The 144,179-nt window shown below is 33.6% G+C and overlaps 1 pseudogene; it reads left to right on the forward strand.

The window, feature by feature from the left end:
- The first annotated feature begins 143,850 nt into the window (after positions 1–143,850).
- The window catches only part of LOC109679567 (small ribosomal subunit protein eS1-like), a 587-nt pseudogene continuing 258 nt past the window's right edge, over positions 143,851–144,179 (forward strand).

A 144,179-nucleotide genomic window follows, 5' to 3' on the forward strand; every position in this document is an offset into this window, starting at 1 on the left:
TGCCCTGGAAGGATATAAAATCCTGGGCTTTTAGGTGGAGAATGCAAATCACTTTAATGCACAGCTTTCCTTAAACAATTATGTGTAGAAAATAATCAGGTGAAGGTATAATATTTATTTGTATAGAAAATAATACATATACTGATTTTCTACCAACTCAGTTTGTAATTTGACTACATTCCAGGCTAACTGGATCAAATAATCAAGCTTACGTGGGCATACACAGCCATGCCCTCTGTCATCTGTAAAGGAAAGTGACTCCATGTAAAGTCCACACACTCTGCCCCTCAATGCAATGTAACAGGCACACTGACAAAGAAACTATGGGCCAGGTCACCTGCCAGGGATTCTGTACACGTTGTCTTGTTAAATGCTTATTCATTATAAGCCTGTGAAGTAATGTTAAAAGAAAGAAAAATGAATGGCACTTGTGGTACAAAACACTTTTATGGAATAGGTACAGGGATCAGTGTAATGGGGCCTGGAGGGAGGGGAGAGAGATTGTGCTCAATTTCAACTCCAACAAAGGAAGTAAGAACTTCTGACTGAAAAATAGGGTGTGACACAGAGGTCAGATAATGGAAAATTGCTAGAGAAAAAATCTGGGATGATGAGGAGCCTTGCTAGACCAGCCCAATGGAATTCTGGCTGAAGAAAGGCCACAGTGAGAAGTTATAATATTGGCGGTAAGACATTTCATCAGGTACAGAGGATGGTCATATACAAAGGGTGGGAGATACACACTCAACTGTTCAAACTGGATTCTACAAAGACAATGAGAATAGGACAAAGTCAGGCTTAGACCAGCAGAGGACTCAGAGACACCATTTAAATTAGATGGTATTTGTCAGGTAGATATTTTTAATTCAATCACTGGACGATAGGTAACTTGAAGCCCCTCGGAGTAACTTGTTTTTGATTATTAATTAATTGAACTCAAACTCAATTTCCAATGCCCCCTCCTTTTTTCTCACCAGCATTTGGTGGCCCAAGAATAGGATGAAAATCTTCATACTACTTAAAGAAGAATTCTAAATTTATAAACAAAGATGAGGGGTAAAATATGAAAATCACTAAGCAAACAACTCTTTTTGAATAAATAATTGTAAAATTGAGTAAATGGCAATCCCTAGGTTGTAGAAGTAACAGAATAGTTTATTTATCAGGCAAGAGAAAAGTAAGCAAACCAGAAAGTGGCTGCTTATTATCATGCCAACTCTACTAAAAGTTCGAGCAGACACTGATTTACTAACATTTACAGAGCTCTGAACAAAGGACAAATCAGATTAATAATCAATTCACAATTGACAAAAATCATTAGGCTGCAGAGCTGTTTCTGTGAATTGCAGATCCCATCTGACATTCACCATATTACTGCTCATAGCAATGTAGATACAGGCAAATTAGCTGTGAGCTGCTGAAAACAGGAAAGCTGAAACACAGATCAATGCTGTTATTATGAAGACAAAACCAGCACACCAAAATGCTTTCCTCCCACTGTCTAACATCATCCATATTGATGTTTTATGTCAATATATAATAATACACTGTCACACTTGATGGGACAGGAGGAATAGATTACATCGAAATTGCACTGGAATATGTTTTTATACATTGTTTCTCTGGAATGGTATAATCAAAATGGTTATTGATTCAGGAACTTTGACTGCTTGTCCTAACATGATGAATGAGGCATGGCAGTAGAAGTTACATATTTTTATTTTTATTCATTTTACAGTTGTGTTTAAACATGTTGGTTAAAAAGGAAAAACAATATGTAATTTTACTTTTCTTGTACTCTTCCTTTGCTTCCACTTCTGCAGGGCAAAACCCATGAAGTGTATCTTGATTTTTCACTTTCTGCAAATACAAAAGTTTTTATTTTTAAGATGTAAGCGCAACTATACATGATTTCTTCACTTGTCATCACCCTCTTCTGAGCCATCATCATTTTCACCTTCTATGTTTCTGTTTTGTTCTCCTAAGTGATTTCTATGTGACTCTGTTAAAACTAGAGTCAGCAGATGCCACTGTTTTGCTTAAAGGTTGACAGTGTTTCTTAAATCACTCAGGGTAAACCATGTGTGCATAAGACTCCACACCAGCAACTAAAACTCCGTGTTTCCTTATGGTCCTGATTTCCCCCACCCCAACCCTATATTTCATGAGTCTTCCAGCCTCATTTCTTGCTACAGTTCCCCCACTGCATATACTGCTCAACATCACATAGGACAATTGGCCATTCCTAGATCCTGTTTGGGACCCATCTGCCTTAAGGCCTTTTTAGTTGTACTTTCTACTTCTGAAGGGTAAATCACTGATGCTTTTTTAAATTCCATTCTGCTTTTAATTTCAATTTCATCACTATTTCCTCTAACATGCGCTTTATTTTTTTCTTCATAATTATCATTAAAATGGTACTACATATTTTACACATAGATTTTATTCTTCATAAATTATTTACACCTAACATTAAAACTGACTTTTTGCCAGGCACGGTGGCTTACACCTATAATCCTATCTACTCAGGAGGCAGAGATCAGGAGGATCGCAGTTCAAAGCCAGCTTGGGCAAGTAGTTCACAAGACCCTATCTTGAAAAACCCTACCACAAAAATTGGGTAAGTGGAGTGGCTCAAGGTGAAGGTCCTGAGTTCAAGCCCCAGTACCACAAAAAAACAATACAAAAGAAAAAAATGACTGTTTTGGAGATTGTAGTGTTGGTAGTGGTATCTTTTTCATCACGTGTGTCCTCATGATAATGAATAGTTTTTGATTCATGATATCTTTTCAGCAGATAGTTTTCTTAATGAGTAAATGAATGCTCAATTAAGAAAGACATAACCTCAGAATCTGTGTTAATCAGTTTTCATCACTGTGACAAAATACCAGAGAAAAACTTAAAAGGAATTTAAATAAAAAGATTTATTTCAGTTCATAGTTTCAAAGCATGTCTCCATTGTTTCTAAGCCTGTTTATGGTAAGAAAAACACAAAAAACCATGGCACATTGTGGGGAGTATGTAGTGCAGCAAAGTGGCTAATCTCATGGTAGAAGGAAAGAAAGAGAGGGTCCAGGGGCAAAACAACACACCACTTAAAGACATACCTCCAGTGATCTACTTCCTCCCATTAGGCTACACTACCAGCTTTTGATAAGTTTAGTGCGCTCCTGATCCAATCACCTCTCAATTGTGCCATCAGTTTGGGATCAAGCACTCAATACATGAGACTTTTGTGATGAATACTTAAAACCAAACCATAACAGAGCCCTCATAATGTGAAATACTAAATAGCTTATTAAAACATGGGTTATAGGAACAAAAACAATAAACATTTCTAAATAAGGTCTTGTGTAAGAGAGTAAACACCATTTTATATTAACTATTCCATAAATTATTGACAGGGTGAATATTTTGCTGAATTTTCCTACTAATCAAAGCAAGCCACTATTACAGACATCACTGAAATAGTGAAGGGCTTCCATATTCTTAGTAGTTTATTAATAGGTTTGTTCACTGTTTAATACAGCTGAATAGAAATGTAAAGGGTTAAAAACTTGAGACTGGAAGCCATGTCCAATTGAAAGTCAATGAAACAGATCAAGAAAACAGTTTTGATACTTCATGGGGAATCATTTGGAACAATTCAATGTACACACAGATCTTTAAGAGCAAGTGTATCAGTACACGGTAGTACAATCTGAATCTAAACCCATTTGGTTCATTTATATAAATAAGAGAGCATCATCTCACTTTATACTGCCTTTTTCCACTTCAAAGATCCAGACATGGCACAACTCTTTGTTATCTTTAAAATTATTATTTCATTAGGGATTAAAAGTTTATAGAGTTTATTCAGCCAAAGTTCATCGAAACACAAATAAAGGAAAACAAACCAAAACCTTAAGTGATTAATGGTTGACTTTGACCAAATTCTACTTATTTGTATTTTTCAGTCATTATTATATTTACATGTTTGTAATAATTATATTAGTTGATTCAACAAGACAAAACATAAGAAAATGGTATATAAAATGGGACTTTTTTCTCTCAAAAATAAATACGTTAGATTACACAACAAACAATTGTCCATTGTTAACATTTTGAAAAGTACCCAAAATAAATAAATGAATAAATATTTCCTGCAGCCCTACCACCCAGGTAAAATACTCTACTCAGTTTTTTTTGTTTTTTCTTTTATGGTGCTGGGGTTTGAACTCAGGACCTACACCTTGAGCCATTCCACCAGCCCTTTTTTGTGATAGGTGTTTTAGAAATAGGGTCTTGGGAACTATTTGCTTGGATGGCTTTGAACTGCTATGCCTCCTGAGTAGCTAAGATTACAGGTGTGTGCCACCAGCACCTGGCTTCTCAGTTTTTCTATTTAAAATTCATTATTTTATGAATTGAGTGATATAACTGTCCACTTTTTTAATAATATGTTTGGATTCTTTCATTTATTTTAATTATATTTGCATAATCTTATGTTATAAGTGCCTTGGGTTGAACTCCTTTGATATTTTCAGCAATATCCTAGTTTTGAAGGGATTTCTAAATCTAAAGTATAACAATTGCAAAGATTATTAAGTTGAAAGCATTGCTACATTTTCCCATATTTCATAGCTAGGCATATATTACGTACCTCTAAAAATATTCATCAAATGAGTAAGTGATTTTTTTCACTGAATGAAAAATCATTACAAAAACATTATTGCAAATTTTAATTAGCTAATAGAATTAATGCTCTTAATTCCTAAATTAGAAGCATAATTGAAGTTAATTTTCAACTGGATTTTCTTCAATTTTTATACTAATTTATACATAATGATGGAGATCATAATATTTGGGCACATTTTCCTTTATTAATCCTTCAATTTTGACTCTGTCATATCCTAGGGTTGATTTCTTGAAATTTACTTTTTTAATGACTTCTAGCTAATTCCTTAACAATACTTATATTAAGTGATTGAAATATGCAATGAGTGTGTTTAAGCATAGCTTCTTATTTCTCTGTAGATGTTTTAGTAGTTCTAGTAATAGATAATTTCTGTAATTAATGGATTTTTTTGATGCAGCAAAAATTTTTGGAGATTTTCATGTTTTTTTTTCTTTTATTAATATGTGCATACAATGTTTGGGTCATTTCATGTATTATTTTATGTATAGTTTTTGTTCTACAGAGGACTGGAATTTATTTGTATTAGATGTTTTGTCAAATGGGCTCTCGTAATATTAACCAAAATAAAACAAGTGTCCAGATGGTTGGGTCGAAAAAAGTCTCCATGAACGCCCCATTCATGTTCTTAACTGGAAGATTTAACAGAATATTTGACAACCAAGCTTTCTGATTGGTGATATTAGTATATCTTCTTTCTTGAAAATCAGTTCACCAGAACCACTGCCAAGATGTTCTTACTTTAGGATACAAAATTATATATAATTTTCTAAAATCTGCCTTTTAGAACTAATAAAAGAAGGCACACTAAAATATTAACAATGATTTTAATCATTGTTTTAATCATTTTTACATGATGAAATTACATTTTTCTACTTTTAGGTATTTATAATTTCTTTATTAAACAAGTATGTGACTTTTAAATGGATTTTATAAATATTTTAAATTTTTACCTTGAGGCCCCATGCAAAATGACAGCTTTATTTTTGATCCCATTATATTTACTCATCATAATCTACATGTGTTGTGGATATTATTGTGAGCTGACAAGCAGGAAGTATGGATTTTCTCTTCATATTCAAAGTTGACATAGTCTTTTTCCTTGTCATTCTATCATGATTCTTCTACAATAGTCATGGACAGTCTATTTTGAAGAATTCCTAAACAGAATGACTCCTATGGGTGTTGTGACAGTGAAGGATCTGATATGTTTTCTTCCTTATAAGCTAATAAATTAGCTTGCCACATTTTCATACACACTAGTAGAAGAAAAAGATTTCTAAGTCAAAGACAGGGCTTGTATTACGCACAAAAGACAGTGTAGACATTAGAATATTTATTCCTTTTCCTCCATCTCATCTGAATGACATAGATGGTTCCAAGGATGCCTGTGTAACCTATCAGAAGAACTCTGAACTCATGCGGGAACTTTATCATGGTCAGCAAGTATGCTTTCCTTTTGCTTCACAGGGGAACATTAATGCTATCTTCTACTGTGGTTCACTTTACCAACAGCTTTTAAAAGACAGTCCAGAGCAAAAATAGCTGGTACCTGACTGTAAGATGCACAGGAAACAGAGAACTGTGGTGAATTATCTCGTAATAATATCCACCACTAACTTCTAAGTCTAAGCTTGGCTTCTGATAAGGTTTTTCATAATTATACCATTCTGCTGGCCACACTGCTTAATTTGACCAACAGAGGTTGGGACCATATCTGTTTGATTTCTTTCATAGAACAATTAGTTGTATTTAAAAATCAGTAGATCTTTAATCAGCAGAATGAAATAAATCTGTATAATAATACCTGTATAAGCCTCCTATACAAATCCCCAAAACCATAATGGGATACATTTATATGCTAGGTGTCTTTCTTTTTAAAATTCAATAGTGATATTACCACTTTGCCCAAGAAATTAATCCGGGTACAAAAGGATTTACTAATGAATGGGTAGTCTGTTTTGACCTGCAAGGAGGAAATCTAGGAAAATTCTATCACCTATTTCAGCCCCATTCAGTCATTGTTAGTTAGACTTGAATGATTCACAGAGCTCAACTGGTGACGTTGTTCACTTTAGCTAAAGTTAGGAACACATCTTCATATCTCCTTTTTACTTATTTGTAGAAATTCATGACCATAAAGTCTTTGAAAATAGAAAGTCTTTTGTGCCTCTAGGAGATGTCTGCAGTTATCCAAGGATTGTATGATCTACTGTTATTGCTTCTTTATTCACCTGAAATTCTCTTATGACCACCTCAACTGTGAAAGATGCTTTGATTTGGGGAAGATGGTAAGTTAATGCCTAGCTTTCACACATGGTGTCTCTGGCAAGAATGTGCAGATCATAGTTGTTTGGATCCTCTTGTGTGTCCTACTTCAGTCTGTTGTCAAGAGTTGACATTACTCAATGTATATTCTTAGTTGGCTTGTAATCCTTGGGGCTCACATTAGTTCAAATAATTGAATTAAGTTCTTGTTTAGAGGGCCTGCCGAAGGACAACATAATTAACTTCTTTGTCAATATTAAAAGCCAAGTGATTCTTCTGATTCATGAAATGATTCGTGGTAATTATAGGAGTGAGAGTTAAAAACCCCTGGAAATGTTAACAGATGTTTTATATAGTAGCACAAGGACTGAGGCATTCCCTAATCCTCCCAATTGAGTTGTCATTAATTAAGGGGACCTTATGACATGTATGTGTTGCTCCCCAGGGAAGTTCACATAAACCTTGGTATCCAGAGTCTTTATTGGGGGTTCAGTCATTTAGGCATGCAGTGCCTGTTTGACTTGCCTGAGCCATCATCAAAACAATTCTTCACTGAAAATGACATTATTGACATTAACTATAAGATCACATGCACAAAAACACATAAGGCAGAAAATTTCAAGAGTTTAGAATTTATCTCCCTGTAATCTGCCAAGAATAGTCACAATGCCAAGGATTTTTTTTTTAGAACTCATAAAATTTGAACCACTTAGTATATCTGTATTAATCCTTTCCTAATCACTGATCTAGTGAAATTTAAGGTACATGCATTATTTTTGGAAAGCTACACAGTATTTTATTTTGTGATGAAGATTCCTAGAAAAATTTGAATGTTAAATATCATAAATGTCTCTTTTCCTCACCAGAGTATCTTCCAATATCTGGGATGCCTTTTCTTAAGATTGCTGGATTGAATTTTCCCTCCACCATAAAAATATAGGTATGCTATTTGTAATAGCAGTGCCCTTATTATTTTTTCCAGGCATCTCTTACTCATACTCAGAACCTACATTGAGAAGGATCATGTACAAGAGGATCTTTGGTTCATGAGGGCCATTCAGGGAGCAATGTGCTCAACCAATTGATTAGTGACCTTATGATGATGGAGCATGTCAGTTCAACCAAAGATTTAGATGGCTTAGTCAGAAGTTAGTATAATTCCTCTGGGCCACTTTTTAGATGAGTTGCCATACTAGTACTATATCAGAAAGACAAGCCTGGTTTGACAGTTAGGGAAAAGGTAAAGCATTATGCCAAGAAGCAGTCAGAAAAGAATCTTGATTATTAGAATAGATCAATGGAACATTACATTTTTCTTGATTACAACCTTTGGAACAGCTAAGAATAAATGATTTCTTTCTGGGTTCTGCATCACTGAGTGACCAAATTGACTTACTATGGCACTGGAGAAGGAAGGAAGGTTGAGTTAGCCAACTTTTGGTGGGACTCCCAAGTCTGAGTCGCAATGATAGCTTCTGCATCAGATACAAAATTCTTTATCTGTGCCCCATTTTTAATGGTGGATATACTTCCATGTTCTGTATAATGGTGGATTCAGGCAACTCTAAATGATCCAATCTCTATCAACAGCTTGATTCCACCATCATCTCACAATGAACCCTTAATAAGAGCAACTGTATGAGTGATCCAGACAGATCAATCTGTCCTTAATCTGTCAGGCTGAGTTTTCCAAGTTTAACACAAAAACAAGATGCAAAGACCCACAAGTCAATAACACAAATGTCAACAAAAGAAATAATCATTAGAGATATAAAAATGTACTTCAATTCTACCCACTGAGTAAAGTTACCATATGTGGAGTGGATTATGAGCAGCCTATGAGAACTTGTACTCAATGATCTACCATTTGAGTTTGGCATGGCCCTAGCTGCAGAAAAGAGTGAGAGGCAAAATGCAGCACAGCTATTTTTCTGTTGTTTATGTTCAGAGAAGTAGGAATGCAGGTTTCTCTTGTTACAATGTCATGCCCCTCACTGAGAACTGTTGCTCCACCTCCTTGTTTACCACTGAAGGTGGATGAGGTTTTTGTTGGGGGATGGATTGATTGGTTGACAGCCTGAGAGGGGACTGCTGCAGAATGATGCTGCTGATGTTGAGTTATGCTAGAGATTAGAGGAAACATGGGACAATGCAAGTCTGAGGACCAAGACTTTAAGAAAGCTAAAGGGAAACCATAGGACAGTGCGAGTCTAAGGAAAGAGACTAAAGAATAGAAGAGAAGCAAGGTTTTAAAGAGTTATAAAGCAGTAAGGCTTAAAGAATAGAGAAGAAAAGAAGCAATGAGGCTGTTATGCATCTCCATCTGCGCACCCAGCACATCGGGCCCCAACTTTATGCATGTGTGCCTTCTATCATTTGTCCTTTCTGCATCTCCAGTCGTCCCCAGTTAGGTGAGGGAGAACAAGAGCTCATAAGAAACCTTACGAGATTACCATAGGCCTTTTTGATTCTGAAGAGCTGGTGTTGAATTTGAGTAATGATAATAGACACCATGAGTTTTTAGCTTAGCAAAACCATCAGTGAATCAACTCAGAACATTTAAGGAGACCTCTGTGAATCAAAGAATTTACTCAGTTGGCAGTTTTGCTTCAGGTAACAGAAGAGCTAAGAAGTTTCCTAAAAATGCTTAGTACTTTCTCATGAAAAGCTGAGATACTACTGGTTTCCAGTTGTATTCTTCATTTTGAATTTGACACGAGAGGTTTTTGGCCATACTCATCTCACAAGTTATTAAATCTGAGTTGGCCCACTCCAAGTTGGGAACACTTGGTCAAAGTATCACAAGACCTCTAAATATATGCTAAATTTTATGTTTTCATCAAAAATCAGAAAAAACTAACAGATAGTTTTCAAGCTCTGATAGGTATTTCAAGGTATTAATGGGTACCTCTGGGTTTGCCTCCCTTTGTCATATACTCCGATCAAGGAAATCATCAATTATAAAGACTAATATTACTCAGAGGTTGATCAGGGTTGTGATGCTTTAATGTTGTTGATACAATTCTATATGTAGCCCCTTCAGATAAGAATGATTCCCAATGGCATCTTATGAGCATTCATAATATAATCATGTAAACCTAAACCAAATACACATACGCTATAGTGGAATCCACAATAGCACATTAAATTAACCCAAAGGGTCATGTCTCTATAGACATAGAAATAAAAATCATATTTTCGTTCCTCACTACAAAATTTGTTCATATTCCAAAAGCTGAATTCAGACACCAGCAACCTACAGGATGGGGACTTGTGTGCTTACATCAGAACCTTACATGTTTCAATCTCTAAATTACCTTAAAGTCTCCAGCATACTCGAATGGCTATGTATGGCTGTAGGACACTCTTGAGGAAATGGGAATTTTATCTCAAGCTTTAATTATCTTTCTTCTTAGAAAAACTAAGATTAGACTACAGGAAAAAGAAGAATTAGGTGACACAAAGGAAGAAGCTACTCCGTACTGGGAAGTAATGGTTTGCATTAACTTTCAGTTTTGAGTGATTGCTTGCTTGTTTGAGTTTCAACTAGAAGATCTTTTAATATTTTCAGTGCACCCATTGCTTCATGTTGTATAAGTTTGCATTGCTGATACTATTTATTTCAACTTTGGAGTCCCCTTAACTCACCAGCCACAGGCACATAGCTCTCTCACTAGGCTAAGGTGTTGGTACATCATGATCAGGAAACCCACTATCACGAATAAAGTTGAAAAAACAGTCAACATTCGGATACCTTGTTTCAATTCCACTTCTTTTTCTTTTTTTTGACATGTTTTCACATTTTCTATCCTTTGACTTTGCTAAATTTTTATACTAAGTCTAAGAAGTTGTTACTTTGTTTTGTTACTTGGTATTTTCCTCAAAAACACATATGATATCTATGGAGAGCAACTGATTTGCTTCCCAAAATTGACAGCTTCTTTTTGTATTGTGAGGGGATGAGAGGACAGGGCGATATCATTTCATTGCCTAGAAATTGTTTTGCCAGTTTAGTAAAGGTGGTGATGTTGGTTACCATTGCCTTGTTCCTGATCACTTAGCATGATGTTAATTGTGAGTTTTTCACACACATTTTCATCAGATTGATAAAGTTTCTTTCCATTCTTAAATTCTTCAGAGTTTTTGTAATGCTAAGATTTTTTTTATTTTTTATTGTTTTATTATTGATATGTGCATATAATGCTTGGGTCATTTCTTCCCCCTGCCCCCACCCCCTCCCTTACCACCCACTCCACCCCCTCCCTCTCCCCCCCACCCCCTCAATACCCAGCAGAAACTATTTTGCCCTTATTTCTAATTTTATTGAAGAGAGAGTATAAGCCATAATAGGAAGGAACAAGGGTTTTTGCTGGTTGAGATAAGGATAGCTATACAGGGCATTGACTCACATTGATTTCCTGTGCGTGGGTGTTACCTTCTAGGTTAATTCTTTTTGATCTAACCTTTTCTCTAGTTCCTGGTCCCCTTTTCCTATTGGCCTCAGTTGCTTTTAAGGTATCTGCTTTAGTTTATCTGTGTTAAAGGCAACAAATGCTAGCTAATTTTTTAGGTGTCTTACCTATCCTCACCCCTCCCTTGTGTGCTCTCGCTTTTATCATGTGCTCAAAGTCCAATCCCCTTGTTGTGTTTGCCCTTGATCTAATGTCCACATATGAGGGACAACATACGATTTTTGGTTTTTTGGGCCAGGCTAACCTCACTCAGAATGATGTTCTCCAATTCCATCCATTTAGCAGCAAATGATAACATTTCGTTCTTCTATTGTGTATTCTGTTGTGTATAGATACCACATTTTCTGATCCATTTGTCAGTAGTGGGGCATCTTGACTGTTTCCATAACTTGGCTATTGTGAATAGTGCTGCAATAAACATGGGTGTGCAGGTGCCTCTGGAGTAACCTGTGTCACAGTCTTTTGGGTATATCCCCAAGAGTGGTATTGCTGGATCAAATGGTAGATCAATGTTTAGCTTTTTAAGTAGCCTCCAAATTTTTTTCCAGAGTGGTTGTACTAGTCTACATTCCCACCAACAGTGTAAGAGGGCTCCTTTTTCCCTGCATCCTCGCCAACACCTGTTGTTGGTAGTGTTGCTGATGATGGCTATTCTAACAGGGGTGAGGTGGAATCTTAGTGTGGTTTTAATTTGCATTTCCTTTATTGCTAGAGATAGTGAGCATTTTTTCATGTGTTTTCTGGCCATTTGAATTTCTTCTTTTGAGAAAGTTCTATTTAGTTCACTTGCCCATTTCTTTATTGGTTCATTAGTTTTCGGAGAATTTAGTTTTTTAAGTTCCCTGTATATTCTGGTTATCAGTCCTTTGTCTGATGTGTAGCTGGCAAATATTTTCTCCCACTCTGTGGGTGTTCTCTTCAGTTTAGAGACCATTTCTTTTGATGAACAGAAGCTTTTTAGTTTTATGAGGTTCCATTTATCTATGCTATCTCTTAGTTGCTGTGCTGCTGGGGTTCCATTGAGAAAGTTCTATACCTACTAACTCCAGAGTATTTTCTACTCTTTCCTGTATCACTTTAGACTTTGTGGTCTGATATTAAGTTTTTTGCAGACTGCTAACCAGTTTTCCCAGCAGTTTTTGTTGAAGAGGCTGCTATTTCTCCATCGTATGTTTTTAGTGCCTTTGTCAAAGACAAGTTGGTTATAGTTGTGTGGCTTCATATCTGGGTCCTCTATTCTGTTCCTCTGGTCTTCATGTCAAAATGTTTTATTTTGACAATCACAATGTTTTCAATATTGAGATGGTAATATACCTTTCTTTCCTTCTTTACCTAAGAATTGTTAAATACAACTCATATGTCAGGTTCCTCCTTCCACCTATAGATAAATATTTTGATAAATAAACATTTAATGGAAATAGACATGTCCATTTATTTACTGTGGATACTTAAATAATTTCTAACAGCTATCACATGGACTGAAAAGTCTGAAATACTTGTTATTTGGTTTATTATAGGAAAAATAAACCTCAACCCTGACTTATTCAATTAATCTGGTATACTCCTTAATTGATTAGAAGATATTAAGTCAAACTTAAATCTCTAAGACAAATTGTAGCAAATCTTAATGTACTTTATTTATTTTTAAATAAAGTAATAATATTCTATTAAGGATTTTTGCATACATTCTCATATTGAATATTTGTCTGTATTTTTATTTGTTTTTGATGTCTTTGTGGGCTTTTGGTCTTGATGAAACTGGAGTTTTGAGTGGAAAGCCCAACTCTGGAGATTTCACATGTTATATCAGGCCACTTACCCCAATAGGCCAAATAAAGAGATGAGTAATGGTGAAGGTCATAGAAAGCAGATTAAATTGACATGGCACAGGAACACCTAGGTAAAAGGGAAGGTATACATTCCAGTTCAAGCCCCACCATGTAGACATTTGCTTTATGTTTAAATAAAAGAAGAATTAGGGACAGAGGGAAAGAGATATGCATAATTATTAAGCAGTCCTACACCCAGGCATGCCCCAATGGTGCACAGATGGTGGTCACAGGAGGTCCAGTTGCTCATTGTCTCAAGACTGATCAAGCAGGAGCCTTGTTACAATAAGAGAGTCATTGCTACCTGGCAAGTGGTCTGTCTTACCCAGGCTTACTCTTCTTTTCTTTCTGGGAAGTTTCCAAGTAAGGAGTTAGTGCTTTTCAGCAAAACCTTTTTTGAGTACCTGTTACCTGATATAATATTGGCCACATAGTATAGTTTGAAAAGTGTTGTATCCCCACCTAAGATTTTTTTTTTCATGTGCTGTAGTTATACACTTGGAAAACACAAAAATACACAAGTGAATCATAGGAACAATAAAGACATTAAAAAAAGTGGACAGTTATATAAGAAATACAAGTCAATATCACTTTCATAAATTAACAATAATTACTTTTACAATCTAGTAGGGAAAAATGTCAATGTACATTAGCAAAAACCAAACCAAACCAAAACAAGAAAAAGAGGAGGCTGAAGAAGGGGAAGAGAGGGAAGAAGCCATTGAATCCTAGAACTTAGAGTAAGTTTAATGGAACATATACAAACACACACAACCATTGAGAGGCAGTAAAAAAGTCATGAAGAGACATAACTTGTTCTTTGGCAACAAGATTTATTCTGATAGAGATGTCTGTGCTCCCCAATAAGTCTGTAAGATCAAAGTAATCCCAAAATAATTTGACAAACATTGGAAATGATTACTTCTAGGGGGACTATTTACAAATAAGTAAAAACAGAGGAAAAAAGTAACATAGAGTGATTTATCTTTTAATATGTGTTATATAGCAGATGTTATAAAAGTATAGCAACTTAAAAAGTTTGACCTTAGGAAAACAGATAAATGATACAGATGATATAGAACACAAATATGCTTCAGTATGTACAAAAATTTAATATATGCGTTTTTAAAACACTAGATAATTTTTAGAAACAAAAATCAGAATATATACAACTAAAGTAGAGGTAAGTAAAGACAAAAGAATCAAAGTCAAAGGTTGGGAAAATAATAACAAAATAAAACCAAATCAAAGTAGAATGCAGGAAATAAATAATTAAACATAATGCTTTAGAAAAGAGAAAAACAGTAAATCAAAGAGCTGGGCTTTCAAGACATCAACAAAAAAGACACACCACTAGCTCACCTAATCAAGAAGAGAAGAGGAAAAGCAAATGCATAAAAGAAGAAATGGCAAAGGGAAAACCACCAGTGAAACTGGAAACTAAAGACAGCACTAGAAAATATTTTATGTAACTTGGTGCAATAAATTTGCAAACCTAAATGAGATAATTTTTTTTTTCATTTTTCTTTTATTAGTCATATGTGCATACAAGGCTTGGTTCATTTCTCCCCCCTGCCCCCACCCCCTCCCTTACCACCCACTCCACCCCCTCCCGCTCCCCCCTCAATACCCAGCAGAAACTATTTTGCCCTTATCTCTAATTTTGTTGTAGAGAGAGTATAAGCACTAATAGGAAGGAACAAGGGGTTTTGCTGGTTGAGATAAGGATAGCTATACAGGGCATTGACTCACATTGATTTCCTGTGCGTGGGTGTTACCTTCTAGGTTAATTCTTTTTGATCTAACCTTTTCTCTAGTTCCTGGTCCCCTTCTCCTATTGGCCTCAGTTGCTTTAAGGTACCTGCTTTAGTTTCTCTGCATTAAGGGCAACGAATGCTAGCTAGTTTTTTAGGTGTCTTACCTATCCTCACCCCTCCCTTGTGTGCTCTCGCTTTTATCATGTGCTCATAGTCCAATCCCCTTGTTGTGTTTGCCCTTGATCTAATGTCCACATATGAGGGAGAACATATGATTTTTGGTCTTTTGAGCCAGGCTAACCTAAATGAGATAATTTTAAGAAAATGAAACTGACTAAACTGATCCCAGGTTCAGAACATTTGGACAGACCAATTTCCAAAAAGAAATAGATAAAGATATCAAAAATTTACCTCAATACAAAAAATAATGATAAAAAACCCAAGGCCTAAATTATTTCATACAGAAACTGTACTAATGCTTTGAAAAAGAAATAATTCCAAAGCTACTTGAGCTGTTCCAGAGAATAAAAGGAGAATTTCCCAATTCCTTTTGATACAAGTACACATCAATCACTTGAATCTGGTGGCTATGGCTTCAAAAAATTGCAACCCAATCTGACTTCTAAATATTGATATAATAATAAACATTAGCAAAGAGAACCAGTCAATGAAGATGTGCTCCACACATGCAAGGAGAGCTCCACACTGGGAAATTCACTAATATATTTCACCTTGCAAGACAGAACATGAACCACATACTCTGAGAAGACATTGAACAAAATTCAAATTTTCATGAAATCTGAAACAATCATTTTTTTTATTGTGTGCATACATTGTTTGGGTCATTTCTCCACCCTACCACCCTCCCCCACCCTTCCATCCCTCCCGTCCTCAGTTTCAGGTAGGTCCTGTTCTGCCCATGTGACTGATTTTGTTGAGGAAAAGACATAAGCATAATAAGAAAGACAAAGCGTTTTTGGTAGTTGAGTTAAGGATAGCTATACAGGAAGATTCCTACTATTGCTCTCATGTACCCATGTGTTATGACCCAGGTTGATTCAACTCTAACTGATCTTTACATAGGTTCCTGATCCCCTGCTAGTGATAACTTGTCATTTTAAGGTTTCTATATTAGTTCCTCTGGAGTGGGGATACCAAACACTTTCAAGTTTTAGGTTTTCTACCTATTTCTATATCTCCCATATGTACTCTCCCCTTTTCTTGTGATCCAAGTCCAACAACATTGCTGCATTTTCCCTAGATCTAAAGTCCGCATATGAGGAAGAACATACGATTTTTGGTCTTCTGAGCCTGGCTGACCTCGCTCAGAATGATGTTCTCCAGTTCCATCTATTTATCTGCAAATAATAAGATTTCATTTTTCTTCATGGCTGAGTAAAATTCCATTGTGTACAAGTACCATATTTTCTTGATCCATTCATCAGTAGTGGGGCATCTTGGTTGTTTCTGTAACTTGGCTATTGTGAATAGCACTGCAATAAACATGAGTGTGCAGGTGCCGCTGGAGTAACCTGTGTTGCATTCCTTTGGGTATATCCCCAGGAGTGGGATTGATGGATCATATGGCAGGTCTATGTTTAGATTTTAAGAAGTCTCCAAATTTTTTCCAGAGTGGTTGCACCAGCTTGCATTCCCAACAGCAGTGGATTAGGATTCCTTTTTTCCCACATCCTCACCAGCACTTTTTGTTGCCCACCTAAGATTTTTGAAAAACCATTTTATATTATTTCTTTCTTTAAATATTTAATAAAACTTACCAGCAAAGACACCAAGCCATATCTTTTCTTTAAGGGAAAATTTAAATCACTAATTCAATTTCTTCATTTGTTATAGGTTGCACATTTTGTACTTATTTTTCTGTCATTTTAGGTAGCTTGTGTCTTCCTAGGAATTTGTCTAATTCATCTAAGCTATCTAATTTTTTGCCTTGAAATTAATTTACAATATCTCCAAAGAAATTTTTCAACAGTGTATAGAATTGGCTAGTGATGTCCTTGTTTCATTTATCATGTTAGTAATTTGTGGTGTTTATTTTTTCTTTTTTGTATCAACGTACCTAAATCTTGTTAATTTTGTTGAGATTTTCAAAGAATTAACATTAAGTTTCACTAATTTCATGTAGCTTAATTTTTTTTTTTATGGATACCAGGGCTTGAACTCAGGGCCTCCACCTTGAGCCACTCCATCAGTCCTTTTTGTGTTAGGTATTTTTCAAGATACGGTCTCATGAACTATTTTCCAGGCTGCCTCTCAACCATGATTTTCTGATCTCTGCCTACTGAGTAGCTTGGAATACAGATTTGAGCCACTGGTGCCCAGCTGATTTCTATTCTTATCTAATTCATTTTTGTTATATGTCCTTTAAGTCTTAGTACATGATTTCTTATAGTTCTTTAAATTTATTTTTAATAGCTGTTCTGAAATCTTTATCAGATAAATTTCATATTGAATGATTTTCACCTCCTTAATTTCTCTGCTTGAATTTCTCAATTTTTTTATAGATAATATATTTGGAGCAACTCAGGATTCTATTGTTTTTCCTGTAGGCTATTATTGCTGTCTTTATCTCTTTTTCTTTTAAAAAGCTTAGGAATTTTATTTTTTCACCTGTTTGTTATTTTGTTTATGGTTTCTTTTAGGATTTAGAAACACATCTGAGCTAAATCTGTGAAATCTTTATCTTCCACAATGTGTAGTGTTTTGTGTTCATGCATAGCATTTGTGAGTGCTGTTTGTTGTTGTTTCTACTTTGTTTATTTTTTGTTTTTATTTCATTTTATTGTTTTTAGTTCTTGCTTAATTTAAGCCAGAGTTCTAGGAACAATCATTATGTATGTAGCTTAGTGGCTAGCTAAATGATTTAAGGGGAATTGTGTTCAATAACCTTGAGCAAACAAAGCTTTTAGTATATCTGTTTTTGGACATAATTTTCAGGGTTTTTTTTTTTTATAATGTGTTTTATACTTTCTTGTGGTCTTTTTCAAGTATTCTTTGCTCAGATACCCAGATCTGAAGATGTACAAGGCTATCTGGAGAGCTCAGGCCCTCTATCATTTGCACCTCCAAAACACCTCCAATTCTCAACCAAGCTTATGCTTGGTCCAACTATGAGCACAGACTCATGAATGTAGAACCACTGGCCCTTCTCAATTACATATCACAAACATTATCTATTTTGTCAAGTATTCATTGAGTGTGGGGTGGTTTGTAGTCTTTTTGACAGCAGTCACAAAGCCAACAAACTGTCTCTTCAACTTCCCCTGCCTTTGATGAATCTCTGTTTTGAATAAACCCTGAGGAGTAGCTACTGGTATGAACACTATAAATTCTCTCTGTCATTATCCATAGCTCAGCAGTTCATTGGCAGGAATGCTTCTCAAAATTTTCCTTGATCAATTTACAAAGCAGAGAATTGTTTTAGTCAACTTACATTCCTAGGTACTTTTGGGGAGGGGAGATTTATAGAGCTTTTCACTTGACTGTAGCCCATTTCCTCCTTCTCACATTTCAAAATTTTCTGGTTTGCATGACAGAAAGGCAATTTAAGTTAGTTTGGACAGAAAGTGATCAAATAGTCTTACTTCTTACATAAGGATTAGAAAGTTTTCTTTCATTCTTTATTCTTTGGAACAGATATAAACAGCAACCAATCAGAACATCAGAATGGAACACAGCCCAATCACACTCTGCCTCAAGTAAATTCCTTCAAATGCCCTGGACATTCCACTTGAGATAAGATGTGAAACTTTTGTCTCCCATATTTGCATACTGCTGTACAATCAGATATCCACATATTAGGATTTTCATTTCATATAGCTTTCACACATATTTTTATACAAGAACCCTGATTGAGCTCCTACGATATTAAAATGTCTGTCCTGATATCCTAATATTCTCAAGCATGTTTTCAGATAACATATAGTGTATACATATATCAATTCCTATTGAGAAACAAAAAATTCATATAGCAGAGTACCTAGGATTATTTCATTTTAACAACACACTTGAGGTAGGTGGTGCCAGATTATTATCATTAAATGAGAGATGGGCAGTAAAGCAAAAATATATATACCCTAGCTATAAAATAAAAATAATTTGTGGCTTGGAATGTAGGTCACTGGGTTCAGTCCCCAGAATGGCTAATGATAATAGTAATAATGATATATGTATAATTATATGTAATAGTAATTATTATTTCTATTATTATTTAATCAAAATAACAGGCATGAGTTTTGTTTCATTATAATGCTGGTGACCTTATACGTGTAAGCCAACTGTTTGCATTTCTTTTTTAATGAGACTTACAGAAAAAAATATAAAATTTAAAGTTTCTCATCCCATATAAAAATAAACAGTGCTATCACACTGTTTTCTTTTAATTCATTTCCTCTGGGCATACATACAGAGTTATTCAATAGACATTAGTGATTTTTAAAATGCTTTGTAGTCTACATCCTTGAGGGATTAAAAGGGAAAACACAAAACTTATTTTCCAAGCCAGGTATAATTTGCCAGCATTGCATAACTAGGTGACTTATGGTAGAATAATATGGTATCTTGGCTGCTTACAGTCTGTTTTCTGAATACTAACTTACTGAGCAAGAACACACTAATTGAAGTCCATTTTAAATGCATATAAAATACAAAGTATCTGAATATTGCCTGAATAATATTATTTATAAAAGGGAGGATGTTCTAGTGTGGAACAATTTGTACCAATTTGGAGTGAAATCTTTAATAAGAAAATTATCCAAATATGTACTTTACTTAGGCCATACATTTCTATTAAAACCATTAAAAGCTTTAAATTGGAAGCTGACTAGATTTTTGTTCTATGTAACTCAGTGGTAATCTGACCCAATAGTCTTCATGCTCTACCTGCAGCATCTGACAGCTTCAGTTACTATGAGTAACTGTAACCATGGCAACGTGACAGGGAATAATTAATGAGGGAATTCATCCTCAAAATATGAAGAACATTCTAAATAATACATATTAGGGTAATATCAATACCTCACACTTCTTTCTACTTTCCAGTTTCTTGAAACATTTCTTTTAACTAATAATTGAAATTTTTCACACAGGAGGATATGATTGACATACATAAGTTAAAGAAATAATAAAGCTGTCATAGTATTAAGTGGTGCCTAAATACATCCATTGAGGTTGAAAGTTTCTGAGGGTATTCTATGTGAATGGGATACTGGAGAGGTGGATTTAGCAGTAAGATCATGTTAGCTGCAAATCATGTCTCTAGTATACACTACTTTTGTGAATTTGGGCATTCATTAACCTTTCTAATCCTTAGATTTTTCAATTGAAAGTGAGGTTGATGTCACTAATGTTAACATATTAATGTACTGTTGAGAAAATTACACGGAAGCATGTAAGAAAATTGTGTATGTCTATACCCACCAATAAAGAAAAATTTCAATGAATGTTAGTAAATCTATTAAGGAGCACAACTATATACCACGTAATCTTCTAGAGTTGTAATATAGTAGTGAATGATACAGAAACAGTCCTTTCCCTAAAGAAGTTAGAGTTCATGATAATGAGAAAAATAGTAAAGAGATAAATACATTAATGAACACATAAAAAAGGGACAATTTCTGGAATGAATGCATACATAGATAATTTAGAGGAGGGAGTTTGCATTTTCTATAGGATTGTGGGTAAAAGTCTCTCTGGGGTAACTTCTACTTTAAAACTTAGTAAGAAAAGAGCCTTGTAAAGAATTGAAGGAAAACTAGATATCACTTCAATATATTTATTTACATTCCTTTAGATACACAACAACTAGTAGGATTGCTGGATTATACGGTAATTCTATATTTAGTTATTTGTTGAACCTTCATACTCTTTCCAAAAGTAACTGTTCTAGTTTACAATACCAGCAACAGTGTATATATTTCCCTTTTCTCCACATCTTCACATGGATAATGGCTAATCTAACAGGTGTAGGATGATATTCATTGTGGTTTGAGCTTGCATTTCTCTGATGTAAAGAATAGAGTGGTGGTTATTAAAGTCTGATCGTAGGGGAAAAAAAGGGAAACTTTGATCACTTGATACAAAATTATAGTTAGAAAGAATGAGTTCTGTTACATATGGCAGCAAAGGGACTACAATTATTAGTAATGTATAGTTTGAAATAACCAAAAGAGATTTCAAATATCCTTACCATAAATAAATAGTATATATTTGAGATGATGAATATGCTAATTATTCTAACTTGACCAATTCACAATGTATATATTATCACTTTGTCTCATGAATGTACACAATTATTATTTTCTTATAAAAATAAAATTGAGCTAGTAAAAAAGAGTTTGGATCATTTCAATCCATAGCAACAAAGTACAAAAACTTCAGTTTTTGTACTTTATTGCTGGAGAATAATAAAATAGTGGGAAAAGTTAAGAAAATAAAAGATTTCTTAGGAATTGTAAGCAGAAAAAAAATCAAATTGAAACTTAGAGGCCATAGTTGCAAATTTTAACTTCGTCTAAGTGTATTGAGAAGCCATTTGAGGGGCCAGTTTACCAATATGAAAAATATAAATAGTATAAATATTACTACTAGTTCCAATGGTATTAGTAGCACTCATATTCTTTATGAAATATCAAAAATCTTCTTTGTAGAAAATAACCCACAAATCTTCAGGGACTAAATACAATGGGTGACAATCAACTAAATGACTTCAAATTTGGAAAGTATGAAGCTAAATGGCTTATTATATTTGTTATCTTTTTGGCCTTCAAGTTTAATTCAAATGATCTTAATGATACAGATAATATTTTATAACCATTTAATAACCAGTTAGTTATTGAAACAGAAAGGGGGGAGGGGAGAGATAGAGAGAGAGAGAAGTAGTACTAATACCAGTAAGGCAAGTTGTTAATAGTTCTGCCTACACATCCTTTTCCCATCATTGATCATTGGATTCTGCACTTTACCTGGCACATACTAGACTCCTCATAAATGCTTTTTGAGTGTAGAAAGAGAAAGCTATGTTACTCACAGGCATTCAGTTGGCTGTATTCTTCTCATCAACTCCTTCCAAAGTCCTCAGGATTCATTGAACACATCATTAAGTAGTGAAACATACGCAATGAAGCCTAGTAAAGCACCTAATAAATATGAAGTACTAAAGATTTGCTCATTGAATCATGAGCTGCATCATCTGAAACTTAGAATCATGCAGTTCTAGGGTTTCTGCCAAAAGACATATTACAGTTAAAACTAGCCCTAGAAAACTTGGAAAATAAAGACATGGGATATTTTTTAAGCTAGACCAAAGAATATTTGGTCTAGTATTATAGTTTTCTATAGTTTATTTTCTATAGTTTGTTAGGCAACAAGATTTATGTCAGTTTCCCTCTTCATGCACACACACACACACACTTACATGCACACTCAAACACAAAACAACACAAAGCAAAGGTAGTCTCTTCGTTGATTCCTGGGCAACAGAAAACTGCTTCAGGCACTGGAGAGGATAGAGCAGCTGATGTGAGGGTGAGTTTTTAAAAATAAGCTTGATAAAATTTAAAATATATTACAAATGTATTTCTTTGAGTCTATAACAAAGTCTAAGATTTTAAAGAAGCAACCCAGTAAGTAAGTAAGACTAAAGGTCAGAATGATCTCTATTCTGAACATTAGTTATAGTATATCATTAATACACATTAATGATCAATTTTGTAAAGCCAACTGTAATTAAAATAATACAGACTCAGATTTAGAACATACTTTTAGCAGTGGAACTACTCTATGGACTCAGGGAAAGAGAGGAAGGAAAAGAGAATGACAGAGCGTCAGTAATAGCTCATAAGATAAGATGTAAAGGTAGAGGATATATGGATGTTTATTGAAAGCTGATGAAAAATGTGGATTGGGAGGTAAAGGGGTAAGGGAGAGTAATGGAAGGGGTTGAATGGATCAGAGTAAAGTACTCCACAGTGGGCAAACATTGAGACACCCTTTTGAACATCAACTTAAATATTAATAATGAAAAAGAGGAGTGTGAAATAGGTACAGTGTGTGTATGGTGAGTACTAGTGGGAGGGGTGTTGGTGAATGAAGGAGATTAAAGGGATGGTATATGGTAGATGGACTTCATATATTTATCAGAAACAGAGTTAAGTACCTGCTTTAATAAAAAAAGAAAATATTATAAATTAATACAATTTTCAAGTTTAAAAATTGTCATTCAAGTGCAAGAACCATGTTCCATTAATGATGTCACCTGTCATGGAACTGGGCTTCTTTTCACAATCTCATAATGGTTGTTTAAAAAAACACATTTTATAAGAAGAAATTTACAAGTCACTTTTTAACAACTGAATCACAAATCTGGTCTCTATCATCCTACACAGAGAGATGATGGGGCATTGTAGGATATAATGAAGTTCTCCTTGTCTTTTATGTTTGTTGTTTCACTTTATTAGGCTAAATCAACCTAAATGTTATTGGCAGGGAGACAAGCAAAGTTTTTGGGTACCAGAATGGAGCAAACTTTTTCTCCTTCCCTTGTTCTCCTAAACCTAACTGGGGCTAACTGGGGGCAACATGACATGCAGAAAGGACAAATGATAGACAAACATGCATAAAGCTGGAGCCAGGAGGGCTGGGAGCTTGGATGGAGACCCACACAACCTCATTGCTTCTTATCTCTATTAATCTCTTCTTTGTGCTGTGCTTCTTTTCTATTTCTTTAAAACCTTGCTTCTAAAGCCTTCTTTTCTGTTCTTTAAAAATCTCTTTCTTAGACTCACTCTGTCCCATGTTTTCTCTTAACTTTTCTTTATCATAATCTCTCTTAAAGTCTTTGCCCTCATACTTGCACTGTCGAATCAGACTTGCACTGTCCCATGTTCTCTCTTTAGCTTTCTTAAAGTCTTGGTGCTCAGACTTGCAAACAACAGCAGCTGCATCTAAAAACTGCATTAGCATAACTCTTAAAGTATCCATCCTAACTTGCACTGTTCTATATTCTTTTTAACTTTTCTTTAGCTTAGGTTTTCTAAAGCTTATATATAAAGTTCTCAGTGCAGAAAGCTGCTCTGGTAGAGACACACAGCAGTCAATGTCAGCAGCAGCCAATCAAAATCCCCCATCAAAAAAAAAAGGCTTATGTCCTACTTCAGGGAGTCTTTTATATCCAGTGGTAAACAAGGAGGTGGAGCAACGATTCTCTGGGAGAGGCATGACATTGAAACAAGAGAAAACTGCATTCCTGGTTCTCTGAACACAAACAACTTAGGAAAAGCAGCTGTACTGCATCTCACCTTCTCACTCTCTTCTGGGGCTGTGGCTGTGCCAAACTCAGCCTGTAGATTATTGGGCACAGCTGTGCTTATGTCAGATTCTCATAAGATTCTCATAATCTGCTCCCCACACCAGAAAGTTGAATTTAAGATGCTTATTGTTTAGAGAAGTTGTCTTATAAAGCTAGCTTCCTAGCACATGGAGATTCTTGAGCCTATGGTAAAGGAATTCCCTCCCAAATGGGGCAAGGTTAGGATATGTAGCCCTTGGTACAAAAAGAACCTAATTTTAAATATAGTACCTCCTGGTGGGAGAAGGAGGTACTATATTCAATGTCTTATTTTACTAATTCAGATGAGACAGTAGAGTTCTTTTCAAACAGTCTTGTTTGTTGCTTTCTATCATATCTTCTATACATGAAAATTTCCATTTTATACTTTTTCAGCTCTAGAATTTCCCTTATGTCTTACTTAATGGTACTTTGTGCTGATTTCTATAGGAGAGGCTTTTTCCACATCAACTTATGTGTGAACTATTCTATAGTCATTAACTATGTGTTTTTTTCTCTCATGATACTTTAGATTTGATACATTTAAGTGTGCTATTTCTCATTAAATTTACAATAATAATTATATATTCCAGGTAACTATATTTTGTTAAAATTTTCATGCTTTATAACTCTATAACTACCATTCATTTAAATATGGGAAGACTTACTGATCATGGAGTAATGTTCTGCTTACTATTTAGGTATTTGAATATTTTCTGCTCTTTCTTTTGTTGTTGAGTTCCAATTTTATATCAGTATTGTCAGACAGTATGCAGGGACTATTTCAATTTTCTTTTATTTAATAAGATTTGCTTTGTGACCTAAAATATGATGAAATTTCCATGGGCTGCTGAGAATATTGTGCTATTGCAGTATGGAATACTCTGTAGAGGTCTGTCAGGTCCATCTGATATATGTTGTCATCACTTATAAAGTTTATTTATTTCTTTATGTTTTGGTCAGGGTGACATAGCTATTAATGATACAGAAGTACTGAAATCTCCCAGTATCATTGTATTGGAGTCTATGTGTGTTTTTATGTCCCAGGGCATATGTTTAATAAAGTTAAACATAACTTATATGTTCCCAATGTCAGTGGGCAGATAAAAGTTAAGAGTTGTTATTAATTGTTGATGTATTACACCTTTTATTACTATAAAGTCATGTTCTTTGTCTCTTCTGACCAATTTAGGTTTGAATTATACTTTATCTGTATAAGTATAATTACTCTTACCTGTTTTCAGGGGCCATTAGCTTGGTAAGCTTTTCAAGACTTTCACCCTAACCCCATGATTACTTTTGTTTGTAAGGTGGGTTTTTGGAAACAAAACATCATTAGATCTCCCTTTTTTATCCATTTTGCTAATGGATATCTTTTGATGGGGAAGTTGATGTCATTAACTTTCTGTTTTAATATCGAGAAATATTTGGTGATTCCTTTGGTTGAGATGTTTTTGTTGTGTAAGGGTTTGTATGTGCACTATTAATTCTGTGCTACTCTAATTACTTGTCTGCTCTTATCTTGAGATTTAATAATTACCACCTTTTCATGGCTATGTTTATTTTCATCTGCTGTGCATGGGATTCCATTGAGAATCTTCAGGTGTGCTGGTTTAGTGACCATTGAAGAAATAAGGGAGGAAATCACAAAGCTCTTGGAATTCAGTGAAAATGAAGACATAACCCATCAGAACTTATGGGATAGCAAAGGCAGTGATAAGGGGAAAGTTTATTGCCATGAAACATATATTTAAAACATAGAAATATCTCAAATAAGTGACCTAATACTGCATCTCAAACTCCTAGAAAAACAAGTATATTCAAAAGTAATAGAAGAAGAGCAAGAATAAAAATAAGGATTGAAATCAATGAAATAGAGGCCAAAAGAAAAAAAAAGAAAAATCATACAAAAAAATCAACAAAACAAAAAGCTTGTTTTTTAAAAGCTAAATAAGATTGATAAACCCATAGCAAGTCTGACTAAACTGAGGAGAGAAAAGACAAAAATTAATAAAATTAGAAATGAAAAAGGAGAGATCATAACAAACACCAACAAAATCCAGTAGTTCTTTAGCAATTACTTTGAAAACCAAAAGTCAAATAAATTAGAAAATCTAGAAGAAATGGACAAAGTTCTAGATGCATACAATCATCAAAAATTGAATGAAGAGGATATTAATCACTTAAACTATAATAATCAATGGATTTGTAGCACTGGTAAAGTGTCTCTGAAAGGAGAAAAGTCCAGGACCTGTTGGGTTCACTGCTGAATTCTACCAAACCATTAAAGAAGAGCTAATACCAACACTCCTCAAATTTTTCTATGAAATGGAAGGGGAAGGAACACTGTCAAATTATTCTATGATATCAGTATTACACTCACCCCCCAACTGGACAAGGACACAACAACAAAAGAGAAGTATAATCCAATCTCTAATTAATTTAGATGCAAATATCCTCAATAAAACACTGGCAAACTGTATTCAACAGTGCATCAAAAAGATCATATACGATGATCAACTCAGTCATATCCCAAGGATTCAGGGATGTTTCAACATGGGCAAATCATTAAATATAATGCAGCATATTAACAGAAGTAAAGAAACAAAACACATGATCATCTCAACAGATGCAGAAAAAGCCTTAGACAAAATTCAACCTCATTTCATGATAAAAGCTTTGAAACTAAGAATAGAAGGAATGTATCTCAACTTAACAAAAGCTTTCGATGACAAGTCTATAGCCAACATCATACTAAATAGGGAAAAACTGAAACAATTTTCTCTAAAGTCAGATTGATTAAGATGAGACAAAAGTGATCCTTCTCTCTACTCATATTCAAGAGAAAAAGGTGATTATTCTCTCCATTCATATTCTTATTGCTCTTAATCAGATCAATAAGACAAGAAGAAGAAATAAAAGGAATTCAAATAGGAAAGAGAAGAGAAGCTATCTCTGTTTGTAGATGACATGATCCTGTACCTAAAAGATCCACAAAACTTCATCAAAAAACTATTGGACATTGTAAACACCTTCAGCAAAGTAGCAAGATACAAAATGAATTTACAAAAATCAGTAGCCATTCTATATACCAACAATAAATAGACTGAGAAAGAATACAGGGAAAAAAATCCCATTTCCAATAGCCTCAAAAATATCTAGGAAAAAATTTAGCAAAGGAAGTGAAAGCTCTCTACAACGAAAACTATAAACCAATAACAAAAGAAATGAATGAAGAGTAAGGAAAATGGAAAGATCGACTATACTTGTGGATTGATAGAATCAATATTGTGAAAATATCTACACTACCAAAAGCAATCTACATGTTCCATGTAATCCCCATGAAAATTTCAATTACATTCATCCCAGAAATTGAAAAATGAACTCTAAAATTCATGTGGAAGCACTAAAGACTGTGAATAGTCAAGGCAATACTGAGGAAAAAGAGCAATACTGCAGGTATCACATTACCTGACTTCAAACTACAGTACAGAGTCATGGCAATAAAAACAGTATTGTACTGGCACAAAAACAGATATGAAGAACAGTGGAACAGAATAAAAGACCCAGATATGAATCCACACAACTACACAAACCTGATTTTTGAAGAGAGAAGCCCAAAACATACGATGGAGAAAAGACAGCATCTTCAACAAATTTGCTGGGAAAACTGGGTATCTTCATGCAAAGAATTGAAACTGGATTCATGTCAAGGTCAACTGAAAGTGAATTAAGTTCTTTAGTATAAGACCTGAGACTCTGAAGCTAGTGCTGGAAAGAGCAGGGCATATATGGAACTAATAGTCATAGGCAATAACTTCCTAAATAGAACTCCAATGGCTCAGCAACTAAGAGAAAGTATCAATAAATGAGATACATGAAACTAAAAAGCTTCTGCACAATGAACAAAGTAATCATCAGATTGAAGAGACAGCCCACAGAATGGGAGAAAATCTTTGGCAGATATATATCCAACAAGGAATTACTAAACTGAATATACATAGAATGCAAAAAATTTAACTCCCCCTAAAAATCAATGACCCAAAGAAGAAATAGGAAATGAACTAAACAGAGATTTTTCAAAAGAAGAAGGAGAAATAGTCAAAAACACACATGAAGAAATGTTCAATACCCCTGGCCATAAAGGATATTCAAATCAAAATCACATCAAGATCATGCCTCAATCTTAGTAGAATGGCTATCATCAAGAACACCAGCAACAACAAATTCTGGTGTGGATGCAGGGGAAAAAGGAGATCTCATACACTGTTGGTGGGAATGTTAATAGTACAACCACTATGGAAAACAGTATGGAGGCTCCCCAATAACTAAAAATAGAAATGCCATATGGTCCAGTAATGCCACTCCTAGGGATATACCTGAAGGAATGTAAGTCAGGATACAATAGAAGCACTTGCAAATGGATTTTTATTGCAGCACTGTTCACAAAAGCCAAGCTATAGAAACAACTCAGATACCCTAAACTGATGAATGGATTAAGATAATATGAGATATATATGTATACACACACACACACACACACACACACACACACACATATATATATGTATCATATAAAATGGAATTTTATTGAGCCACAAGTAAGAATGAAACCATGTAGTTTGAAGGTAAATGGATACAATTACAGGACATCATGTTATGTAAGCTAGGCTTAGAAAGACAAAGGCCACATGTTTTCTATCATATGTGGGAGATAGACACGATATACAAGCAATATTAGGAAAAGCAGTTCACACTAAGGGGAGGTCACTAACTAGAGATGGAGGGTAAAAGAAGGATGTTAAGAAGATGAATATGGTTGATGTACTTCCTATATAAGAATGAATACAGAATTTTTAAACCTGTTGAAACCACCATAAGAAGGGAATTAAGGTAGAACATAGAAAAATAGAGAGGATGAACCAATTCTGGTTATAATACATATATACATGGAAATGTCACAATGAAACTGTCTGTATAGCTATCTTAAACAAACAAGAAAGTCTTTAAAAAAGAAAAACAACAGAGAACAGAAAGATAAAATAGGTCTTGTCTGGAGATTGGTACCAGTGAGGGCAGAGGATATAAGGAAGGGGTATAGGTGGGTGAATATAGTGGAAATATTTTGTACTCATATATGAATATAGAATAATGAAACCTGTTGAAATTAGTCCAGTAATGGGGGGAAAGAACATAAAGGAGAATGATGGAGGGATTAAATTCAACTATGACATATTGTAAGAACTTTTATTTTGTTTTGCTTTGTTTTGTTTTTAGTGTTACTAGGGTTTGAACTCAAGACCTCATGCTTCCTAAACAGGTGCTCCACCACCTGTGACATTCCACCAGTCCCCTTGTAAGAACCTTTGTAAATGTCATGATGTATCCCCAGTATAACAATAATATGATAATAAAAATACTGGGGAGACAGTATCGAATAAGACAAAAACTAAATTAAGTGCTCTTAGTTTCCTACATTTTAAGGGAGGGGGAGCAAGAAAATAGTAAGTGCATAGTACGTTATGCAACAAGTGTTGTAAAAGGAAACTCAAGCTGTTTAAAGAAAATAGACATCAATAGGCATAAAAGTGGTTTACTTTAGGTAAAGAAGTCAAAGCTGGCCTCTGGTAAAATAAAACATGAACACACACAAGGGAGAAAGTTAAGCTGGATGACTTTTGGTCTAGTTGAACTTTTTGAATGAAGAGCAATGCAGATAAGGAAAATGCAAAGACTTAGCTGAAGAGTGACTGACTTGTTTAGTGAAATGAAAGTCCAGGGGGCTAGACTGGAGTAAGGGAGAAGGGGGGAGAATGAGTAGGAAGATCTGGAAGTGAAGGTTAGAACAGGTGAGTGCCATATTAATTTTACTTTAAATACATATTCTCTTATACTACTGACACTGTTATGAACTATTACTATAGCCATTATTTTTTATTTTATATTTTAAACCACAATTTGATATATAGAAGGTTTTTTTTTAGTGTGTGTATGTTGTGTGTGTGTGTGTGTGTACACAAAATCAAACTATTATAAGTGTCTTGGTCTTATTTCTTTTTTTCCCAGTTTCTCACTGCCTTTATAGTCATTATTTTATCAATTTTGCTTTCCTTAGGTCAGTTTTGATTTTTCTTTTTCTTATTTTTTGAGGGTGAAAAATGAGTTAACTACTTTTTATTTTTTGTTACTAATAAAAAGATCTTTGCTGTGCTACATTTTCTGTTATTTATACATTTTCATGTTCACTATTTTTTAAATATAATACACTAGTAATTTTCATTCCTAATTTTATGTTTTGTGCTGTTATTGTTGTTTTGTTTAGCATAACTGTTGAATTGACGAATATTTAGAGCTACTGCTTTTATGCATTTCATTCTAATTGCATTTTGTTAACCTTGCTTCATAATAGATTTTTAATAAGAAGTCCTGGTTGTCCATATTACTTGCAATAAATCTCCTTTGGATGTAAATATTTTTTTCTAAAATCTTCAGTCTTGTATTCTTATGTTCAGCAGATTTTTCCTACAAAAACTTCAAGTTTATTTTGTTTTCCATTTTTATTCATTTGTTTGAAGAGATATCTGCTTAGGGGTATTGAGAAATAGCGAAACATCAGTATTATTATGAACTGCAATATAGAATTACGTCAACTGGGTTATCATTCTACAAATGAAAAAGAATTGGAACTCATAAACTAGCCAGTTCTGGAGGATAATCCTAATCCTATTTTCAATACAAACCAAATCAATAGGACTTTTGTTTCTAATGCTAGGGGTTAGCAATATTCAAGCGATCTGAAACAATAGCTGGCTTAGAAATTGGGGTTCACAGGAGATCACTTTTGTATTCAACCTTGGCTGGGTTTTCAGGAATAGTAGTAGCCAGGATAATTTAAATCTTTTGATGAAAATTATGATGATTCTGTGATGCTTAACAGTTTTCAGTGACTATGATTTGTCAAACTCAGTGCTAAATTCTCTACTTAAATTATTCACTTTCCTCATAAGTACTTTGTAGAAAAATTGGTATTTACAGTGTACAGATGTGGCAACAGAAGCTTCCAGTATTAAATTTATATGCTAAAGAACATGCTAGCAGTATAAAAGCAGTAACTTAAACATACTCTCTGATATCAAATTCTGTTCTTTAAACCAGTTGGTAAAAACGACCACAATAAAATAATTATGTTCCTTTTCAAGTAATTGACTTTCTTCTTCTATAAGTAAATTAGATGTTCTCTGAGATCTTTTCCTTCTGTATTTGTTATATAGACTTAGTAAAGCAAGGAGTAAGTACTAAATGGATTCTACTTTATCTTGAAATAAATGTTATCACAAAATTAAAAAATTATTTTGAAGTCACTTCTAAAAAAAGAACATATAATAGTACACTGAGGTGCTACAACAAAAAATGAATAAAAATGCTTTAAAGAATACAAAATTTCATTTGTCTCTCAGGTTATCATGAAACAAAATATTTGGATTCATTGTGTCAGGATTATTGTTTCTTCTAGTTTATTACAACACTTTCGAATATTCAAGTATTCTTGTCTAGTTCCAACCTTCATAGCTGCATTGAAACATTCAAGAAAAGTAACTCCAAAGTGAGGAGAGACACACAGTTTCTTTTAAGGACATCTCATAGAAGTCATAGGCGAGGGGATGAAGAAGAGGACCTATTACATTACATTTCCATTAGAAAATTTTCTTTCTTTTTTCATATCTTTTCTTTTCTTTCTTCCTTTCCTCTTTTTTTTTGTTAGACAGGGTCTCACATTTTAGCATAGGCTAGTCTGGAACTCAGTGTAGCCCATAGTGTTGTCAAATTTTTGATCTTCTTTTATCAACCTCTTGAGTGCTGAGATTATGGATGTACACCACCTTGCCAAAATTCCATTGCAGCATTTTCTATTCATTAGTGTTGGAACTCATTGGTTGGATCTAAATCATGTCTGTGGTGACAACATATGTAGGTATTTTACCTATTTTTTGGACTTCTCTGCCTTTGAAAGAAAAGTTTTCAATTATTATACAATACAGTATGATTTAGAACCATCTTAAAGGCTCTTGTAGTATCTTAAAAGGATATGTATTATTTGAGCTTTAAAATTCTCCAAGGATTTAAACAAAAGTTATGTTTTTCTATTTGTATTTTCTTGTGTTGTCACATACAATAATCATGAATCTGAGGTGGGTAGCAGTGGTTAGAAAAGTAGCATAAATTTGTTGTTAATGTAATTGGTGTTGTTAATGAAACTGTGCTTTATTAACAATTTCGCATCATACTCAGGTTCCATATTTGCATTTTGATTTTGAAAGTATCCATAGAATCAGTTCCTTCCAAAGTGTGTATGCACATACACAAATGTACACACATATGCATATTAGTATTAGTAATAGAGCTCCATCTAGTGTTTACAGATATTGTAAATCACAAGTTAATTTGTGTTTTGCTTCCTACTTATTAATAAAATCATTTCAAGAATAACTTACTAATTAATCTTCATTTACTTCTTTACTCAGTCCAGTCAAGAGAGAAAAGTGAAATATTTTTACATTATCTTGATGGTAAATAATAGATAGTTCTATTGTAATATAGCAACATGACTTTATAAATGCTTAAGTAATTATAAATAATGTACATAATTAATCCATAACTGAAGCAATGTAATTTTATTTTCAGGAGAAAATAAATTATTTGGTTATTATTTGGTGTTCAGAGATGTCTAGAATTTTTCAGTACCTCTCACCTTCTCTTTGTCTAGGAAGAAACTTCCAGTTTCTAAGTTTCTACTAAAGTTAATTAAGATGACATTCAAAATGTTAAACACAAGATACCTACATTGCTAGTGTTAAAACTAGGTCACTCACACAGTACAAAATTAATTTTACTAACCACTTTTCATTTTTAGAGATCTTATTGTATACCAATAAAGTTTGGATGATAAAAATGAGTCCTAGGGGAATGACTCATCATAGCAATTGTGCTCCATTAAAATACAAGTTCTATGCTACAAAACCTTCTCATTTTAATATTCATTTAAATATCTGCAAGATGTTTTTTTCCTTTTTATGCCAATTCTATATGCAACTCCATTCATTCACTCATTCATTTGTTCACTCAATTCAACAGCATTCACTGACCTTTTATTATATGCCAAATCTTCAGTGTACTCATGAGAGACACTATTAATCATTCCATTGTATATGTTATTCTTTCCTTCCTATTAGCAATAGAATCAGCTTCCCAGAAAATAATTTTGCTTGTCACCTGACCACCAATATAAAGATATATCTTACCTGGTTTTGTAGCTAAGTACTAACTCCACAATTGAATTTAAACCAGTGAATAAATACTGGTTTAAATATTGCATGCATATTGTCTATAACTTTTTAGCCATGTGAATAAAAATCACATTCAAGGAGTGGGCAGACAATGCGATAGGTAAATTGTAGGTCTCTTTTCCCTTAATGACTTCATAGAGAAAATCCACCTGTCCAGCTGGACAATGTCATGTGTGATTAAAAAGCCTCCATGATGCTCATACAGTTGAACATTTGGCTCTCGCATCTTTCTTAGAGTGTTTTGTGCACTAATCTAGACAAGTGCACAAGATGAATAAAACATGGACTTTGGCCTTAAAGAACAGGATAATCTAATGGATTAACTGGAAAAATAGCAGTTGTAGATAATACAGAATTGCACACATGAAAAGATGTCTTTAGAAAAAATGTGGTTATTCAGAAAGTTCTACCTTGAGGGATTAGAAAAGGCTTCAGATGGACAGTAGTATTTAAAGCTATCTTGAATGATGTGACATCATCATATGAAGAAACAGGGAAAAGATTGGTAGAGAAGTCTATGCAGATCAACAGAACACTATTAACAAACGCCTGGTAATAGAAGTCCCAAGTAAATAAGACATTTGGAGGTGGCAAGGAAAAGTTGACTCAGAAAAGGAAGTAGCTTATATGATCTTGGAAAGAGAACTATGATAGGCTTGTCTAGCTTATGAAAAAGAGTTAATGTTTTTAATAGAATTAGTATTTCATTTCAACAACAATGAATTTTTAACAAGAAAATACCTAGGGTTGATATTTCCCATATGGTATAAACAGTGGTATGATTTTCCATTATCAGGAATCATTTTCTCTTTGGTGGAAAGGGCTTCCTTCATTCAAAATTAAATCTAAGCAGTCATTTGGCTATGTACAGACAACACAGATAAAAGGCATCTTGTCTCGTCATAGTAATAATTAATCTATTATTTACATTCCAAATAGGTAGAAATATTTATAGTGACTGGAGAACTCTTGTGCTAATACTTTTCCTACATTGGTCTACAACAATAACTAAAATGCTGGAAAAAAGCATTTTAGTAGTATCACCTTGCACAATTGCAGGGTCACTGGCAAGTGATATTTTGAATATATTTGCATACACTTTGCCGCATCTGTATAAACAGAAAATCAACGGGATAGAAGCAAACTTGCTAAAATTATACTAGAAAGTAACAATAACTCCAGGCACACAAAAGAAGCATGTAGTATGATGCTGAGGACATGATTACTATGTACTTATTCCACTGAACTAGAAGTGCTCAAAGTTTCTACTACACTTCTAGTCTTCATATTATTCACATCACAATCATGCACTCCTATTTAAAGTCAACCAAGAGAACTCTGAGCCCCCACTTTTGTGGGTTAGTTAGTCTACTCCAAATTTGAAAACCTGAGTCTACAGCCAGAGGGAACTTAATAATACACAGAATTAATGATTGTCAACCTGCAAGAAACTGTGAAATAAGTCAGAGAAGCTTGGTGATAAAATGTAAGTTCGTCAAATCAATGTGTTCTCACAGTTAGAAATTTAATTGACTATTAGGCCAACTTTTTCAAAACTGTCACACTATCAAAGATAATATCAGGCACAGCAAAGCTGTACATTAAGGCCAGACTGCAATCTCAGACACAGTAATTGGCAAATAGCACAGGCCAGCTGTCTATGCATTCTTTTTATATTTCTGCCCTTTGTGGTATAGTTTTATAATCTAAAAGGACTAGCAGTCCTACAGGTTACAGTTTTTGAAAGCATATCTCTGTCTCCTCAGACAGAGCTTTTGAAAATATGGAAAGACATTTGGGAAGAGGTATGAACATTTTAGCTAAGACTAAACATTCTAAAAGCACTCATATTTCATTCTCATTTAGAAACAAAGTTACAGATACCAGATTAAGCAGAGAAAATACAAATGGCCCAACATTTGCTCCTCATTCTCCAGAGAGTTATTTCTAGTATATGATTTGGAAACAGATATATTATTCATATTTGAGACATAAGTTCAGCGCTCATGATTTTGAAAATTCTTTTGGATTAAGTGGAATTAGTCTTGTGTTGTCAGAAATAACAAATGTAAAAAGAAAAGCACTGCTGAAGAAGAAGAATGTCAACTGGCTGTCCTGAATTGTATCCTCATTGAGAATAATTTCATTTCCTTTCAAGAAGCAGGATCAACATTTTGGTCTCAATATGAACATAGTTTTATCCATATGTTTACAACTTTACAAATTTCCAATTTTATACTAAGACAGATTGAGTCAACATTTACAATAATAAGACTTGTATGTTGTTTTATGAGGCATAAGTATAATATAATATTTATGAAATAATGTTAGAATAATAACATCGCCAAGGTTACCAAATGTTGTATTTTTCACATGCAGGGGAGATGCCAATATTAAATTCAACTATAGACCTTTCTATAACAGGCCACCAACAACCCTCTTTCTTTCTTTTTTGTACATTAACACCAGATACCCTTGAAGAGTTTTAATGTTCACTCGCAGTAAAAAATTCTACAAACTCAACCATGAGCTTGACATGTCTCTATGTGGAGACATAAGGAAAAAAGACCACATTCCATTAATAAACATTAGAGTTTTCATATTGAACTGATTTATTCATAATGATTTGAACTTAATCTGTTTAACATGAAGATAACTGGAACTTAGTGGTCATTAGACGAATAATAAAACTATACAAGGAGAGAAAACACTGTAGACATTTTTTTAAAAAGCAGAAAGGTTGTTAAAATTTTTTGACATACATACTTGTTAGGCTCTTGAAGAAATAGACATTCTAATTCAGGGTTTTAAAGAGACTTGGGAATCTTATCAGACTATACAAAGAACTCCAGAACAGGGAAACAATGGCATATAGGACTATGCAGTATGAAAATTAGCAGCAATCCCATACTGGATTCTGAGTTCAATGGTACATGCTGTGATGATAGTTTATTAGCAATGGCAATAACCTTGCATTAGAGTTAACTCTTCATGAAGCATAAACCTTTGCCTCATCCAAGTATCATGTAAATTTATATGCATTATAATTACCTCCATTTTGTATATGAGGAAACTGTCAGCACTTCTAATTTAATTGAGTAAGGTTGATTGGCGTGTAAGTTTTCTAATAGTACATAACAAATTACCACAAATTTAGTCATAAGACAGTACCCATTTATTAACTGCAAGTTCTATGGGTAGATGTCTGGGATGATATGAATATATTTTCTGCATTGGATGGCTGGGGTCTTTTCTGAAGGTTCTGGTGGAGGATCTACTTCCAGGTTCATTCATATTATTGACTGATTTTAGTTACTTTCCAATTGCATAACTAAGGTCTTTGTTTCCTTACCAATTCTCAGGTCAGGGCAGCTCTCAGCTTCTAGTGCTTCTACATTCATTGGAATGTGGACCTCTCTATTTTAAAATCCAAGATTCAAATAAGACTCTCTTATTTCAAATATCTTACTTTTTTGCCACCATATTTAATAAGGTCTACAAATATAGCATTCATATCTTAAAGTCAACTATATTGAGACATTAATTACCTTGGCAAATCATGTCATTATAGTACTTAGATTCATGTGTAACTGGATAAGCAGGCATGGGACTCTTGTCATGTGCTATCTTTAGACATTTGCTTAAAATGTTTGCCTTATGAGGAGTAGAGCTGGGGTTGGAATTCAGTTGTATTGATTAAAAGTTAAAACTTTTTCCAGCCACTGTTAGTTAATTTGTTAATTTATAAAACTGGTTTATTGGTAGCTGTATTTTAGTTACATTGCTTTTACCCCATTTGGAAGTTTATTATGGCATTCAAGAAGACCATTCTTAAGATGAGTGTGAATGAACAGTGGCAGCAGTCAGAGAGCAGAGCTTAAAAATAAGAAAAAATAAAGACAAGATATAATAGACCCTTTCCTGTTGTTCCAAAATAAGGAGGCCTTTGTAATCTCTTTTTTTTAGTTTCACTCTCTCCATTTAATCTCTTATATTCACAGTTCTTCTGTTCTTATGAGGCATAGTTTAGAACGGAAGTTCCTTAAGAACCAGAATGCTCATCCTTAGAAACTTGGTGTGTAGACTAGTTCCTAACATATATCAAATGCTATCAGAGAATTTTCAGATGCTTAAAAAGGCTGAGTTGAATTTTGCTGTTAACATAAGTAAAAATTAAAGCAATTTTTAAAATAGACAAAAATCTGAATCTACCCTTGAAACAAATGGTGTTAACTTGTAGTATTTGACACTTGGTCGAAATATAAGTGAACATGAATAAGTATTTAATTCATATAAGCAAATAGGTACAAATATTTACCTCCTCTAGTGGAGGTATATATATCTAATTATGTTTAATTAAGTTGAACTTTCCTGATTGCGGGCAATGCTATTTAGTTGTGGCTATCTCTCCTTGAGAGAATCTCAGGAAAAGAATGAAAAGAAAGATACAAATACCACAGAAATTTTATGAGGCTCACTTTACATATTCAATAGTAACCTCAGGAAAAACTCAATACTATTTATATTATTTACTGGGCATTTCGTATTAGAAACAACCTCATTCAGACTTTTCTCCTTTCTATACTTTTTTCTAAAGATGTGACATTTGTCTTAAAGGGCGATCACGGTAAGACAAAGCACGTCTGGCGCTTGCCAGGTACATGAGGATGGTAAACATGCATGGGTTGATTCAGTGTAGCCAAACCTCTTCTTTCTGGTGCTATTCATCCTCCTCTACTACAGTGTGGCATAATTCACACAATACAAACCCTACATGTCCTGACACTTTCTCTCTATGTCTGACTTCTGAATGTAATTCAGTATGGCTGCTTTAAAGTCATTCACCCTTGTATTATTTGGGTCTAATATTTTTCTCCAAAACTTGTCCATATTCTATGAGTTTTACCCCATGTTAGAAGTTTTGGCAGTATATTTAAAACAAATGCTATCTAGGATAATTCTCCTCTACACAAATGATTCTGCATTTGACTTTAATATAGGTCCAGGATTGGTTTCTTCCTGGAGATCCAAATATTAAGCATTACTGTCTGTTTCTCAATGTCATCATTCCTATCTTTACCCACATCTTAAATTATAGTTTGGACAACTTATTTAAGCTTACCCAATACTCAGTTTAAGGTGATTGCCAGATTCAAGGCTAAGCAGTTTGTCTACATCAGTAGGAGTAATGTAAGACTAATTACTAAACACTAATTGTCCAGAATGATGTGATATGCGTGTCAGGTGAAGAATCATCTTTGCTGTTAAACCTGTAGAACCATGTTAATTGATTGGTGTTGACTACCACTGCTCGGTCTAGTTCTCTGTGCTAGAGAAATATTCATTCCAACTAAACTAATATTAAAATGGCCGCATGGACATTTATGGAAAAAAAATCTTCCAAATCATCAATTCTTTTCTCAGTTAAATTGCATTTCCCACAGTTATTTCTGTCTCGATGTAATTTAATTGGGAGCTAGATGACCAAAATGGCTTTATTGTCATGCCATGCATTTGGTTAACTTTATCTTTTTTCTCAGCATGTTTTATAAGAATCCATTCTTTATTAACCCAACATAAGAGACACACTTGTTAATTTTAAGTCATATATCCTCCTTTTGTTCTAATTGTGTGTGTCCAGGAATCATGAACCTGGATCTCACTTTGGGAATTAAAATATTGCTTAGATGTCCACTTGTCTTTTCAAAAACTAGAGTTGAAATTATAAACATCACTTCTACTGAATTTAATTATTTTTATTGGGGCTATAATAGTTTAGAACGTGCAGGGGTCTATTTTCTACCTTCTCAATGGACTGAGCACTTTGAAGGACTTACCTTCAGTGTTTAAGTATGTGAATCTTTGGGTGGATTGATTTGGGGAAACTTTTCTTATACAAATCCATATTCATACATATTGCTATTCAGATATTCCAGTTAATCACAGAAACCTGACTGCCTTCTTTGTTGATTACAAGCACCTTTTAGAACCAACACGTTAAATTTGTAGATTCATCTTTAGTCTATTTTTTTGATATGTGAACTTTTCCCTGATAATATTCACAGAAAGGATGCACTTGGAAGAGTTGGTGTAGGTATTTGTGGAAATGACTTCTTTCTCCTCTGTTGTAGCATGTGAGTTGTACATGTATATTTTTCTTAGGAATTTAGAACATTTCTTTTTTATACTACAATTATCAATGCTCTATTTGTGGAAAGAGTATCTAGTAAAATTTGTTATCCTTTTTTGCAATAAGTAGCAGAGAAATTTCATATACAAAATGGTTAGGAAAGTTGAGTTAAGTTATAATGTTGAGTTATAATTTCTAAAATTGTGTATTTAAAATTTTCCAGTTATGAAAAAGAAGGCTTATTTGACAACTTTCTAGATGATTAACTCCCTGAGAAAGTCATTTGTAATCTCAATTAGTGAAAAAAAATTAGGTCAAGTTTTCAAGAAAAAAAATACCTTAAAAGTGATATATCTAAAATTTTGTAGTATAGGCTTGCTGAGCAATGGAGATCAAGACATCAACACGAATCCAGGCATCACTTACATTAAATTCAATTTCCATGATCTTAGGTCATATTATACTAACTTGACTTGAGTCAAATCAAATTGAATTGCCATAGACATGTGCTACTAAATTCTGTTTTTCTCCATCTTAAGCCAAGACATTTGCTAGCTCTGCCAGTGACTAAAAGCACTTAGCAGAAACAAAAATAGACTGAGGGCTAAGGATAAGAAAAGATATATTCTTCATCCCACTCTGCGTATCTGCTTGCTTAAATCTGTCTGATCTGTTTTCTTCTGTAAAAAATAATTAAACACAGCCTTTGGTTTTGGCAGGTGTCAGGTAGAATTTGAACAAGTTCTTAAACTTTTTCTGTGTATCTTTCAAAATACCCTGGGCTTGTAAGGGACCTCATTTTGGTCATCTATCACACTGAAAGTAAAGATGCCAATCAACATTTGGCATTTGTTGTGTGAAATTAGCAGATTTTTTTATGTCTAAATGGGGATAAAGTTGGAGCTGCCAAAATTGTACTCACTTGTGACCTAAATACCAAGAAAGTAAAAGCCAATGCCATTAAAAATTGTGTCATCTCCTTTCCATGATTCAGTAATGAAAGCCTGCCGACCAAGTCTGTCAGCTGCATTCTGTTTAATCATTGGAAATTGTGTGTGCTATATCTGTGCAGCCTAAATGGAAAAAGTTGCCCCTGCAATTGCATCTTCCTCTTACCAATAAATCAATGTAGACGAAGAAAAGAAAAAGAAGGCCACCAGACAGCTCTCTATCAGAATGCCAATCATAAATTAGAACTCACAGAGAACATATCACACAAGACTATCTTTTCAAGGTCTCAGAATTAAATAATGAAAGGATGTAAGCTTTAGTTAAGAGGTTGCAATTGCAAATATCTCAGAGATGGGATTCTTGAAGACAAAGGAGAAAGTTTGCCCTGTCTCTGAGGTAACAACTGTCTGATTTTTTTCACACTTGGGATAGTTAAGGGACTGGTAGGTTTTATAACTGCAAGTAGATAGGCCATGATCTCTTTCGTTGATGACATTTCTTAAGACTCTTCACATAATGTAAGACAAGTTCACTGTTTTCTCATTGTTTTTCTGAAAGAAAGCACCACTGTGCAAAATATGACTTTCAAGTTGATAGTTGCATGCCCCAATGATTTAGGTGATACTGCATTCTCACATAAGTTCAATGCATAAACCCAGAAAAGAATGCTGTTGTGACAGTAGAAAAAGGCAAGTTTCTTCCTTAATCATTAAATTAGAAGTTAACTTGTTCGAAATATATTCCACATTCTATTACTTGGGTTTGGCATATGAAGTTTAAAAGAAATGTAATTAAAATCAGAATTTTACAAAAATCACTATTAACCTGATAAATATATAGAAAGAACATATGAAATTATGGACTTTGTAATAGTGTGACAAGAACATTAGATTTCTTCTCTCTCCTCTCCCTTGATACCTACAATGTTCCAAATATGACGCATTTCTTGGTGGTTATTCTCTGTACAATGTCATGTAGTATGATTATAGAAAGAAGAAAAATGTCATCAAAAAAGACAAGACATTGCAATATCCCTAATCTTGAAAATGTGTTTCATGGAAATTGGATTTTTATTCTGAAAATAATTAATTTATAACATGTCATGAGCAGGGTTGTTATGAGCATTTCTCACCCTTCAGACCCTGTTTTAGAAACTTATACAAGTATTCCCTTAAAAACTCCCAAATAAGAATAGCCTGAGAATTGATGAAGTTTACATTCTATTTATTATGGAATGTCCACAGGCAGCCCTGACAATAGTGCCTGGTCCTCTACTTGAACATTTACAATGGGAGGGTCTATGTTTTCTCAAAAAATTGCACTTTTTGCACTGGACAGTTATTATCACTACAAACATTTGCTTTTTTGAGTGAAATAAAAATAACAGTAAGTAACATTTTGTCTGTGCTCTTGATATGTCAGTCATCAGATCTGGAGTTCACTCCTTTATCTCTCATTATACATATCACATCTGTTTAAATAAATCTCTGAAACCAAATAATTATCCCAGGTGTGGTTTAAATAAGGCAAATAAATTTGGACTTGTATCTCACATAGTCTGAAAAACAAACTTTTAAAAATAATGTTTGTGTACTTTGTGTATATCTGATATATACAAAGGGTTATGGAAAGATTTAGATGTCACCCTCAGATGGGTAGTTGGGGATAATTTAATAAAGAGACTGTTAGAAAGTGTAAATTAGTGAAGCACTCAAATGTTTGCAATTGAGAAAAGCTCTTCACAAAAAGGAAAGAGGAGTGGTTACTGTCATTCAGTTTGAACCCCATGGTGTTCTTGTAGGAAACAGTTACTTGGCAGGTGCTAGAAACTTTGGTAGTAACTAAGGTGACCTAGGCAGAAGGAGCTAAGAAACTAAGAAACTAAAAACTAAAAACTAAAAAATGCTGTTTTTGCACTTCTTTCATCTTGATCTCCAATTATGTGTCTTCTTTATCAAATGAAACCATAATCCAGAAAAAAGAACCATTATTGAAGTAGTTCATAAGGTTCAAACTCCCTGGGCACAGAGCAAGGGAGAGAGAGACACAGACTAGACAAAGTAGTACAAGTAAAATATTAGCAAATTGTGCACTATAACTATACTAAATGGTTATTATAGCCTTGTATATTACTGAAAAAGATGCATATACAATAACCAAATAGAAATGAAAGGTGTCTGTTTTAACAATCATAAGGAAAAAATCCATAGTCTCACAGAAGTGTACATATCTACTGATGAGGATCTGATTTCATTGCTTTTGTGAATAAAATCATGTTTTGAACCACAAGTTCACCTTACACGAAATATTTCTAAGCCAGTCTTTGTACTCCTACTAACCACAAAACTGATTTTTAAGATAAAATGTAAAGTTTTATGTTTTAAAACCAAGTTGGTTTCAATATTGTTGTCACAGTCTTTCACCCCACTACTCCTACTCTTATTAATATACACAGACATACACACATATTATTAGTATATATGTATGTATGTGTAGTATTCTTAGCAATAAAAATCATTTGATTCCTCATCTTTTGTGATAACCTCATCTACCTTGTTTTAATACTAGACAAAATAATGCTGTATCCTTTTATTTACAAACTCAGAGTTGAAATTTTCCTTCTTCAATTATAATCTTGCTACTATTCCCTTCTCTAATCTTCATACTCAGTTTACCACTGGCCAGAATGCTAACTTAAAATTGTCGAGTTTTAAGCAATAGCTCTGTAATTGGGCTCTCTATTCATAATTCAATTTTGACAAACCAAACTTCTTTATATACCCCCATATTTCAGAAACCAGGTTTTTGTCTTTTTCTCCATCTCTAAGGAACATTTCCTCCTAAAAGGCAAGATAATTTAAGCTTTTGAAAATCACAAGATCTATATCACTATTTCCTCCATATCTTGCTATAGAGTCTGCCAACTGTGATGCCTACAGTAAAAGTTTGAGATGCATCTACTGAAAACAACACAGATTCTGCCAAATAATGCATTTTTATCCCCCCATCTTCTTAGATTGCCTTCAAATACTGGCTACTCACACAGCTCCAACTGCATAGCCATTTTTATGTCATTCTCTGTTGAGGATATTTGACTCAACTGGTCCCATGGCCATTGAAGTTTTCTTCCTCACTTGGCCATTTCAATGAGTTCGTTCTCAAAATCCTCATCTACATTTAGATAAGCTTCATGAGTATAAACTCAGAATAACAATATCCAGGCCTCAAAACTTTTACTTTAAGCCTTCAACTGCACCTGATTCTGCATTACCATCTACAATTATTTGGATTGGTCTTTCTCAGCCTGAAACTATACCATTATCTATTTCAAATACCATTGAAATTTGTCAATAATTTTAATTAAATATTTAATATTAAATATTTTAAATATGTTGCTAAGACAAAAGAAAGAGCACTAAAATAAAACACAGTGAACACTTTTGCAGTTCCCTTTATTCTCTGCCAGGATTACACTCACCTGTCTGCACCAAACCCCACTACCTGAAGCAAACACTATCCTGAATTTTTTGATTATCCTTTTCATTTTCATGTGTTTTTTTTATGCAAACATATACACATAACACACACATACATAGTCTATAGTTTTAACTTTATATAAGTAAAATCATACGGTATGATAACTTCACCAACTTTTAAGGGCCAATATTATATTCATTAAGTTAATCTATGTGGATTCATGCAAAACTTATTTATTTTCATTGTTATATATCAAAATTCATCTTAATATTATATCCATTATTCATTGAATTGTTTTTGTGTGACGCTCTTCTAATTCTTATACTAGCTATAGATACAAGGTTTGTCTAAGATAAGGTCAGTTTCAAGCATTTCACACTTATTAGTTTTGTATGAGGAAAGAATACATCTAAATGAAGCTTAATACAATCCCTGTAAAATTTGAAATAAAAAGTAGAAAGGTTATTTCTAGTTAAGAAAGACTATCACTAAATTCACTTAGTCTTCTCATTCTTTATACTCCCCAATGTCTTTAAAAACATTGAAGTGATACCAATTATTTGGAGGTTTTTCTAAAGGAGAGTTAAATTGGGATTATAATTTGGTTTTGTTTCATTGGATAGACTCCTATGGTTTGCAGTCATTTTCTTATACTTACACATTGTTAGAACTGGAAGTCATATATAAAATGCTAGATATGGAAGAATAGGAATGAATTTCAGGGAGACTTTTTTTGCTGCTCACTTTGCAAAGTAACAGAATTTTGATCTCAAGAAGAGGGGACAAAGGTTGAGTCACAAGATGAGACAATGACCTCTGGCACTGAGCAACAGAACTATGCAAAAATGTAGAGGAAAAAAAAATGATGTTTGAAATGCACAAAGCCAGAAGGAAATCAGTGAAAAATTCTAATTATCAAATATGTATAATTGTAAACAGAGAATTTAGTTTTCTTAAAATGTAAATAAAAATTGAATTCTTCTGTCAAAAATATATTTGATAAATAGGATATACAATTATAAATGGATCATATAATTTACATAGATAGTCTAAGAAATTATTCTAGCAATGAGAACTGAATTTAAATATTTTAGGTCATTCTGAAGTTCTTGATTCATGAAGTTGATGGCATATTTTGTGTAAAAGAAACATAGTAGGTTTGAATAACTGATAGTTCAATTAATGAATATTTTCTCCATTGCAAAGGATTTTGATTTTTTAACTAGTTTAACATTATGTACAAAGATATCATTTCACAATAATCTATTGTAATAACACATAGATGACAAATCATTTACTGCTAATTCAAAGAGTACTATTGATGTGTTAGAGATGGTATATAAATACATAAAATATTCTAAAATTTTACACAAATAATGGCAAGTAGGGCAACATGATAAAAGTTTCTCCAAGTCTGATAACTACCACCCACCAAAAAATACCAACTATATATCATTATCAGAACTGAACTATGATGACAAGAAAACTTTCTCTGTTAAAACGGCTGGGGGAATGGCTCAAGTGGTAGAGCAATTCCTCCGCAGGCATGAATCCCTTTGTTCAAACCACAATGACACCAAAAGAAATAAAACATAAAACTCATACTTCAAGCCTTCAACTGCACCCAGTTCTGCATTACCATCTACATTTATTTGGATTGGTCTTTCTTAGCCTGAAACTGTACCATTATCTATTTCAAATCCCATTGAAATTTGTCAATCATTTTAATTAAATATTTTAAATATCTTCCTAAGACACAAAAAAGAACACTAAAATAAAACACAACAAACACTTTTGCAGTTCCCTTTATTCTCTGCTAGGCTTACACTCTCGTATCTATACCAAATGCCACCACCTAAAGTAAACACTATTCTGAATTTCATGATTACCTTTTTCATTTTCATGTGTTTTTTACACAAACACATACATATAACACACACACATAAGCTATGGTTTTGTCAGTCCCCAAATGGAAAATATCTCACAGAATTCTTAGGAAAATCATGGAAGCAGCAAATACAGTGTTTACTATAAATACCTGGGACATAATTGGTGCTGTTTAATTTAAATCATGCTTTTAATTCTATTTAAGACAGAAGAAACAAATGTAAACTGTGCCCAAATTAGAGCTTTTTACTTGAAATTCCAACAAGAATGTTAGCAGCAGTGGAATATAAAAGTTTCTTGACCACTTAGTATATTGCTGGCTCTTCCTTTAGAATCATAAGAAAGAGTACTTTTGATGAATTTGGTTATCAACAGTTTTCCCATGGCTATGAAGAAGCATCTTTTGTTAGCCTATTTAATAGTTATTGATTAAATTTCAACAATAGCCAAATATTTTTATTCTTGAGATTTTGAGATTTTTTTTTTCCTGATAACCTAGGGCACCTAATTATTTTACTTCTGGTCAGATTTTCCCTCCCATTTTTACTGCATTATAATTAAATGCCCTGAGCTTTTCAGTATTGGTGACACATGCAGTTTCTTTGCTGTTCTTCTCTTATATATGAGCAGAAGAGGAATTCCTACTCAAGTAAGAAAAATGTTTTACATTTAGTTTATTTTTCTTAGTTGTTCTTAACTTGATTTGGTTGAGGCAAACACAGTCACATTCCTAGAGGGAACAAGAGAAGCTTTAAATCATGCAGATGCATGGCAATAGAAGGATCGTCTATTTCCTATAATCTATTACTATATTTATTAATATATATCTATTATTCCTGAAGATCTTGGAAGCACATGTATCATGAGTTCATTCTAAGAAAAAGAAAACATACTCTATCTGGTTTCTTGTCCAGATATCAATTATTTAGTTTGAATATATGTATTTATGGCTTATCAATGTTTTACTTAAATTACATTATTAACAGACACAAGGGCCTTCTTGGTAGTTTTCTCAAAGATCCCCAAAGCTCGAAACACATTTAAAAGGGATTTTCATATTTCTGTTATTTCTATAGAAAAATAACCTATAGTTCAATACCTTATACAAATTGTGTATCTTAAAGATTATTGCCTTGACTTTTAATAATTTTCTCATCCTATGGAGTTCTGTAGAAAGGAAAAAGAGACATTGGCCTAAAATGTCACCAAATGTAAATATGTAGCCAGTAATGTTTTCTATCATATTTGCTTAACTTTTACAATAAATTTGGAAGAAAAATTTTATTGGCAATTTATAGCAGAAGAAAGCAGTATAGAGAGGTGAGCTCATTTGCTTAAAAATTGCACATCAGTGTAGAACAGTGAGACTTTTTGACTGAGAAGTTCATTACTCTTTCTTCTAAACCACTGCTCCTTTGAAGGACTTTGAAAAAATGATACTGTATCATAGTACACCCAGCAATAACACTTTGTTTCATGCTGTGTCAAATAACTATCTTTGTGATATATAAAACAACATGACATAACTGTCATATAGTCATTTAAAAATATTTTTAAAGCCACCACTAAATTGCCTTTCATAATTTCAACTGTGAATAATGACAAGAGTTAACTCTTGAAGTGTTAAATTATATGTATACCCATGCTGTGTGTATATTCATAGAAAATCTATTTTATGTAAAATAGATAATACATTGATCTAATACTTTTCAAATGCCATTGTTTTCACTAGATTGAACTGTCATCTGCTATAATAACATGAAACTCTTATTTTATCACAGTATCACAAACAGCTACACTCTGTTTTTCTGACAAGTTATATTTTTATTTTATACTTCATTCTTGAAGCTTCAAAAATTGATACCAGATTTTTAGAGACAATATGTTCAACACAGTGGGGCAAACACTATTTTTTTCTTGTCACAAAGAATTTCTGGTGATAGAGTTCTTATATAAACTTTATCTCCACTCATAACTCAGAAACTTGCAAAATATCCTGATAGTTGGGTGAACATGTTAGACTTCAGTTATAAATTGCCATACTATGTATCCAAAAATGCATCCATATTTGATAGATACATTTTTATCTTTATGATTTTGATTTTAAAATATTGTTCCTGTTTCAAGTCTCAGAAAATTCTGTTAATTCTTCATGAATAGACATATATACATATGCATATGTAGTTTATTATAAAGTATTTTATTCAGGGCAATATAGTGTGATTAGATTTGTGGGGATTCTATTAATCATATTTTAAATTCCAATTCTAGTTACTGTGGCTACCTCAACTAAAAATCATCCAATGCTCTATTTGTGTTTTTCAGTCTATGCCTTTTTAAGGATAATAATACAAATGCAAACTGAAAAGGACTATGAATTATGAACATAAACTTAGACTACATGAAAGTAAAAATGTATACTTTTAAAAATAAACTTTATTTTTTCATTAATGTCACTTGTACATAAAATTGTATATGTATACATAAAAATAGCTGTGAATACTAGTATTTGTCAGGCAATTACTATGACTGGTGCAAATTCAGGTATTGTAGGGCCACAGATTATACACTTTGGAAAATCTTCTAGATGGGAAAAAAGTATAAAAAATATAAAATTAAGTATGAAAATTAATATTTACTTAGAATAAAACATCACTACCAGCTACATAATTTTGAAAATCAAAGAAATATGCAAAGTTTATAAAATCCAGAAAAAAATATGCTTTATTAAAGTGTCAATGAAACAGTGTTCTTACTTGAGTAGGAATTCCTCCTTCTGCTCATATATAAGAGAAGAACAGCAAAAAAATTGCATGTGCCACCAATACTGAAAAGCTCAGGGCATTTAATTATAATGCAGTAAAAATGGGAGGGAAAATCTGACAAGAAGTAAAATAATTAGATGCCCTAGGTTATCAGGAAAAAAATATCAAAATGTCAAGAATTAAAATATCTGGCTATTGTTAAAATCAATAATTATAAAATAGGCTAACAAAAGATGCTTCTTCATAGCTATGGGAAAACTGTTGATACCAAATTCATCAAAAGTACTCTTTCTTATGATTCTAAAGGAAGGGCCAGCAATATACTAAGTGGTCAAGAAATTTTATATTTTACTGCTGCCAACATTCCTGTTGGAATTTCAAGGTAAAAGCTCTAATTTGGGCAAAGTTTACATTTGCTTCTTCTGTCTTAAATAGAATTAAAAGCAAGATTTAAATTAAAGAGCATCAACCATGTCCCAGGTATTTTTAGCAAACACTGTATTTGCTGCTTCCATGATTTTCCTAAGAATTCTGTGAGATATTTTCCTATTGGGAGCTGAGAAACAAAAGGATAAAAATTAAGTTGCTTGTATGAAGTTATACAATTAATAATAGTAATAACTGGATATGCAAGTGTACAGGCATAGGTTATAAAGAAAAAGCATCCCATAACTTCTTCAAGACCATATAGTTATTAGTTTTAAAGGAAAAATGGCAGCTGAGATGTTCTTCATGAGATAGGGCACATATGCTGTATGCATCCACCAACTTTTCAATCATATATTAAGTGTATATTATATAGAAGACAGGCCTCTCAAGTAGGAATTTTATAAAATTCTATAATTATATAGTGATTAAATAAATGAAATTCTGTAATTATAATGGTATGTATAATGAGGTAGGAAATCAGCTAAAATGGAAAAAATTTTCTATGGAAAACTAAAGGGATCAAGTAAATTTTCTGACATACTACAGTTATACTTCCCAGATGAAGTAATATTTTAATTAAATTTTCATAATCTACAGAGTATTTTAGAGAAAATATTATTTAAAAAGAAAAATACCAGTTTCTGTAGATTGGGTAAAAGCATATACAGAGATTTAGAGAGAAAACTTGAACAAAATTTCTCACTGAGTGGTAATGTCAGCATGAGGAGATTTGGATATTCTCAATATGAAATCTATAAAGCTCAGTAAAATTGTTAAAATGAAAACAACCATTTCAGAGGCACTGGAAAATTTTCAAGGGTAGGCAGCAACTTGATAAGTGTTTACTCATGGAAAATTGCTACTGCATTGAAAATAAAGCAAGTTTTTGACATTCGTGTTTGTGGGTACTCCTACTCCATGCAAGTTAGACAGCAAATCCCAACAGTTTGGCTAGGGTTGGTGGACTTAGAACAATAATCCTATAGAGACAACATTGGAACAAAAGAAGCTTAGACAGGCTGAGTTAAGAAACTCTACATGTATTTCACAGTTAAATGTCTTCCAAAACAAAAATTAAACAAGCTATTGAAGAACAAGAATCATTTAGAGTTGCTACAAATGTATTATGTATTTTGTGAAGGTATAGACCAAAAACAGCTAGGTGGTAAAAGCACAATGTGACTCTGATTCAAAGGTTATGAAAAAGGTAAGTAAAAACTGATTCCAAATTATCTTCAGCAGGAAAACATTTGGAAGCAGCTTTTATTAATACTTTTAAAGAATTAAAGGTAAATATACAAATGTTAACTGAATAAGAATCTTAAGATGGAGGGCCATCTAAAAAGTCTACACTTTAAATATACAATCATTGAAGGGGAAAATTTACTAAATGGCTCAAAAGCAGATTTAATATGCCAAATTATCAATATCAATAGCCTACTGAAAATATATTAGATTTTTTCCCAATCTGGATTATGGAGAAGAAAAAAAGGTTGAATAAAAATTAACAGTCATCACCATATATGGAAAAATAGCAGACATTTCAGTATGTACTTGAATAGCTTCTCTAAAATACAAATGGTGGATGAAAGGTAGAAAATTATTTGAAGAGAAAAATGGTGAAAAAGAGAGAAAATAATAGAGACCTAAACAAAATTAAGCAAACCTGAAATATGATAGTACACACATGCACACATGTACATAAACTCAGTATAGTTAAAATGAAAAAGTTAAAAATGAAAAGCTTGAAAAAATGAGGAGAGAAAACAAAACCTTAGTTACAGAGACAGATTGATATGATTAATGATTAAATCTCTATTACAAAGAGAGGATGAATTAGAGACACCCACTACATTCCTGTGGATCTACAAACCTGAAATAAAGCTCAGGTATGGTGAGCTTTCACAAACCTGAAATAAAGCTCAAGGAAAGGTGAACAATTTAAAAAAAGACAAGGTAGAGTACCAGTAAAAATGTTAAACAGTTACAGACTGAGGGAAATCAAGAAATAGTGAGTTTTATATCTATAGAACAAAGAGAAAACATCACAGGGGTGGAGCTCAGAGCAGCAACTATATCCTATCCTCTTGTCCTGAGCACCCCCACAGGCCACATCCCAAATTGCTAAACAGATCCATTCCCAGACCTGTAGCCCAGTGAGTCTGTGTGTTGAGAGATAGACTTCATGCTAGAAACCACTTTGAAGATGTTACTACAGCGGGTCCCACATTGCTACAATATAAATGTTTCTACAGCCTGTCCTATGTCCCCCACCCAAGGCAAAGGGTGGACCCAGCACAGGCTAAGTCATGAGAGAGGGCAAACTCCACAAAGTACCCCTAACCTGCTTCATCCCTAGGTATACCGCCACATGCATTTGTGTAGTGAGTACTAACCACATGCAACTTTATAAAGAAAGCACAGACATGGTGGGCTAGGTGAAAGCACAGGCTGAGGATGAACAAGAGCTAACTGGCACTGGGTCCCTGGCCAGAGGCAAAGCAAAGTTACATGTCAGGCTGCAGAAGTGGGCAAACTCCAGGCAACGTGCTCTTACCCACTTCATCCCTAGGTCCACTGCCCACATATTTGTGTAGCAAGAACAAACACATATGGATCATTTTGCAAAGTCGGCACCAGTTAAGCAGGCTACACAGACAATGGCAAGTTTTGCCGTGGAGGAGCAGAACTATAAGACACACTGAGTCCTTCATGCAGAACAAGGTGCAGGGTCCAGGGCTGGCTGGAAGAAGAGCCATATATAACAGAACTCACCCTGACCCACTAGCTGCACCATCAACATCAACTGCTGTCCTCACATGCCTGGAGCTACCCCAATCCAGCAGAATCAATTGTGGCACAGTTGTCTCCATGGAATTGCTGCTACTCCACAGAACTCTCTCTGCTTCTCTCCAGCAGATGACTCTTGCTCAGAAATTTAATGGATCACCAACCACCATACTCAGGCTATACCCTGAGGCGAGTATTAGACAATACTAGGTGCAGATGGGAACCAGAGTGAACACATAAGGAGAACCACAGACAGAATCCTGAGGGCCAGAGATTGGAGAACACATACCACAGTGACTAAGCCCAGCTGTTACACAATCTCTTTCTCAACAAGGAACTGCCTTTTATTTATTTTTTTTCCTACTTTATTTACTTTCTTTTTTAATTAATTTTTTCTATCCTTTCTCATTCACTGACTGCACTGTCTTTCTTGGCAATAATTATGCACACACACTAACTTCATCCCATGTACTTCACCTCCTTCTCCCCATCCATTCTCTTTCTTTTTCCTTCCCTTACCCTCTTCTTTTTTGCTACTTAATTTTTAATTCTGATACCTTTAATACATTTTAAACTGTTAGCACACCCTATAAAAACCATTTTCTGGCTGAACATGGTGGATTATGCCTATAACTCTAGCTACTCAGGAAGCAGAGATCATGGTTTGAGGCCAACCTGGGCAAAAGTTAGGGAAATGCCATCTCAATAAAATCTGGAAGTGGTAGCCATGTGCCTGTCATCCTGGCTACATGCAAGAAGCATATAATCTAGGTCCAGGATCAACCTAATATTCTACTCGAAAAATAACTAAAGCAAAAAGGGCTGGAATATGGCTCAAGTGGTAGAAAACCTGCCTAGCAAGCATGAGGCCTTGAGTTAAAACTATAATACTGTACGCAAAAACTAAAACAACCATAGTTTCTTTCAAATATAACCATTTTGAGGGTACAAATAATGTTTCCAATTGTTTTACTTAATTTAAATATTTGGTCTAGTTTTGGTGACTTTGTTATTGCTGAGCTATATCCCAGTCTAGTGGTGAGAAATTGAACATCAACCCTGTCACTACCCAGCTCTTCCTGAACATTAAAAATACTTCAACTGAAAAACTACAGATGACTAAAGCCTCCAACCAATGACTTAACCTGTAATGTATAAATCCCAGTGCAGAAACATAGAAATATGAAAAAACAACTCTTGCAAAAGTGAAAATTGTTAAAATAAAGAAATCACATGACAGTGAAGTAGGTACAAGATTTGATAAAAGAATTCAAAAGATTAATGAAATCAAAAAGAACTTACATAAATGCCTGAATAAATTATAAGAGAATACAAATGAACACATAAATGAAATAAGGAAGACAATGCAGAATATGAAAGATGAACTTTAAAAAAAGATGTAGAAATTCTGAAAAAAATCTAATTCTGAGAATGAAAACTTAATAACTCAAATAAAAAATTTAGTTGAAAGTTTTGGTAATAGGTTGGATCAAATTTAAGATACAATATTAGAACTTGAAGACAAGGTAGATGAATTAGATTATTCAGATAAAGAAAAATATGAATGGAACATGCAAGACCACTTAGACAAAACCCATAAATATGATGGAAGCTAAAGGCATAGAAAACGTATTTAATAAAGAGCAGAAAGCTTTCAAAATCTTGAAGAAGAATGTGCATTCAGGTATAGCGGCTTATAAGATAAAAACAAGGATCAGAAAAGAATTTCAGTACCTTATATTTTAGTTAAAACATCAAGTATACAGAACAAGAAAAGAATAGTGAAAGGTACAAGAGAGAATTGCCAAGTCACCTATAAAGGAAAACCCATCATAATAACAGCAGAATTCTCAGCAGAAAAATCTAAAATCTAGAATGGTATGGAATGATATATTCAAAGCCCTGAAAGAAAATAACTGCCAAAATAGATTGCTGTATTCAACAAAGCTGCCTTTCATAATTGAAGGAGAAATAAAATGTTTTGACAATGAACAAAAGCTAAAAATACTCACAGTCACTAAGACAATACCACACAAGGTACATCCAAGAATCCCATACACAGAAGAGAAAGATAAATGTAACCATGAATATGGGGGAAAGAATAAATCTCACTAGAACAGTGTATAAGTAAGTGAGCAATAAGGAAGAATCAAATACTACAAAAAACAAGAAAATGGCAGGACTTGATACAGCCCTTTCAGTAACTCTAAATGTCAATAGTCTCAATTCTCTAGTGAAAAAACAAAGACTGAGAGATTTGATTAAAAAAACAAGACATAAACATTTGTTGACTATAGAAAAATGCATCTCACTGGCAAAAACAAACACAGGTTTAAAGTGAAAAGATGAAAAAGATATTCTAAACAAATTGAGCCCCAAACCACATAGGTGTAGCAATACTAATATCTGACAAAGGAAGCTTCAAATCAAGAGTTGTCAGAGAAGACAAAGAAGGTCACTTCATATTGATAAAGAGAACTATGTATCAATAATATATAAAAATTATAAATATGTATGTGCCAAACATCATATTACCCATTTTATAAAACAAACACTACTGGACATAAAGGCACAGATAGGCCTCAGAACAATAATAGTGTGTGACTTAGATAACCATCACACCAATAGATAAGGAACCCAGAAAAAAGTTCAAAAAAGAAACTTCATCATTATTAAATGATACAATAGATCAAACAGACTAGGCAGACATCTACAGAATATTCTATGTGTCACTGAATACTCATTTTCTCAGCAGCATAAGGAACTTTCTCCAAAATAGATCATATTTTAGGATTTAAAGCAAGTCTTACCAAATTCAAGAAAACTAAAATAGCATCCTTTATTTTATCATACTACCATAGAGCAAAACTAGAAATAAACGGTAAAAGAAGCTACAAAAAATATACAAACACACAAATAATACACTTTTGAATGCCCAGAGGGTCATTGAAGAAAATTCCTAGCGTTAAATGAAAATGAAAACACAACTTAGCACAACCTTTGGGACAAGGAAAAGACAGTGCTAGGAGGAAATTTTGTAGTTAAGAGTGAGTGCCCATTTTCAGGAACTAGAGAAAAGGTTAGATCAAAAAGAATTAACTTAGAAGGTAACACCCACGCACAGGAAATCAATGTGAGTCAATTCCCTGTATAGCTGTCCTTATCTCAACCAGTAAAAACCCTTGTTTCTTCCTATTATTGCTTATACTCTCTCTACAACAAAATTAGAAATAAGGGCAAAATAGTTTCTGCTGGGTATTGAGGGGGTGGGGGGCAGAGGGAGGGAGCAGGATGGGTGGTAAGGGAGGGGATGGGGGCAGGGGGGAGAAATGACCCAAGCCTTGTATGCACATATGAATAAAAAATAAATAAATAAATAAATAAAATTAAATGGTTTGAGCCAAAACTTGGCAAACAAGCAAACCAGGCATGGTGTAGAATACCAGAAATCCCAGCCATGAGGGAGGAATAGGCAGCAGGGTTGTGGTCCACACCAGCATTACTCACACACACAAAAAAAAGATACCCTATCTGGAAAATAACTAAAAGTAAAAAGGAGGATGGGGGCATAATCCAAGTGGTAGAGTACCTGCCTAACAAGCACTAGACCCTCAGTTTTAAACCCCAGTACTCCCCCAACAATCATGATACTTCAAATAAATAAATTAATGATGTTGCTAGAAAAACAAGAACAATTCAAACTCAAAATCCATAGATGGGAAGAAATAATAAAGATCAGAGCAGAAATTAATGAAATTGAGACTAAAAAGAATGATACAATGAAACAAAATTGGATCTTACAAAAGATAACAGAAAACCCTTTGCAAAACTAACACAAAGAAAGAGGAAAAAGACTCAAATTAATAAAGATAGAGGTGAAGAGGTATTATGTTCAAATACCAATGAACATAATCTAATAAACTGGAAAATCTAGAAGAAATGGATAAATTTCTAGACACATATGACCTATCAAAATTGAACCAAGAGGATATAAATCAGCTTTCGGGGTTGATCTAGGGAAGACACAGTTAAGGTAAAATAGTGCATTCAATAGTTAAAAGTTCCAATTTTGACCAGAGAATAAAAAAAAAACCCACACACAATAGGTTTCTTTTGCCAAACAGGCATATTTTTGAAGTAGTTTGCACCAAGCAAGCCAACTCCATTAATCACATAGTATCTTTGATTATTTTGAAGACCTCTGTTTCAGGAGCACCAATATTTGTACAACAATGGAGAGCACAAGTGTTAATTTGAAGCCTGGGAGATTTTCTTTGGAAGGAAATAAGTTTATAAGAACTTAGAAGCAAATTTCTTGCAAATGTCATTATGCTTGCCCTAGGGATTTGCTTAAAAACAAATTTAGAAAATAGTTAAGAACATTTTATTTCTTTGCTGAGTTTTCTGAGTGATCTGTCCATTGCTGAAAGTGGGAGGCTGAAGTCTTCTAATACTACTGTTTTGCAGTCTATCTCTACTTTTAGATTTATTTATGTTTGCTTTTCATATTTAGGAGCTCCAATGGTGAGCATGTGTATATTTAGATTATATATTCTTGCTGTATTGACTCCTTTATCATTATATAATTGCCTTGTTTGTCTTCATTTATAGATTCTGAGTTGAAGTTTATTTTATCTGACAGAAGCATAGCTACTCCTGCTCCCAGATTTTTCCAGTTTTATGTAACATTTTTGCCTATCAGTTCACTTTTAGTTTTTGCATGTTGCTACTGATAAGATGTATCTCTTGTAGGCAGCAAATAATTGAGTTTTACTTTTTTATCCACTCTACCACTCTGTTTCTTTCACTTCTAAGAAGTCATAAAGAATCTTGTCCATTAGTTGCTACAAAGGTTCCTACTTCAAACTAACGAAAGTTACCTGAACATATGATTTCATATTCATTATCTTTCCTTATCCTTCTTATTACCCTGACAGTTTGGTTTCATAAGTTTGAAAAGAAACATTGGAGACTGACATGCTTAATTAATTTAGATCATACATACTGGGATTCTGAGGAAAAAAGATATATAGGGCCAATTTCATAAGAATGTAGGTACCAAGCTTTAAATAAAATTATAGCGCAGTTACATATAGGTTTGGAGTCATCTTCATTTGGAGTCATCTTCTTATACTTCTAGTTTGTAAACACATCTTGAGAAGTGGAGTAATTACCAAGTTACTTCACTTGCATCTTTGCTGAGAAAAAAAAGTGTGAAAAAATAATAAATTAAAGAACAATGTGGAAGTAGATTTACAAAAACACATTAATAACCTAAAAAAAAGTTGTCAAAAGTATGGTTAAAGACTAGGGGTGTGCCTCAAGGTAGAGTGCCTACCTAGTAACCTGGAAGTCTAGAGTTTAAAATCCCAGTACCAACAAAAATAAATAAATAAATAAATAAATATATGGTAAAATAATGAGATAAGCTTGAATGAGGCATAGACTTAAGATAGCAAAGTAAAAAGAATGTAAAAACCATCTGAAGTAGAGTAGAAAATATGTATTATGCCAAATCTGCATTTGGCCTTAACGCAAATTCTTAAAAAACTAAAAACAGGAAAGACTCACCTTTGATGCTTTAATTGTCCCTGAAGTCATAATGCACACCCTAGACAAAGCCAACTTAATAGACAGAATAAGTAGGCAAATTCCACTGCTCTAAAAATAATAAGTCTGTTTTGTATGATTCTCTCCAAACCAGTAATATTAGTGCCAGCCCATTCTCTGCTGTATTTCATCTCTGTCATTCGCGGCCATGAAAATTTCAATTATGCAATCATGTTCTATTATTGCTTACTCCCTTAATCAAAAGCAACTGGATGTGTAGAATGTGTTAGGTTCTGTGCTCACACTCTCCTTCTGTAGAGATGGCAAAAACACAGGCCTTGTCCTCTTTGAGCTAACAGTCCTTTGAAGAAGCAGCCATGTAAACCTCAAGGCAACAATCCAAAGAGTGCTGTGAACACATTAAAAAAAAAAAAAAGACAACTCTTGGTTTAGTGGAGACTGGAAACATTTGATGAATAAATATTTAAAATTAACATGAGATGAGATTAAAAAGAGCATATGCTCAGAAATCAGGTATCCAAAAAAACATTGGCAACTAAGGAACCTAGTAAAGGAGAACAGCAGCATTGCTGACTGACTGCAGACTTAAACAAACAGAGGCCCTGAACTAGTTTTCTTATCATCACTGCAAAACAGAATAATAACAGTAAACACAAATGGCAGGGTCACCAGCTCAGATATGAAAATTGCCAATAAAAAGCAATACATCAGACATATTAGGAAAGAAACTTTGCTTTGGGAATGAGTCATGGACCCTTGTGATCATTGAAGCCTGTGATATAGCTATAGAATATTTCAGCTACTTACTATTCCATACTATCAGATTTAGAAAAATGACAGGCTGAATGTTTAGCAAGGCTAAGCTATTTCAGAAATTAATTCCAAATATTAAACCAGAGAAATGCTGCAGCACATAAGGATGTATACAAGCTTTCTAAGCCAGAACGATGACAATAAAACTTGCCATGGTGCTATGGTATTATAACCAATGTCTAATCGACTCACCTAATTAAAGAAAATAGTCTGTCATATGTTTATCTCTATAGATCAGGAGACTAATAAAATGTGTGAATTTGTTTTGGACTAGAGTTTATAGTTAGTTTAAGCATTTGTTATTGGATTTAAAACGTTCAATGGCTGCTTTAAACGTATTTCTATTTTACATTAGAATTGTAATTAAATGGCTTAGTTAGCAAGCTACCAAATCCTTAGGTTTCTTTTTCTAACGTCTCCATTTATTTATAACTAATATGGACTAATACAACAGGTAGCAAAATAATGAGGGTTATGGATTTATAACTAAGTAAATTAGGAAAAATTCTTGTATCTTGAATGGTAATAAGCAATGCTACTATGTGATCATAAAACATGTGTAGAAATACCTGTCTACACACATATACATAAATATATACAGTTTTATTCTTTAATTTCGAAAGCAGGCTTTTTTTTTCTATTTTAGGCTTGGCATTTTGGGGAAAATCATAAAAAGCATTGAATCTCCTTGATTTCATGAAGGAACATGTTAAAGCAATCCCCAAAAGATGAGAATTTATGTTATTTAAATATACATCTAAAATGTTTCTGCCTCTTCCCTGTTTCCATATTACCATAAACACACACACACACACACACACACACACGCACACATACCCCAACTTGCAACGTTGATCTTTGCCTATGTTGAATGATGTTAGTGTCCTAACTTATCCATAGTAGTTAATTCATCGTAAGGAATGCTTGCTGAGATAGAACTTCCACCTTTTGGAAGTGTCACATCATTTACCACAAGACAGATTTGCATGAGTGTAATATAATCTTACCTATTGCTCACCATTATTGGATGTCTTGCTGATTCTCAGAGAGTCACAATCACACCTGCGAGAGTGAAATTTGAAAATAAGAAATATAATGATAGGAGTCATCACAGTTAAATCACATTAATGACTATCCTCTAGACAAAGTTACAAACTCTTTTGGAGGCCCGGAAAGATTCCCGATGGTTAGGTATTCCAAGTTATCCTTGGGATATGATGGAGTATTTTAAACAATTATCTCTCCAATATATCCCTCTTTTTTCTTAATGTTGTTAAAATACTGTAAATGTGTCAATTCAAATAAGAAAATTGGTTTTGATTTGTCCCATTACTTTTCCTTATGTTTATAGACCTATCCTATTGTTATCAAAATTCTGTATTATTAAACAAAATCCAACTATTTTTATCCTTTCTGCAAACAATGCTGATGACCTACCTTGGAGTCTATGAAGCAAAAGAATGGCTCCTTAAATTAATTGCATTATCCCTGAGTTTTCTTTCTTTATTTACTTTACAAGTAAATTTTAATTGAGACTTTTTTGGCTGTCAATATCAATGACTCAAAGTATAGTTGTGTAATATGTTTTAAAAAATAGTAAAACAATTGCACTCATGTACAGTATATACATGAAACCGAGCAAGCTGTCCAAGGGCTCATACCATCACTTCTGTGACAACAATTTTTGACAGTCACTAAAAATATAGTAAAATTAACAAATTTTATTTCTGAACAAGCTCCACAAAAGCCAGCGAGTGAGTACATACATAGCTGTAATGGATGCTGTGAGTTGCTGATTACATCTACCTTAAAGACTGAAGAATTTTTTCTCTTAGGTACAGGAAATGCCACTGGAGGATAATGTTTAGTCATCTCAGGAATTGTCCTTGGCTAGAGAGAAATGTAATGTTCCAGGTCATGTTTCCTTCAGGGAGAGTTTGCATGCGACCTCTGGTTCCACATGAGTGTAGAGACCTAGCTCTCTCACCACATCAGGAGAATCTGTGAAGCACAGTCCAACTGCAGAGTGGCAGACAATTGTAGCATTGTTGAGACTTTGCTGCCCAGCTTCTCTCATTATTTTGCAGTACACAATTCAATGTGCTCAGATGGTCATTCTCGATAGAGTTAAAAATGTAAAGATAGACAATAACAATGGCAGAAGGCAGATGCATAACTGACTAATGATGGGAGAACAGATTAATCAAATCAATCATAATTTATAATTTGATGCACATTGAACTGAAAACAGACAAAATTTCTTTCTTGCCATTTTCAGACACTATTTAAGCTAATTTTGAAAGGTTCTAAGAAAAAATACGTAAGGATTGTAAGTTTGGGTAATTTAATAAAGATTTAAGCAAAACAATAAACTTGACCTCTGATTATTTTTTATGTTTTGTTGATATATCTTTGCCAAATAAAGGATAGTTAACTTATAATGTATAACAAGAATACAGAAAGCCAGAAAGAAAAAGAATTCCTTTCACAGAAGTCTTAGAATGGTCTTAGAACTGTATTTATTTGAAATAAGTATATCTTGTCATTGTGGGTTTTAATTATATATGTAAATGTTTACTACTTAGAATGATTTTTTAAGTGATAAGTAGATTTTATTATTTTTTGCATGTATCTCATACTTTATTATTATTATTATTATTGTGATGGGTAGGTGAACTTTGTAGCTTTTACAAAGGTTCTTACAATGTATCAAATACATCATACTTGAACTCACCTCTTCCACTGCTCTCTTTCATCCTCCCTACCCTGATTCCTGAAACAGTTTCAACAGGTATCACTCTGGCATTTACATACATGTGTATATTTTATTTACACCATTTTAATCCTCCTACCCCTTTCCCCACCAACTCCCCACTCCCACCAGTGCCAATTTCCCACCCCACTCTGGGCAGAACCTGTTCTGCACTCCTGTTCTCTAATTTTGCAGAAAAAAAAAGATAATAAGTAACATGGCATATTTGCAAGTTTAAGATAAAGATAGCTACAAGGGAGAGTCCTTGTGTTGTTTCCATGCATATATGTATTATAACCCCAATTGGTTCATCTCTACCAGTTTTCTAAACTATTCTCTAGTCCTTTTCCCATAGTGACCTCTGCCAGTTTATGATTTCTATATTAATTCCTGTACAGTGAGGACATCAACCACATTCAAGTTTTTGGTTGCCTTCCCTTAACGTATCCTGAAAAAGCTTAGCCTCCCCTTAATATGATCTGTGTCCCATAACACTGCTGTATTTCTTATAGGTGTATATCTGCATATGAGGGAGAACATATGGCTTTTGGCCTTTTGAACCTGACTAACTTCACTTGAGATCATGTCCTCCAACTCCACCCATTTACCTGTGAATGACAAAATTTCATTCTTGTTTTTGGCTGAGTAAAATTCCATTGTGTATAAACATCACATTCTTAATCCATTCATCAGTAGTGGGGCATCTTGACAAAAATTTCTGTTCAGTCCAGTAGCCATTTTTTATTGGGTCATTGATTTTTTTTGGGTGTTTAGTTTTTTGAGCTCTGTATATTTTCTGGTTATCAGTCCATTGTCAGATGTATAGCTAGCAAAGATTTTCTCCCATTCTATGTGTGATCTCTTCAATTTAGAGACCATTTCTTTTGATGTGCAGAAGCTTTTAAAAAATTTCATGTAGTCCCATTTGTCAATTCTTTCTCTTAGCTGCTGAGCACTTGAGTTCTACTAAGGAAGTCATTGCCTATGCCTGTTAATTCCAGTGTATTCCCTGCTCTGTCCTGTATGATCTTCAAGATTTCAGGTCTGAAATTAAGGTCTTTAATCCAGGTTCAGTTGATACTCGTACAGGGTGACAAACATGGATCTAGGTTTAGTTTTCTACAGTCAAATATCCAGTTTTCTCAGAAACGTTTGTTGAAGAGGCTGTCTTTTCTCCATTGTACGTTTTTGTCACCTTTTTCAAAAATTAGGTATGCATAAGTGCATGCAATCATATGCAGGTCCTCTATTCTGTTCCCTGGTATTTATTTCTGTTTTTGTGCCAGTACCATTCTGATTTTATTGTATGGCTCTGTAGTATAGTTTGAAGTCAGGTATTGTGACACCTCCAGTGTTGCTCTTTTTACTCAGTATTGCCTTGGCTATTTGTAGTCCTTTGTGTTTCTAAATGAACTTTAGGGCACATTTTTCAATCTCTGTGATGAATGTCATTGGAATTTTGATGGTAATTGAGTTTAATGTGTAGATTGCTTTTGGTTGTATAGCCATTTACTATGTAAGTGGTGGGAGATCTTTCCACCTTCTGTAGTCTTCTTCAGTTCCTTTCTTCAATGGTTTGTAGGTTTTGTTGTAGAGATCATTCACATCCTTTGTTAAGTTTATCCTTAGGAATTTGATTTTTTTTCAGGTTATTGTAAATGGAATTTAAAAAAATATTTTCTCAATTTGCTCATTTTTGGTGTATAGAAAGGCTACTGATTTTTGTAAGTTGAGTTTGTACCCTGCTACTTTGATGAAGCTGTTTATGGTGTCTAGGAGTTTTCAGGTCTTTAAGGTATAAGATCATGTTATCTGCGAATAGGGGTAGTTTGACTACTTCTTTACCTATTTGTATTTCCTTTATTTCTTCTTCCTGCCTTATTGCTCTGGCTAGGAATTCCAAGACTATGTGGAATATTAGTGAGGAAAGTGAGCACCCTTGTCTCATTCCTGACTTACGGGAAATGGTTTCAGTTTTTCCCTATTAAGTGTGATGTGGCTGTAGGTTTTTCAAGTATAGCCTTTATTATGTTGAGGCACATTCCTTCCATTCCTAGTTTCATAAGAGCATTTATCATGAAATAGTGTTGAATCTTATCACAGGCTTTTTCTATGTCTATTGAGATGATCAAACGGTTTTTGTCTGTGTTTCTGTTACTGCATTATATTGCTATTAATGATTTTCATGTGTTTAACTATCCCTGCATCCCTTGGATGAAGCTGATTTGGTTATGGTGTGTGATCTTTTCTATATGCTGTTGGCCTTGGTTTTCCATTATTTCATTGAGGACTTTTGCATCAATGTTCATTAAGGAGATTGTCTTATATTTCTCTTTTTTGGATGTGTCCTTATCAGGTTTTGGGATGACAGTAATACTGGTTTCATAAAATGTATTATGCAGTGTTCCTTCCCTTTCTATTCTGTAGAAAAGTATAAGGGGTGTTTGTATTATTTCTTCTTTAATAGTTTGGTAGAATTCAATGGAGATCCATCAGGTTCTGGACTTTTTTCCTTTATGGGAGACTCTTTGTTGCTGCTTCAGTTTCATTGCATGTTCTAGATCTGTTGAGGTGATTAATAGCCTTTTTATTCAATTTTTGATGGTCACATGTATCTATAAATTTGTCCATTTCTTCAAGATTTTCCAATTTATTTAAATATAGACTCTCAAAGTAGTCCCTGGTGATTTCCTGGATTTCTTTATTGTTTGTTGTTATCTTCCGTTTTTCGTTTCGGGTTTTTCTAATTTTGGTCTTTCCCCTCCTCATTTTAGTCAGGTTTATCAGGGGCTTGTCAATCTTCTTTATTTTTTTTCAAAGAACCAGTTTTTTGTTTCATTGATTTTTTTTTTTTGTACTGCTTTTTTGGTCTCTATTTTGTTGAATTGACCCTTATGTTTATTATTTCACTCCTGCTTTTTTGGGGTTTGGCTTATTCTTATATTTCTAAGAGTTTGAGATGTAGCATTAGGTCATTTATTTGAGATCTTTCTGTGTTTTTAATATAAGCACTCATGGCTATAACCTTTCCTTTTAGGACTGCTTTTGCTGTGTCCCATAGATTCTGGTAGGTTGTGTTTCATTTTCATTGAATTCCAAGAACTTTTTTATTTCCTCCATTATTTCTTCTATGACCTACTGATCATTGAGTAATCTATCATTCAACCTCCAATTGTTTGCATATTTTCTGCTCCTGCTTTTATTGTTGAGTTCTAGTTTTACTGCATTGTGAAGAGATAGTATGTAGAGGGAAAGGGTTATTTCGTTTTCTTATATTTGTTATGACTTGCTTTGTGCCTCAAGATACAGTCTATTTTGGAGAAAGTTCCATGGGTTGCTAAGGAGAATGTATATTTTGCTGTTACAGGGTGTAATATCCTGTAGGCATCTGTCAGGTCCATTTGACTTATGGCATTATTTAGTTCTAGGATTTCTTTGTTGATTTCGTCTGGAAATATATTGGTGATAGAGGGTATTAAACAATTCTACTGAGGTCTATATGTGATTTTAAGTCCTTTAGTGCATGTTTAATGAAATTGGATGAACTGATATTGGTTGCACATAGGTTGATAATTGCTTCCTCTGGATGTATTGCTCCTATTAGTATGAAGTGACCTTCATTGTCTCGTTTGCCTAATGTGAGTTTGAATTCTACTTGTCTGGTATAAGTATTGCTACTCTTTCCTGTTTTTGGGGCCCATTATCTTGGTAAATTTACTTACAGTCTTTCATCCTAAGTCAGTGTTTATGTCTGTCAATAAAATGGTTCTCTTGTAAAGAACAGATTGTCAGATCTTCCTTTTTAACCCAATTTGCCAAGCAGTGTCTTTTGATGGGGGAGTTGAGTCCATGGTAATTCCTATGTGGGTATGTGGTGATTCTTACCATTTGTTCTGTTGTTTGAGGATTTGTTTGTGTGCAACCAATTCAATGCTACTCTCAATTGCTTGTTTTTTCTTCTCCTGTGGTTTGATACTTCCCATTCTCTAGTGGTTTGGTTTGTTTTTATCTTCTGTGTGTAGAATTCTTTGCAGAATGTCCCATAGTGGTGGTTTGTGGTCATATATTCTTTTAGTTTCTGTTTATTTTGGAAGACTTTTAGTCCTCCATCTATTTTGAATGATAATTTTGCTGGGTAGAGTATTTTAGAACTGAAATTGTTTTCTTTCAGTGGTCAAAATACCTCACTCCATTCCCTTCGTGCATTTAGGTTTTTGTTGAGAAGTCTGCTGTTATTTTGAAGGTTTACCTTTATACATTATTTGTTTTTTCACTCTTACAGCCTTCAACATTTTTCCTCTGTTCTCTGTGCCATTTGTATTAATGATAAAATGCTGTGGAGAGGTTTTATTTTGGTCAAGTTTATTTCGTGTCCTGGAGGCTTCTGGTACCTGAACAGGCAACTCTTTCTTGAGATTTGGTAAGTTTCCTGCCATTATTTTGTTGAATATATTATGTATCCCTTTGGTTTGCACCTCTTCTCCTTTGATGCCAATGATTCTCAGGTTTGGTGTTTTGATGGAGTTGCTGAGTTCTTGCATATTCCTTTCATAGATCTTGAGTCTTTTGTCTGAGAGTTCTTCTGTTTTTTTCTTTAGTATGATTTTTTATCTTCATGTCCTGCAATTTATCTTTGCTCTAGTCTGCTGGAGTGGCCTTCCACTGTATTTTTATTTGATTAAAGGGATTTCTTATTTTTAAGATTTCTGTTTGATCCTTTTTTTTCCTGAGGTTTTCCATATCCTTGTTCTACTCCTCTTTCTTATCTTGTGTTTTCTTGTTTATTTCATATATCTCTTTGTTTAGTCTCCTTTGTTTTACTTTCTTGTTTTTGAAGTCCTCTGTGAGTTCATGTCTTCTCAAGTTTTTTAATTTGTGGCATCTTGATATTGCTTGAGTTAATTTTGTACATTCTGTTTAATAGCATCTCATAGCTTCTCCATGAGTATATCAATGAGTTGATCCATGATTGTCTCTTTGAGAGGTATTTTGTAGATGTCACTGAACTCATTTGTGATATTTATTATTGTTCTGTTGGGGACAGGAACTGAGTATTCATTTTCTTCATTTCCCAATAAATCTTCTATTGAATTGTTGTTCTTTTGAGGAGTAGAATTTCATTGCCTTCTTCTTCCCATGTTTCTGATTGATGCTGTGCTTCTATGTTCTTGATTGGCTAGTCAATGGTTTTAACTTCCTGTTTTCTTTCCCTGGATTTAATTATTGAGTTGTGACTGGCTTATTCATTATCTAGGTTGATGTTTTATTTCTGTCCCTGGCCTGGTAGTGTAAATTAACAATAACAAATTCACACATTCAATCCCAGACTAGTTGTTTGCATATTATAGACAGAACCTCTTGATGGTAATATTGCTAAACAGAGGAAATTGGGACAGAGATAGAAATGTGGGTAATTTGAACAAGTGTGCTAAAAAGAGGGGCAAAAAGAGGGAGTGGGATGAGTGGAGGAAGAAATGTGAAGGCTATATGGTTTTGGGACCCTTGTGGGTGTTTGGGTGTAGTTCTACTGTTGTAGTGGAGGGTGTTTGTTTCAGGGATTGCAGAGGGATGGGAGGGTGTGATTAGTACAGTAGGCTAACCAGTGGGTGATAAATGTAGAGTAGTGAGCGGTCATGAGGTGACAGATAGGGGAAGGTGAGGAGGGGAGAAAATGGATTAAAATGGGCAGAAACTATAGTTGCAGGGAGAACAATGGATTGTAGAACAAGAAAAGAACAGAAAATGAAGAGGGTAAGAATAGAGATAAGAAAATAATAATAGCAAAATTAAAAACACAAAATAAAAAAAAGGGAAAAACTAAGAAAAAAATTATAACAACAACAAGAAAAAGTATGGTCAGTTCAGCAAAAGTTCTGTGCTTATTCCTTTGGCATCCAATCCCGGTATTGGCACTATGACTCAGGGTTATTCAGTTCCCTTGTCTATTCTCAAGGTTGGTATTCTGGACTGTGTGGGGAAGGGTATCACTCTTGTCCAACAGCTTGGTGGGGAAGGCATCAGCTGGAGTGATTTTTTATTCCCCTCTTTCCTTGGTCTTATGGGCCATCTTTTACAAGCAGGAGCTCCAAAGTGGTTTCACCAGATGGCTGGATTGTGAGCAGTATTTGGTACCTTCTAACCATAGGGCAGTTTGCAATTGGGACCTGTGGCAACTCATTAGCAGTTTGTGCAAGGTGGTCCAATCTGTTGTTGTTTTTGCCAGGTGGCAAAAAAAAAAAAAAAGTTGTTCCATAGCTACAACTCTGGCTGGTCAGCTCCTCCCCCCAGCAAGGTGGGGCAATTCAGTTTTGTGCAAGGCCCTTAAGTGTCATGAGATAAGTTCAAAAATCCACCATGCACCAGTCTAGGAGGTTGGCTTGTTTCCCCAGTCCTGCTATCAGCCTTTGTTCCTTGTCCCACTCCCAATCTCTGAGGTTGCTTCAGCATTCTACCCTACTCGCACTGTCAGTGATAGATTACAATTTATTGTCTATGTTTTTCAGTTTGTTCAGGTAGGGTGCAATTTTCCCACAAGCTGCACTGGATTATGTTCCTGGGAGTGGGGGTTGGGGTGCATATGGTGCATAGTGCTCACCTGTAGGGCCTTTAGATTTATGCAGGCAGCTTTGAAACTGGCCAGTGGGGAGGAATGGCACGCACCTTTTCTCAAGTCAGATGTTCACTGGTGACTGGAGGTATGGCTCAAGCAGTAGAGTGCCTGCTTTGCACGCACAAAACCTGGAGTTCAAACCCCAGTCCCACCAAAATAAACCAAAAAACAAAAATACCACAAACAGATGTTCACTGGTACTGGGTTGAGCCTGACTGGGAGTAGGTAGTGGGTTAGGGTTCCACTATGTTGCAGGGTTCAGTTCTACTTAATGCTGTATCTTCTGCTTTTTGAAAATAAATAAATAAAAAAGAAAGAAAGAAATAAGAGAAAAGGCCAGGGGAATTTTTTCCTCTGCAGACACATTCTAGTGGCTGTGCCATGCCTGGACTTTCTCAGCTGTTAGTTGAAATTAAATGCAGTCTTAAGGGTCAGTTCTTGAATTTTATGTGCATCCTATGTGTTGGCAGTTATTAAGTTGGCTAAAAAGAATCAGAATTACCCAAATGTAGTTCCCTCAGCTTAAAGTGGTTTCTGAAAGCACAGAGTTCAGGAATTCTGATTCTCTATGCTATCTGCAATCTTGCATCTCCTCTAGAATAATTTCTTAGAAAAATAAAATTATTCTTACTCCAAAAGAGTTATTTAAGTAATATTAGTTTTGTTAGATAGCACTAGGAATAATTTCTTAATTTTAGAGTATTTGTTTTAACCAGGTCATTCTACATGTCAATAAAGGTTAAAAAATTTAAAATCATCATTTCAAGTTTTAATTATTTTAGAATTAAAATCAGATAATATTTCTTATATAGTAAGACAATCAGGTACAGAGCATTTGTACCTCAAATCTTGTTTTTAGAGCATCTGGTTAATAGACTGTATCCCTTATTAAAATATTTTAGAAATTAGAATAGAAGATATATTGAGTTCCTTCCATTTATGAAGAAATGGTATTTCATTTCATGTTATCACCATAGAGAAATGGTATTTGCAATGTGATCATATATATTATCTATAAAGCACAATCATCAAAACTATACAAGCCATGAAATTGGACTAAATCTGTATTCTGAAATAGAAAAAAAGAAAGAGAATTTTTCTTATATATTACCTATTCATACTGGCACATATGCAGTGTGGAGAAGTTATTGTTAATTCTTTGATTTTCTAAATATTTCAATGAACTTTAGTCTTGTTCACATCATGAACAGACCTTACACTATGGTCACTGATTCTACAGAAGAATATGGAGTTAACAATTTTAATTGAACTTAAAAAAAAAACCTAGAAATTAGTTTGCCTTAGTTGCACAATCTAACATAGTACAATCTAACATAGAAGAAATTCTATTCTTGAAGCATATTATCAACCTACAAATGCAAGCATTTCTCCATCCATCCAATTTAGATATGCATAAGATTTAGGGGTAATTCAAGATTTAAAAAGATATAATTCAGTGTGTTAACCATAAGAGATTGAATAAACCCCCTAGGATGTCATTGCTAACAAATTTTAGGATGCAGATTCAAAGCTCATGTGCCTCCCAAAAGTGGAAATAACTGTTTGAGGATTTTATTTTGTGCAGTTGTTTTTTAATTATAAGAAAATTCAGACAGTAAGAGAGAGGCACATGTGTGCTCAAAGAATTTGATTATTTAGCATATCACAGTCGTTCATTTGGCTTAGAAAGTCATTTGAGCTCATTTTCCAAGTATTTTTCATCAAAAAATTCAAGAACACAAAGACATAGAATTAAGCTTTGGAAAAGGAATGAAGATGATAGACATAAAGTTAAAAGGATTTGCCATTGGGGCTATCTAGGAAAACCCACAAAATCTGTGGAAGCCTTTGACCAAGATATTATAAGTTAACAATAGTCAATCCCTTCCATGTGACAATTGTGAGGTGATTTATGTGTACTCTCACATTTAAAACTTTGATAACAGGGATGTGGCTCAGTAGTAGAACACTTATCTAGCATGTATAAGGTCCTGGATTTGATTCCCCTGGAGCTGAAAAAAAATATTATCACCTAGAGAACACTCCCAGATGGTACATAACTATCATATTGATAAAGTAATAACACTAATATATTGAATGTAACAGAACAAAAATGTGTAAATATTTGCATTGCTCCCTTCTGCTTTCTAAAAAGGAACATTCCTTTGCTTCATCCAAATATCTCTCAATGTACTTTGATGCAGAATTATTCTGCTATGTTGAATGCTGAAGTGAAGAGAATTGGAGAAGGCAAGAGAAGGCTAACTTGCTTTACGTAAGAACAGAGAAACAAAAATCAGCGGACCACAAAAGAATTCAGAGGCTTTGAGGGAAGATAGCTGGTCATTTGAAAAGGAGCTGCATTGAAAGAACCAGCAGAAATCAGAGGGCACCCACATACGTGAGAACTGCCATAAAACTTGAAAGTTTTGAAAAATGGGCAGTCCTATTCCAATGGGGTTGTTAAGGTGGTTTTAGAAATAATATATCTAATGTTGTCTTCCCAACAATATTGGAAAGTCCTATCATTGTCTTCAATACTTTGCAGGAAGATAGAATTTTTTTTTGTTTTTATAGTAACTTGATGAGATTTGGTTTAAAGAGAATTCAGTAAGGCTCAAAAGCCTTATTCCTTGTCAATTTCATGAGAAAATAACTCGAATTCACATAATAGAGCTACAATTCCATAGCCTGTCTGTCTAACTTCCACACTCTACTATTAGGCATCTCTTAATAGTTTGGTCTTACAGTTCTTTCTCTTTTGTCTAAAATAAAACATCTCCTTTATTTAAAGAGAAAGTTTCATTCATACTGCTGAGGATATACAAACAGGCACTAGCATAGTCCAACTTACCAGTATTTTAATAAATTATTAAAAGTTACCTTAAGAACATCAGGTACTTCCTACAGTACTCCAACATTCAAGTAATTATTTAAAATTAAAATTTTAAGGTACATTTTAGTTAACTATGGGGGATGATGACTCCTCCCCATAACTTCTAGGCAAAGAAGAAATTAAAAATCAGGTGAGACAAAAAAACAAAGGGAGGTGGGATGGGGAAGGGGGAGGTGGCCCAAACAATGTATGTACATGTGAGGAAATGTAAAAATGATAAAAGAAAAAAAGAAGAAAAATGATGACTGATACGACTTCAGGATGAAAGTACAAACATATCAAGTGAATAAATGCAGAAAACATATATAAAAGAAAGCAAGGAGTCTTTAGAAAAACATTGGAGAGTCAATACCCATGAGCAGAGTTTTGAGGGATAATCAGAATTTTGTCATTAGGAAGAGGACTTGCAGAATATAACAGAAACAGAGTCAGACAGGTAAAAAAAGAAAGGTTAAAATTGTAGCATTATTAATATTAATGGTAAAATAATTTCTTTTTATTTCTTTAAAAATTTGGATTTGAACTCTATCGAGATTTTAGCAAAGGATGTTTTGCTTGACTACCTTGCTTCCTTCTAAATATTGTTGGCATTCAGAATAAATCTTACTACTGACCCAAAGAATTATTGTTCATCATAAAACACTGAGCTTCAGAGAAATCCAAAATGCATAAGTAGGTTTTTATGCATTCATTTTAATCAAATCAAACAACTAATATATGGGATGAATTCATGTATGATATATTTGATATATTGTAGGAACTTTTATAAATGCCACAATGTACCCCCACCATAAACAACTAATGAGTAAATTATCTTGGATAAGAATTACAATTGATTAAACAGTTTTATGAGACTATTGTGGATTTTTAATATTTTCAACATTTTTCCATCTTAACTTCAACCTTATGCCTCAGACATTTTTTTATCAGAGACTTAATCTACTTGAGTCAAAATATCTTTCACTAAGTTTGGTCATTTTTAGTCATTTTGATTTGCTAAAGTAGTAAGTTTCTCAACATAAAATAACTTGGTATGTTTTCTTCCAAAATCAACTTTCTCTAGTAATAAGTCCTAAGTTCTTACTCATGAAAGTTATGCTTTCGATGCTAGTCCATGCATGGCTGTGCTAACAGTCAGGGATAACAGGAAGACTATGCATGCCCTCATGGCTTTGTTTGGTTCATTAAAATAGAACTTTATTATTATATAGAATCTTTATAATTAACTGAACATTTTAATCAAATTAGCTTTTTCCACATGTATTTCATAAAGATTCCTTCTTTTTGAAAACCTTTTTAAGCTTTACTTTCTCAAAAATGTGTACTGCAATGTTGGAAACATTTTTCACCCTCCCCCAATATCAACTGGTATCAAGTAAATTGCCTTGAAAAACAGGCACTCAATAAATTCTTATTGATTTATTGTTTTCTAACAACCATTCGCTATAATTCTTTTAGAGAAAAAGGAAAATTTTGCCTCTCTGGTTTCCTTAAGTATAATGAGTCTCTTCAGGGCTTGTGTCTGAAAAAAACAGAGCTGTAGAGGTAAGTATTCTCATTTCCATGTCCAGAAAAATGCATTCTTCTTATCCTTTTGAAGTCAGAGGATGAAATCATAGTCAATACATCTTTGCAGATGAACTGTTAGTCATGTTTTTCTTTGTCTATAGAAATCAATGGAACATATAATGCTACTACTGCTTGCTCATCTCACACCATTGGGAAAATATAGGGTAGAGGCTGGTTTGGGTATGTGTTTCTTTAAAATCCATTTGAATCAATTTGTTTCTTACTATCACCAGCATGATAAATACCATTTGCATAAGCCAAAATTATATGAAGCTATGAATTTACCAAAGCTAACACGCTTTCAGTCTTTGGAAAAATCTATTAAGTTATTCTCAGTGAAGAATCAAATTGCATGGCTAAGCAGCTTAGAAACACTGAAGTCTAGACCTCATTCAAAAAGTAAGTAGGGTAGTTAAACTCTACTTCCTAAAGAAAAGAATGTCTGTTGACATTATTTGGTATTCTTCTATAAGGAAGATGTGTTTCTTCTCCTCCATTTATTTATTCAGTCTTTCATTTATACAAATATTGATTCAAGCATACTTCATTTTTGCTTTTGGTTATAATCCAATAGTGTGCTGTTTATTTATAATTTATTCTGTGGTTAACTGATCCTATCTTTGTTCTTTGGGACAAAGCTAACCTGAGGTTAGTTCTCTGTATATTCCTTATCCTTTTGCATTTGTTCTCTGCAAAAGGCCCTGGGCTCATTGTATATGTATCCTGCAACAGCTTTAGAATTAAAATTAAACTTTTTGGCATCACTGAGATTTGAACTCAGGGCCTCCTGCTTACTAAGCAGGCACACTACCGTTTGAGCCACATTCTCAGTACTTTTTGCTTTTGTTACTTTCAGTACTTTTTGCTTTTGTTACTTTTCAGGTAGACTCTCTCATTTCTTGGCTGGGTAGACCTGAGCCACCATCCTCATACTTACATACACTTTCCACATAGCTGGGATAATAGATGTATACCACCACGCCCAGCTTATTTGTTAAGCTGAGATATATCCCTAACTTTTTGTCTGAGCTGGCCTCAAACCATGATCTTGTCTTCTGAGTAGATGAAATCATTAGCCACCTCTGAAATGAAATTTTAATTTGTTAAAATAATTTACTAGAACTCTGAGCTCCTTCCCCTCACAATCTATGGTCTCCTAATATGAAGTTAACTAGAGAAGCAAAGATTTTTGTCTCAGCAAATCTTATCAGACATACCATTTACTCACAGTTCAATGCCTAATTCAAAGTTCTTGTAAACTCTAATCGTCATATGATATCATTCTCTTTCCAGCTCACATTATCTTCTGCCTCATAAGAGCCCTTTGTGTCAATCAGTATCCAGAACGAAACCAACATTATGCTCCATTGGGTCATTTGAAAGATATTACAAATTGTGAACAGGGTTTAATAACTTACAACATAGAACGCTCTACCCAGTAAAACCAGGCTTTTAAAAGGCAAGTGGAAGGAAAGGTCACTAATCCTGGAGAAAATAGTTGAATGTACAAAGCTTCTGTAGAGAAAGGATTTAACTTACCAATTGCAGTCAACCTATTATTCTGACCACTGTTTCTTCCCAACTGCAAATCCCCTATTGGAATCATTGATTAGCTGAAAACTTGAGAAAAAGAATGTTAGCTTCCTAAGATCCAGGAAGTGGTTGGAGAAAGGTGAAAAGTGGGTAGATATGGTCATATGGAAGATACTTACTATATTCTTACTCAAATAACAAGAAAAGAAATTACACTCTCTTTTTGTTGTTGTCTTTTCTAATGCCATCACTATTTTCCAATGCAAATTGAGGTCATGTTCAACAATGCACTACTCATAACTCCATGTTACCTACAGTTTTTATTCCACATAAAATAAACACTCAATAGAAAAAATTATCAAAAAGATTAAGAAAAGTAAATTTATGATCGAAATTGCTCTTTGTTAATAGCTATTTCACTTTGAGGAAGTAAAACCTATCTTCTTTTGGGGAAAATAGGGAAAAGTCCAAACTTTTTCATTCATTCAATTCATTCACTCATTCATTCATTTATTCATTCACTCAACTTGTGTGTCTAGCAGATCTCAATTGCAGTTTAAAAGTATTCCTCATTATTATGCACATTATGTATATTTTTAGAATTGTACCTCCAATCTGCCACAACCTTTTGGGTCACTTTAATTACTAGTTGAAATCAATGAATATTTTTATTGTTGCTTTGTCTCTTTGGATTCTGGAAAAATAGCTTAGAATAGCACTCATACTAACAGACACATTTTTTTTTTTGAGACAGGATTTTGCAATATAACTCATGCTGGCCTCTAATTCCTAATCTCAAGTGTTAGGATCACAGGCTTGTGCTACCACACCCAGCTATACACATTATCTTGGATGTCTTTCCAAAGATAGGGACAAGGGGAGAAGTTCCATTTCCATCTTTCTTAAGTATCTTAAACTTCAGAAAAGGTGAAAATTTGTGACTTGTCCAATATGTCATCATTGCTAGTAATCATACTATGTCTTCCTAAAATTTTTCATTTCCCTCTGTTTTCTACCCTTTCATTTCAAAATAGCAAAACTGTGCTAAATTTTCATTCTCTGCTTATGGACTAACCCCTTGCTTCTTTAAAAACAAACAAACCTGGTTTCTCAGTGAGGATGTAAAGCATAAGTAATTGCATGCTATCATTGGGAACTGAATCACAGCTTGTTGATTTGTGCACTTCATCTTAAAGGGCAAAGAGAAAAGAGTATACTTGTTTACTGAAGAGGCCAATCCAACAGAAAGCTAAAAGAAAGGATAAAAGAAGGGATTTGACTCTAGTAAGATTAGTCTTTAAAAGAACAGTAAAATTTCTACTTACCCAATGATATATTTAGGATTATAAGATAAAAGATGTGCTATCTCATGGCCTCTCTGCTACCACAGCCAGTGGTCATGTCTTTATTATTTAATTATTTATTGTCTTTATTTTTTGCATTTCTGGTAAAGTTGGTTTCTCCCTACTTTATTCTTATTTATTTGCATTCTTTGTGCACCTCTCTTCATACCATGAGCTCCTGATCATGCTTTAGTTTCCATGAATGGCTCACCTTATTCTCCTTAGACTCAGAGTACTAAAGTGTTCCAAGGCTCAGATCAATTCCTTTTTCTCTCAACAATCTCTACCTAGTTGATTTCATGTGATACTATGGTTAATATTCAGTTATAGTGTGATAATTATCATGTATACAAAAATGATTCATGAATTTACCCACATATCCTTTGAACTTGTGACTCTCTATAAAGAGGGAATTTAGAGGGAGAAGGAAGAAGGAAAGACTGAAGAAAGAAAGGAAGGAAAGAAGGAAAGCAGGGAGGGAGGGAGAAAGGAGGGGAAGGAAGGAAGAGTTACATTTTTCCTACTAAATTAGGTATCCAATCCTTCATCTAGCTGCATTATTTTCTCAAGGGCACTTTATTTCTCTCATAGATTATCAAGTGTTTATTAGCTACAAACAAATAAGACTTGTATGTATCTACAAAAAGGTTTTATCTGCCAGGTCCAAGAAGAATATGTAAAGCTATATCCAGGTGAATAATGCAGTTCCTGACAATAGTGCATACTCAATAAACATTGCTAAAGTAAATTAATGAATGTACATGGCAGGTGCTAGTGTATCATACTTACTTCAGTCATTTGACACATTATCTCATGGCCTTAAAATTTCTATTGCACAGAAACTCTTTTACTTAGCTTATATAAATAAGAAAAAATATAGAAGTCATGAGAGGTAAAAGTTATATATTTATATTCCTCTACCTTTGTTAGCTAATTCTGAGGCTGCCTCTACCTTTTGTATTCTTTTTCACCTACCCACTCTCTATGTTAGTACTGCACTTAATTACTCATTCTTGGATGTTCATAAGAGCTCATTCTTCCTGCATTTTTGCTCTAATCTTTTATAAATTAAATCTAAAATTTATTTCTAAATAATAATTTGCTTATAAAACTTGTACTCTTAACAAAACCTTCAATGCTTCACCAAGACAAAATGAATAAACATATAAATACTGACATTTACAATCCTTTATAATACGACTTTGGCTCAGTTCCACCTCACCTCTTCTTCCACAAATACCTGACACATTCCACAAATCTTTAATACTTATGACTCCCTGGCAAAGCCTGAAATCTCTAGTATACATGAGATTAAACAGTGGCATCAGTGTTCAAATTTTATCTCTGAAAGGACTTTATACCCAAGTCCTGATAAGTGTCCTTCCACATTGTCAAGCCCAGTTTAAATGCCAAAGGCAAAAACCTCTCTGGTGGTATCAGCTTCTTTAAAATTTACAGCCTGCCCCTCATTCACACAAACATCATTTTCTCTAAATTAGATATAGGTATGTGGTCTTCAAATTAATTATCCTGCATACTCTAAGCTACCTCCTATTCTGCTTTAAATCAGTCCTTTGTGTATCACATTGTCCTTTGTGACTGGTGTTTGGTACTGCTTCTCTGCATTTGACCTTTTTTCTGCTTTCTGCAAACATTTTTCTGAATATACTTTTATGTATGGCACATGATGATGTCCTGGTACATATGCCAAGCAGCCATCCAGCCCTATGACTTTTAACCCCAGGGTAAGACTTCAGAGCTAGAATCTTTATTCATGAACCATTCCCAGTCTCTGTAATCTCAGACACCTTGGAATTGCCATTATATATATCACAGTAACAAGCACAACAGTTACTGAATGATTAGCTGAATGAATAAATGTCTCTTGGTTTAATTTAACCCTCTCCTGTTTGTTTTTTTCATTTTGCTTTGATTTACCCTTCCTAATAACATTCTCTACTGTCTGACATTTTCCATATAAATCTGTTCTGGGAATTATATAACATATAATTATATATATTATATATATAATAATTATATTATTTATATGATTATATAACATATAATCATATAAATATAATTATATGTAAATATAAATATATATAAATATAAACATAAAAATATACCTGGATAGGGAACAAAAGAGGAGAAAGGACCCATGTGAATTGCGTTCTTGCAATGGCAGAGTATGCTGCATGCCAAAGGCGTAAAAGAACAATTTGTACTAAGTTCAATATGATTATTTTCACATAGTTCCACACGGGCAACTAAAAAAAAAAAGCATGATGCAAATAGACTTGCCCTTTTGATGGAACAGTCCTTTCAATAATGGGTTTAGTTGAAAACAAAATAATGGAATTGACTTTGATCTATATGGTAGCCTGAAACCTACTTTATTATCATACTCCTACTTTGCAAAGGAGTTTGAGTGTATCTCTGATTGCACAAGTGCCCGATGATACCAATATTTGGGATTGTAAATGTGCCTTTACCTGAGAACAGCAAGATGTCATGGGAACTTTGTGCTTTCTTTTGCAGATTTTATGTGTAGAAGACTTAAGATGACTTAAGAAGACTTAAGATGACTGTAGAACTAACATGACTTACTACCTTTTCTATTCTAAGGCAAGATGACAATTTCTCATCTGCACTGCCTCTGCTTCTGCTATTTACCTATTACAATCTCTTCTTCACTGAAAAGTTTAGCCAGTGATGTACTTTCAAAACTAAAAGGCACTGCATTGTTTGTCTGACTATATCCCTCCATGGGCTTCAAGGCTTGGCCAGGAACCTCTAGCATGCTTACCCACCTCCACCTGCTTACTAGCTTCACCTCAGTAGCTACTCTCCAGCCACACTAACATTCTTACTGCTCTTTGAATATGTCAATCTGTTAATCCTTAATTCACTTCTGAAAAATCTCTGAGTTTGGCCTTTCTCTCTCTCTCTCTCTCTCTCTCTCTCTCTCCAGAATGTTCCCACATTACAATCTCTTGTTTCCTACCTTAATTACTTCTCTCCTTTGACTTCATCAGAGGGTCCATCTATCCCTCTTTTCTCTTTAGATAGAGCAGCATTTTCACCACTCTAACCAAACTATCCTTTCAGAATACCATCCATTCTCTATAACTCAGTTTCCTTTTCTTCATAGAAATATTTGTTACTTGTTACTTGACTCAGTTCCATCTGCTTGCTTCACAACAGGTCAAATAAGTCTGGAGATTAGGTGTTCAGGCAAAGAAGACAACTTTATTTAAAAGGCTGTCTGATTGACATAATGTATCCAAAGTCCTTCTTGGTCCTTAGAAGCATTGAGGGTTATTTTTTTTTAAGGGGAGTATTATAGTTCAGATACAAAGTGTATATCTGAAAACATTATGATATTGAAAGTTTGGTTCCCAACATAATAGTGTTCAGAAGTAGGACTTTGGGAAGTGATTAGATCATGGAAACTCTGACCTCATTAATGGACTAATCTATTGATTCATTTTAAATGTGATGGTGTTGCTGGGAGGTGGGGTCTGTATGGAGGAAGTAGGTTACTGGGGGCATGACTTTGAAGGTTATACCTAGTCAGAAGTCTCTCCCTGTCTCCTCTCTCTTCTTCCTTGTCACGTTGAAGCAAAATCTCTTCTCCATCAAGTCCTTTAAGGCAGGATGCATTGTCTCACCACAGCCTCACAATGATGCAGCCAAATAACCATGGACTGAAACCATAGCCAAAATAAATCTTTCTTGCTTTGAGTTGATCTACTCAGGTAGTTTGCTATGTTTTAAGCAAAACTGACATAGGGAGATTTAAGGAAAGGGGAACAAAGTGATGCAAATAAAATCAAAGAAGTTACTTTAGAATTGCAGGTCACAGGCTTCCTGAAATTTCGCTGTGTCCAGTTCATGGTATTCAGACCTCCTAAAGGTTTCTGTAACCCAGTTTCTTGTTAGTATAGACAGACATCTTGAGATTCACATTAATATACTTCAGGCATCCTGCTTCCTACAGGCAAAAATGCAAGTTGCTTAAAGGGTATATTTGTGTTCGCTGTGTTCCATGACATTACTTGGTAAGCCATAAAGTTTCAGCAAGCCTCTGTCATCTATGGCTAGCAAACTTTTTCTTTGTTGAAGTTACTATTCCTGTATCATCACAACCAAAATCTCAACACCAACATAAAAACTTAGGTGTTAGACTTTAAGTGTCTTCTGTTGTTACTTAATTTTCAAATAACTATGAGAGGTATTTTCAGTGTTCACTGAAAAGGAGATTTGGAACCAAAGATTTTTACCTTAGCAGAAGCAGTTTAAAAATAATTCCCTATTCTCTGCAGGTATTCACCTCAATTACCTCCTACACATAAAATCTGCAGAAGAAAGCACAAAGTTCCTCTAGCACCTTGACATTCGCAGGCAAAGGTACGTTTGCAGTCCAAAGTATTGGTATTATGTGGCATTTGCACAATCAGAGATACACTTCAAACTCCTTCATAAAGTGGAAGCAAGTCCTGATAATAAAGTAGGTTACCAGGCTGCTATACCGAATAGTGTTGGCTTGTCATGTTAACTGAGTACCCCAAGGGAGATGAACAATGTGTTATATTTATATTATACCTTTCACACAGGTTCTCCAAATGCCCTGCTAGTTTTATCTACAGGGATCACTCACTCGCCACGCCACTGAAATTCAGGCACCCGTGGGGTGGAATATGACAGCTGCTCCACAACACAACAGCATTTAGGAAGAAAGGTGGGAAAATAACTTCTCAAGTGACAAAGGCAGGAACAATTTTATGTAGTCAGAAGGTAATTATACCAGTGGAATTTAGCCAACATTTGTGTGTGCTCATGCTGCTATTTTTACTGATTCCTGGGCCTGACTAGATTAGATCAAAAATATTTCATGCAGGTGGGTGACTTTCTGGATTCCAGATTTAACCTCTATTTGCTTGACCAATGCAAATGCTAATAAAGTAATATGCAAATGAAATGTGCGATCTTGTCCTTATAAAGCTGGCCAAGGTCCCAGCATTGAATTAGGAGTAAATTCTATTCCTTTTCTTTGTTCCAGAATTGACCATTTGTTGAAATCATCAACTTTGGTATAATAGCTTGTAATAGCCACCTCCATCTTCCCAGTGGCCATCAAGAGAGGTCCATGCTTCGTAAATAATGATCACCCCATCCAAGGGGCATAAATGAAAGCCAGCTCTTAGTCATTTTAAATAACCTGTTTGCACAGATAACTTCCCTCCTGCTGTGGAAAGGTTACAGATTTTTTCACTGTAATTTTGGATTTCTTTTTATTCCCTCACTTTTTTTTCATGGAAAAAAACAGTTTTTGATGAAGCCCAAAAGAAAATAAAGAAAGCAAATGAGCTCAATTATTGATCAGCATTGCTGACAGTAGAATAGAGAAGTATATTTTATAGATTGCACTTGAGGTGTTTTTTAATTGATTGATTCATTATTTTCTCTTGCACAAAGGAAAACTCTGGGAGGGCTCAGCTCTGTCTTTTAGAAGCAAGGCTAAGTCATAAGAAGCTGTTTTGAACTATTCTGCTTTAGACTAGTTGAAAAGCGCAGTGGAAATGTTTTCTCTCAAAATATTTTTTAGCTTTCCCTAAAAATTGTTTTTAAAAATCTGCAAAGCCCCCCCCCCCTTAATGAATTTATTACAAAGAGCAATGAATAACTCCAAAGCAGAGGTCTGAATTCTGAACTTTAATACTTAACACAGAACAAACATACACATACCCAATCATACGTATGCATGCAAATTTTCACTCATACACAGACTGATGTCTAACCTTGAAACAAGTCCTATCAGAATTTGCTTAAGAAAATTCTCTTGAACTTCCCAACTGATTCCAATTACATTAACTTTCTCACTTTCCCCATTCTATTGAATATCAATCATCCTAGGCAAACAGAAACTTGAAATCTTTGGGTTTGCTTACAATTTTACATTATACTTATTCATAAGTAATGCATATATGCACAGTGTGTGTTTATGAGTAGATGTATGTGTGTATGGTAGTAAAATAATTCATTTATATTTATGTTTATAGTCTTGGTTTTGCATACATGTCCTCAATTACTTTTCTATCAATATTTTTTGTATAAATATAACTGGCAACTCCCAAGTCATTTTGCAAGTGCATGTGTGTGTGTGTGTGTGTGTGTGTGCGCGTGTGCACGTGTGTGTGTTGTATGTAACAGGGTGTCTCAAAAAATCTCAGGGCAAAATTTAACTTTAACAACTTCAGAAGCATAACTTCCACACAAATTTTTTTTAAAAAATACATACTTTGAAGTTTTATTACTAGGAATTATGCGTATCATTTCATCTTTTCATTTAAAGTTTTTAAGTCAACTTGCCATCTTCATAGTGATTGAAGCAAAAAATCAAACAGACATTTTATAAATATAGTCATACAAGTATACACACTTTACTGTAATTTTCTTCCCTTTAATTTTTCATCCCATTAAAATTCTCCCTGCCCAACTCCCATCATACTTATATAGAGAATTTTCATTAGGATTTTCACATATGCATACATACATAAAACAAATAATTCATATTTAAATATGTTTTATAGTTTTTTTCTTGCAAGGTTTTTGATTTCCTTGCTTTTTGCTTTAGAGAACAATTTTTATAAGACATTTTATTATATACCACTCACATTTTTCTTAAAAATATATTTTGCATTTTCTTCTGTTTTTAAGTACCTTTTTCAAGAGTTGGTTTGTGGTGGGATCTGGCATAGAAAAACTTCTGAGGCATTGTAGAATGAGAACATTTTTCTGCTGTTCTCTTATTGTCTCATAGAGTTGTCAATTTGGTTGGATACAAAATTCTAGGTTCATTCAGCTTTAATTTTCTTCAAAATGCTAAAGAATTCTACTACTTTGTTTTTCAGTGTTGCTCTTCATGTATTTGTTGTCAGTTAAGTACTAATTATTTTATATGTTTTGTAAGTAAAATTCTCATTCTGGAAACTGAATTTTTTCCTCCATACTTTTCACTTCTCTTGTCTTTCATCTTCTTTCCTTGTCTCCATTATTTTTTTCAGTAATTCCTTCTTTATATTTTATATTATTCTCCTTATTGGGACTCCTACAAACATGATGTTGACACTTTTACTGCTATATTCATATCTTTTAATTTTTTTCTCTTTATCTATTCCTTTATCTTTTTCTGCTTAACTACTCAAACTGATCTTAAAAGTCACTAATTCATTTTGTTATGCATCTATATCTATGTCCCAGTTATTTTTGTTTTGCAAATCTAAATTTTCATATATAAATTTCATTATTGATCCACTTTTATTATTTCTTATTCTTTCACATCTTTATTTGAATTTTTGCTAGTTTATTGTGCCTTTTTGAAAGTCAATGTCTATATTTGCTTCTGATGCATCTGTGTCTCTCTCTATATATGATATAGCTGATATCATATGTACTTAGGATTTTTGAAGTAGATGTTTTCCCCAGTTATTTGTCTTGTTTATCTCTAAGTTTTTAGTGCCCTAAGTGATTCTTGACTTCTTACCATTCCTTTTGCTTTTAGTTCCATCTTCATCTTCTATAAGAAAGTGTGTTGTTCAAATGGTCCTCAAGTCTTTTAGGGAGTCTTTAATATAAATCAGGTTTGCCTCTCAATTTTCCTCTTGCCTAGTTTAAGATAGAGTGTTCTTGGTTAGACAGAGTCAGTTGTCACTCATTCACCTGCTTCCAACTCCCAAGGTGATTTTTTTTTGATATTATCTCTTTTCAGTTCTCTCTGGTAGTGTATTTTTATTTCTTTTCTTAACTCCTCATGTTGGTAGGGTTTAGAGAGATAGTATAAACTTCTGGTTTAGTATGCCATCTTTATTTAGAAATGTCTATGCATGACATTCATGTATTTTATGTGTTCTCATCCATGACGCTTGCTTTGTTTTCTCATTACTAAGACAACTGTGTTATCTTCTAAGATCATTTGATATTTGTATTTGAAACTTATCATAATGTATTATTTTATAGGTCCATATCTCCAGTTAAATGTGTAATTATTCATCACTGTGCATTTAAACAATATGTATTTAAGACACTTTAATTCTTAAAATATCAATTTATTTCTTGGACCTAAATAGACCATGAAACACTTATGCTATTTATACTTATACCTCTAGTGCCAGTTACATTGTGTTCATCAATAAAAAGGAAATAATGATTTCTACATCTTGACCATTATTTAGCATCTGCTCTTACCAGCTTCACCAAGGCCCATTTTCATTATGTAAAAATCAAAAACCCATCCCTAGAAGAATGCAGAGAGATAATCTTTCTGTTGTGTGCTGAGATATAACTGTGATTATATCATAGTCATAGTACTGATGTCTATGAAAAATAAAGAAATGTATTTTCCTATATGGAAGATAGTCTACTGAGGTATAACTGAGATTAACTATGATTATATCATAGTTATAGTACTGATGTCTATGAAAATAAAGAAATGTATTTTCCTACATGGAAAATAGTCTACCTAAAAAAATAAGACTTTTTTCCCTCCAGTACATCTAATTTCCATTGAAGTTAATGATGTTTTTGCACATTGGCCTGGAGCAGAAAGGTCCTCTCTAATGTGAGTGTACGTCAGACTATGTCTCTATTAGGTTAACCCATTGTCCTCTTTTGTATATATTTAGTCTTCTTACAAACTTAGATCACTTCCTTTGCTTTATCTCAGGATAAGAAATAGTGAATGCCTAGAAAAGACAGATATGGAAACCAAGCATGACTTAGAAAAGAATAAAATCAAAGATTTTTAAAAGTGGTGTTCACAGGCCTTGTATCCCTCTGGTCTTTATCAACGGCAGCTGCTGCATTTAAGGCTAACAGATTCTTGGCTTTCCACTTAATTTAAAGTTGTAATCATTAAAAATAAACAGCAATTTGTCTCTAATCAGTAATTAAAAACAACTGCCCAACATCCGACAGTAAATTCCTGCTAAGGTTCCAAAAGCCATAAAGGAAAATTGGCTGATAACTAAGCAAATCACCTTTGAAAAAAATGTTTGTCAATAGATGTAATGTCTTTCTAAATGTACCTTTGGTACTTACTAAAATTTGTTTTAGATCTTTATTTATTTATAAATAACATCATAGTACATTTCCTCTAGCTACACTGAAGTCTATTCTCATGATAACTATAATAGCTATGATTTTCTGCTCATCTATTCTAGTTAGCATACCTAGATTACTAATGGTGAAAAGTGAATAACTGCATTTCCTATATTCTCTTATAGCTAGGGTTCTAAATGCAAATGAAGATTCACCATTACCATACACATGCATATGCTTATGAAGTGGAAGTTAGAAGGTGCTGGCCCTACTGCTTTGGTTTTTGCTACTTGCAAGCAGATTTGTGGTGGCCTTGGGATTTTCTAAAGCATCATTTTACTGTCCAGTGAGTCATGTCATGAAAGTCGAAGCACAACAATGGAGGTGGCAGTACTTTCAATACCCATACTTACAGCCACAGCAATTTGTTCTTATGACTCATCTGATGTGTGGGTCCCCACTCCTTCCTAGCCGTGCAGTGTGAACAGCAATCTTCATGTGTCAGTTGGAACTATGTTTCAGGGATGGGATTCATGTCCTAAACCCAGATTTGAACATGCTTCTCAGTCTTTCAAAAATTCTTGTATCTAATCTGGATTAAATATGCTTCTGCTTAAAATACCTAATTGCCTTTTTTTTCCTATTGCTAATTCACAATTAATACAATAGCTAATGCTTTCTAAACTTTTTAGTATGACACAGCCATTACCAAAAGATATTTGTGCAGATTATCTCTGAAATCATTAACATTATTATTCCCATAAAAACAGTTAAGAAAATTGAGAGCTAGAAACCTATATGATAATAGATGGCAGACTCAAGATTTAAATCTGCTCAGAGGAAAGCCACTGCAATAGTGAGACTCATTGCAAAAAGTGCTGAAAGTAGTTTGTAATTGATCATAGTTAAGATAACACAACTTTTCAGTCATTTACTTTAAAAATTTAAATTAATTGATTTGATTAGAAACCTTCAGAGGTCATTGCTTTCATGTCAGGTTGATTCATATGCTTTCTTAAGGGGAAGGTGAATAGGTAGAATTATAAACATGGAAATGTGTAGAACCAGATGTCCATCTTAGTTATGCTGCAACCATTAAGAACATAAGTTTTATGTAAGTTTTTAAAAAATGACTTTAGTTTTGAATTGCCTTGCATTAATAACACAAGGGAATTTGATGATGATATATATCCATATGTGTGCATAGTGTACCTTGAACAAGTTCACCCCCTCTGTTATATTTCCATTTCCCTCTCTCTTCTCCCCCACTTTTCAAACAATATTTGGGGGGGTTTCATTATGCTATATTCATATGTATATATGTAGTATATTTTAATCCTCTTCACACCTTATCCTTTCCTTTTCCCATCTCCCTTGTCCTCAGTCTCTCATATACATTCATATTCTGTTATGTTATTTGATATGTTTGTCCCAGTGAAAAGGTTTGTGAATTGCTGTTCTGTACAAATACTTCTATATTGATCCAAGTACAATTGATGTAGTGTCTTCAATGAATTTTTTAATTAATTATGTGATGAACAGCAGAATCAATTATATGCGAATGTTTATATGTATGCCTGTATGTATGTACTGAATGGGAATAAACATATATATGCATTCCCTGAAAGTATAAACTGAGTTGCAATGTGTTCCTGAAAATAAATGTCATTTTGGTAACACATACCAAGGAAGCTTTAGAAATGAAACCTAATGAAATTTAATGCCAGAAATTCTCCAAGAAAAATATATGAAGAAACATACAGACTCTTTTTTAAATGGTAAAGTTTGTGTAAGAAAACATCATGTATTACTGGTCATCAAATAAAATACATTGAAAATATTCCATTACTTAAGATAATATTAGTGGCTATAATTTAAAAAGTCTCAAATCTCAGACTTATCTCTCTAAAAGTTTTCTTCTCATTCATGTACTAGATTGTTAACATTCTTAGTGAGGACTTCTTCAAATCCATATTCAGGGATCCAAGTGTGTTTCATTTAATGGAATCCATATATGTGATTTTGTAGTCTTTAGTGCTTTCTCCAGTCAAGTCAGAGGAGAAAGGAGCATAGGCATGCTTGTTGGTTTCTTGGTCCAGTGAGCCAGACCTGAAGGTGGCATACATTGTTTCCTCACTGCATTCACTGCATTTCATTTGTTCATAAATAACCACAAGTGGCTGGAGTATGCATTGAAGCTCCATGTTCAGGGGAACGTTTAGCTTGCATTGTTAGACACACAATCCTAAACATCATGTGGAAGGTAAATCATTATCAGTCCTCAGGACTGTACCAAAACTGTGCACACAAGAATTCGTACAACTGTTCAATTCACCAATATCCAAATGGACACAGAAAAAACACGATTAAACCAAGCCACCAAAAGTATCAAAAGCGTAAATGAAGGTGTTTGAAATTGTATTTCTTTTCATTGTTTTCTGTATTCTCAATGATTTTCAGTACTGTCAAAGCAATCTCCAAAGTAGGAAGCAATTTAATTCTGCCAAATTTGGTAGGCTTATCAGGTACTCTAAGACATGGGTATTTAGTAATAAAACATTATTTTAGAAAAAGATTTCCTTGGATCACACTCAGAACAAATTCCTTCTTAGTAGTGTAACCCTAACATGCACATTTTGAAAATTAGTTCAAGTAATTATGAGGTACACATCTCAGTTACCTATTAATAAATCCTTCGCACTCTTAAAAGGATGATCATTATGTAAATAATGTCAGTCATTGGAAACCTCTACTTTCCCACTTAATTTTTACAAGAAAGATTAACACAATTGGATATTTAATTAGTGACCACTACAATTTAGAAAAAGACACTACAGTTTAGAAAAAATAATTTTAAAATATAAATAAGTTGAGAACTTAAATGATACTAAAAGAAAAAAAGAATTGAGATGATATGTTTGTCCACTTAATGTCTGCAACCTTTTTGGGAAAATACTTTGAAGTCATTAAAGAACAAAACTCACTGGGCATGGTGGTTCATGCTTACAATACCAGCTACTTAGAAAGTACAAATTGCAAGGATTATAGTTTGATGCCAGCCTGAGCAAAAAGTTAATGGAAACCCCATCTCAACACACAAGCCAGTCATGGTGCTGTACAGCTGTGGTCCCAGCTCTGTCAAAGGTACCTGTAGGAGGATAGTAGTCCAGACAGACCTGGGCAAAGCCACAGACCTTATCTAAAAACTAAAGCAAAAGAAGCACAAGTGGCAGAGTACTTGCCTAGGAAGCTTACAGCCCCAAATCTCACCCTTTCCTAAAAAAATACTATGCCAGAGAAAGTGAGAGGACATTAATATCAAGTGCTTTATGTTTCCCAGTATCTCTTGCATTCAGGTGGGAGGTCTGTGATTAATGCTTCTCAAACAAAACAGAGCAGAAGTAAATAAATGCAGTTAGCAGTCCCCGTGGCTCTTCTTACCACTGAAGCTTGGGGCCAAAGGTTTTGCCTCACAGAGTCAGGGAGTGACATTCAACCCCATGAGACTGTGATTTGAGCTCATAACATATGTAGGAGTGCAAGAGTGTATATGACTCCTTACCGAGATGTGTATTAAGAGTTTTGGGGCTTCTCTTCTTGGATAACAATATTAATTATGTTGACTAAAAATCTCATATAATAATGTGTTAAACAGTGTGGGACAAAAACAAAGTAACTTATTTTTAGAACACAAATTAATACATTAATGGAATAACCATTAGTTGACTGTCATTTGTGTACCAGGACTGTTCTGGAACTGAGGATACAAAAAGAGTCCCATGGAATCCCTACCCTTAAGAACAGATGGACACATGAGCAAGAGGAGTTGAAATAAAATGTTAAAGATGTTTTATAGAAATGCATTCAGCACAGCGAGGTGCCTTAAGTAGCAAGTACCAATTTCAGGTTAGGAATGGTTATATATACCTATGGTGTAGGAAAAATAGTATCTTAATGGCCCTTGTGATTTCATTCATCTAATATTTTGAATAAATGCTTATAGCTTTCCACCTAAATGATGCCATTTTTATTATCTAGTATTAATTTGTGTGTGTTTGGCAAGGTGAAGTCAGCAGAATCAGTCTCTAATACAACTATTATTCATACAGAGAATACCTTTAAATTTTGAGCATAGGCAGAATATCCTCATTGATGACATTCTTACCAAGCATAGAATCTCCTGTTAATGGAATTGCTATTTCTAATATTATAATATGCATTTCAAAAGGATAAAAGGAGAACATTTTTTAAAAATGAAAGAAAAAGACTCCTAATTTAAGTGTGCTGGAGGGTGGATCCAATTTCACTTTGAAAAGAATACTGGTTCAGTAATTATCTTACTATTTAAGAACAAGAAAAATTAGTGTAGTAATCTAGACTTACAATACTCATAGTGCAGAGGTGAAAACACTATAATCTTAAATAATTTATACATGCTTAACTATAAAGTATATATACAAAGATGAATATATACTTAAGTGATTTTTGCAACACATAAATGCATGTACATATTTAATAAGTAGGTAAATGTTCATTTTCTATTTTTTTCCAAAGGGAAAGACTAATTTGTGGCAAAGAATTATTACTTTAATATCTGAAGAAATCTATCAAGACAAAGAAACTTTAAAATGACCATAATATTTGATTCCTTACCTATTACCATTGGTCATTTTGCTGTTATCTAAATTTATAGGAAAAGATTTTTGAGTGATTCTATATTTTAACATCTAATATTGTAAAGTTGAATTGAACTTGCTGAGGAATTTATACTTTTTTATAAACGTACAATTTCTATTGATGTCTATGAAAGAAAATGACTAGATTCGGCCTTGGAATTCTGATACTGTAGAAATATTTCATACTTTAACAAAAATTAATATCTTACAAAGAAATACCAAATATATAAGGTTACCAACTGCCAAAATGTCTCTTTTTCTCTTTCTCTGTATGTGTGTTGTATGGAATTTTTTCTCTATTTCTCTATCCAAAGCTAAAGATATAGCCAACAAAAATAGCCTTATAATTAGAAAAAATATATATATATAGATTATCTTATTAGTTTTTGAAATCAGATTTTTTGTTTTGGTTTGAAAATTATATAATCAATCCCAAACAATTGCTTCCTCAACAAATCTTTATCATTCATGTAGTGCTAGGCTAATGCAACTGGGAATACAGCAAGAAATTGTCACTGCCCTAAGGGGTTTATGGCATACCTGGACACCTACAAATACAATATTTACTTATTTATTTCTTTTAATTTCACCACCCCAAAAGGCAGTCATATGGCTTATATTATTCACAGTTGTTTCCCAAAAGATTAGAAGAAACTGGTGGATACTTATTGGAAGAACTTAAAACTGTCTTTTTGTATAATTATTATTTTCTCTGACTTTGTATTTTGAGCAAAATGGTAGACTAAGTTGACTTGAATGTTCTCCAACTATGAGCTATTTAAGTCTGAATAGAATATAAGAAAAATTATCCATGACAGAATTCATGAGAAAGAATAAAAGAAACTTTAACTGCAGCTTCCCTGTCTTCAAACTAAAAACTAAATATTCAGCTGAAAAATGAGAATAATGAATCAGTATACTGTTTATAGCATGAAAATCATGAAAGTCAATTCATTAATTTACTGAAAATGATTAACAATTCCACTAGGGGCTTCTACATGTCAGATACTATACCAAGATTTAGTTGTAAAAATATTTAATAAAGAATCAGTCTTTAATTCTATGTAATTTATGTCACAGGAAGAAATAGACTTTAAGTAAATTACCACATAATTAAATCAGAATTTAAATTATCCTAAAATCTATGTAAATTGACCATTGAATAATTCAGATAATTACTATGCTTCCAAAAGCCAGAATAGGTGATAAAGTTTGTATCCCTTAATTTTTATATTTTACTCATAGAAGTTGACCACAGTTTGTAGAGACTAGGTAGATTTGTTGGGGAAAATGTGGTAAGAATCAGAGCAGGGATTGAAATCCACAGCTGTTTGAGACCAGCCATCCATCGTAATTATATGCTATGGCAAAATGTGTAAGTTTTCAGTTTATAGGGAAAATTCACCGGCATAACCTCATATTTTATTGAAGAGTTGGTATTCAAACTCTGAATCTCCTGAATCCTCTAAAAAACTTTCATGATGTCCACTATCGATTTCCTAAGAACATGAGTGGCTGTGACTACAATGACATCCAGACTTAATGCAGCTAGGATCTACAAATAAAAGCTCCAAGTGTCTTTATTCCTTCTTTAATCAGACCAGATGCACCCTTGCACCCATAGCTTGCCCCAAAAGAGTACACAGCTCTACCGAAATCCATTTCCTATATTCTTATTAAACTTGTTGCATTAACCAGTGACAATAAAAGGAATTTTACTCCTAACATTCTACTTCGAGTTGTACCAACAGATACTCAAAACTAGAGTGTAAACTTTGTAAATGTGTTGGGAATATTACATAAGCAAATCTAAAATAGTGAACTTAAATAATTTACTAAAAATTAATGTTCTTTAGAAAAGTAATCTGTATATAATTATTTCAATTGACCAGTATGTTTGTTTGAATTTTTTTCTATATTACATGTAAGAAAACCTATCTGAAAAGAAATTAGAACTCAAAAATCATTGAATGAATTGAAATTGTGCTTTATTCACAGTATGATACAATAAACTGCTTTCTGATCCTTCACATGCTGCAATCTTTTTTAACTTATTGCCCCTTACTCTAAATCCTGGGCAAATTTATGTTAAAGAATGGAAACCATATTTTGAAGTTAGAGAGATCTGAACTCAAATCACAGACCTAGCAGATAGTACCAATGTGATATTTGACAATTATTATGAAATAAATTGTGATTCCTCAAAATTTATAATTTAAAATCCTAACCTTATGTATTATTAGTCCATTTTGTAATTACTGGAGACTAACTACTTCATAAAGAAAATAAGTTTGTCTATGGTTCTGGAGGTCTAAGATCAAGGAGCCACATCTGGTAATGATCTTCATGGCAGAGTCCCTTGATGGTGAAGGATATCACATGGAAACACCTGAAGTGCATATTTGTAGTCTCTTAAAAGTCTCTTCTTATAAAGCCAAGAAGGGGCTACACTCCAATGATCATTTCCACCAATAATCACTTCCCAAAGACCCACACTTCTAAATACCACAGTCATATTAAGTTTCTTAATACATTTTAACACTTCATAATAGAGATTAAATTTTAATAAATGACCCTTTAGAAGATACACTCAAGCCAAATCCAAACATAGTATAGAGTTTTGCCCTCTCTCTTCCTTCAATATCCATGTTCTTCTCACGTGTCAAATACAATCAGTTTATTGCCTACAATCTCTGAATCATAACTCATTCTAACATTTATTCAAAACTCCAAAGCTCAAGTGAGCTTCATGTAGTTGTGAACTTGTAAAATCATAGCAAATTATGTGCTTCCAATGTGTGGTGGTAATAGCATAGATTATGAGTTCCCATCCTGAAATGCAGGAATAGACAAGTAGGAAGGCACAAAGCAAGACCCAGACTCAACAGGATAGATAGTAAATCATAAAGCAGCAAGTCTGGTACCTGTGTAGAGTGTGGCAAAAAAAAAAACACACACCCTCAAACTTTGGAAAGCTCCAATCCTACGGATTTGCTGGATGCCGGCAACATGATTATTCTGTCGGATTGACTCTGCATGTCGACTTTTCCTCCTGGGTGTCATACATTGCACAGTTAGACATTTCTGGGACCTCCTCTGATGCTTCATTCAAATGGCTCCATTAAACATTTACATTTGGAGACTCTCTGCCAGACCCTGGACCTGACTTCTGCCTGGCCTCTGAGGCTTTATTTTGAAATCTTGTTGAAAATTTCCCTGAACTCTTGCATTTCACAATCCCACAAACCCATACAACATGGACCCCAAGTTCTGCTACAAATATGAGCTGTACCCAGGCTTGCTTGATCTATAGCTACAGCCATGGAGCATTTCAAAGACTGACAACAGGAAAACAAAAGTAGTCCTGAGCAGCGAGTTCATGGAGGATAACCTGGGGCCCTTTCCTGAAATAATTCTGTGGTGGATAATCTCTGGGCCTCTGATGGAAAAGGAGATCTAGAAGATTTTTGATGTCCAAGAGTACTTTTTTCCAATTTTTCTGAAACAAAACAACTATATCTGTTTTATCTGCACTAAAATTTTTGATAAGTGGTTTCTGGGGCTCATCCTCATATACTTTTTCTTTGTTCCTTCTCTCGGCTACAGATCTTTTCATTATACTTCATTTTGTTCCCAAGTCTCAGGGTAAATGTGACTAAAAGTACCCAATAATAACCATGCCACAGCCTGAAAGATTTTTTTTTGTTTTGAAACATCTCCAATCAAATAAGCTATTCATAATTCTCAATTTCAGCCTTTCATTCAGTCTTAGTGCATAGGTACAATGCTCTCATGTTCTTCGCTACTTCATAAGAAGACTGTGCTTTTGTCTAATTCAATAAAACATCAATTTAAACTTGAGACTTTATAGTATGCTCATCTTCTGAGCCCTCACTTGAACCACTGTGATACTACACTTAGAGCATTCCAGGTTTTGCTTAGTCTCCTGCTTCAAAATCTTCCAACCTCTGATTGTAACCCAATTCCAAAGACACCTCCACACTTTAAAATACTCTTTTTTAGCAATAATCCCACTCCTGATAAGAATTTTCAAAAGCAATCTGTTTTTCATCACTATTAAAAAACCCAAAGAAGTTTGTTTTATGAAGAAAAGTGGTTTATTTGGGATCATGGTTTTGGATCCATGGTTGAGGGGCCACACTTAGTGATGACCTATCTAGTGGATTTCCAAGGCAGTACAGGGGATGACCTGTCAAGAGACAGGTAGTATATGTAGTCTCTCCTTCTTATAAAGCGGTGAGCATTCAATCATAGCTGCTCCGCCTTGATAACATTATAAAATCCTAACCACTTCCCAAAGGCTCCAGCTCTCAAGACCTTAGTTGAATTAAGTTCCAACCTCTTAATATCTCACAAGAGGAATTAAATTTCATTCAATTCATGAACCTGTGGGGGAAACACTCAAGCCATATTTTTACCAAAGCAAGGGTAGAGTTCTAATTCAATAGAACTAGTTCCTTACAACAAGAGAAAGAGATGGGGGAGAGGGAGCAAACATAGTGTTAGTCAGAGAAGCCACAGAAAAAAAGAAATCAAAACAAAGCAAAAAATTATCCAGTCATCTGCACATCAAAAAGAGAGGAATCAAAAGCAGCCAAACCTGCTGACACCTTGATCTTGTATTTCCAGACTACAGAACTGTAAGAAAGTATATTTCTGTTGTTTCAGCATGCAGTATAAGATATTTGTCAAAGAAATTCTAGCAAACTTGATATAGCAGGTAAGTTAAACTTTTAGTATATCAGCTTCATTATTCATAAAGTCAAATAACAGTCCCAATTTTCAGAGTTTTTATAAGAAGGAAACTTGCTGTATATAATTTTGCTATCACATGATAAGCAATGAACAAAAATAACCAATAACATCGATGTGTGCATCTGAATATATGCATGTAGTTATTTCATAATTCCAGATTACATGCAAGCTACAAAGCAATGTCAACTCAAGTTAGAAATTACTTGACTCTTTTCCTTTAATCTCTTATTTTCTGTTAATTAAGTTATAACATGCCAATTTATTAGTGTAATGGAGAATGGCCTGAAACAACACACATAGGCACACTGAATTCTATCATTTCATTGGCTTGACACAGCAAACAACAAATATGCCACGTTAATACATAGTTGTGGATGTGTATCTGTGGTGTGATAAGTAAGGAACTAATTAAGTGTGAAATTACCATATATATCTAAAGCTATGTCTACTCACCTTTAGGCATTTTGGGAATCCACCTAATGAGATATGAGTTTTGCTCCACAGGACAATCAGAAAGCTCATTAATGCTCATTAAAACATAAGTAGCAGTCAATGGATTCAGCAAAATCTCACTGTATTTTAATGAGCATCTGAATTATCCAATGGAGCAAACCTTTGTCATGGAGAAACACTTGTTAATACAAATAGGCAACAAAGATACTAAATATTATAAATGCAGCTAAGTTTAGACACATCTCTGACAAATAGAAAAAAATATTCCCAGAAGTTTATTTCTTAACTATTGAAAACAAATCTGTCTAGGATTATTAGAAAAGGTTATGAAGTACAAGGGTGATAGTTAGCAACTAGATTAAGAAATACTAGGAACCTGATAAAGTACTGTATGTCTGTGAGGGCATTTCCCACAGGAGGCTGGCATGTGCCTACAAGCAGGCTTACTGGGAAAGGTCTGCCCTCAATGCACGCATCAGTCAGTGACTAGGGGTCTGGAAAAGCAGAAAAGAAAAAAGGTGATGTTTGCATCTTCTTCCAGGAGCTGTGACATACAGTTACTCCTCTGTCCATGGAGATCAGAATGCTAAAATCTTTGGCTTTGAATTCTAGGACTTATACCAGCAGTGTCCCAGGTCCTCAGGTCTTTGGTATCACCATTTTATATTCTGAATTGGAGCTGGATTGAGCATCCTTATCAATACCCCAGGGATTTCAATTTATAGATGGCCTCTTGTCGGACTTCTCAGATTGTATAGTCATATGAACCAAACTCACTAATAAATCTCCCCATAGACAAACACACACGTGCGCGCACACACACACACACACACACACATGCACACATATACATATGTACACATATGCACAGTCATATATCACTTAACAGAGATACTGAGGGATATTGAAATATGCATTATTAGGCAATTTTGCCACTACGTGAACATTATAGAGCTTTGGCAACTCTAGATGGTATAGCCTAGGATAAATCTAGTGTACATAATTATATGTACTTTACCAGCAGAGTAGGTTTATTTCTACCAGTACCACATTACTCGTGTGTGATATGCCACAACTTTATAAGAGCTATAACTTCAAAAGGCCACAGGAATTCTTCTACTCCATTATAATCTTATGGGATCACTGTCATAAATGTGGTTTGTCATTGACCAAAAAACATCATTATGGGAAGGCTGCATAAGACCTCTGTAGCTCACTTCATCCCATCACATTCCCCAAATGCTGAACACAGAGCTACAGGATTCAATATGTTCTCTGATGGATTTCATCTTACTTTAACCTAATTCTTCACTGCTATTCTCCTATTCCCCCTTTTGGAATGAAAATGCTTTCCTTGTACCATTGTATGTTGGAAATATGTAGGTTTTTTTGTGATTTTACTTTGGCTCACAGCAAATGTATGCCTTGAGCCTTGCAGATTTTGGACTTGGACTTTTGAGCACTGCTGGAACTGTTAAGCCTATGGGAGCTCTTAGAGATGGGCTGAATGCACTTTGCATTAGGAGATGGATATGAGCCTTTTGGGGTACAAGACAGAATGTTACAGTTTTTGCCCCCCAAAAAAGGCTCACATGTTGAAGTCTCAGTCCCTAGCTGGTGAATTTAATCATTGAAAAGTGACTAGGTCATGAAAAGTCTGACTTAATCAAGGGATCAATCACATCATGGATTCCAATTATGATGGCATTATTAAGAGGTGTTGGAAAGTAGAAGAGGGATCTTAGTTGGAGGAACAAAGTCACTGGTCACCAGGGGAATGAACTGGAAATATATACTTTAACTTCAGTTTCTTCCTGTCAATCTCTTTCTTCTTCCTGGCAGTCATGAGATGAGCAGCCTTGCTCTGTGACATACCATCTTGCCATGACATGCTGCCTCACCACAGCCAGCAATAAGAAGGAGATGGACCATGGAGTGAAACCATGAGCCAAAATCAATCTTTTCTCATTTAAGTTGATTTTCTCAGGTATTTTTTCATGGCAATGGAAAGTCTGACTAACACAGGTATCTCAAAATTATGATGACTAAAGTGATATCTTGGTGTTCTGCTACAAATATTCTCTCCCAAAGCTTTGTTCTTCAATAAAGATCATTTTCATACACTTACAACACAGTTCCCCTTTCCTGATATTTTTCTCCTGCATTACAAAGTTCCATTGATTCTACTTCTAAAACATATCCCAAATTTACCTCTGCTCTACTTAACATACTCAAAGCCATCACAGTTTCACCCCATGATTACATGTCTTTGTACTGCACATGAACCTGTATAGTAATAAAAAAATCTATTAAATCTTAATTGACATATTCTCAGCAAGGAATATATGTAGAACCATACATTAATAATAGATGTTAGTGATAAATTCCTCTTCTCTTCTTCTGATGTTTCTTTCTCCAAAAGGAAATCAATTCATGCAAGTCCACAATTCTTCTACATGTTTAGAGAGGGGAGTATATTTAAGAAATTTATTAAATTTTGAAAAAATCAATGTGCATGTTCAGCAAAAATCTGTGCCTTCTTATAGAAAGTGTGTCCATCGAGTTCATAGTCCCCTTCTGTGCCTTCTATCTTATATCATATGAGGATAGGCCATTCCATCTGCTCTGGGTCTTTATGGCTTATACTGGGTAAGATTCATTATAAGTGTAGTCATTTACGCAGTCAGAATAAAGCCATGTACCCAATCTGAATACTAAAAGTACTTAGATGTTAATTTTATCTTTCATATTTTTTCACACCAAGATGATAACATACTAAAATGCATTCATTTTATTTTATTTATTTTTAAATATTTGACTGACTGTGAAGGGGGGTTCACTGTAACATTTTCATATATGTATATAATGTGCCCTGGTTTGATTCATCCCTTCCATGGTTCTAACTCTTCTTAAAATGACTTTGATGGGTTTTGTTGCTCCATATTCATAAATACATGGAAAATACATCAACCATATTCACCATTCTTTACCTTCTTCATTTACCTTCCTCCTTCTACTGGTAGTAGCTGCCCCTAAGCATAAGCTGTTTACATTCCCATCCTTCATTTTTTATGTATCTATTCATTGTTCAATGGAGTTTTGCCTTGATATTTTACCTTAAATATATTGTGCTTTAATCAGTCTAACCCTCTCTATTATTCTTCCTTACCTTTATGCCCCTACCCCAAATTGTTCAGCACTTTTCAGTGTGTTTTGTTGTGTCTGGTGGTATATTTGAGATCATAGAGATATGATGTGTTTCAGTATTATTCACTCTGTCATTTTCTTCTTCTTTTTCTCATCCCCTAACCCCCTCTAACAGTTCCACTTTTGGAAACATGTTATATTTGCATTTGGATCTCTCACATATGAGAGAAAACTTGCAATCTTTGCCTCTCTGAATCTGTCTTACTCTTCACTTAATATGTTGTTCTGAAGGTCTGCCCCTTTACCTGCAAATGACAAGATTTCATTCTTCTTTATGACTGAATAATATTCCACCATGCACATATATGTGCACAGAGATTGAAAAATCATCCCTAAAATTCACAAAGAAGCATAAAAACTGTGAATAGCCAAGGAGTTACTGAGCTAAAAGAAGAACACTGAAGCTATCACAATACCTTATTTGAAACTACATTGTAGAGACAGCAATAAACAAAAGCATGGTACTGGAACAAAAACAAACAGACCAGTGTAAAAGAATAGAAGACCCAGACATAAATTCATGCAGGTATAGCCACTCCATTTTTGACTAAGTTACCCAAAACATACAATGGAGAAAAGACAGCCTCTTCAATAAATGTTGCTGGTAAAAGAGGGTATCTCCAAGTAGAGGACTAAAAGTAGACTCCTGTTTTTCACTGTGTAAAAATATCAATTTGAAGTAGAACAAACAACAACAAATACCAGTTATAATGTAGGGATAAAAGACCCTCATACACTTTTGGAGGAAATGAAGATTAGTGCAACCATTATGGAAAACAGTGCAGTTTCCACAAAAAAGCTAAATGTACAACTACTAAAAGATCCAGCAATATCACTCCTAGGCATATATCCAAAAGAATGTAAGTCAGAATACAATAAAGACACTTGCACAACTGTGTTTATTGCAACATTATTCACAATAGTCCAGGATATCTTGAACAGCCCAGATACCCTACAACTTATGAATGGATTAAGACAACATTATATATAGATAGATAGATAAATAGAGAGAGAGAGAGAGAGAGAGAGAGAGAGAGAGAGAGAGAGATACATTTTCCAGTGTATTCCTTATTCTTTCCTGCAGTAATTCAAAGTTTTAGGCCTAAAAGAAATGGGAAAGATCAAGTCTTATTTGTAACAAATTCATTGCTAGTTATTTTACATTGTAGAACACTCTTCGAACTAAGGTAATATTCAGTTTACCAAACAAAGACTTTGTTTTGACAAATAACCATGAGGAGGGAAAAAAATCTAGATGCAGAAAAAATGTCACCTGTATTGTGGGCAAATGACCTCATAGGGAAAGAACACAATATAACCAGTTTCTAGTGGTATACTGGAGTTGCAATGTTAACTTGAGGTCTACTTATATCAAATTAAGAATTTGAAAGACAACTGACTCAGGTCATCTATCTTTAGTAAAATATCATGGTGCTAACCCCACTGTAATTTATACCCCACAACTATTCAGGTTCCCAGTGCATTAAGAAGCACTAGATTTTCAGGGAGTGAACCATAACTGAAATTAGCAGTACTGTGCTTTTAAGACTTTACCTACAGTGGCTATTTTTACATGGGAGATAACAGCTTTCATGCCTGGGTCTTTTCAATGTAGGCACACCCATGTACTACTTACCTGAAACCCTTTACCATCAAACCTGCTCCATTCAGTCAGATTACTTTTAAACAGTGACTAGGATTCCATGTAAATTCTGGAGTTGAAGCCACTTCTCTTTTCACAGATCTTCAGAGACACCCATAGAAAGAAAGTACACATCACACTTGTCTGATAAACAAGATTTTGTCTGTTTTGCTTCAGACAAATGCTTATAAAGTAACATGTATGTAACATTTGACTATTATATACCTCCCTATATTTTAGTTGCGTTTCCTTTTAATCTAATTTTTTCTTTTCTTTTTTTTAAACAAAATTATACAGCATCTGCATCTATTGTTTGCACCTAATGAACATTCACTGAAACAGCAAAAAAGACACAAAATAGGGTATTTATGAATTTAATTATGATGTTAGAATTTTTGGAGGGGTTTTCTTTATAAATTTTGTCTAATTAATGAAAATTTTGTTGGTCTTACTTGCCTTTATGTTCAAACATCCAGATAACATCTGGGTTAGGGTGATCAAATTTAGGATCTGAGAAAGAGAACCTAATGTTTCTCTGGATGCTACCTAATGGAATCATAATAATGAAAAATTAAAGATACAACATATTTTAAAAGCATAATTTATGTCACACACTTTCTAAGCAGCTTAAATTATTAAATGTTATAACTCAATGTAATTGATGCCATCACTATTCTAGATACATGGATTTGGAAACATAGACTTATATGGGATAAGCAATCTGTTCAAAGTGGTTGTGTTTTAGTAGTGGTAGTGGTAATAGCATTTTTTAATATCAACATGTTCCAATACCAATTTGTATTTTCTTACAAATTCTCCTAATGTCACCAAGCTTGGTCCACGATTTCACCCTTCTTTTTGAAAAATTTCATTCAGTACTAACAAAGAAAATAGTAATTAAGAGTATGGACATAAGCATCCCATTATCTTTATTGAAATCTTAGCTTTGTCATTTTTGAGCTACAAAACCATTACTTAACCTCTCTGGGTCCACTTTCATTATCTGATAAATGAGAATAGTAGTAGTGTCTTTCTGATGGTGTTGTAAGGACAAAATGAGTTAGCATATGTTAATAGCTTAAACTCAGCTTTAAAAGTAGTGTTTTATAATGTTGGTTTTGGCATCACTATTTTCTTATTTTTATTCTTCTTAAAATTCATAATAAGAGATATAGCTAAGCCATAACTAAGATTGGTTTCTGCATCAAAATACATATATTCAAGAAATTACATGACTATTAAGTACCATATTACAGGCATATCCAAATTATGATGCAAGAATGGCAGAGAATTTAGAGCATAAAAGCTCCATTGGAGATTTGCACCTTTAAATGGAGACACAGTAACTGAGTTAATTCTTCCAAAAGTGAAATACATACACACACACATGCACACACAACTTTTTAAAGGGCACTCTCATAAAAAAAGATATTGGAAGTAAATGAAAGTATCTCTACATATATGGAGCATATGTTATGAAAGGGGTGAAATGAGAGTTCGTATCAGAGATAATCTTGAATGTGTCATTAAAATGTCACATTTAGGAGATGAACTGTTTCCTAAATATTAAGTGTTCAGGGAGTTTGGAAGGAGTGATTAAAAGTTTGTAAGAAGTGACAGAGATGATGCATCAAAATTACTTTTAGGTGACTCATATTTGTAACTTCAGTGCTTAGGAGGAAAGGCAGGAGGATCCAGAGTTCAACGATAGACTGGGCTACACAGTAAGATAAAGGAAAACCTGGGCTATATAGAGACTTTGTTGCAAAACATGTTTAAAAAATTTTAGAAAAGATCATTCTGCAATCAATGTGAATAATAGATCAGGGGAAAGGATATGGTGGGAGGTCAAGAAAACCAGGTACTATTTAGAAGGATTCTAAGTCAAAATGAACAATACTAATAACATGTTGCAAATGAATCTCTGACTAAGAAATTAACAGTGGGAATGGAAAGAAGTCACAGATTTAAGTAAAAATAAGGAAACTGATCTGATACCACTCCATGACAAACTGAGGTTTCAGGTAAGAGAAAAGGAAGTGGCAAAATGATTTACAGTTTCATGTTTATGCTCCTGGATGGATTTCAATTTCATTTTTAGATATAGAAGTAGACATAGAGGAAGAGTAATAGATTTGGTGGGAAATATATATAAGTTTTATATGTATGCATAACATTTGAAATATAACTGTGGAACATAAATATTTGGAGATGTCCAATAGAAAAATCAGAATGGGTGTATGAGTCTGGTACTATAGCATGAGCCCATAATAATATCTGAAACCATGTAACACATGGGATTTCATTACAGAATTTGTCAGGAGTAGGAAGAAGGCTGAAGGAAGGACTTTGGGCAGTGTGACTACAGAAGCAGGCAGAATTAACAGTCATTAGAGAGCACAGAAACAAGAAACCAGAAATGAAATGAGAACATAGAATAAAAGAAAGAAAAAGGGAGATTTACAATAGTGGAGTAATTAAGTCATGTAAAATGAGTAATAACAAAATTGTCATGGTGAACCTACAGAAAGCACTTTGGATAGAGTGACATGAGTACAGACAGCACCACACAGGAAAAATGCATAACAGGAAGTGATGGAAATTGTACGTGGTGCTTTAAGAAGTTAGATCACTGTGCATATAAAAAAAGAAAACAGAATAGATATGAGGAAACATGGAAATAAAAACAAAGGAAATGATAATGTCCAGGAAAAGATATAAGGATAAAGTAGAGAATTTTCCATATATATTATTTCATTTTAAAAATATAACTTGATTGAAGTATAATTAATAAATAAAACTTGCATACAGTGCTAAGTAAAATAAGCCAAGCACAGAAAGACAAATATTACATGATCCCCCTTTTATGTGGAACCAAAATATTAAACTTAGAAAATCAGAGAGTAAAATGGTGGGTGCTAATAGTTAGGAATGAGGGAAATGGGAGGATACTGGTAAAAGGGAACAAAGTTTCAGTGATGCAGAGTTAATTCTAGCTATCTAATGTACAGAATGCTGAAAATAGTTAATAATACCATATTTTTAAACTGAAAATTGCTATGACAGATGTTAAATGTCTTTGCTCTTTCAAATAAGGAAATGAGTTATATGTTGAAGGGAAACAGACATATACAAGTGGAGCTTTAAGATTTTATTGTCAGAGGGATTAATTGATAGATCAAGGTTCTGATGTTTAGGCCAGAAGACATAAAATACAGATAGAAGTATTTGCTTTACATGAAAGAAACACATTTGCAACAAAAATTGGAAGAAAACAGCTAAGAATGAGGCCATTTCTAGATAATTTATGGTCTTTTTATACAGATGATATCACAACTACAAGATCAGTTTTGATGAGAATTTAGAAAGCAAGGAATGTCTAATTCATTTTATGTGTACAAGAATACACTAGAGCCTAAGGTGAAAAAAATACACATATCTTCATGATTAAAAAGCTTATAGTTAAACTACTATAAAGAAACTAGGTGTGAGGAAATTTCTAGTAATCTATGCAAAGTGAATGAATTAATAAGTTACATTAGCATAGATGACTCATACTCAAAGGATCTTTTTCATGGAAGAGATACTTATCATATTGCTCACTGACTGTATAATAGAATTTAAATGAATTAGTCCTCAGCTGTTATCTTTGTTTCACAAAAAGCATGATATTACAGCAGAAAGGGGCAAATTATATTTAAATAACTGCAAGTTCTTAATATGACCAGAATTATGTAAATTCCACCAACCATCAATTTTCTAGAAATTTTAGTCTTCATGCTAATTCACAAAAATCAAGCACAATGTATTTGCAGCTGGCTCAATTCTCCACTAATCTTTCACAAGGAGAGTTAGTTAAGAAATATACTTGAATTACAGAAAAACATGGCTCATTGAACTAGGTATTACCAGGCTAGTGTGGTCTCTTCAAGAAAAGATAAAAATATTTGGCAAATCTCGGGAATATCATAGAGAACTCAGCAACTTGGCACCTTATGCTATATACCTTTTGATCCATAGATAGGTACACATTTGATAGAGGCAATATGCCATCTGAGTACTGGAAAGAACATGGTGTATATAATTCTATAGCTTGGGGTTCCAATAGTGGTGATACCAATTGTGACCTTGGCAAACTCCTTACTATCTTTGAATATTCATGTTCTCAAGAATAAAATGTTAATGATCACATATAATTAGGAATTTTATGAAAATTTTGTTTGCCTTACCCCTTTTATATGGTAGATATCTATATATGTTTAGATGATTACAAGAAAGAGGATGGAAGAATAATGAAAGAAAATCCATATTGCAGTCTATGGTCTATGTCTTATGCACTCAGACTACTATAACAAAATGTCACATACTGGGAAACTTGTAAAAAACAGAATTTATTTATTATAATTTAGGAGGCTAGGATGTCCAAAATCAAGGTTCTAACAGATTTAGTGTTTAGTGAGGGCTGACTTTCTTTTAGCTGGACCTTCTTCTTATGAGAGCACCTGTGGAAAAGGGCAACAGAATTTTCTAAGATTCCTTTCATAAGAGTAATAATCCTCTCCTAAAGATTTTAATATCACCAGTGCCCTACCTCCTAAAACCAGCAATTTTAAAGATGAATATTTCAATATTTGAAATCTAGGGAATATAAACTTTTAGATCATGTCAACTTATGAGGAGACAAGAAGAGATGTATACTTCATTTTTAAAAAGTTTTATTAGTCCATAATAGTTATACAAGGGGGTTTGTCCTGACAGTTCCATTTCTGCATATAATGTACCCCAGTTTGGTTCATCCCCTCTACATGTGTAGAAAATACATCAGCCATATTCTCTCTGCTTAACTTTCTTCACTTACATTCCCTTCCCTCTATCATCCTTTCCTTAACATGGCCTGTGTTACATTCCTGTCCTTTGTGGTTTAAATGTCTGTTCATTGTTCAGTGGGGTTTTATATTAACATTTTATTATAAATATATTGTACTTTGATCAGTCTATATTTCAGAGCACAGAAAACATAGTATTCAAAGATGAGATGGTATACAAAACATCCCAGGAATATATGGAGCAAATAATAATAAAAGCTATTTTTAAAGTGATCATTTACAATAGTGCAACTGTCTCTCTTAATGTTAATAATGTATTATTTTATCCCTAAACATGGATTTAATTTTTTGGTCTCTTTAGAATATTTGCAACTTTCTGCATTTAAAAATCAGTAGTTGTGAGATTATGGTCTCATTTTCTTTCCCCACATACATGATGCTTTTATGAATACATAGCCCATGCAAAGATTCAGGTTAATTTTCTAACTAGAATATAAAAATTCATGCACGTTTTTCTTTATTCCAATTTGTCCAAAGAACAAATTCGTGAGATGATATATCTGATTCAGCCTGGCCAATCCTGCTGAACCTCCCCGTGTATTGATAGACTGTTATCAAATACAGGCTTCTTATGAAATGCAGGCTAAGAATCAAATGTATTCAGAGCGAGATATAGGCATATTTTATGATATCTCCAATTCACTGTTTCTGACCACGCAGCACAAAGTAATGTTTCTGATAAGAAACAGGAAATAAAAATAAAAGTTTTAATATTTAGAAAATATCACCAGTGTTCAAAGCATTAACATAAAAAAGTAATGAGACAGAACAAAATCAAACAAATCACATGGCAAATTATATAGACTACAGAAGGAACTGGAACAGAAATCCAAAAACTTACTGACTTCTCCCCACTAGCATAAAGTTTAAAAATTAAAGGTTATTTTAAATCCAGATTAATAAATTCCATATCTTAAAGGATACTGAAATTTCTTGAGAAATTGGAGAGCTCTTTGAATTTGTCCACATTACACACTGGCTATATCAGCTTCCAAAAGTCCTAATAATCCTCACAGCTATCATTAATCCTTTGGATACTTTCATATGCAGCTGGAGGATTGGTATAAATTGTCATCATATCTTTGGAAGGAATTTTGAAATATCTATGTAATAAGCATGGGTTAATCAAAATATAATAATTCTATGCAGAAAATTCTAATTTTATTAAAAGATTTGCTGTCAGTATGTTTGTTGGAGTACCATTGTTGTTCCCAATAACAAAGTTATTGGAAATAATTTAAAAGTTCAAAATAAGACATTGACTAAATACAACATTCATTCAATCATAGATTTAGTGAAAAACCACTCAAAAAAGTGATACTAAATCATTTCTATAAGCAAGTAACTTTTCAAAATATACAGGCAAATGACAATCTTAAATTATCAAAAACTGTATTTGAAAGTATGGTAAAGAAAATATGTAGGTCTAAATAAATTTATTTTATCTACATTAAGTAATAGCAAAAGCTAATAATAAAAACAACACTTATAATTTGAATCAATAGCTAGATTTTTTTCACTTTTGTCTTCCCAAAAAGTCATGCTGGTTGTTATTTTCATTATGCATATAATGAAAGTAAAACTTAGCTTGGTAAATAAATTTACCAAGAATTATGGAGCTCAAAATCAATTAATGGATATTATAAATCCAGATTTCTATGACCGCAAACCACAACTGCATATTACTGCTGTGAGTTCATCAGCATTTTAATTGTGGATATCTTTGGAAACTTATTGATGTTTTCATTTTCTTTATTTTGCCTATTAGTGCTACCTAGTTTGCTATACTAGACATATATTATTTCTGAGGAATAAAACATTTAAAAAGCAAAGAATATATACACTGGGGTTGAATATGCTAAAAACCAGAGGATCAACAGTATTATCACATGTAAATGATATGATGAATGATGTATGCTGGATATATATTTAGATGTGTGTTAGTGTGTGTGCACACTTATACATGCAGAACCACACTATCTCTGTCTGAGTATTAATGAAAAAACTTGCTCTAATTTACTTTAAGAAATAACCTACTCCTTGAGTTTATTACATTTAGTCTTCAACAGATTCTTTGCATGTCCTCATAATAAGAGTTTAATTTTCATTTACAATTGTGCTTAAAGGAATAGCCAAATAATTATCTTGCCTTAACCTTAACATATGATTTGTTCTGCCTTCTATTCATAAGAGAGCAAAATGAAGGAAATAACTGTTTGAAGGAGCGTGAAGTATAAGTGTGAGTTACTCATTGGAAATTAGTTTTATATGTATTTTTAATTTGATAGGCTGGCTGACATTTTTACTACATGGATCAGTAACTCCCACTACTTAGCCAAGAGGTTAATGAGAAATGGATAGTAACAATCAAAAATATACCAAGAGGATTTGTCCTGCTTTTCCTCATTCAAAATAATAACTTGGAGTGTATATCAAGTACTTTGTTGAAAGAGAATAAGCTATGCAAAATACCAGTAAGTAAAATGACTGACTTAGAGCTTAAATGCAGACATTTGCAATTAGATTGCTTTGTTAGATACTTTTATTGTACATCGTCGTTAGATATACTAGAGAATTACCAGATTCTCTATCATAAATGTGCATTTAATCAGGTATTTGCTATTAATAAAAACCAATCTAACCTGTGTTTTTAAGCCTATATTTTGAAATAAAAATGTTTTTATCTAAATATCCCAGCACACACACAACCACACATTCATGTGCACATATGCATACATAGATCATCCATCTATCCATGTATGTAAATAAACATATGCAATATAACATTGAATGTGTTGTATCAGATTATGTTACATACCACTGTATGTAATAGAATCAATATGAAATTGTTGTTCTTACATGATTGCCCAAAGGCAATCACTTTCAAAACGTATGACACATGGCCAAAATCCAAGGCACTAACACCACCAAATGCTTAGGAGTATTTGGAGCAACACAAACTTTCATTCACTCATTGGGGGAATATGAAATGGTATGGTCATTTTGATGGACAGTTTTGTAGCTCCTCACACAACTAAACATACTCATCATACAATCTAAATTGCACTTTGTATTCAACCTGATGATTTGAAAACTTGTGTCCATGAAAAAACCTGGACATAAATATTTACTGCAGCTTTACTCGTACTTGCCCAAATTTGGAAGAAACCAACACCAGTAGGTGAATGGAGATGTTCTTCAGTAGGTGAATGGATAAATTCCGGTATATCCAAATAATGGAATGTTATTTAGCACAAAAAGAAATAACTTTAAAGTCATTTAAAACTTAAATGGATATAACTGAGTGACAGAAGCCAATCTGAAGAGGCAGTATATTTTGCAATTCCAACTATATGACTTTTTGAAAAAGGAAAAGTATGAAGAAAGCAATTTGATCAATGGTGGCCAGTTGTTAGGGAGGAAGGGAAGAATGAATACACATGGGATTTTGTGGATACTGAAACTACTCTGAATGATATTGGGATGTTGAGTACTTGTAATTAGACATTTATCAAAACATATGTAATGTACAGTACCACAAGTGAACTCTAATATACATTATAAATTTGGGTTGATAATAATCTGTCAATGTAAGCCCATCAACAATAAAAAAGTTGGTGAGAGATGCTGACAGGGAGGAAACTATGTTTATATGGACCACCACTGGTTTCTATTCAGTTTCCAAGTGAACCTAAAATGATTTTTTTTAAGTTTATCTTAAAAACCTGGATGATCCCCATAATTTTGAATTGTCTGTCTCAAAGAACACTTTGAGCAGGAAATAACCAGTGAAATTTCCAATTCCTTTTTCCAGAGTTATCTTTAATGTGAAACTTGAAACTTACAATGCTAATCACAGGCCTGAAGGATTCCTAAAGAATTCCAATCTTTTTATCATAGTTGCCACATTTCCAAAACATTGCTGTGAAAAAGCTGTACAGTAAACCTTTGTGACAAATTGATAATGAATTTGTCAAAATCCAACCATATTAGCTGGAATGTCCAACATTAAAACTACTGTCAGACAGCTTGTTATTGTATATTTCAAAGTATGTTAGTCTAACTGACTGCCTGAAAAATTGCTCTCACTAGAAGTTTTAACTTTGTATTAATTGATATTTATACTCTACAGAATAAAACGCTCTCAGTGAGAATTTGCTTTCTAGGGAATATTTGGGACACACCCCCTCCAGCTTTCCTTTCTCCATTATAATTTTTTAAAAGCACTTGAAAACAGGTAATAAAAACACTCTCACATCTTAAAGTTTTGATACATGTAACCTTCTTTAAAGCAGAAATGTACTTAGTTTAGTGGGTCACTTTTATTAGAGTTCCAAAGACCTACTGCAGCTGGTCATTCCTTTTATGTTTATACCACTCAGAAAACACTCACAAGACATCTTTGCTAATGCTGACCATTCTCCTTTGTGTATTGAGATCCTAAAGTGTGCTAATTACCCTGGCTGGAATTCAAAATCTGATCTACTTTGCCAGGAATGAGACAGTGGTCCCTAGAATCCATGGAGGGAAAAACCTGGCTTTCAGCTTATTAAGCCACCATGCTGGCCACTTCATCATAGGAGTCCTTATGTCCCTAGAAGCCAAGAAAGATTTATGGAACTGCTCACAAATTAAAAGAGATGCTGAATAGGCAAGAGAAAGTGCTTCAACTCACTCTGAGCAATGCTGGGAGAATTAGTTGTTTACTAGACTGGGAAATTGCAAATACAATTAAGCAAACAAAAAATACAACAATCTGTAATATCCAATACTTTCAAGGATAAAATTGACTTTTGGCATTAAAATTTATGTTTACGTATGACTTTGCTTAATACTTCTAAAACATCCAAAGCAATATTAATATTGTGGTTCCTTGACTAACTATTGAAAATAGAGATGGTTTTCAAATTGTAAGTGCCTATAAGTTGCTAGGTTTTTACATGAAAATTCCTTATTCCATAAAAGAAAAATGTTCCAAAGTACTGGCTCAGTCATTTATTAAATCTTCTATTAAATGGAAGAAAACATTTGGATCCTTATTCTCTCATATTCAGGTGATTAGCCAAGGTAATTTGCAATGTTGAAAATGTGCTTTTTTTCTTGCCTATCCAACAATGTATCAATAGCCAAATCTTTGCTGCAATTGTCAAAAATTTGAATTTTTAATAAATCTTGCTGCAGGTCTTCATTCACTATAATTCATGTTAACAAGATTCAATGAATATTGCAAACGATCATTTTTCTTGTTATTCAAAAGCTACTCACTAATTTGGCAAAAGGTTTGCCCACATCTGATTTACTTAATACTCGAGTAAAATCAGATAAAATGAAGAGAATTATATATTAGCAAAATGTTTAATTTAGGTCCATGAGGCTGCTGATTCAGGCTTTCCAAGAGAGCTGGCTTCTAAGGCTTGGCCCAGACACAGCCAATACCCCATTCACTTTCCTACTCTTTTCATCATGTTCCAGGATAAACTCCCTCTTCTTTCACTCAAAGCTTTGACCCCAGCATGGTTTTTCACAATTTTTTCCTCTTCTGTACCATTTTTACCAAATTACAAATTGATTATAAGCAACCTTATAAAACAATGTAGAAAATACTTGTCAAGTGCTTAATATTTTGTCAATACTGAATTATGTGTTCTTTGAGGGGTGGGGTGGGAGCAAGAATGTAGTGCACTCTATTATCAAAAACATAAAATTTGGCAGTAGATTAAATATGTCAAGAAACAATGACAATACAACAAAGGCCCTGTTCAATTAGACACTGAATTATATCATGCAGTTTGAGGGCTTTAAATCTTTTAAGACACAGCTTTGCCACATACCTACAGAATAATGTAGAAATAAATTTAGAAGGAAATAGGTTTATTTGAAACTCTATTTCTTCAAAATCTGTGAACATAACAAATTTAATCAATACATTAATTTAAATACTCTAAACCAATAAGCACAGCATGGGAATTTTCAATGACTTCAACGAGCTTCTGGGAAACAAATTTAAGCATAGTGAGAAAAGAATAAGAATATTCCTGGACTGACAAATGCACAAAATTTATACACTTAGACAGAAGCAAATGTTCTGCTGTTTTCGTTTTTAAGTAATGGGAGACTAGTGGGGAAATGTTTCTAAATATCTCTCTCTCACTCTTTCACTCTCTCTTTTTCTTCTCTTTTCCTTACTTTATACTTTTGTAAGTATCAATGTCTCAGTGAAGCCTGGGATTTTCTAATATTGTGTTTGAATACAGAGGAAGGAATACAATAGTGGGGACCTATACCAGAAAAAAGAAGAGTTTGCCCGATAGAAGCCAGTTGTTCACAAGAAAACCTGAGAATTTGAAGGAGGAGATGGTCGCCCATGATGATTGAAAATTCCAGCTGGAATAAGTGGAAAAAGGGAAGTGTTCATTAGTTTTGTCAACACAGAAGTTGCCATAAGTCACCTTTGTTACTCGATGGCAGGATAAAATTCTAGGTTTTGGAATTAATGGACATTTAGAAGCTGTCATTTTTCTCCATTCATTTTTAAAATTAGTGTTCTTTAATTGTAGAAAATATTGGGTTTCATTATCGAATTTCATATTCATGTACAATGTACTTTGGTGTGAAGAGAAAATATTTATGTAATAGTACCTAAAGAGGTCTTGGGAAGAGACAGGAAAAGGGTTCTCAGGTTTTCTTAATATGGAGAATATTGTGGCATGGTTTTATGCTGATGGTAATGATTCACTGACAGAATTTTATAAATGAAGAATGAGCAGAGATAAAATAAATGAATTTGTCATTGAAACGTATACTGTTAGATTTTGTAAGAGAAACAGAATAAGTTGTGTGTGTGTTCATGTGTAGATTTATTATACGGAATTGGATCAAGGAACTGTGAGACTGAGAACTACTACCATTTGTTTACTACAAACTGGGAACCAGGAAAGCTGATACTGTTATTCAGTCTTAAGTTTCAAGGCCTGAGAATAAAAGGAACTGATGGTCCAAATATCAGTCTAAGGAACAAAAAGGATGAGATGTGTCTAAACTCAAGCAACTAGGCAGAAAAGTATATCAGAATGCATATCTCTTTCCTTGGCTTTTTGTTCTATTCAGGTCCTCAGATGATTGGATGATGCCCACCCATATTGGGGAGAGCAAAATATTTGTTGAATTCACCAACTCAAAAGCCCATCTCATCCAGAATCACCCTCACACCCTAAGAGACACACACAGAAATAATGCGTAATCTGGAACTCCATCCAGTCAGGATGATGCATGAAAGTAGCCACCATAAAAAGCAACCTTCATGGAAATGAAGATACTTTGCTCCCCTCCCCACATTCAGTTTATGGTTGGTAGGTTTAAATTTATGTGTAAAACCTATTTTGGATGCTAAAATAAGTAGCTATAAGATTGCAATTTCATTTTCAAATTGTTTGTTAATACTATATAAAATGTATTTTAACTTTGTATATTGATGGCAACCTGCAACTTTGGTAAGTATATATGTATTATTGTAGCAATTTTTTGATAAATCTTTGTGATTTCAAAGCACCTAATCATACTATCTGTGAAGAAACATGTTCTTGTCTAATCTTTATATATTTTATTTCTTTCTTGTTTGCCTTATAGCACTTAATGTATACATATATAATATATAAATATATATTACTCCATAGCTCACTTGGTTATAACGTATATTTGCATTTGAATTTGCTTAGCTAATATTTTGTTGAGAATTTTGCAAGTAATTTCATGGAAAATATTGATCTATGCATTTCTATTTTTTAAATGCATCTTTACTGGTTTTGGTACATGATAAAATAATTTCAATAAGATAACTTGAAACTTATTCCTTTAAAAATTGTGAGAAAAGTTGCACAAAATTTATGTTAATTTTTCTTTAAGTGTCTAACAAAATTCTCTCTAGTAAAACCAAATGATCCTAGAAATTTCCTTTGGGTGAAGCATTTAAAATTAAATTCGAACATTCTAGCATTTATAATACTATTTGGATTATTTATTTCACCCTGGCTGAATTTTCATAGTTAGTGATTTTCATGGGATTAGGTAATTACTTACCAATTCATAAAATTATGTTTATTGAGTTACTTACAGGAATTAATCCCTTATTATTTCAATGGCTGTTGGGTGTGTTATACTATTTGTCTCAATATTTCCTTTCTGAAACAGCAAAAATAGTTGCTTTTTGTGTCTTCAGTCAATTATCTTACTATTTGAAGCACCTGTAGGTCTATTTCTACAGTTTATTGAGTTTGTTGTGCCTCAGTTTTGCAGAGAAGTGTTGCTTTGGCCGTAACTTTGAATATATGCCAAATACTGTATTTGAAAAACTATGTGTAGAAATACAATGTAACTACAAATATAAACAGCATATTTCAGAATTGTATTGAAGACATTTTCTTAAGAGATTATTGTGTTGGCTTTGTTTGGGCACTCACCAGAGGCAATATTGAACAGTCTTACCTTATGTCGAGTTCAAGGATTGGCCCAACATGACCCAAGAGAGTAGAATCTGGCGATGTACTTAGGAATTAGTGTCAAGCAACAATTCCACGGGACTTTTTCCTCTTCTATTTTATTCTGACCCTGTAGCCCGTGTTTATAGGCATAGCATGCTGTGAGGTACTTCCCTTTGCAGTAAGGTGGATTTTACTTTATTTGTGTTTTTCTAAATCCAAGTTCACAAATCTATCCAAATGACATTGATAGACCACTTCCATGACAGTTGTTTATTTATGTTTATTTCTCCTTTCACTTGGCCACTTGTGATTCCTTATTTTTTCAACCCTTCCATTTGTATAAAAATATTTTAAAAAATATTTTATTTTTATATTTTTTTGAGAATGTGTATTAATTTCTATAAACTAGTTTTCTGTTATTAACACTGTGAAGTTATTTATTTTTTCCAAGCCTTACGTTTTCAACCTGTAAAGGAATATATTTAAAGTTTCATGAAATTAATATAATTGAGATAATATATTTAAATTACATGAGAAAATATATTTATATTAAATTTTCTTAATTATTTTTATTTATTATATTATTGTTATACTTGGAGTACATTGTGACATTTACAATTTTCTTCCAATGTATCATAGTTGAATTCTCAATTTTTCTTTGTTCTTGGTCACAACCCACCAGCTGTATAGAAACAACCTTCTGCTTTTTCATTTTTTCCACAATTACTGACATTGCTGTATTGCAGAGATCTAGTACTGGTTACTTTTTGGTTAACTGTCTTTGATTAATAGGTGTTTATGTTTAGTAGCAAGAAGTTCTTCTTCTCTTTGATCTCTTCCTCTTAATTCAGATATAGACTGCTTCCTGATAATATCACATACATATGATATAGCCCTACTTCTTCTAAATATCTAAACTAAGTAAGGTCTAGTTTCTGTTTTTAAATTTTCAGCCCTATTTTTGATTATATAAAATAAGACTTTGGATTTTAACTTCAGGGATTAATCATCAAATTTAAATGTACTCTATGTTCCTGAGATTTCACTCAAATATCTCCATATTTTTCTGTCTAAAGGTGACAGTTCAAGATAGTGGTCTCATTTTTCTTAACATTGGCCATCATCTTCCTTTTAATATCAATGAGCCTCTGACATATAATGGAACAATACAGTTCCATTACATTTTTATTTGAGAAGATTTTAAAAATAATAAATTGAGGTAAGTTGATTGAAACTACTTACCTTGCAACCTAAAATCCTCAACATTCATGGATTGATTTTGCAACCTACTGTCACAGAAGTCAGGTACCATTATAAAGACAACTTTTAAAGGGGTTCTATGAAGAGTAATCACCTGGCTAAATTTTAAGTCACACAGGAAATAAAAGGCAACATTCTACCTTAAATTGGACCTAGAAAAAAGTATTGTAACACATTATAATACTAATTCAAAGCTCCTGAAAATCTTGCTAAAGAAGTGCTACACTGAACAAAGCACTTGAACGAAAGCTAACAGGACTTTAAATTTGTATAAGCATGCTTTAAATAGTGGCATCTTTCTCATTAGGCCTGTGAATGGCAATTTTATCTGTTTAAAACAAAGCAATGGACAGTCCAATTTGAGCTCTGTCTCACCTTAATTTAGAGTAAGAACATATCTCGTACCTGCTTCCAGTTCACATGTTTAAGTTAGTCTTTGCTTGTTGTAGTTGTTTAATAAGGATTTTTGCAGGCCTAAAAGGAAATTCTTTCCATTTTAGAAAATGCTTAGAATTGCTTTGCTATATGTGTGATAAGGCACTGTATAAATCTAAGTTGTTGTTGTTGTTAATGGAATCTATTCTCACAAAACAGCATTGTATGAGCTGCTTTTATGCTGAGGCTGCCTAGAGGAGGGAGGGAATTGGAGATTTTACACTTGCTTTAAAAGAAAATAATCAGTGTGCAGGTGGCTGCATAGTGGGATAAGCAAATAGGACTAAGTGTAGCACATGGTTTTCCACACAGAATAACAGCAAACAAGAATGAACCAGATAAAAATCTTTTGTACAACCAGTGTTGTAAAGAAAAGCTTTGGGTTTCCAACTCCTCATATTTATGCAGGAAAGTCATGGTATGCTTAAAATTACATTTTTCTCCTCAGGAGTGCTTGCTATAATGTAGAATTGGAGCAGTATATAATGTTAATATTTCTTTTCCTGTAAATCATCTGTCCCCAATATGTAATAAGCAAAAATAGGTACATGATCTTAGATGCTATATTGTTGACCATAAAATCAAACAATTCTTTCTTACTAAAGAGTTTATCCAAAGTTCAGAATTAATGTATGTGTCCATATAGTTCTGAGTAGGAAATGAGTTCTTAAAGGAGGAAGTAGACTGAGAGGACCATTAAATTAGCCTATATCCCTTTATTCAGCTCAATTTTACTGGACAGTCGAAAGTTATTTGGTACACCCTATGAAATTTGGAAAAGATGTTGATTCAAGTCTATGATACAATGGAATCAGAATAATTTCAACTCAGTCTGATTTTCAATGATAAGTACTTTCTTGAAAAATACTGCCAAATATCACAGCTTGCTGAAAAAAAAAAGAGAGATTCTTTCAATTCATTTCAAAATACCCCCTGCATGTGTTTGGAAAAATATTAGCTACAACAAAGGTACTCACTATTACAAGATGCTCAGCTGCCTAGCTCTGGCTTCAGAGTCTAGTCCCTGTTCTTGTCGCCTACTGTAATGTTGGGAGGCAGCTGAGTGGCCTCCAGGATAACCATATTGCAGGACAAAAGAAAGGAGATGGGATGGAAGAGTTCCAATTTCTGCCCAGTGGAGCCTATGAGCTGGTGCCAAAGATAACAGAGTAGCATCAAAGGCTGTATGGGACAGCTGCACTGGCAGGGAGCTACAAAGGCAAGGGAGAGGAGAGAGAGCAAAAGAGAGAGGAGAGAGAGAGAGAGACAGAGAGAGAGAGACAGAGAGAGAGAGAGAGAGAGAGAGAGAGAATGAGAATCTTGACATCTGTATTTTAGTCCCACACAAGACTTGGGAGATGAGAGAAAGGGGATAAAGAAAAGAAAGAGGAGACAAAAAGAAAGGAAGATAAAAGGAGGGAGTACTAATTGGCAAAGGAGGGTGGGACACACACATACACATAGAACTGTAATTTTGTGGAAGAGTAACAGAGCAAGGTTGCCTGATTAACTAACAGGTTCTGCAAACACAGACGTGATCCCTAAGAAGTTTGTCATAAAGTCATAAACTTAGATTTATTCTGAGGCAGTTACAAGGGCAATAATCTAGGTTTTCTTGTTCAGTATTCCTTTTCCTTTCAGGGCCTTCTTGTTAAACACATCAACCCCCAAGACAACAATTAGAAAACAGAATAAGAAATCCCTACTGAAAGTGAATCAATTCTAACTTCATTAGGGAGTTTTAAAAGGTGTATGGAGGGATGAAGAAGGCAGTGTGAGTATGTGTGTGTGTGTGCTTATCTATGTGCCTCGAGGAACTGTCTCACCATATTATGGAAATGAGAAATTATGAAAGATTACACTAGCTGATGGAACGCTGTTAGATAGAATAGTTGATCTACATGAGGTATGCTCAGCAAGGGACTATTTTTGTCTCCCTAGAGATATTGGGCATTGGAAGCATCTAATTATCACAAGTAGAGATTAAGCAGTTATCCAGTGGACAGAGCCAGACACTGCTAAACACTCTACACACACAGAACAGTGCAACAAAGGATCACCCGATGCAAATACTCAACAGCATAGAGGAGGCTGAGAAATCCTGACATATACTTAGATCTGTGTTCAAACTGGAATTCAACACTTTGTTGGTTGGATAAGTTACTTCATTTTTTCTGTTTCAGTTTTTTAATTGGTAAAATGGGAAGTAACAATATTCCTTAAGAATTAAATGAGATCTCATATATTATTTCAAAAATTCTTATAAACCAAACAAAACAAAAATCTTACCACTCTATTAGGAACTGTAGGTGTTCAATAGAGATTATTTTACTTTTTTTCCCAGGGTTTAAACTGGGAGTGGATTAAAATAAAACAGTAGCAAATAATAACAAAATATTGCAACAATTTAATCTACTCTGTATGTTGAGGTAATAAACAATATCAATTTCCTTAATACATCAGGATGTCCCAAAATTTTCCAAAATAAATAAATAGTTGAAATAGATGTTCCTGGAAATTAAATGGGGAGGATTTCCTATATAAAATATTAATAGGCAAATTATAACATTTTTAATTGCTCTAATATTCTCTTGAATGGCTTTTCCCATTATCAAATCATAGACCATTTTTCTGTTTATAGGTATAGTTTCTCTTTTTTATGATTCAAGACACATATAATAATCTATTTGGTACTCTATTTCTCAATGAACTATAATCTTGTGGAAATAAATGAAGACCACCCGAATGACAACAAACAAAACCTATTTATTCAGAGATTGTTAGAGTGAGGAAGCAACCCCAACCCAATATCACTTGCATTTGGCAAAGGCTCAATGCTAGGCAGAGGAGTAGAAAATACTTATAGTAGAATAAAAGGAGAAGATTTCAGACATTCCTTGACTCAAGGTATTGGCAGGGGCCAGCTAGAAATGTAATAACTGGAAGTAGAACATTGTGTAGTAGGTTAAAGCAAATTTATTTGGCTTTCTGTGGTTGGGTCCAAGTTGGAAGTAGAGACACAAATTAATATGCTGCCAGCTATTGTTCAAGTCCTAACTATTTTATCCAAAGGCTACAGATGTTGAGGTTTGGTTTCCTGAACAAGTCACTGAAGGTTATAAGTTCTGTTTTAATACATGCTCTACCTGTTGTCCCTTTGTATATTCAGTTGCTCAAGCTCCTTGGAGAGAGATGCCATGTGTTTGCCTTGTTGTTTGTAAAGCCGAATTGAGTGAGTTAAAAGCACCAGTGAATAAAAGAAAGCAAAGCCATGACAAACAGTGAGGAAGAGCTTGTATTAGAGATTTTGCTTCTATCTTACTCATTATAAAGATCTCCAATAGACTAGGTTGGGATCAAAATGGAAAAAAAAAAGAAACTTTTAAATTTTGAATAAGTCACACAGATGTAGAAAACATGCATTCATTTTATTCAATAAAGATTTATTAAACACCAATACAGATTTGATCCTATGCTTACAAAGAATTCTATGTTCACTGAGGGATGCATATTCATGAAAAGATGATTACACATTTATGGTCTTGAATGAGATAGAGTAACAAGGTACTTTTAGTCTCTTAAGACACTGGTCATGGAAGAATGACTCCAAACGGGGTCCAGTAACCTCCGTACATTGATGGGATAGAGTTTATATAGAGGGACTTCTCAAGTCTTCAGCTGAGTATGGGTCAATATATGTGTGAAAGAAAACTACCAATGGTCAAGAAAGAATTGCACACAGAAAGGGTCAGGTCAATACTCATCAGAGTTCACACAGTGGGTTGGGAACAGTGTGTTCTCACCACGGAAAACAGAAAGCCCACACAATTCATTAAAAATTGAATAGAATATTCAGAAAGATCCCCTCTGTAGACAAGTCAAAAACCATCTGCTGCAAAAGAAAAAGTAACGTAGATATATTAGACCTCATTAAAATGTAACTTGTGGACATGTGCCTCAGTTGAGTTGTAAAAAAGATACACTTAAATTATTTTCTTCTCAAATGATAAGGAAACAAAACAAACAAACCAAAAAACAAGGAAGAGGCTGAAAGAAAATGTACGCAAAAGAAATTTCATACAGAAAAACTGTACAGATTATATAATGAATTCTTACAAACAATATTAAAAAAACTGATTTCCCACCAAACAATGTGCATGTGTTCTCAGGGAAGATAAATGGATACCAACTAAATACATTTTTAAACTAAAGATTATTAGTATCTTTTTGCCAGTAGGAAAATGCAAATTGTACCCAAATAAGATATCTATACCTACATATTAAAGTGACTAAAATTAAAGCTAGCTGTTCATTCAAATGTTAACAATAGTGTAAATATTAAAATTCTCATACTGTGCTTGTGAGAATGTAAAGTGGTACAACTATTTTGAAAAATAGTTAGCACTTTCTTAACAATTTAAACCTATGCCTATAAAATAGCCTAATCATTCTACAAACTTTCAAGGGAATGAGTTCATAGGTCTACACAAAGACCTGTTCAAGGTATTAATTAGCTTCATCTATTCACCAGCTTCCATCAAAAAATCACTAGCTAAATAACTTGTGGTATGTTCATACAGTATGAATTTTACTCAGCAACTAAAGGAAACTGTCATTCAAAATATAATAAATAACATGGATGAAACTCAAAGTAACTTCTGTAGTTGAAGTAAGCTGCCCCAAAATGATCTACATTCTGTACTTGTATTTATATAAAGTGTTTTTAAAATACAAAGTAATCTATTATAATAGAAAGAAAATCAGTGTTTGCCTTGGGAATAAGGTGGGTGGGGAAGGAATGTATTAAACCAGAGAAAAGGCATCTTTAGGGGATGATGGATATTTTCATTATATTGGCTGTAATAATGGCTTCATATGTATGTGTGTGAATGTAAGTATCAAGATTGACCAAATTCTATGCATTAAAGTTATGTAATATACTATATATCAATTATGCTTTTATAAAGTTGAAAAGTGGGTGATTATAAAGTAAAATTTAAGTCGAAGGTGAGATAAACACTTAAGATGATCTTAAGGGTTTCTAACAAAGCCTGGTGATATCCTACACTTTTTTATGGAGGAGGTATGCTTTGCTCTAAGTTTGTAATAAAAAGAACATAGCTAGGTAAAGTAATGAGCTAAATGCTTCCAGTAAACACACCATGTTCAAGTTTACTGATAGAGTAAGTGCCAAGTGATGTGTGAGGAGTTATAACTAGTCTAGATTTGCTAAAGCATCAAGTAAAAAATGACAAATGAGACTTAAGAGGCAAAACCAGGTTCATTTCATGAATATATGGCATTAAGTAGTTCTATTTTAGATTACAGTAGTACATTGGCGGTCATGAAACAGCAGAAAGATGTGATCTAGTTCAGAAGACTTACTATGCCAACAGTGTGAAGCAGTGATGTGTGAAGAAAACCATGAAAATTAATACACCTTCAGTAAAGTATGAGAGTAACTTCAGGAATCAAAACAATTCTTTGCAAATGATGCAGTTAAGAATCCAAAAGGCAAGCCAGAGATGAAAGTTGGAAAGAAGGTGACTTTAGTTATTAGATATTGGGTTGGGATGAGTTTAAGGTTGAAGAAAAGGAATGAGAAAGGTTAAGAGGAGACAGTCCAAACATGCTAAACTCCTTGAAAGCAGTCCATTATGCTCTGTTATATTCTGCAACTCCAGTGACCTCTTTTCCCTGAAATGCCAAAAGTTATTTAAAAATAAGAAAAATGATCTGTATATGTGAAGATTATTTTTCCAGAGAGCTGTAGTTCATTTACTTTATTTACTTTTCTTTTTTAAAATTACTGTTCTGGGGATACATTGTTGCATTTATGGAAGTTCTTACATCAAATAACAAAGCAATATTAGGTATAAACAGGTTTTAAATTATACCATTAACCTTATCCATTTAAACGATGAATTCCTTGAAGCCAGTGTGATTAGTTTTCTCAACTCTCAATCCTCAGCAAATGTTCCCTTGCTAAAAGAACATTTTCACTAAATATCTGGTGATTCTTTCTAGTTAGTTGTTCCTGAGTGACAGTGTTCAGTTAATTCTCTTTTACTCTTTAGGAGCAACCTTATTTCTTTGACTTCCTTTTGGATATATAAGCTTTTATTTATATTAAGCCTTACCCACCATTCTTTCTTACAATATTAGGTATTCTTTCCTGTTCAACTTAATGAAATTAGCAAGAGTAATCAGTAATTCTCTGTTAATAATAATAGAGTATATAGCTGAATGTACAGTAAGGCCTGCAGAATTTGAACTATTTCTTAATAGGATTGGGGAAGTAGGTGATTGATTTACTTTGGGTAATAGGTAATTGTCATCTGAAGAAGAAATTTCAAAAAAAATTAAGAAACATCAATTCAAAAGAAATATTTCATAGAAATGTGAATCCAAAATTTTATGAAAAGTTAAATTTGACTTTCAGAAATACATTTTCAAAAAGATTGAATATGGAGATTGACTTGATGTAGTGAATAATTTTAGTATGGATTGTGGTTGGATTTATAATGTGTGGAATTTAGCATAAGCAATAAAGTGGAAATAACTTTGTTTGCATACATAAAGTATGAGATTAATGAAGGCAAATTTATAAATGTAGCAAATTAAATAAAATCAGATTATTTAAAATAAAATGATATTTTAAAGCAGTAATAATTTTTGAACTAATAGTCATAAATAGACATTGACATGTAAATGAAACTTTTTATTTCTGAAAACAGTATCAATATCTATTTCATTAAAAACAGTAGGTGTGTTTATGTCAAACAGTAACTTATACTATATGGACACATATGTTTCTATATATTATCTAACACTTATGCACCTATCTTTCTCTCATCTATCTCATAAGATTCAGATCATGAAAACAAAAAGCACTGTTGAAGATTACCTAGCAATTTCAAGCAAGAGTGTGTGGCTGGTCTTGATTTTCACATGAGTTGATGTTTTCCCCCTACTTTGTAGGCAGACTCTGCTTTAAACTTGGAAAAAAGCTAATGAACCACTTTATCTTTGATCTCATTTGGTAGTTCTTGTGCTTTGACTGTTTATAACCTTTTATTTGCTATCTCTGGATTAACAGCTCTGTTCTAAAAACTAACTTATATGTTCTCCAAACAACTTCAATATCCACAAAAAACACAATCTAAGCAATCTATCTTCTGACACTCATTTACACTTGCCCATTCACAGTGATGGAAAAAGTGACATAGTATAGATCTGAAAGTGACAGATTCCCAACTAGGTCTGTTTCCCGTATCCAAAGTCACTCAGCAACTCAGACCAAAGAATTTGCTCTACATATAGACATAAGCCCAACTTAAACACATTTTGTGAAAAATCAAAATGACACAGATGTCTTAGGGATCTATATGTGAATAGAAAGTCACTGTAAACAAGACATAGAATGACTCTCCCAAATCATACCCTCTGATGTGTCAACTTGTCTGAGGTAAATAATATGATCCCTATTACCTACCTTCCTTTGTCACCCATGCACTGGCAAACATACACAAAATTAACATCAAACCAAAAAAAAAAAGACATCAAGTAAAATTCAAAATAAGAGATAATCAGTGAATTGAGAAGAATCAAGTTAGACAATGCTGTAACATGTATGTGACAGAAGCTTATAAAACAGTGATAATAGAGTCAGATGACAATAACTGATAAAAGTAAACAACTTGTTTTCTGAATAATTTGTTTAGCAATCTTACATAAATCTCTGAACTAAAAATGACAAAGTATCTTCATAATCTAATTGCTTCAAAAATTCTATTAATATAACAATCCAATCCTGTTCTTTTCATGATGTTGTTATTGACAGTTTCAGTTTCCATGACAGCAAACTCATTTAGACAAAGTAGCTGTTCATTTTTATAAAAATGTTTTTAGATTATGATAGGGAAATGAAATATTTTGATTCAATAAATAATGGTTGCTTCAATACATTATTGTGGAAAATAAAGTCTCAAAACAATTAATCCCATAAAAAAAGTAATTAGTTATTTGATATTTATAGATTTAAGAATTTTATGATAATCTGGGGACATGGCTTAAGTGGTAGAGCACTGCTTAATAATCACAAGGCCCTGAGTTCAAAGCCCAGAAAAGGCCAGTACTACCACAAAAAAAAAAAAAAATTAAAAGAACCGTATGGATACAAGTAGTTAAGTAATACTAACTTAATTTAGTTATTCACAAATTCCATGGCACAGAAAGGAATAATTTTTATAGAAACTTGAGAGATAGGAATTTTAATAAAATGTCTCAAATAGATAACTTTAAAAGAGGATACAAAACAAAACCTATATTACATAATATCTGTCCAAAAAAGAGATATTTAACATTTCATGACAGAAAACTGCTTTTTAAAAATATTCTAGGAGTTTTATATTAATTCTTAAAACAGCCCTATGCATTTGCCCCATCTTATAAGGGAGGGAAGCCCCAACCACACAGCAGTGAGCCACATGCAATATGACTTGAGGTACTTTGCAACTACTCTGCACTGCCCCTAGGTTATTAAATTAATGGGGAGGGTGTAGGGAAAGGAAAACCAATACCTGAGCTTCTGTTTTTTGACAGAAATATTTTATATGCATTTTTCATTTTCCAATGGGCAAAAATTATAAGCTACTTTTTTGGAATGCAATGCCTGTACATTATCTCTATATTTCAATATTCCTATGATGTATAATTTGAGGCATTTAAAAAAGCATTATTAAGTGGTATTACTATAATTTAGTTTGAGGCACAGTGATATTTTTCATACCATCACTGGGAGACATCATGTGCTCATTAGAAGGGAAATACTCTGACATCAATACCTTCAGGCAGTTTGGTAGAGAGCAAAATGCATTTGAATATAAGCTCCATAATGTAGACAATCATACATGTATTTCAAGTTCAGAAAGAGGTATCAGCTCTACTCCTAAATAAAAATAGATATTTGTCAAAGGTTTAAAAAATACATGCTCTTCAAAACCTGCAATATTCAGAAGCCTAGAAAAATAATCTGATATAATCCAAATAAACACTCTTGTCTGTCACATAACCTTTAATTATAATATGGCAACTGTAATTTCACCTAATTAGAAAAGGTGAACCCAATTTTGAATTGCAAATTATTCATTTTATGAAAGCTTTTATGAAATTAAGACATCCTCAACTGACAGATTCAGTCAGTACAGTTTGTGGTGCCCTATGATGTGACGTTTTTCATTAAACAGTGAGCCATCGCAAAAGGCTCCTTCATGGAACCATTCACTGGTTTTAATGTTAGTAGATACAGCTTTCCCATTTAAAATTTGCCACACAATGTATGGGAGTCAGCTCTCTAACCCGTCCAATCTCATTGAACTCATTTATTTTCTCATTTTAAAATGGGAATTAAGGTACCCACATTTCTATGAAATAATAAAAGTTAAATAAAACATCACAGGAAAACAATCTTGTGTGTACTCAAGGCATCTTAATTGAATTCAGTTACAGTTAATTTAGGATTGAATGCTTTGGGTAATATATAATTCTATCAAGAGTGAGGAAATTGCTGAGTGCCAGTGGTTCACATCTGTAATCCTACCTACTTGGGAGGCTGAGATCCGGAAGATAACAGTTTGAGGTCCACCTGGGCACATAGTTCATGAGACTCTCCCTCTCTAAAATGACCATAGCAAAATGGACTGGAGGTGTGGCTCAAGCAGTAGAGCACCTTCTTTGCAAGTGTGAAACTCTGAATTCAAAGCCCAGTCCCCCCCACCAAACAAAAGGAAAGAAAAAAAGGTGAGGTAATTTGTTATCAGAAATAGATGCTTAAAGACTATTTAGATTTAAGACTTACAGTGGTTGAGCGTGCAATCTTGATCAAGAAAAAAATAATGAAACAACAAAAACAATAAGAGGGGTGTTATCTCCCAAAACTTTTAAATAACATTGAATAGCTAATTAATTTTGTTTGAATAAATATTATCTAAAATATTAATGTAAATAAGACTGTCAATGTTCTATTCAGAATAGTAATGAAGGGATTTTTTTTGAGGCAGAATTGACTATACAATTACATAGGTAACAGGAAAGTTTTAAGATTCTACATATCCAGGAATAATTCAGGCTTCAGTTTTAAACTCTTCCAAAATGTACCAAAAATTAACATTATCTTAAAACTAAAACAATTTACTTAAAAAATAGAATGTTGTAAAACTTTCAGACTCATCAAAACACACGAAAAGAATCAAGATATTAATCAAATAGTGAAGGTATATGGAAGTATTTTATCTATAGTCTACAAATGAAACACAAAGGCATTTTTTCTTTATGAATGCATAACTTCAAAATTTTATCAGTACAAACCTCATTAGATTTTAACACATCTAAATGATACTGAAGGTAAGGCCTGCTATTATTTATCATTTTATACTGTAATATTTTTATGGTTCCACGATATAATGGAAATAAATAAAGCACAATGCTCATAAAGCAGTGACCAGAGATCTATCCCCCTGTTTTCCAGTAGTGACCCTAAGAATAGAGGGCTGACCTAGGAAAGAAGGACATTACTGAGAGGATCTTTCAGGAGAACCCAATGTGTTATTTTTCAAGTAGAATTTCAAACAATGTATACAAACTTCTCATCTTTATTTTGAAAGATATTTTGCAGAAAATTCACCAGGACAAAGATTGTGCCAGGAGAATTGTAGAAATTTAAGTATTCTAAGAGTGCTACAACTTTTGAATTTCCATTTCTACCTAGATTTGGACAATGACTGGAATGAAGTACAAAATATGATGCAGAATTTATTCACTCTATGATGAAGATAGACAGCCTCTAAAGGTTACAGCATGAAGAATACTGGGAGACCTGCTCAACTGTTTCAGATACATGTAGAATACCATAAGGTGACCTAAAGAATCAGTCTGAGCTAGGTGTGGTGGTACAATCCTTTAACTCCAGCATTTGGCAGGAAGCTGGCAAGAGGCCAGCCTGGGCTGCATAAGGAGACACTGTCTCAAACAAAACAAAAGAAAAGAAAACAACAAAAACACGTTAGAGGGAACCACTCTTAACAGGAATTGCTAGGCTCACAACTTCTGATTTAGGATTTTAACAATGTTCTGTAGGAAAGTATTTGTAATGTGCAAGAGAATATGTTTCAATAATAACCTTTACACACAAATTGTTTCTATTAATTCTATTTACCAGTGATACTCAGAAACTAAATAAAGTCATTCTTAGATGTTTTATTAACTATGGGATGAAGGTTTATATGACGTATACTAGAACATACATGATGGAAAATGTTCACAATTAGTCACATTGAAGTATATTTTAACTAAAATAGATGGAAACATTAAACCTTACCTAATCTCAAATTTATTTGTCCCATTAAAAACAAAAATAATTTGGTTCAGCATTTTAGAATTTTATTAGCATAAGCTTATAAAGGTACTTTGATCAAATTCACTCCATGGTTCAACATTTTAAATTGTTAATTAGCCAAATGTTTTAATATTATGTTGATATACAGCAATGATTTCTCTTAAGTATTGATTGATTTGAAGTTGACAATTTTAAGGATTTCATTCTTGCTTATAATGGTAAATATTAGAATCATTTATTTCTGTGCTATTTTCAAGGATTGGCATGCAGGAATGTTACCTGGGCACAAATTAATAATCTCAATCACTTCATTTTGTATATTAGTCACTATCTCATTTTATTCAACTCCACTGAAATTGCTGTGTAGTGATTAGAAAGGCCTGCTTGCTATTTTGAAGAACACTGGCAGTCAAGAGAAAGAGATAGAATTAACTTTCTCTAGAGAATTGGCAATAGATACTTTCTTGAGTATGGTATGCTTTCTGCATGAATATATTTTCTTTCTTTTTTTTTTATTTGGCATAACTGGGGTTTGAATTCAGGGCTTCGCACTTGCTAGGCAGGTTCTCTGCCACTTGAGCCATGCCCCTTACCCTGTTTTCCTTTAGTTATTTTTTGGATATCATCTTGCTTCTGCCTTGGTCAGGGCTTAAGCCATGGTCCTCATACTATACTTCCCATGTAACTTGGATTACAGAAACATGCCACTATGCCAGGTTTGTTTGTTGAAATGGGAGCTTCTTAACTTTTTCTTAACTGGGATGACCTTGAATTGAAATCCTCCAGATCTCTGCCTCCCAAGCACTTGAGACTGTAGGCATGCTCCAATTTAAAGAATAAAGATACATATTCTTTATTCATTTTATTTCTGAGTACATTACTACATATTTTTCCCACACAAAATGAAGAATATATTCATGAAAGTCAAGAGCAGGTGCAATTTTTAATTAACTTATGATTTTAAATAATTTGGCAACCCTTGAACATATTCACTCTTGGAATTATGTCAATAGACACTTATATACCAATTGACAAAAAATAGACTTAGTTTAACTTTCTCATAGTAAACATTTAGGGAAAAGGATGAAGAAATATACTATGAGCAGCAGAAGTACCCTTGCAAAGATTCACCATACACCTGAAATGTGTGTTATTATTTTACATTCAAACATAGAGATTTCAGGAAAATGTATTTACATGTCTTTTGCTTAACCAGACTCACTAATAAAGTGATGATCTTGCACAAACCCCTGGGTTCTAATCTTGGTTCTACCACTTATTCACTAAGCAAATTTCAGCAAATATTGCCTTCTCTAATTCTTGCTCTTCTGAGTCAATAACATGAGGATAGTAATACCCCTGGGGAAGAGATTTTTGATGTATAAATTAACAAGCACATTTTTGTTAGTACTATATCTGACACACAGGATATCCTCCATAAATACAAGCAACTATTATTATGTGAGTTGAATTTTCCAAACAGATTGGAAACCACTGTATGAAAGTATTAAGGAATATATTTATTATCAATCTCATATACATTGTTACCTACAAAGAGTAGTTAATATTCACAACAATGATAATAGTAACATTGTTGCCTGACTATAAATACAAGAAACAACATCTTAAGTATAAATGAAAGTTCTAGTCAAACTCTGTTAGAAGCCTTACCTGACATAGTAGATGCTTTTACTTGGCAAAATAATTAAGAATGAAGACAAATAAAACAAAATGATGAGAAGAGAAAGTAAGGAGACAGAAAAATCAAAGAGATTTTAAAAGGGAGAGAAAAGTAAAATCAAGCAAAAAATGACTGTTGTCTTTCTAGATAACTCTTCACTCAGAATAATTAAAGTAAGTACAAATTCTCCATTTAGATGTACAGAAATGAGTTGTAAATAATACAGTGACATTTGTAATAAAATTGTTTTGCAAAAATGTTGCATTTGACTTATTATGTAAAATTTTATGGCTTTTTTTTGTTTTACAAGACAGTTAAACTGTTTTGTAAAAGTTGTACTTGTCATTAATTTTTATAACTTTTTGAGGAACACTGGGACAAATTCTGAAAATTTCAAAAATTTTATTTCATCCTAGTGCTCATTAGGGGTTTAAAAAAATCTCAACCAAGTAATTCTTAGTTTAAATAAATTGATACTGGCAATAAATAGTCAATTTTCATGACTCAAGCAGTCCAAACTGACCATTATTATAAAATATTTTTGAGTACCCATTGTATCAAACATATCAGAATTGACAGTGATATAAGGCGATATGACAGACCGCACATGAGAGAATCCTAATGATTATAAATGGTGTATAATGAGTAACATAGATCATCAAATTCTAGATATGAATGATACATACAGTTTTATAGGAGTTCTACATACAGAGCCAAAACAGGGCTAGTATTGCCATGGAAGGTTTCCTTTATGAAATATTTTCAACAAGTGTATCCTTTACTTATAGTCACAGCATTACTTCTCTAAAAATGGAAAGTGATGGAGTCAAAGGTTATGAGATGTAAAATAGACATATTCATATTTTCCATTCTGTTGGGGTAATGAATCAGCACAGTGAAATTTTTAGTCCTTGAGTTTTCACCAACTTTTTCAGCTAAGATAAGTCTTCAATCTAATTTCATAGCAGTAGAAAATTGCGTTCAAATGGCAATGATGATCCTCCCAAAGTCAACTTGCAAAATTCAGCCAGTTTACCTTCTATGGAGATGGAAGCAGTATGTATACTTTTGAGTTTATAGTTCTCAAGCAACTTTTGCAAACAGTCCTTCGATGAAAGTGAAATTACCCAGTAATAGCTGACATGACTTATCCAAACATAATCAGAAGATTTAGGGGAAAAACATGAAGGGTTATTATCACTAGGATGAAAAAAATATATGTGCCTTGGGCTATAAATTCACCATACCAAACAATCCCGCACTTAAACTGTCAAGCAAAACATTATATAACACTAGAGTAGGAAATACAAATTTCATAAAGATACCGTTGTATTTCCTAAAATTCCAAATTGCTAAGAGAGGCAATGAATGTCAAAGCTTTTGCAATAATCTTACAAATATAAGTAGATTCACAGGCATCACCAGAAAATTAGAGACAATCAAACTATATCTCACTTGTGGTTCTTTCTCAACATGTGTTATTCCTCAAATCATATCTTATGAATAATTCGAGAGTCTGATTTAATGCAATCCTGATTTCTAATGCTTAAGACATTAAAGCATGTCTGTTGTCTAGTTTGTGCTTTACATAGACTAATAAAACAAAGGGTACTTAACCACTTTTACTTGCATTTTCTTGTTTTTATATATATATATATATAATGTTATTTGGCATATCAGAGATAAAACTGTGAAAAATATCAAGACATGTTTGTCCTTGCATCCAAATTGAAAGAACAGATACATTTGAACTAAAAAAAATTAATCATATAGTTTAGATGTTGTTTCATAACTAACTCAGCCACAAAAAGCTAAAAGTAATATAAGAATTTGAATAAAGTGGAAAGAAATATATAATTTTTATGTTAAAGTGTAGATAGAAAGTAGAACCCATCCCCATTATGTTAATGGATGTTAATGTAATTGAAGAATTTACAAGAAAAACTAAGATCAACACTGAGATACTTTGTAGCAACTCTCCAAAGCAGTTCCAGCCATATTACTGGGAGAACAAATGAAAGAGTTCACAATTATTAAACATAGAGACTTGGAGGAGGGATTCCACAGAGGTGAAATTCAGACTTTTATCAAAGAAATCTGGGACCAGTGTTTCTGAATCAGCAAAGGTGTCCTATAAATTCAGTAAAAACACTTTACCCAGCTGACACTGAAATCCCTGAGAGATTTCAAGCCTGGTTTGGAGGTGGGGGTGTAGGTTGAAATTCAACCAATGTAGAAGAGCTGGTGTGTCATTGACAGGAAGAGAAAGCTAATAGAAAGCACATAATGTGAAAAAAAAATCTTTCTTCCTGTCCCTATAAACAGTAATTTCTTTCTAGTGCCTTCTCTTGGCAGGAAGATAAGTTGGCAAAGCAGGAACTCTAAGCAACTTAGAAGTACAATGAACTTTCATAGCCTAGTGAAATGCATCAAATAAAATACCACAAAGTAACATCGTGTTAAACAAACTAAATGCCCACTCCAATCAATTATTTTTGACAGTGAACTGAAAGTTCAAGTCAATGTCATTAGAAAATGAAAAGGAAATAAAAATCATCTTGTTTGAAAAGAAGAAGCAAAATATCCTTTTTCACAGATGACATGTTTTTCTATATAGAAATTCAATGAAATAATAATAAAAGCCATGAGAATCGGTCTGTTATTAAGAATGCAGTATGTGGAAGTGAATTTATTTTTATATACTTATGAGTGGAACATTAGAAATTAGAATTTAATAAAGGCATATGAGTTAAAAACAGCATGAATAATATAATATTTAGGGATAAATCTGACAAAAGATATGTTTAGCCTGTACATTAAATATTTCAAAATATTGCTTAAAGAATACCTAAAATGGTACACAGATGAATGGAGAAAGACAATTTGTTCATTGGTTGAAGGCTCAATCTGGAGGACTTGCCACATATGCACAAATTGGTCCATAGTTAATGCCATCCAAGTCAACAGTCCCATAAGTCTTTTTTGCAGAAATTGATAATCTAATTCTAAAATGAACATGATAATACAAAGAATACCAAGAGCAAAGTTGGAGGAATAAGAAAGCTTGATTTGAAAGATTTCTTTTAAAGCTACAATTTCTAAGTGTATAAATATAATCAAAATCAAGAAACAAATCAAGAGAATACAATAAAGATATGCACCATCCCACAAACTGACAACTGAATGTTCATAAAGATGCAAAGTTAATTCATTGAAGAAATAATATTCCTTTCGAGAAATGGATGTCCATATAAAAAAAACCTTTAATTTATTCCTTCCATCAAATGAAAATAACTCCAAACTCTCAAAATAGCATAGACATAAATGTAAAGCCTAACAATATAACAGTGCAATAGGAAAGCCTACTTTTCATTTTCTATGATGTAAAAGTTTCTTAGATAACAGCAATAAAACACAATATTTAAAAGATATATTTGGAAAATTAGACTCTACAAAATTGTAACCTTTTGTTCTCCTGAACATACTACTTAAAGAATTAAAAAGACAAGTATCGAGAGAAAGCATTTGTCAATCAGTCTTATGATATATCTATATCCAAAATATAAAAAGAACTTCTAAAATCCACTAATAGAAAACAAATAATAAATTTAGAACATAATATTAGACCAGAGATGGCACCAAAGACACTTCTTATCTGGTAGGGAAACATTTTGATTTAAAGCAAGAAGTGAACACTTGACATAGAAACAGTGCATATTAGGCTTCAAAGCACATTGTAAGAAAAATATGAGTGATGAAAACCAAGTTTTCATTCCAAAAGTACTTTTTGAGTTATACAGTGAAGATGCTGAAATTTATCAAATACATGAAAAATTCCTATGTCATTTACATGATATGAATTTAAAGGAGCTTTTTTAGTTTATAAGTCATTCAGTATTTTTACACAATATGATCTTTTCATGAATTTTAATAATTTTTGTTATACTTAATTCATAGTTCTTTTTAGGAGAAAAAGAAAATGTCCTAATAATTCCCTCTGAAGTTTTCTGCAAGAATTCCATGAAATGACAAGATCACTTCCTTTGTAAGTGGATTGTTCATCCACTTATTAATGTGCCATCTTGCTTAATCTTTGCATCAGAATCACTTACAGTACCTCATTAAACTCCAGATTTCCATCTAGAAATTTTCCCCCTTGAAGAACATTTTTCATGTTCTACTGTATGTTTTCCTAGCCACAACACCCAAGTCTGAAGGACAGTTAAACTCAACATATATTTTTTTTTTCCTTTTTTTTTTCCGGTGCTGGGGACTGAACTCAGGGCCTTACACTTGCCAGGCAAGCGCTCTTCCACTGAGCTAAATCTCCAACCCCATCAACATATATTTTTATTGAATAAATAAATCCTCTTCCATAATTAATCTCAAAATTTTCTTTTAAATATGTAGTTTTACAATGAGAATTCAATTTGACCAAGAATAATATTTCTGGAGATTACTACTGAAATATTTTATCACTGAAAGCCTGAGTTCCTACTAGAACTTTGTACTTAGATCAGGATCTAAGAACTAAAAAACTGACTCCTGGAATTTTGTAAATCATGTTAGCAGTTTTTTAGTTATAAAGTAGGTATCAGCTCAAAGGCAAATAACAACAGATAAGTCCAAAATATTTCAAATAGACTTTTTAATGATTTGGCTTGTTTTTATGAATTTTTCTGTGCACTTTTTACTATTGCTTACACTTAAATGCCTGAGAAATTGGACAACTCTAGCACATCAGAGAACACCAAAAGCAAAGTTAATCCCAACAAATTAGTTTTCTCAACATGTTTTACTTGAAGTTTGGGTATTCTCTAATGATGGAAAGTGTGGTTATCTGATTTGTGACTTTGAAGTCCTTCCTTTCCGAGTCAGCAGGACACCACAGATTCCAGGCTCTCAAAACTTAATGACTGAGATGAAATTTTAGGACTGTGACTCAGTTTCTATTGAGTCATGCAGTGCTTTCAGCACCAAATCTTTTCAAGGTTGGTAACTACCGTAGTTGGCATCCTGGTCTCTATCCTCACTAAGACATCCTCTTCTACACTGTTACTAATTGTCTTTCATAAAACATTATAAAATTTGGCCATAATTTACCAAATTTTACTATCTTTAGATGTGTAATTAATACATTAATAAACTGTACATATTGAGATTACACAATTTGATAAGTTCTGTCATGTATATATAGGTATGCACACATATCCATATAAAACCACCAACATAACCAAGACAATGAACATATTCAGCATTACATAATGTTGTCTTATAGCTCTTTATATTTCTTGCCCTATCCATCTCCTACTGACCTTCACAGGCAACCATTGATTCAGTATCTGCCATTTTTAAACTTTGCCTTTTCAAATACAAATTAAAACCACGCTAAGATTCCACCTCACCCCTGTTAGAATAGCCATCATTAGCAACACCACCAACAACAGGTGTTAGTGAGGATGCGGGGAAAAAGGAACCCTCTTGCACTGTTGGTGGGAATGTAGACTAGTACAACCACTATGGAAAAATATTTGGAGGCTACTTAAAAAGCTAGACATCGATCTACCATTTGATCCAGCAATACCACTCTTGGGGATATACCCAAAAGACTGTGACATAGGTTACTCCAGAGGCACCTGCACACCCATGTTTATTGCGGCACTATTCACAATAGTCAAGTTATGGAAACAGCCAAGATGCCCCACCACTGACGAATGGATTAAGAAAATGTGGTATCTATACACAATGGAATTTTATGCAGCCATGAAGAAGAACGAAATGTTATCATTCGCTGGTAAATGGATGGAATTAGAGAACATCATTCTGAGTGAGGTTAGCCTGGCCCAAAAGACCAAAAATCGTATGTTCTCCCTCATATGTGGACATTAGATCAAGGGCAAACACAACAATGGGATTGGACTATGAGCACATGATAAAAGCGAGAGCACACAAGGAAGGTGTGAGGATAGGTAAGACACCTAAAAAATTAGCTAGCATTTGTTGCCCTTAATGCAGAAAAACTAAAGCAGATACCTTAAAAGCAACTGAGGCCAATAGGAAAAGGGGACCAGGAACTAGAGAAAAGGTTAGATCAAAAAGGATTAACCTAGAAGGTAACACCCACGCACAGGAAATCAATGTGAGTCAATGCCCTGTATAGCTATCCTTATCTCAACCAGCAAAAACCCTTGTTCCTTCCTATTATGGCTTATACTCTCTCTACAACAAAATTAGAAATAAGGGCAAAATAGTTTCTGCTGGGTACTGAGGGGGTGGGGGGGAGAGGAAGGGGGTGGAGTGGGTGTTAAGGGAGGGGGTGGGGGCAGGGGGAGAAATGACCCAAGCCTTGTATGCACATATGAATAATAAAAGAAAAAAAAACTAAAAAAAATAAACAAATAAAACCAATTGATTACAATAAGAAAAATAAAGACCTATAAAAAAAACAAAAATAAATAAACTTTGCGTTTTCTACCAATGTTATAATAGAGTGTGTATTCTTTTCAGTCAGGCTTTATCCAGTTATTGGAACTAATAAGAGACGCATCTGTAACTATTGAGTATATCAATGGTTCATTTCTTACCACTGTTCAGTAGATTCCATTACATGAATATGCCACAATTTGGGGGCATTTATCTGTTGATACTTTTCATTACCAAATTCTGCTTAGCACGAAGAAAACTGCAATAAAGTTTGTGTACAGTTCTTTGTTTGCACATGATTTGTGTTTCTATGATTTCTTTTCTCTTGGGTTAAAATCCTAATAGTACAATAGCTGAGTATATGACAGGTTTACCTTTAGCTATTTCAGAAACTACTAAACAGTTTTTGTGTCCCATTATATAAATATTAGGTTTTTATTTTATATATCTTTTAATAATTGTGTATGTACTCAGCAGCAATGTTTGAGAAGTCTAGTTCTTCCGAATATTCAGCAATATTTAACATAGTCAATCTTCAGATTTCTTAATTCTAAAAGATTTGAAATGAGATCTAATTGTCCATTTAATTTATATTTCATTAATGACTAATGATTTTGACTTTTTCCATAGGCTTATTTATGTGTATGCTTATAGATGTATATGTACATATTTATCTTAATTTGCCATGCCACATATATTCATGTACATTTTATTTATCACACAAAAAGCAGATACAGCCAGATTATTTGAATTACATGTTTCTTCTTATACTCTGAACATAAATTACATGAAAAGGGAAAACTAATATGAATATAAGTGATGAGTTCCTTTTCCAACCTTTACCTCATTTTTTCCTTCAATCGGATGCGTCACATAGGTTCTTATATATAAATCTCTTCCATCATTCTATAAACTGCCACTTTGAAAGCTCAACTTGTCTCTCCAGATTTGCAGTGCTTTTCTCAACCTGAGGATCTAAATCATAAAAAACCCTGTGGTCCACAAAACAGTATTCCTTACATCTGTCAAAAAAATGAGAAAAAAAAACAGTACTATACATCTTAAAACAGATTCAAGATTAGAATCATTCAAAAGCACTTACAATGTTGTTTTATTAAACTATACTTTTTGAAAGTGCCAAACCATGTGTGTCCAAGAGGGAGACGAACTTCCGCTTTATTCCCAAACTGTCATATTAATTACCTTTTTTTCAGTACAAATAGAAAAAAATTTGTAGACAAGTGGTATAACTCCTTCATCCCTGTTAAATAAAAAAAAAACTTCATAAAATAGCATTTAATATTGTGCAACTCTATTAAGTGACATAATTAGTGACCAAGGCAGAGAAACATCCAGTGGCATCACTGATTTGTAAAACATCATTTAGGAGATTAGCTGTATTTCGGTATAGAGGTTTCAGATGAACATTTTATGAAGTGTCTGGGTATTCACAAACAAATGTAAAGAAAAGTTGTGGAATTTAATGAAAGAACAAATAATTGTTGTTCATTCATTTATTCATTCATTGTGGTACTGAAGATTGAACTCAGGACCTCAGGCTTGCTAGTCAAGTGCTGTACCACTTGAGCCCCCATCCTTTTGCTTTTAGTTTGTTCGTCAGATAGGGTCTGTGGCCCTTTGCCCTTCCTGACTTTGAACCATGATCCTCCTGCTTTTGCCTCCCAAATAGTGGAGATTAAGTTGCTTATTTTTAGTAAATCACTATTGAAATTATTAATCTCTATTTTATTATACTCACAATGATTTCAAATATCTTGCAGCCAAATCAGGCAGTTCCATAAACTATCTTCTCAAGTTTGTTAATAAGCAGTTATTTACTTTCCTTTAGGTTTTCTTGTTTCAGTTATGTTTAGTAAAGAATATTTAACTCTCAGAGGAAAATTCCCTAGTCCAAGTTTTACAAGCTCATATTTTCAAAATAATTGTGAAAATTTACAATTTATAATATTTCTTACAACAAAAAGTAAATTATGGATGCCTTTATGCATTTAACTATGTCACAAGTTCTAGGACAAAACTATTTAAATATGGTTAAGATAGTAAGAGTGAATTTTCTTTTCTAAAAAATCAAATTGTTTGATTTTGTAATCTATTTCTAACCCTTTGGAAAAAAATGCATTGGGCTAAATATGTGATGAAGGCTCTTGTTCTCCACATGAAATATCTATATATCACCTACACTGAAGAAAAACACAATTTCAGGATGTTCACAATGGCTCTGTAGAGCTCACTTAACTAGGTGCAGGATTGCATATTCACAGGGAAGAATCCTGACCTAAGGTCAGGCTTGGTGGCACATACCTGTACTCTTGGCAGTTGGAAGGCTGTTGCAGGAGAATGACTTCCAGTTCAGTCTGGGCTACATGGTAAGAACCTTCTCAAAAACTAAAAATAAATAAATAATGAATGACTAAATAAATAAATAAAAATTGTAGACTACACAAGGACATTAAGGTATGGGGTTGGTGAAGTGGGAGGGAAGTAAGCTATATCTACATATAACTTTGGTTGCATATATATATTACATACACATATTGCTTTTGTGAAATCCAGATTTCTTCTTTTAACTTGCTTTTTCCTTATCAGACAACATGTTTGTACTATTTGTCTAGATGTAGCGTTCTCCACAACTTTCACAAACCTCAGTAAGTAAGACTTTTCAAACTATGTATTCAGCCTATTTGCCATCTCTTCAAAAAAATTGAAATTTTGTTTGAATTCTTCTCCTTGTTTTCAAATTATTGCAATTAGGATGTACACTATTACAGTACATAAACTAAGTTTATCCATTTCTACACAGATTTTACCCAGTTCCATGTGACTAGGTCCATGAGGTATTGACAAATAGAAATGGAATGTGAAAGTAATTACCATTGGAACTTGTGCTTTCATACTAGAGAATACAACTGTCCATAAACGTAATTCTCTTGCTGCTGATATCAAAACAAAACTTCATTGTAACTCAAAAGTTCATAAACAACCTTTTTCTCATTTGAAAAGTGCTCTGTAGTATATTGCTAATTTAAAAACCAACAATGACGAAGCTCAGTGAATTAGTTTGTGCCCAAATAGCAACTGAAGTATCATTTATAAAATGAAATGTGAAACGTATTTTTAAAAAATAAAGAATAAATAACAGAGTGCAATTAAAAAGTGGGCTATATGGGAAGGTTCACAAATTGTTATCAACAGAAGCAATAGTAGGATATTGTGTTACAAAACAGCACTGGAAATAATAGCTTATTTTTTCTCCTCTTCACACTGCCATCATCCTCTGAAATGCAAGTGACTTTTAAAGTTCTCTCCTTGATCTTCTAGCTTATTTGTAAGACTCTTTATTAGTATTCTTTATTTTGCTTCCCAGTATCTACGATTGCTATGTTTAGACATATTGGAAGTATTATACTCGATCCTTCTATGTACTTTAAGGAGCTCTGTTCCTAGCTCAGAAATACAGTACATGTCCTGTGTCCACCTGACCACATGCATTGGTTTGGGATAGACATATGATCACATTAGGACCACTAACAAACCATGGACCTTTATTTATATACTTTTAAATATTTATTCGCCAATGAGTCCACATTGAACAAACATATTTTCAAATTATCTTTATTGAATACAATTCATAAAATACATAAGCTATTTTAAACCATTTATTTATATAGAATGAAGAGAGAAGCAAAGGAAAATGCAAATTAATCTGAATACAGACTCCTTCCACAATAGATTAATTTCAGTAAAGTGCTCCGTTTCTTCATACCTCTCTGTCCTCACTGACTCTGTGGTTGGCCATGGAGATCACTCTGTCAAAGAGACTGTAATAAATGTAACAAAACGTATTTGAAAAACATTTGAACAGTGGGGACTTTGCTGCTCTTGGAAACATTTCTCCATTATAATATGTGTGCTATAAACCACTTATTGCAAGCTTATTGTTTTAAGATGATAGAAATGTATTCTAAATTGCAGAGGCCAGAGTTCAAAATGAGTTTTACTGGACTGGAATAAAGGTGTTAGCAAGTTTGTACTGTTTTCTGAGATTCTAACATATATATTCTTTAATTTTTCTCTAAGTTCTGGTGCCTGCCTGCATTGCTTGGCTTGTGGTCCCAGTGCTCCAATACCTGCTTTCTGTTGTTACTGCTTTCTTCATCTCTTCTATATGGAATTTGTTTCACTTATCAGAGAATTAGATTGCACCTAAGACCCATTTACATAATCTAGGATAATGTCTTAATTGGGAATCCTTAATCATTTATGTAAAGTGATGCTTACATCCTCAACTGTGGAGCCTGTGAATGTTACATTGTATACATAAGTATTAAAGCAAGAACATAATCTATATATACACATGTACATACACAGCTATGTACTCAGAATTAAACCCAGGGCCTCATACTTGGTAGGTTGGTACTCTACCATTTGAACTATGATCCTAGCCCTTTTGTTTGTATTTGGTTTTTGAGACAGGGTTTCCCTAACTTTACCCAGTCTGGCCTTTAACTTGTGATACCCTTGCCTTTACCTCCAGAGTAGCTGAGATTACAGATGTGAGCCACCGTGTCCACAGGATATGAAATCTTTTATGGTATATTTTTCAGTCTACCACCGAAGCCTCCTCTCATTGTTGACTTCAGGAGGAAGGCTTCAAAACATATTTTGTATGATATTGGCAGTATCTAATATAAAAATACTCAATTTTATAAAGTTTCCTTTTAATCCCAGATCGCAAAACCTTTTATCTAAGTGTGTTTTGAAATTCATTGAATGATTTCCCATGTCTATTTAGTTCATCACATGAGTTTTCTCTGTTTATTTTTGTGGAGAATAGCATTGATTTTTGGAGGATAAACTACCATAGCATTCGTGAATGAATATCCACGAGACATGATGAATTCCTTTATATCTTTCTAGATCTGATTTGCTAATATTGTATGTAGGAGTTTTGAAATTTATTTACATGAGTGATTTGTTCTAACTTTCTTTTCCTGTAACCTCTGTCAACTTTTCTTTTTTTTTTATTATTCATATGTGCATACAAGGCTTGGGTCATTTCTCCCCCTGACCCCCACCCCCTCCCTTACCACCCACTCTGCCCCCTCTCTCTCCCACCCACCCCCTCAATACCCAGCAGAAACTATTTTGCCCTTATTTCTAATTTTGTTGTAGAGAGAGTATAAGCCATAATAGGAAGGAACAAGGGTTTTTGCTGGTTGAGATAAGGATAGCTATACAGGGCATTGACTCACATTTATTTCCTGTGCGTGGGTGTTACCTTCTAGGTTAATCCTTTTTGATCTAACCTTTTCTCTAGTACCTGTTCCCCTTTTCCTATTGGCCTCAGTTGCTTTTAAGGTATCTGCTTTAGTTTCTCTGCGTTAAGGGCAACAAATGCTAGCTAGTTTTTTAGGTGTCTTACCTATCCTCACCCCTCCCTTGTGTGCTCTCGCTTTTATCATGTGCTCATAGTCCAATCCCCTTGTTGTGTTTGCCCTTGATCTAATGTCCACATATGAGGGAGAACATACGATTTTTGGTCTTTTGGGCCAGGCTAACCTCACTCAGAATGATGTTCTCCAATCCATGTTATCCAATGATAACATTTCGTTCTTCTTCATGGCTGCATAAAATTCCATTGTGTATAGATACCACATTTTCTTAATCCATTCATCAGTGGTGGGGCATCTTGGCTGTTTCCATAACTTGACTATTATTATTATTATTATTACCAAAGTTTTGCTGTTCATATTAAAACAATTAGAAAGAGTTTCTATTATGTATCTCTTTGGAAGAATTTGTATGGTCTGACTTTTTTTCACAAATATTTGTAAGATTTCTGTTGTAAGCCAGTATAAGGAATTTGCTCTGTAAAAAGTATGACAAAATTATTAACAATATTAAAGATTTTTAAAATCCAAATGTTTTGTTACTTATTAGATCTGTTTTTATAAATGCAATTTGTAAGAATTATACTTTTTATCTAAAATGTAAAGTTATTTTCACATATTTGTTTTAAGATGATCTAATTATATTAATTCCATATTTTTATAATATGAGGCTTTTCCATTTCCTAATAAAGTAACCAACTTTAATCTACTGATTTTAAAACATATTTTCTATTTTCTTGTTTTTCATTTTTATCTTATTTCTTACATTTTCTTTGGATTTCTTTTCTTTGTCAATGACATTGATTTAGAAAGTTAGGGCTATGCAACTCAAATTCTCACTCCTTTTTTCCTTTTTTTTTTCTTTTTCCAATGTATACATTCAGTGCAAAGCACTTTCCCACAAAACATTGTCTTAGGTTCAACCTACAGTCTTATGCAGAATAAAAATTTTTAATGCTTACTTTGAGTTATTTCTTGCCCAACTATTGTTTTGTTACTATTTATTTTTTATTTCAATTTTATTACCTTATTTCAAAACTTAACCACGTACTACATTCACTGTAATAGTTTGGAATGGTTTAGATTTACAATTGCATACTCTCTTTAATTAAACAAAATGTTCAATGCTATTATTCTTATTTTTTTGATTTTCTAAATATTTATTTGTAAAATTTAAACTAAATTTAAAATCTTAATTTTTAATTTTAAATAATTCTCTCACTATCAATGGCTATAATAGAAAATTTTATAAAATTCTACTAAAGCTTAGTGAATATGTTTTTGTCAGTTTTCAGGAAATAAACTTTCAGAAGAACTTTACTCTATTTCCTTATCTCTATACTTTCTATTTGATATAAATTCTTAACACTTCCTTCAATATGAAATTATAGTTATCACTCAACATTTATTTATCATTAGCTGCATTTACATTTACTCTTTTGCTATTCGTTTTTATTTAAATATTTCCATTTTCTCTGCAGGTCATTACCTTCTTGTACTTTAATATCTCCTTAATTCATATGTAATAAAAATTTTACTTGATGCTTTTATGAATATTGTGTAGCCTTCTTTTAAGATATTTTCTTCTCTGCACAAAATTCTACCTTGACAGATTTCCAAGTCTCCTCAGCACTTAAGGATACTATTCCACTGTTCAGTGTCTCTCAGAGGTTCTGTTGAACTGATAGCTATTGCTGTTGCTGTTATGTGAATGTAATGTATCTTATTTTGTCTGTCTGTTTTTTATGTGTGATTATCAACTGTTTTTATGAGATAAAAAGCAGCTCTGTCTATGATTTATATCATACTTATCCTGCTTGTGTTTTATTGAATTTTAATAGCAAGTTGATGCATTTCACCCATTTTGGTATTTTATTTAACAGTTTTCATATACAAGTTCATTCTCTTTTTCTTTAGGCACTTCAATAACATATTTACCACTTTTAAATGAACTTCCTCATACCACTTTTCCTCTTTAGCATTTTTTTTGGATTTTTTTCCTTTAGGTTTCAGTTTTAAATTTGCAGCATATTTATAAAATAGAGCGTAACAATATTTAATAAAAGTGCTTTGTTCAATTTTGTGTGTGTGTGTGCTTTTAACACTTTATTTACATTTATTACATTTAATATTTTTTATTTAAATGATGCAACATCCCTTCAATAACTAAAAATTATGTCTTAGCTAATTTCTTGTAAAGACTTCTGAGAAAGAATACATAAATTGTTTTTTAAATACTCTAATTTTTGGCTGTTCTCTTAGATCTTTCACAAAGTTTTTTAGCTATTTATTCACAATAATTTTACTTTTCAGTACCTCTGCCTTTATATTGTTTCATCATTGAATGACAAATTTATATTATGAATCCTTAGGATACTCCCCCTGAAGTTTGCATGTTTTGTTGCAAATGTAAATTTTAAGAGGCATTCTGCACTGATCTCCACTCCCTGTGTTGAGATAGATAGATAGATAGATAGATAGATAGATAGATAGATAGATAAAATATTCAATCAGGCATGCAGCATATCAGTTTTATTTAGCCAGGCACTGTGGCTCATACCTATAATATTGCTACTTGGAGGCTGAGATCCAGAGCATTAAAATTCAGGGTAAGCCCAGGCAAAAAGTTCATAAGACCCCGTCTCAACCAATAACTTTGCACAGTGGTGCATATATCACAAACTATGTGAGTGGCTGAGATTAGAAAGATCTTGGTTCCATGCAAGCCCAGACTAAAAAGCTATGAGACCCCAACTCAACCAAAAAAATGGTGGCCATTGTGGCATGCACCTGTCATCCCAGCAATGACAGAAAGTATAAAATAGGAGAGTAGAGTTCCAGGCTTGTTGGAGCAAAAGTCATATCCTATCTCGAAAATAACTAGAGACCAAGGACTGGAGGCATGGCTCAAGTGGTAGAGCACCTTTCACTTCAGCATGTGAAAGTCCAGAGTTCAAACTCTAGGACCACCAAAATTTTTTAATATACTTGTGTGTAAATATATATATATATGTAAATATTTTTCTATGCGTGTGTAATTATGTCTTTCTTCTTCAACATTCAGAATTTTCTACCATGTATATGTATTTTTTTTGTGATTAGCAAACAACAGCTATATCATGTTTCTTTCAAAATTAGAGATATAAACTCTCAATATCTTTATGGTTCCTTAGGTGCTGAGACAAAAATTGCAGAATTCTAAAAGCAGATTAGTGGTTCAGTATTCTAGGTGTGCCTTATAGTCAAAGCCTCCATTTCATTTGAAATATTGCTGAACATGTAGGTTTTAGATTTAAAAAGTTGATCAATTAGGCTTCTGCCATCCTTTGTTTCACTTACTCATTGTTGTAGAATATTTAAATATCTATTAAAAGCATAACTGTTGAAGTTGTAACTGAACACAATGGGTCATATCTTGTTAAGTGCAAAGCCAAAACAAGTAAGAACAAGAGATGAAAGAGTGGGAAAAGATTTATTATCTCCACCAGATAAGGAAAAAATGGAGTTCTTTTAAATCCATGCTCTACTGGAACAAAGAAAGTCTGGGAATTTTATTCCAGGAGCCTACATATACTCATATAGAAAAGCACTATTGAGTGCAGGCACACTTCTGAGCTTGCTCAACTCAAGAGTTACATTACTGAACATGCTCTATTTTTACCATCATAGTTCGAGAAGGAAAGATGGCAGACAGGAACTCTTCTGTATACCTTTGCTTGCGTAGTAAAGATGGCAAAGAAGAATGCTTCTGGATGTGCTTAGCTTCCTTTTGCAAAACAGGTTTGAGCTGCACTCAAGGGAAATGATACCAAAGGTGCATTAGCATAGGAGTTTGCTCCTAAGTGCACCTTCTCCACTTATCTGTAAACATAGTAAACAAAACTCGATCCACATAAAACAGGAACCATGGTCTTATTTACTAATAATTAATGTAAATGATGCACATAAGCCTCCCAGTTATTTTTGTTCTAATGTTGGAATGCCGATGAGCACTGAAACAATGTAAATATGGTTACCCCAGATAAAAGAGTGAGAGAAAAACATGCAAAACTGCCCAGCACCAATGGCCTTCCCAGTTGATGTCCAGCACCTCCCCCATCTTCCCTTCCAGCCACACTACCTGATGCCCATGCTTCCCAACCTCCCCCTTTCCTGCCAAGTGATGCTTTAAAACCTCAGCCTGTGAGAAAAACATGCTCTCCTCCCTCTCAGAGTGCTAGTCTGATGGCTGAGGGTCCCTCTCAGGTCTTCTTTCCCAAATAAAGTCCTGCTGCCTGTGAAGGTCACAGATTCTTTCTGAGAGTCTCTCCTTTTCCATTCCTTAAGTGCCTTTCCATTTCTTAAGTTCTTTTCCCTCATTTTCCTTTGACTTTTATCATTATTTTCACTTACATTTTCATTCAAACTATAATTTCTAAATATTTGAACATGTAATTTTATAGTTTTCATGACATCAAATGGTTAATATGAGCAACTTTCCAACTAATTACCATTCAGTTTGTGTGTGTGGCTATTTTTATTATCACAGCAAAAATATGAATCTTTTTTGAACATGGTTAGTATGGTTTTAATGATTTAATTTGTTAGTATCAATAAAACCAACTGGTATAAATTAATGTCTTATAGAATGTTTTCCTAAATTTTTTTCACTCACTTATATTTATCTCAAAAATGTTATTTTTAAATGGTAGCTTATATTCAAGCTATTCAAAGAACTTAGGATGAATTGACAAATTGACCTGAAATGATCTAGAAAGGAAAAAGAAAAATACTGGTATTAAAACCAACATGTTGTTTCTGTCCTTTTGACTCTCTGAGCAGCACCATGGCAGTCGGCAAGAACAGGCACCTTACAAAATGCAGCTAAAAGGGAGCCAAGAAGAAAGTGGTTGACCCATTTTCTAAGAAAGATTGGTATGATGTGAAAGCACCGGAGACATTCAATATAACGAACATTGGAAAGACTCTTATCCCAAGGACTCTGCATCTGATGGCCTCAAGATCTTGTGTTTGAAGTGACTGCAGAGTGATGATGTTGAATTTAGGAAATTGAAGCTACTTACTGAGGATGTTCCAGGTAAAAACTGCCTGACTAACTTCCATGGCATGGATCTTACTCAGGACAAAATGTGTTCCATGGCCAAAAAATGACAG

The sequence above is a fragment of the Castor canadensis genome, chromosome 7, assembly GCF_047511655.1.
Source record: "Castor canadensis chromosome 7, mCasCan1.hap1v2, whole genome shotgun sequence".
Classification (NCBI taxonomy): domain Eukaryota; kingdom Metazoa; phylum Chordata; class Mammalia; order Rodentia; family Castoridae; genus Castor; species Castor canadensis.